Below are 113,721 nucleotides of genomic sequence, written 5' to 3' on the forward strand. Positions count from 1 at the left end.
CAGACTGAAACACAGAACGGTCCTGCCGGGTTTGTGAACACTGCTTTCCAGTACGACGACCAAAACTCCATCATCCTGGATCCCCGATCTCTGAACGGCCATGCCCATGGTAAGTGATAGTACATATATGGATATAGATGGAACCATCCATATTTCTGCAACGACGTATTCCTTGTTAGGGTCTGCTTAGTATAGTTTGGACATAAACAATACTTACACTGTTAATATTAACATTGATTCCGTTACTCTTTGATGAGCCATGTCATTTTAGTCAAAGTTGTCTCTCAATAAAATGAATTCACCCGACCAAAAAAAAAACAAAACAAAAACAAAAACCCATTAATTCAAGATTTAATGTTTAACTCAACTTAATTCATGCTTCATTCATTGTTACCATCATCCAGCCACAGACACAAATACGGGTAACACTGTAGTCAGTTAAAGACGTTCTTCACGTCTTATTCACATTTTCCAAGCATTCCTCTTAAAACAGTGCAGCCAGTCATCTGCGTAGATCCCTATTTTACGATCAGTTGTCTTTGGCACATAGTGCTGTATAGGTGAGTTGGCCATCAACCGAACTAGAAGTGTTATTTGCAAGCTGGCTAATACATTCGTTTTGAAAGAAGGTGTAGCGTTTGGTGATTTTATACAAAACGTGAATGTGTGCAAGGGATAACGTGACGCTTGTTTAGGTAATGGTTGGATTATGTAATCATAACGACTGGATGAGATTAAACATATGTATAAAATACTGCGTTTGTTACAACCATTACAAAAAATACGTTCCACGATACATAAAATAACACAATGCTTAAACTATTGAATACACTGCACGAACCTTATCAACCTGTAAAAGATAGCGTGTGCTAGATATGTGACACATAAATTATATGTCAATCTTCTTGTAACAAAGTGTTCAGGAAACATGTGAAACCTCATTAAACAAACGCACTGTACAAAAGTGTGCATCATACCTATTCGTGGGGTTACATACTGGCAACTGTCGCGTTCTCCATTACTATGCTATTATACATTCTAAACAAAATATAACTTATAACACTAAGGATATTTCGTGAAACTGCTAACATACAGGCCACGTATCTTACAAGACATAGCCTATGAGGACCATTTAACTTCCCATAAGCATATGAAAAGGTTAGAAATTTGCATCTGATATTTTTGCCTCTGATGGTAATTGTTACCTTTACCAACATTCGACAACAAAGAGATGATAAAACAATCCATGAATGCACACATAAAGGTTCAATTGTCTTTAGCTTTTATGTTGATAGAACGCTTGATGAAAACCCCAGAATAGCAGTTGAATCGCATTACTACGTACCCATCATGAGCTAGTCCAGACACTTCTTAATCGGGACACCTTTACTGTGAGTGAGTTTTACGAACTCCATACTTCCCAATAGACGATACTAGTCTCCTTACAACCATGACCAGATTTCAGATAGCTGTGTTTACAATGAACAACCTCACAATGCAGCCGAGCAGGTGATTGCGACCTCTTGTATAATAACCATCGCAGATTTCAAAATTAACAGCACTGACATGCATCAGATTCTAAGTTCAAACTACAGAACAGGAGACATCGAACATATTGACCTGGCGACAATGTCAAGATGGATTTTAAGTGTCATAAACACGTCATAATCGTGAACGGTATTTCATCGAGATTTCAATTTGATTTTTACAGTCATGTTCAAGACATATATATTACCTTTTGGTGGTTTTATGACTGGCCGTTGTTATCCGTAAACAATGTGTAATAAATGTTAGGATGATTAAATTACAAACAAGCATATCTACTACACGATAAGTAATAATTTTCAGATATTAAGATGAAGAATCCACGTTTTTATCTCTGAATATCGGAATGTCATTCACTTGAAGTTATATAAATACAGAACGAGAACTATCATTATAAACACATATAACTAGAACACAAGTTGTGATTCTAGGGTTGGTAAAAAACATCCCTGTTCGTCTTTAAACACATTAATTACAGCTAATCGGGGGCTTCATTCAACTGGATTTTATGGGCGGATCTAAAAAGGGAAGGTTGAGTGGGGAGCGAGGGCGTGGGCGTACCCAGGGTGGAGTTCAGGGTGTTTGCACCCCCTGAACCAACCACCCACACCCACCCCCTCAGTATTCCTGGATCCACACATGGAACTCCAGGTGAAAGAAAGTTTGTATAAGTATTTATTCAACAGTGTGTTGCTATACGTGTTTGCGATAATGATCCAAGACTACTGCAGACCTTATGGTGTAATAGAATCGCTTGCACGTGACATCTATGTTTACGTCACACAAACAAAAATATCGGCGAACCTTGAAATGACTTGCTTCGGAAAAGAAGGACATATGGTGATTTGTTTTGCAAAGATTGCGCTTTGGGTGTATTTTCTGTGTTTCATCATTTTGGACTATAAGCATTTACTCTAGCATCTGTTTCTGAAATTTTGGGTGGATAGGTTGGATGGTTGGTAGGTTAGTTGGCTGGTTGGTTTGGCTGCTAGAACGGTTGGTCGGTTTGACTGGTAATATTGTTGGGTGGTTTGACTGGTAGGATGGTTGGTTGATTTGGATGGTAGGATTGTTGGTTGGTTTGACTGGTTGGATGGTTAAATGGCTGGCTGGTTGGTAGGTTAGTATTTCGGTTGGTTTCCCTTGCTGATTGAGTGATTGGTTTGTTGGTTGATTGGTATATTTTACTTATACGTATAAATTGGACAGCCAAAAGTCATATTATTATTGATCTCACTTTATCACTCTATTTATTGTTTCTCAAGCACATCCTTTTCGACAAAGAAACAATAGTTTGAGAAAAATAAACAGTGATGCAAAGGGAACACTATATGGGGTTTTTTTTTTCGCTTCACCAGTACCAGTAAAACTAGACAAATGGTTCTGAAGGTTATGTTACTTTGCTATCCAGTAGAATATAATAAGTATGTTTGACGTATATACACATAAACACTGATCTTGGTTCCCTGAGTGTTGGTTCCAACTTCTATCAATCATTCTTGGTATCAATTGCCGAGATTACTGTCCTAGCTGTATATTCTGGAGTTTATATCCTCTTTCCCAGTCGACGTCCCTAGAATACAATATACCTTTTGCAGGTAATACGTTCCCATTAATCAGCGCAAGATATACAAATTCAAATCGGTTGCTGCTGCACTTTATTTATAACTAGTGCTTGATATTGCATTGTTTAAGCAGCATAAGCAGTTTAGGCAGTATAAATTGTGAATTTTTCAAGGTTACAATGGTACAATAAGTACAAATATTTAATGAAAAAATAAATGAACAGACGATGCAAAAATATTTTACTTACTTAAACAGTGGGACAATAAGAACGTTGGATACCCATCAGATGCCGTTTTTGAAAACATCCCCAGCAGTTCTTGTCAAATTGTAATATGGTATCCCAGTAGTGTAAGTTTATCCGGATGTATGATGCCTGACCCAATATGATCTTAAATTCTGTTTGTTGTACATAAAATGGTGAAATAGACTCTCCTTGACTAACCCCTGCATCTGCTTGATGATAGCGTATTATCCATATCCATCACGGAGAGGTGTATAATCTGGGATTAAACGATCGACATATTTGTCAAACCAACTAGACTATCAAATGTAGTTTGTGGTCATGTACAAGGGGCACGGGTCAGAGGTCACTGTGGTAGCATGTATCACGTGTAAGGAGGCTTACCTGTCTCAGTTGTCGTAGGTAAACTGCAGGTAGAATTTATACATTTACAACCTGATATTGGTGAAACTACTTTCATTGTATTCAGATGTTAACAAGGTCACAGAATCGCTACACGTCGTTTGTCTGCGTTTGAGCTGTGTCAGTGTTTTGTTTATTGCACAGTCAGCAATATTCCCGCTATCTCGCGCTGACCAGTAAAATTAGGAGTCAAGTCCAGAACCAGTGATTGATATAGAGAGCAAAGCGTCAAATTATTTTAGTAGGATGGACCACACTCTTAAAGTGGAACACAAGGGAAACCATTTTAATGTCAAAACAATTAAGAATCTCTTTTCCGTGTCAGCTGTCATTTAATATTTTGAAAAAAAAATTGAATTACTAGATACATTTTGAACACTGTTTTTCGTAAATAGATAAATGTTATTTTATTATAAATGTTAGCATAAGTTAGTTATGATTCTTAGTGGGTGTATCCTGAAAGGTGGGTAGAGTATTATTGTCCTCTTGAAAGGATACGTAAGTCCCCAAAATTTTAAAGTCAGTTTAATTCAACCATGCTCTTTCTGTGGTCAGAGAATGTGGCCAGAGGCTGAAGGGATGGAGTAAATCCAGATGGTGCAGGATCCATTCTAGTACGAAAAGTACTGTAGGTCTCTGGTATGGTCCTTGAATGATCTATATCCCGATGTTACATAGTGTTGTTTTCAAAAGAAACATTTTACACTGAACTCACACCAGTGTTAATCTAGTCGTCATACTGACCTTCGCTGATAAGTTTTCAAAAAGGATAAATATGTTTATTCTTAGTACAGGACCTTTTGCCTTCACGATATGGCCGAAATATCACCGACGTGACGTGAACTTCTAACTCACTCACTCACTCACTCCCATTAAGAGGGGTGAAGTTAGAAAATACAAATATTCAAAGAAACGTGATGGTGAAACGATTAAACAGAGTTGCTATGTTATATTTTTCGATCAGTGATAGCCTAGTGGTTAAAGCGTTCGCTCCTCACGACTAAGATCCATGTTCGATTCCCTACATGGGTACAATGTGTGAAGCATGTGCTTGGTGTCCCGCCTCTTGATATTGCTAGAGTGAGTAAGTTCAGTTTTACGCCGCACTCAGCAATGTTCCAACTATACGGCGGCGGTCTGAAAATAACAGAGACAACATCAAACAATCAAGTGGTCAACAGCATGATCATCGATCTACGCAGCTGGGATACGGTATGTGTCATCCAAGTCAGAGAACCTGTTCACTGATCTCGAATGAAATGTAATGCATATGTGAGCAAGAGCGTGTGGAATAATATATCTTATTCATCAAATAAGAATGTCCTCTGTATTTCACACAACAAACAGAGCCAGGATTGTCCTGTCGGACTCGTTTCTCCTCGGGGTTTTCGGATCGAGGTCCGTCTGTTAAAGTGAAAAGTTCGTTTGCCTTCAGTGACATTTAGTGACCACAGCTACAGATATCAGTTTAAATCTACAGTCACCCCTTGGGTATGTTCAACCTGATACTGGGGGCAGTATCAGGTTGATTTTACAAGGTCAGGACTTGTATTTTCTTTTTATATGCTCTCCAATCGCTCCGCAAAATATGAACTTCCTAAGAGATAATAACAGTGTTTGGCATCTTTGTTCATGATGTTTGATCACTGGATTGTCTGACAATAAACCAATAACAAAAAGTCCACAAGCATCAGGTTTACTTTTCAAAGAGGCATATAGTCTAATTAGCTAGCTCATTTTTATCAGAATAGATAATCCACGGAATTATACCTTTGTGTAATTGATAATATATACACCTCCCCTTAACCATGTACGGTAAGTGCCTAACACGGCGAACAATAGAACAATGGATTGGATTTGAGATCGATATATTATGGGTGAATGGAAATAAAGCATTTTGATTAAAAGTCCTTTGCATGAATTGCTTGTTTAAAAATATGAAAAGTGTTGCCCTGGAATGAATAAAGCCAGTTGCAAAAACAACCGATTTCGTAGAATCGCCCCCAAACACGTCCAATACGCACAAGACGTACTCAACACGTCCAATACACCCCGCATGGGCAATACGACCAACACGTACCCAACATGTCCAATACGCCTAATACGTGCCCAACGTGAATGATATGCCCAATACGTAACCAACATGTCCAATACGCCCAATCCGTATCCAAGATTACGATATGGCCAGTACGTACCCAAAATGTCCAATACTCCAATACGTACCATTCAACCTATAAGACAAATCAGTCCAATGTAAACTTGTACGATGTATTCCCAATACCAGCAATAAACCAACAGCTACTGATTTAACCAATAGTTTGTGGACTACAAAAAAGCTTCAAACGTTGTACCAAAGTGATGCAGCGTCTTTACATGAATTCTGTAGACAACGTCATCCTCCATGACGTGATTGAAACGCCGTATGGAAATAGACGTTCCTGTGTTGGATATAGCAACGTTGGCAATACCCCTCGTTGTCATGGTGATGGCATTCCTTAACATAGCGACATTCCAGTCATCCACGGACAATATTGACGATGTATGTCTCTCGTGCAAGAATACCGAGAACTTCATTCGACCCATTATGTCACAAAGCCTTGACGCCAGGTGACGCCATTGAACCTGAAGCGCAATGCTCCCCAAACCTGTCACTGCTTTCAAAAGAGGACGCTATTTGCTTAATCTGATGTCGGCTTTGTTAAAGTCTTTAATCTTTATTGCTGGCACGCATTCTCAGGGCTTTAGTTCCAGTCACTCTTACAATGGAGTCTGGTTTGCGAGCACGGTACCTATGCTATTATGGTTCAATAAGCGTCCGAGACCAATAGTCTTCACGTCCCACAGTCTTGATGTGTCACATGTTTCACACTAGTCAAAGGGTGTTAGACACAACGTACTCATCACCCACTAACTCCTTCAAACCGTTCAAATTAGGCATGCAAAACAATGGTTGATGGATTACGAACAATTCGCTTTTGACGCTACGGCTCGCCAATTTGACCTTCAACTTGGAGACGTTCGTCGAAGATACAGAAAGCCCTTTCCTCAGAGGCAACTGGGATTAATAGTTTATCGTTGTTAAAGGACGGAAGCAAAAACAAAGTAATGACCAAATGTCAACAAGCTTTTTTTATGTTTGATTCTGGAGCAGCGTCCGAAAGGCCCAGCGCCGGTTGTTATTGTATCAGGCCAGCAGCTTCAGCCCCTTACAGCCTTCAGTGAATTATCTGTCATTAGTTGTTGTTTTTTAACCAGAATCTTTCCCATATCTTTTTATCAAAGTTCGAGAACCATCCATGATTCATCAATGGCAACACCGGTTTTTAATATGATACAAATTTCTCTCTGCGCCATAGTGTTCTCTAACGGATTTTGTAGATACAGTATGAAACTGTGTACAGTGTAATTAATTTTGTTTTTCTTGGTTTGACTTTAACACAATGGGCCTGCAGATTTCATTCATGGCCTGTATAGTTTAAAGCTAGCAGACGGCAACAGGCTCTGATGGCCACCTGGCAAATTAAAGTACCGGAAACATTGTTCCGGTGTGATAAGGAGATTGTAAATTACGAATATCATTACACAGTTTTAAAGTTAATATACGAACAATAGTTTATGTCATCATTATAAGAAGACTATCTTGAGGATGTAATTTTCATTTGTAAACATTATCAATTTCTTAGAAACACACGCCTTCTTTTGACCTCAACTGTGTGCTATGAAAACCTTGCTAAACTCAAGAAATATCAAAATAACATTCAGTGTTTCAATATACCCAAAAATGATTTTTGAAACTTTACGTTAATATATACGCATGCATATATTGCCACGTTACTGTACAACGTAAAACAACCACAACTTTACAATGGGTAATATGGCCTGAAATATTGAATAAAACCTCTGTATGTCTGATAAGGAGACTGAATGAATATACTGTTCAATCTACAAATGACCTACGCTGTAAACTATCTATAACACTAGTTATAGTGTTGTCTAAAGACATGAGATAGTTATCAGTGAGTGTGACTTTTCTCACAAACCAAGGAAAGTTTTGACCAAATGATCAGATAACACAAGTTTTCCACGGGGTATAGCGTTATCTGATCAAGACGACCTTTCCATAGTCAATTGGTCAGCAGTTCCATCCAGAGGTCAAGGTGCAGTGTGAAGGTCTCCAAAGATAAGAAATAAATCACCACGAAAAGGACTGTTTTTCTATGTCACTGAAATTAAACATTAAAGCACTCGTGGAAATAGAAATATAATGCGATTTGGCGTTTATTGGTTTATTACTTCAGTAAAATTATTAACTAACGTCCCTATCAAGGCCTTTCAGTTTGGTCCTCAAACATCATCCAACATGCCCAAACCATTTTATATTTATTTCCGTGAGTACCTTGGTGCTCAGACAAAGTGCAAACATAATTTATCAAAATATGGAAATTTTTAACAAAATAATGTTTAAACAGATAAGGTCAAACATATGGGACAGAACACCTCTTAGCAATGTCAAATGAAGAACCAATAATTCACTTATTTTGCCGTACATTTGCTTGCAGTGATGTGACAGGTTAAAAACGGTCATCTGGAATGTCATTTGAACACCTACCCAAAACAAATTTTAATAAATGGGTAAGCCATATTAAACTTTCGATAAGACAACAAACATTTTGTTTGGCATTACTATCCCTCAGTAAAGTTCCAGATTGTTGCGCTTTAGAGTCAAGTCCGAGACTCGAACCCACACTTCAGCCAAGGCCTAGATTTTCAAAGATCTCTTAGCGCTAAGATTGTCGTAAGTTAATATAAAATTAATGTATGGCACTTACTACTAGCTTAGCGCTAAGAGAGTTTCGCCAGCATACCACAAAGCGATCGAACCCGCTCAGCCACCCCTCATACAAGTGTAATGATATTGTATTGTTAAATCCAATAACGTTCCGGACCAAGGATTGTCAATTTGTTGAGACACGGTGTACAGTTCGAATCCTCGTTCGCCCTGTGTTTCTATATTCAACAGCGCCATATCTCTGCGCATGGATTCCACCAAAACGGTTTTGTTTTATACGTACATTCACGTACCTCTCAAATCAAGCGACTCTTGAAGATCCAATTACAATTGGTCTTCAGTAACCAATGCTTGTCGTTATAAACGATGAAGCGACGCCAGAGAGGTCAGATTCGCTGACTTGGTTGACAAATCATATCATATCATGTCATCATACCCCAATTGCGAAGATCCATGAAGGTCCGGGGTAGAATAGGCCTTCAGCAACCCATGGTTGCCATAAAAGGTAACTATGCTTGTCGTAAAAGGCGACTAGCGGGTTCGGGTGGTCAGGCTCGCTGACTTGGTTGACACATGTCATCGGTTCCCATTTGCGCAGATCGATGTTCATGTTGTTGATCACTGGATTGTCTGGTCCAGACTCGATTATTTACAGACCACCGCCATTTAGCTGGAATATTGCTGAGTGTGGCGTAAAACTAAACTCACTCACTCATCTAATTGCGAAAATCGATGCACATAATGTTTGTATGATCCAGACACGATTGTTTACTGACCACTGTCATGTAGCTGGAATATTGCTGAATAAACATCTTATGTGAACGTATTCCAGTTTAGATTGATGCAAATTGTTGATCACTGGATTGTCTGGTCCACACTTGATTATTTACAAACTGCCGTCGCATAGCTGGAATATTGCTGAGTGTGGCGTTAAATGACAAAGGAAAACACAGGTCCAAATCAAGCTGTCACTTTTATATACATTTAAAATACTAGCGTTAAATCAGATTCACTCACTCACTCCAACACTGCCTAGAGAAAATTGCCTAAGGCTTACATTTACAGTTATGTTCTTCAGTGAACAAAGTACTTCTGGATGGAACAAACAAAGGCCCGATCATCATGACTCAACGTCTTCAGTACAGAACGTCATACCAACTTTTTTGACGTGATGATTCAGCGTTACGTTACTTCGCGTTTTGGTCACGTCTCCATCCTCATATACATATTCACACGTCAATTACCTCATGCATAATTACCAGGTGCTAGGTACATACACATTCAACTCTGGCAAAAAGAAAAGAGCACGTATAAGACCATGGACACTTTGTTCGGATGGAACCAAAATGCCTAAGTGCGTGCACACACGTACAAAACCACGGAACTCGGATACACCCACATTCCCAGACTCACAGGTAAATTAAAGGGCAACGTTTTCAGGGGAGAGAACTTAAGGCCATTCTTTATAGCGACCGACTCGTGGTAAAGAAGACCGCTTCGATCAATCATTTTCACATTTATGATTGTGTATCGGTATTCAAACCTTAGGTTCCAGATAATCCAGTGACCCACAGATGGATACTCAAATCTGGAAAACCTAAAGAGGCGCATTGCTGCAAACCTTTGTATCTCTGAAAGAAGAAAGCGTAAATAAATTGATAACCATATGACCTCTAACATGTTTGCGGTGAACAGTTGTGCTGAAAAAGCACAATCGTTGATTTTCAAAGACACACCGTATGTGTCTAAGATAGGTAGACGGCCATTTAGCCTAACTTTTTATTTTTCAGTATTTGATTTCACTAATGTTATATCTAAACAAACGTTTAGAAACTTCTTTGAGTGCTGACTAAATTACTATTATAGTTGGATATATTAACATAACCTATTTTCTACTGACAATCAAACATGACAACACAGTCGGTGGCATAGTTTATTTTGTTCCTCAGCATAGTTGAAAAGGTATGACGATTACAACCCATCACTGATATGCTTGAGTTAGCCAGATATCTGCACTGCTTAAACGGGGTGCGTAGAGGAAGTTTCCTCACTGGAACATAAATCCACGCATTGTCTCAAAGCGCTCTCAAAGCGCGATATATCCATTCCACTGATAAGGTAAATCATGAATCGCACATTTTCTCTCTACGTCAACCTTGGCCTCAACCATGGCACGAGAGGAGTGGGTCTTTGAGAACATTTTTTCCCCGGAGTGGCGAAAGCTAGCGGTAAAGCTGGACATATTTCGTTGCATACCCCTGGTGTCATCACTAGAATTTTCAAGACTCTTTTGCGAATTTCGTCTAATGGAATCTGTTAGACAGCTGATCCAGACGGCGTATTATGTGACGATCAGCGTAAATATTTCCACTGGCATACATTTCAGAAAATCCTACATTGATGTTATATGTTCACACAATACTTTGGACCATATAGTTGTCATATCCCTTCACTACTTTAAAGGCGGTGGGATAGCCTAGTGGTTTAAGCGTTCGCTCGCCATGTCATGTTCGAATCACCACACGGGTGCCATGAATTTTGTTTCTGGTGTGTCACGCCTTGATATTGCTGGGATATTGCTAAATACGGCGTAAACCTGAACTCACTCACTCACTCATGCTATTACCTTTCTCTAAACCGATGGGTAACAACGTCGCATGACGTCAGTGAATGTGTAATAACGGCACGGTGAAATCTCCTTCGTTTGGTATCAACAGCGATGCGTCCATGAAACAGAGTATTGTAGATTTGTAACCAGTCTAGGATTTTTCTACACGGAACACCATTAAAGAATAACAGACTAAATGACTGCCATTACAATACCGCCTAAACCATGGAAACGTAATATATTTTTACGTTACGTTACGTTACGTTACGTTACGTTACGTTACGTTACTGGAGTTTCAGCATATTAACGTCCGAAAGGTGGCACGTCGTAAGAGGCGACTAACGGGATCGGAAGGTCAGACTCACTGACCTGGATGGCACATGTCATTGTATCCCAACTGCGTAGATGTGTTATGCTGTTGATCACTGGATTGTCTGGTCCAGACCCGATTATTTCCAGACTGTCGCCATATAGCTATAATATTGCTTAGTGGAAGCAAAACAAGACTCCGTCACACTACGAAAGGTTGCCGTTAATAACCCTAACAAAACTCTTACCATATTAAAAGATATATCTACGTTGATCATACGATTCCGATCAAGTCTACTACCGCTATTACAAACTCGATGGGACAAAGTGTTTTAGTTCGATATAGCCGTAGTTCCATAGTTCCATATACCCATTCCGATTAAAACATACAAGTGGAAAAAGCAGTTCGTAACATCCGTAGTTCATGACAAGCCAATATAAGTGTATTTTAGTTTGTGTCATGAATATGTGTTCATGAATCACTATTAAACGTTAGTGACATCACTTGTTCGCCAAATGGTAAGCACCGTAAAAAAACACATCTGATACATGTGATCTCAACTCAAGCAAGTGAGTTTCTTCAAAACTGCCTCTGATCATCAAGCAAAAAATGGGTACCCGGTGCGATAAGTGATGTGACTGTAACCTCCAGGCAGCTTGGGTTATCCGGGCTAATAATAGGCTTGCTTTGAATATGCGTATTCACCTTGTGAATGGAGTTTGGTCCAATATAAATGCACATACATGTATTATTATTACATACACTGGCACGGAATTGCCCACTTGCAAACGCAAGGCACATGTAAATATGGAATTGCAATGGATATCATTTGTGTCACTAATGCTTCAGCTTCCTGATGCTTCAAATATTTTGTCGTTGCTTGAAGTTTGAAGTAACAAGAATTTTTTAGAAGAGGCGAGAAAGTAATCGAAGCAAATTATTAGATAATGCTAAAATGACGGGAAAAAAGACTCGAAGCAACCAGAAAATTATCGAAGTAACGAAACAACGAGAAAATATTCCAAAGTACAAAGAGAAACTTTATGACACAGAAGTGGCAGTGTTAGGCATTCGTACCTGAAGAATTAAACGTATTCAGAAACACGTAATTGTCCATCACGGCACTATTTCACTTATACGTCGACAGTAAAGTTATGTTGTTGGTATTATTCACGCAGACCAGAAACTCGGTCATTTTGAGATGTTTGACCCGAGTTATCGACACAAACATGTTTCTATTTTGATTATCAATCGCAATGGAATCTTATGGACAAAAATAGAAATGCATGACCATATATTTTATAAGCCTCAGTGTACTGTCACAAAGAGACTACCTCAATGTGGCCTCACAATGAGCTGTGATATTAATAGTAATATGGACTCCCAAGGATGGACTATCATTATATCTATGTGGCGTAACATCATTAGATGTACTTTCGGATATTAGATGTACATTGTGTCATTGTGTGCTAACAGATGTAGATTGATCAACGCCTGTGGGGTATCGATTTTTGTCCAGCTATCCACCTGTTTGTTGTTTACACTTTCCTATAAGAGTATAAAATAAATACATTATTTTACATGGCATTTTTGAAACTGCAACAAAGAAGTCAGTGAGTATGGTGTTCAGCCGATTTTAGCAATATCACGGGGTATTGAGCGGGGAACTCCAGACACTGGCTTCAGACATTGTATCGATGTGAGGAATCGAACCCGGGTCTTTGGAGTAACCAGCGATCGCATAAGGGTCACATAAAGGTTTTTTTGTTTCTTATCATTTTTTTTTAATATGGATCGAACGCGCGGATTTTAATTTTACATTTTAGTTTATTTAACGTTCCACACCACTTGATATCTGTGGAAAATTCGACCTTATCTCCGATAGAAAATCAGAACTTAAAAGTGTGAAGATTTCTTGCACATTTGGAGGATCAAAGATGCATTTGCTATAATGTAATAAAATTTTGGGTTCGGGTCGATTTTTTGAGTCGGAAGGTAACGAGAAACAAGAGTATCTTTATCTATGGCTTAAACACAAGATTACCAAACCGCCCTTGTAATACAGACATCTGACGAATCGGTTTTAACATATTTTAGTCTTTCAGTGCATCATTTTAGTGCAAAGACTGCTGTCTAAATCGCCTGATAATCACGCAGTCAATCAATACCTTCGTCAACTAAACACCAAAACGAAATGAAGACACCCGAAGCGTCTTCGATGCTGTAGAAGCAATAAAGTGGTCAAGTCACTGGTGATGCCGTAACACAAATGGGACAATGTTCGAAGCAAGTTTCTGGCTTCCCAGACATGTTACTGGAATATTGCATAAACCATACTCACCGAGAATGTGTCCCCGTCCGCAGCTTACCCCTCAAAACACAGGTGGGCTGAGATAATCACGTGGATATTTGACCTTGACATTCGGTCACTTTGCCTCATTGCACGCCATAATTACCATTACGTGGGTTAGCAAATAGGGTAGCCTCTGGCGGTTCGGGGAGCGCCATCAATGGCATAACCCTTTCAGATCTTTCCTTTTGTTGAAAGAAGGTCTACTTCTGATTAAGCTTTGCTCTTGCCTAAGTAGGGCGGATGGAGAGTCTGCTTTTTGTTCATGTAAGACCGAAATTGCTTTGCTGTGGTAATCCGTTAAGGGTTATCGAGAAAGATTGCGATCAAGTGAAGATGTAACTATTCCACGCTTTTGATAATACGTTTGTCCAAGCTAGAACCTTGTTAGTGCTCATTGATGGCTTCACCTAAGCGTGTCATGGTCGAGTGACGAGCATAGAAGACCGGTTAGAATATATAACGTTCTGTAAGGGTCAAAGTGTCTTGTATTCGGTGCGGAGATTCTTTGAACGCTGACTGAACCGTGGGAGACTAACGCCTAGTTCCTGGATACATATAATTTTAAAAGCAACAATAAGCATATTTAAATTGAAAGGAAGGCCAAGTGAGTTGGAAGAGTCTGGGGATCTGGACTTGCTTCATGTAGGGCTTTGGCGTTGCAGGAAGGGCTTGGCAGTTGGGAAAATAATGGGGTTCAGGAACTGTGGGACGGACTCATGCCGTGGTTTAGACCTGTTGTAACGGTCTTGTTGCTAAGAGAACCTAATGGAAGTGGACCCAGGTGTTTAAACATGGAGATCTTTGAAGTAACAAAGTGGACTTTGCCATATTGTTTTGAAAAGTATTTTACTAATATTATGGTGTGATTGTTTGATTTGGAATGAGGCTTGGTTGAGACCTCTTATACGCCCATGCCACGCTAGAGCTAAAAGATCGTAAGTTAATGTTGGGGTATTGGGGCTAGATTTTCGAGGCTCTTAATTAATTAAGTCATTGCTAATGTATGACTCTTACGACTATCTTAGTGCTAAGAGAGCTTCGGAAATCTGGACCTAGGATTCTTAGCGATGTTCTGTGCATCAGTGATATTATTCACATTCTGACGTTCATTCTGATTAGTTGGAGAGACAATTACTTGCTAACTCCCATTCACAGTTACAGTCGCAGTCACCATCTGTTGCTTACTCCCATGTACATTCACACTAGCATTCACAATCCGTTGAATGATCCCATTCACAGTTACAATCTCATTCACAATCAACTGGAAACAGTCAATCGCATCCAATACCCTATTCACAATGGCCCTCCGCCACTCGCTCATTCTCTTTCAGTAGCATTGACAATCACTTTTACACACTCATCTGCATTTACTATTGCATTAACAATCACTTTTACACACTCATCAGCATTTACTATTGCATTAACAATCACTTTTACACACTCATCAGCATTTACTATTGCATTAACAATCACTTTTACACACTCATCAGCATTTACTATTGCATTAACAATCACTTTTACACACTCATCTGCATTTACTATCGCATTAACAATCACTTTTACACACTCATCAGCATTTACTATTGCATTAACAATCACTTTTACACATTCATTAGCATTTACTATCGCATTAACAATCACTTTTACACACTCATCTGCATTTACTATTGCATTAACAATCACTTTTACACACTCATCTGCATTTACTATTGCATTAACAATCACTTTTACACACTCATCTGCATTTACCATTGCATTAACAATCACTTTTACACATTCATCAGCATTTACTATTGCACTAACAATCACTTTTACACACTCCATTATCAATGGAGGTCCTTGGTAGACTTTCGCTTGTTACGTCGAAGACTCGAGTTCGATTACACACATGCCGGTTTCTGGCGTCCCACAGCAATGACATTGCTGGAATATTGCTAAAAGCAGCGTAAAATCCACTCACTCACTCAGTCACTCGGTAGAAGTACGAGTTGTTATTCATTTGGCAAGATGGCGTGGGAGTAACCAACCAAACTCCCGCTGTTGGATATTCTTGAAACGTGTTTTACAATCCTTACATTTCGCTTAGTCATTCGCTTTTATTGCGATCATTCATCCCAATAAACATCTTGAGGAGGAAACAAAGGCTCGTCAAGTTCTCAGATACTATTGACTATATATAGATCCAAGCATTGTTTTGAGTCAATATGCCATTCGCAATAATCTAGGTCATAATAAGTAGCAGATTCTGGAAATGAAGGAGTTCTCACGTGTGATTAGACCGTCTCTTATACTATATTAGAGGGCTAGTGGATAAAGCGTTTGCATGGAGTCCAGGAGGTCCGTGGTTTGATCCTCGACAGAGTCGTATCAAAAGATTTTAAAAAATAATTAATTTAAAATCCTTAACAGATTACATCTGTTGCCCTGCATTGCGCTTGTCATAATGCTATGAAATGAAAACCTGTCGGCACAGAGTCAATATTTTGTATCTGAGCAGGGTGTCCTTTTTGTAATGGCACAGAGTCAATATTTTGTATCTGAGCAGGGTGTCCTTTTTGTATTGTACCATGCTGTCAAAAAGGACTAGCACTATAAAACCGGTATTAGTGCGGAATAGTATAATCGCCAGAAAGCACGCACACACACGCACACACACGTACACACAAACACATGCAATGCACGTTGTCCTGTAGCGCAATAGCCTTGAAGGCTATGTTTAACTCTATTTGGCTTTCCACTGTGGGCTTCCTATACCACATCAGGCATCATGGCTACCTTTCAGGTACTCGAAAAGCTCTGCAAATCTGAAATTCATGAAAGTCTTCTGTCAGTCACGGAAAACATTGTAAATATTGTATGTAAATATACATGTTCTGTTTATGAAGACGTAAGACTGTTCATGAGAGAAAATCAAATGAACTTTCGAACGTTTATCTCTAATTACTTAGACTGTCCTTTCCAGGGTCCTGGGCCCCGTTTCACAACATTATCGCAGTGTTACGATCTGTCGTAAGTCTATGTTACAGTACAGAGGTTACGGCAAATGTGGCGCTACTACAGCTTTGTGTTACGATCTGTCGTAGGTCTATGTTACAGTACAGAGGTTACGGCAAATGTAGCGCTGCTACAGCTTTGTGTTACGATCTGTCGTAAGTCTATGTTACAGAACAGAGGTTACGGCAAATGTGGCGCTACTACAGCTTTGTGTTACGATCTGTCGTAAGTCTATGTTACAGAACAGAGGTTACGGCAAATGTAGCGCTGCTACAGCTTTGTGTTACGATCTGTCGTAACTGTGTAGTTTGTCGTAGGCTTACGAATGTCGTATCGCTACGAACGTTTTGTGGATCGGGACAAAGATTTAGAGTAATTAATAAATTAGCCTACTGTAAAATGCATTGTCCACACAGGACAGTTCTCCACGCAGTAACGTTTTTCTATGGTGCGTTGGAAGGTTTTTTCTTGTAGCAGACGGTCACAATACATGTTACTAAACTTGGACGATCCGAGATACGGGTGCAAATTACGTTAAAAAGATTTATTTTCACCCCCTGATGCCAGCAACATTCTTCATTGTTTGCTGTGTGACTATATTGATTTCACTGAGAGTTCGAGGATTTCAGTAGTTTTGACTCTAACATCAATCTGATTTAAATCTGTGGTTACATGTTTTGGCAGCCAGTATGTATTCTTTTATTCCTGTATTTATCGATAAAGTGAGATTAAAATGAAAACGATTATCATGACAAACTACAAACAGCTCACCTTTTATTCATATTATTTGTTTCATGCTCATGAAAATGTAGAGTGTTTATGACATCGTCATTGAAATATGGACGCTATCGTTGATTGACACCCGATTATAGGTGACGTGTCTGTGAAGTTAGTATTATGTACAAGGAGAGACGGTCGTATAAATATGAGTTGCGAACAAGACCCAATTATATTACTGCCGCTTCTGTTAATATATCAAAAGCGTACGTATCGGCAACTGAAAGGGCCGTAAAATACCTTGCATAAATTTAGTGCAACAGATGAAAACTGAAAGTGGCATGGCCGCTTATACCCTCATTTGTCCAGGCATTTATACCCTCATTTATCCAGTGTATTGTGTCTGCACTATATCATACGCAGAATCTGTATAGTAGAGAATGAATTAGGATTAGCGTTGTTGGATGACTATTAAATAGAAAACACTGTTAGATGTCACCGTTTTATTTTTTCAGCTAAATGTAAAATGAGACGATCGAAGGGATCAAAGAACACTGACAGGGATCTCTGATTAACAAACCTTGAGAAAATGTACAGTGTGATCAGATATGTTATTTCCACTATTACCTAAGGTAGCTGTTAATCACTGGATTGTCTGGCCCAAACTCGATTATGCACAGACCAACGCCATATAGCGGGAATATTGCCGTGTAATACTAAACTCACTCACTCAGTAAGATAGCTAAATATCACATTTTAAATGGACAATTTCTAACATCAATCGGTGGACACTGAGGTCAGCCCGTGACCAAATATCACCATTCCGTTTATTCACTCACTTAACAACGTTTCGTGTCAGTTCGAATTGATATAAGTGGTCACCGTTCATCAATCATGACTGTAAATTGTTTATTGTAAAGATCCCTTTGTGAAAATGGCCTTATGTTCAGTCAGGCAAAGATTACTAAAATAGGGCGATGCTGATGATGTTGATCACTGGATTGTCTGGTCCCGACACGATTCTTTACAGACCACCGTCACATACCTGGAATATTGCTGTTAGCGGCGTAAAACAACCAAACCAAACCAAACAATTTTGGAAAGACTTCCGCCTGTATAAACCAAATCATGTCACCTGAATATATATTCCTCATCTGATAAGAATAAGTTTTAACATGTTTCTTTAATTGTACCTGAACATACTTAAACGTAAACACGCACGCACGCACGCACGCACGCACGCACGCACGCACGCACGCACGCACGCACGCACGCACACCACACCACACCACACCACCCCCAAACCGCACCATCTTGATCCCTCAACTAACAAATGAGCTGAGCGTGCATTCTATTGCTGTGTGACGTCACACCAAGATGACGTATAAATCAGGTTACGTCATCTCTGCCACAGATAGGTGCCATGTTCAACGTTTACAATGGTTCAACAGACATGCCAGATTGCCACCGGGTCATCGTCAGTAACGAATTACTCTTCACGTTGCACATCTTTTCGAGATCCACTGTGAGAAATCAGTTTTATGGTTTGCGGAACATTTTGTGCCAATGGTTGATCTCAGTTGGTTATCGAACAGGTTCGATTTTATGGCCATACAGTATCGAGACCAGGTTTTGTCTCCAACCCCTCTGCTCTGACATAACAACGTTACGGCCCACTGCAGTTCATTCGTAACTACTCGTCTCTTTCCGTGACCTACAAGAAGACTTGTATCCCTCTTGTACGCCATTATTGCCAAGAATCGTGGCAAACCAATCAAATCGCGCGTAGTAAAACGCATTTCAAAACATGAAAATGGCGGGACCGTTAAACTTTGAAACTTCGCTACACTATACAAAGCACAGTTTAAACATAAACTTTGAGCTAAAACGAATGCCTATTTTGGTGTTGATGTCATGGTCGTTCCTCAGAATTGAAGTCAATGAAACACAATGAAACACGACCGCGACAGCAGGTGAACCCCACCCTTTGCCAGAGCTTGGACAGGTAGTGCTTGAACACTGGTGACCACTTAACTTTAGAGTACTCCGTCAGTTTCTCCTGTCATCTTGTATCAGAGTGAAGTTCGCGTTACGGGTTGAGGACTCGGGTGGAGAGATCAAGGAGCGTCATGCATAATCTTGCCCACAATTTTGCTGCAACCCTCTTTTCATCGTACTATATATTTTTACCCGTGTAGTACCCGTATGAAGCATATCTATTTTACTAATAGTGCACAAACTACTTCAACTGTAAAATTCAGTTCAAAGTGTCAAGGTTATAATGTTAATCCATTAGGCCAGATTGATAAATGTGACGAGGTCACCAAGCGAGAGTCACGTGTTATATTTCGGATTAGGCTTTCATAGAAAAGGAATTTTTCTAGTCCTCCGGGAATCGAAACAATGCTCCACCCCGAATCGAGTTCTTCCTCAGAATGAAAGTTCGGAGAGTTTATACCGCGTACTTTGTGAACTCTGTCAGGTGTTTATTGACAAGGCTCCCAGTGCTTCACGTCATCAATAAATAATGCCTTTGAGAATGTGGTCAAATGTACTATGTGTTACAGCTGGGATTACTCCGACACCGTTTATTCAATTATAAACTTCTCGTTAGCTCTAAACAAAGCGCAGACTAAAAGTTTAAAAATATCATTCGCTTACAAACAATCTTGTAAGTTACATTTTTCCCTTGAATTATGTTATTGAATATACAAAGAGAAACTCACCTAGTTTCTATGTTTATCATAAGCAATTTCACGGAAAGGACATAGACTTGGTAAACAGATAATCATTACTTTCCGTTGCTATTGGATACAGAGGTTAGTGTGTAAGTCACTTTGATATACAGTTGATTCAGGTGACAAGTGACTACATCTGACGTACGTATAACACACGATGACCTCGTGACAAATATGTAGGTCGCCACCTGACCTAGAAATGGTAAACATGATAAGTATGTATGTTACATACCGCAGTAGGTCTCATTTGGTGTCACTTCAGATTACTTTACTTACAATGGCGGTTTCTTGGCCTCGTGGGTAATCACTGGGTAAACTAATTTGCTTTCAAAACCGTAGGGGGTGGTCGGAATGGAAAGATTAGAATGTTTTTTGTTTGTGTTTTTGGAACGCAAATGTTACCAGTTATTTGACCTCCCGTACTGGCATACTCAATCATCATCATGGCCTCATTAAGCATATAGATAAGTAAAGTCAAATATTTTCTTGACGTAGTGATCTTTTCGAAAACATAATCATTTTCATATTTTTAAAGTTTTTTTGTACTCCGGAAGGAAATGTATAAGCCCAGTATTTATATTTCGTTTACTTGTATGTTTATGATTGCGAGCCCTCGTGTTTCAGAGAAGGTGCACTTTACATTGTAGCTGTCTGCGTGATGGGGTTGCTGAATACTGCCCTTAACAGTCGGTCGTCCTCGTTGATGGCGCTAAATGTTTTGACCAGAGACTTCTAACACTTAGGTGAAACCAGGAAGTACCTCCATGTCAAGTACCTTAATCGGGCGGATATGAGATTCGAACTACAATCATTATTATTATTCCTGGTTATTATATATGGTTCCTGAAAGCAAGGGACGAATGGCTATGCTTTACGCTGATTATCCACTATTGATGGTGGCTATTTTCGCGCTGAGATATATTCATAACATATCTTGATTTTTTAGGCTCGTGAGGATCCGGGTTACAGTGGTAAATCAGAATCGCTTCGAGCGTTCCTCCAAAATTTACCCTTGAATAGTCGGGTGAGAATTTGTATTCACCAACGCATGTCGAAAGAAGCGACTGACGGGATCGGGTTGTCAGGCAAGCAGACATCGTTCAAACATGTCATCGTTTCCCAATTGCGTAGATCGATACACATGGTGATGGTGACTGAATTGTCTGGTCCAGACTCGATTATATACAGGTCGCCACCAAACAGCTGAAATATTGCTGAGTATAGTGTAGACAGCATTCAAACTCGCATTTAGAGCTGAAAGTATTCCAAGGGCATGCTTCTGGACAAGAACTGGTTCCAAGAACTCAAGTCGATGAGCATCGAATTAATTTGATCAGGTCTCTGTTACGTGACAGATTCCGTTCATTGCACCCGTTATGTGACAATTCTCAAAGCGTTATCCATAGATTTTCTCTTATTTACATGTAATAGCGGCTGTGTCACTGTGATCTAACGAACACGTCTTCAGCACCGCATACCCAAATCAACAGGCGTTGCATTAGCTCTGGAGCTACCAAGAAATGGAATGCATTGCGCCTGTGATAGCCTGACCGGGTGCACGCGCTGAAATCAACGTTTTCATGCATTGCTTTATCTAACTGGTTCACTGTGTTAGTACGACCTGTGTCAGTATAAACTACCCAGTCAATTACCCAACACAGGCTGCATAATTCGTGATCCACCCGTGTTGTTCCGTGAGAAGCCTTGACAGGGAATGTCTGTTGGTGACAAGGCAATAGCCAATCACAGAGATGCTTATATGTTTTTGTCATGTCAGGTGTCAGTCTTTGCTAATGCGATAGGATTTGAAATCCCCTTGTGTAATCTTTAGGTATGCCATGTCCATGTGATAACTGTTACCGTAGACAATCTAATACCATATAGTATATCTACTAAAAGTGTTTAGTTAGAGTACAAGAAGATGTTCCTACATGGCATGTCGTATTCCTAGGGGCAGAAGTGATCGTTGACGTCTCCATGGCAACGAATTCCAGATTCACTGTTATTGTTTCTCGATTTATTAAGACTATGCCCATCCTCGTGGGCAAACAGATGTAACATGGAAGATCTGCTTTACAGTCTTTTTTCAGTTCTTCACGTGTTGACAGCGTTTAGATGCTCTTTTGCAGTAATAGCCAAGATTATACATTGTTCGGACGGTCCTTTACTGTAACAGACAGAAGTATGCTTTGTTCAGATGGCCGTCTTCAATAATAGACAGAACTATATGTTGTTCATATGATCCTTTACAATGAAAGACAGACCTATTCATATTTTAGATGATCATTCACAGTCAGCTATATTTTGACAAGAAGAGAGTGAGTTTAGTTTTACGCCGCACTCAGCAATATTCCAGCTATATGGCGACGGTCGGTAGATAATCGTGTATGGACCAGACAATCCAGTGACCAACAACGTGAGCATCGATCTGCGCAATTGGGAATCGATGACCTGTGTCAACCAAGTCAGTGAGCCTGACCACCCGATCCCGTTAGTCGCCTCTTTCGACTGAGTCGTCGAGATGATCCTTTGCAGCAATAAACAGAACAATAGACAGACAGACTAACAGATAAACAGATATATAGATCATCCTTTGCAGTAATAAAAATAAGTCTTTATTCTGGCAGTCATCCTCTTACAGTCATGAACATCTATATGTTGTTCAGATCAGCTTTGACAGTAATACAACTGTTCTGAAGAATCTGTTCAAACACTGCCATGCATTTACCCATTACTTTTCAAGTGCCATTCCGACATCACGTTTTATTCTTTGGTGACACATTTGATACCTGCTTTTCGAGCTCCCTTTTCTTGGTGCACACATAAATTTACTCGGCGGTATGCAGGATGCATCATTTAATAATCACTGCCAGAATTATCCAACCATTCCGAGCGTTGTCGAGCGTTCCTGATCCCGGAAGACATAAAGTTTGGACTTTTTATCTAAAAAATTCTTTCTATCAAGTCCAAAGAATAAAATCAAGTATTTTCCCAAGGTGCTTAAGTCACGTTGCAAATACGCATACATCCTTTGGCGCCGAAGATCTCATCTAAAACGCTGTCCCTTGAGATTAGTGAAGGATATGACAGTCTGACTCCGTAACTCGAGTGCTCAATATAAGCACTATTTGAGCAGAGTTTTACCATGTTGAAGGTCTGCGCTGAAAGAGCTCAGTGACATAATAGTGTCCTTATTTTGATGTGTTTGGTTTTTTTTATTGGTTTCCATTTCAATGTATACCTAGAAAAACACCCAAAGTCTTGATCACTTTGTAAAAACAAAATGATGATGATGATGATAGTGATGGTGATGATGATGATGATGATGATGATGATGATGATGATGATGAAATGAAATCACAGCTTCACACATTGTATTCAAGCTTGGAATCGACTCCGAGCCTTTGGAGTGACGATTGAACGCTTTAACCTCTAGGCTACCTCCCCAGCAGTTGATGTAGATGAAACAGTATTTCAATCTAGTCTTTGAGAGACATTTACAAGTTAGAGCAGTAGGGAAGGGTAGCAATATGTGGATCAACAGGTACTTGGTAACAGTGTTAGAACCGAAGCATCACTGAACTATAGAGTTTGTTCATCCATATATTGTTATCTGTTCCTAACAGCAGCATGTCATCACCAACATAGTGGTCGTTACTGTCATCAGCATCCTCGTCGTCATTAACATCATCAACGTCGTCGTCATCATTATCATCTTTACTAATTATATTAGAAAGATTTATTATACCGGGGAATGGCATGAGAAATTTAATTGAACTGGTTCATTACGTAGGGTTACTATAGAGCGCCACCATATTGTGGAAACCCCAAACAAAGATAGCTGTTTTGTTATTTCCTTCAGATCACACCAATACTCGCAGGACTCCTGTGTATACATATGGTGCCCAAATATGAATTTCGATATAACATACGGCGTATACGTATTTAGTGTGTGCGAGCGTGCATGCGTGTGTGTGTGCCCCGTGTTATAGAGAGACTCTCAAACATCCGGGCAAAAGAAAGTATCTACCTGAAAACTAGATTTAACCAAAAAATAACGAGTTTATTCAAATGCGTTACTAAGCTCATAAAAAAATCGATGAAGCAGTGCAGCCCAACGAACAGCCACGCTGCCCGTCGAATTAACATAGTTTTTGTTTCAGTTATAGCCACCGCGAAACATCGGGGTTGACTTCCTTTTGTCCGGTAGTGTATTTATTGGGCATCGTCGAAAGTTACGGACTACTTTCACATAAAAGTCTGCACACTTTTATAACTATAGTAACTGAAGGTTGGGACGATCGATGTGCAGGTCCGGGTTAGAATGGGCCATCAGTAACCCATGCTTGTCGTAAGTGTCGACCAACGGGACCGGGTGGTCAGGCTCGCTGACACGTCATTGTTTCCCGGTTAGATCTCATGCTGTTGATCACTGGATTGTCAGCTCCAGATTTTATTAGTTACAGACATAGAGCTGTATTATTACTGACTGAGGCGTTAAACTACAAACAAACAACCGTAGCGCTGAGATCGTTTTGTGTCTTCGTGAAGCCACAAGCCAGAAACGTTCCCCCACATCTCTGACGTCATGGCTCCTGGGGCAAAGCTATGCGTTCCGTGCATGTATTTTTAACCAAGTCTCTTCATTCACGATTCTCGAAGCGCCATCACCCTTTTATCTAATTACCATTTTACACATAGGAGCATCTCAGTTGAAGGTTGTCAACGCAGCGAGAACCTGCCCCTACCTCGGTCGTTGCACTTCATTCGAATGTGTAATTGAATCTAGCTCTGCGCTTTATCTTACTCTTGTGCAATTCAAGGCGGTATTCGTCACCAGTAACAGGTAATGTAATGTTTCTTGTTTGCCTGAGTAGATTCTGAACGTTGTCTTTTAATAATCCCTGGCAGCTCCTAAAATTTGCATCGTAAACTCACATTCATGTTTATTCACATGACACAAATATTCGTAAATGTCGGTTGCAAAATAAAGACGTCGAATACCTTCTCCGTCCAACTTAAACAGGGAGGCCCTAAGTTTTAGTAAAGTAATTGTTTCATAAGCAACATGCCGTATCCTTTTGCGAAGTTGTCTCCCATTGTCGTGCAAGGATCAGCTGCTTGTGGGTTCTGAAAAGAGAATAATCCCATAGAGGATACTTATCAGGTTTCATTAAACTGTACATCCAGTGGTAAAGATTACTCTCTAAAGCGCTGCAAATCACCGTGTAGTGTTCACGCCTCTTATACACACAGGATATCCTGAGGGTTCGAATCCCTGCTCTGTGTCAAGGACTGCCAGCACCATTCCCGTTCAGGTAATAACATGTGAGACCTGTATTACTTCGGGATTTTCTCTCACATTCGGCAGACCAGTCGCCAGGGGACGTTAAATCAAACTCACTCATTTATACATGGTAGAGCAAGTGTAGAGGTTCATCCTATTCATGTACATATATCTGATATTAATGCACTTTTACCATATACCTTAAAACTGAGGTGAAATTGGAAGCAAACCTCTTTTTCCCTAGAAACAACGGATATGTATGTGACATTTAGAACTTGCTATAATCGCATTAATAGGAAATGCCAAATCACTTAATAAAATATGCTGAAGAGCCAAAGAAGCCCAAATTTCGAAAAAATGAAATCTCATAAAAGTAAACGTTCATGTTTATATATTCTATCTGAAAACTTGACAAAACACAGTTGCCTTTCTTTTGCTGTTTAGTATAGTTAATTAGTGACATTATATTCCATTGAACCCGGTAAAAAACATCATAATATGAGATTCAGAGAAGATTGAGCCATCTCTTTATGTGAAAGTGTGTGACTTGTTATGTTTGTTTATCGTCGAGGTCAGCGATATTCTAGTTATATGGCCGCGATCTGCAAATATGCGAGGTTGGACCAGACAATCCGGTTATTGTCACCATGAGCATCGATCTACGCAGCTGGGATGCGATGACATGCATAATCCAAATCATTGAGTGTGACCACCGGACCCCGTTAGTCGCCTCTTAAGTCGCCTAAACACCAATCCTAATCCGGATCTTAAAGGGAGACTGTACATGGGAATCGTGAATGAATATCACGTGTCCTCCAAATTCATGACCATGCTTGCCATAAAAAGGCGACTGTGATTGTCGTAAGAGGCGACTAACGGGATCGGGAGGTCAGGCTCACTGACTTGGTTGACACAGGTCATCGGTGCGCAGAACGATGCTAACGTTGTTGGTCACTGGATTTTCTGGTCCAGACTCGATTATTTACAGACCACCGCAATATACCTGGAATATTGCTGAGTGCGGCGTAAAACTAAACTCACTCACTCGCTAGGACCTTTCATTCCTGTCGAGATCCAAGTCTGTAACAAATATTTTCGCATCTTAATTTATCACATTTTAACAAATGGCTTGTGTAACCATCCCTATTATTTTCTGAGATGAAGAAGGCATCAAACGCCGTCTTTGACGACCATATATGCTGTATTCTATATTACGGTCATGCAGCTAACAACATCGGCAACGGTATCGTCAACTATAGGCTCTGGTTAGTATCTGTTATTGCTGAAGCTGTCTTTAACGATCCGGTTATGAGCACATACATATTCATTACTCCACCACAATATTCTGTAATATCATAGAAGGAACCCATCTCGGCAGACAATGGCATCATTACTGGCTAACTACAGGATGGTAAGGCGCCATCAAAGAGATGCCGTGGCTGAGCAAGAAGAGACATTGGGTCACGTGGATACGTTGTGGCTAGCAGTATCTGGAGCAGGCCAAATGAATCTTTTGGCTTTTATCTTTATTCCTATCTTAAAAGCTTTTGTTTTTTAATGATACATCAAGTACATATACTGAACAGCAAAAGAAACGCAACTTCGTTTTGGTCAATTTTTTATATGGAGACATAAACATGAACGATTACTTTTATGATATTTCATTTGTTCGAAACTTCGCGTTGCTGTTCAGTATATGTTAGGGTGTTTGTTTCAAGTTACGAGTGAGTCAGTCACACACGACCGTGTGAGTGAAGTCATTTTAACACAGTTACCTACCTTTGAATATACATAACTTGTTTTTCTACGCTTGAGTTCCGGTTTGATTCCCTGTCTAAAAGCTGAGGGTGTGCAGATATGTACAGGTGTGCGTGAGCGCCATTCATTCAATTTCTCCCTCGTTTTGTCACTTATTCAAAGACGCAGCTACCATTACTCACGTCTAAGATTGCCCCATGGAATTATGTGAAAATCGTATTTTCCACAAATCAACAAATACGTTATGCATTGATGAAATTTACTTGTATCTGGCTTCCTTTTGAAGGTGGAGTAGCCTTATGTCTAAAGTGTTCGCATCGTTTCCACGCTAAAGGCCCGAGTTCGATTCCAAACATAGGTACCATGTGTGAAGGCCTTTTCTACCAGGTTGTCGCGAAACTTAGAACTCCGTCCATGAATAAAGGGGCTGTGGGATAGCCTAGTGGTTAAAGCGTTCGCTCGTCACGCAGAAGACACGGGTTCGATTCCCCACATGGGTACAATGTGTAATGGCAATTTCTGGTGTTGCTCGCCCGTGATATTGCTGGAATATTGCTAAAAAGGTAAACCCGTATCCAAATCCTTTTTGAAACCACATGCCATACGTCCATTGCACTTGTCCCTCAAGAACTGTTCAACAGTATGCAGTGCCACCCCTACATTTGGCAACAGATGTCCACTACAATAAAACACACATCGATAAACATTTGCCACAAGGCGTCCACAAATTCAGTCTCTTGATCACTTTAGCAAGCTTCTAAATATCAGATCTCCGCCCACTCGCTTGACGCATAAACTTTGGACTGTGCATAATTGCTAAGCTCGTTCACCGAAAGATCGGTGCACCAGCTTGTTGAGAGAAATATGGTATAGCTTACGGGAGGGAGCAGATGAGACGCGCGCTTCTGTGGACTCGCGCGGTTCCGGGGCTACGAAACTATGGCGCTTTTGGCCAGAGGGGCAGACGATAACACGAACACTATCTTGCTAAGGGCAGCGACTCATAGATGCAGCGCAATGTCGAGCAAAGCGGACGCTACCCCGTCAGACGTCAAGAGTACTGAATCTTCCGAAGGTAAATACGTGATGCTGTACTTATCGATGTATTATTTATTGATCTATTTGTTCTCGGTTTATCTGGCCACTGGTTCCTTTGACGGTGTTCGCTTTGCAAGATTGTCATTAGTCGCGAGGGAATTAGCACCGAAACATTTAATAGCGTGACATTTCAGGTGTATACGAACAAATATATCCTGTTTATGATAATTTGTGGAAACAAGTTAATTATTTGGCTCCTTTGGTATTTGTTTTTATTGTGTATAGTTACAAACTTTGATGATGACAGTGTTCGTTTTAAAAGATTGCCATTAGTCGCGAGGGAATTAGCGCCAAAACATTTAACAGTGTGACTCTATTTCAGGTTTATACAAACGCATATGTCTTGTTTAGCATGTTGTACTTTGTGGAAATAAGTTCATTATTTGGTTCCTTTCCTGTGTGATTGGTTTTTATACGATGTAGTTACGAAAGTTGATGTTGAATTCCTAAAGTCAATTTTCCGCTCTTTAATCGTCCTTTCCGTCTTGACTAGGTTGTCCGTCATTTTTTATTAATATGATGAAGAACATTCTTGATGACGTCATTACATGTATCATGATAATCTTTTGGTCTTTGATATACAACGCCTTTTCATTTGAATTGCGAAAAGAGCACATGAAGACATATAATCCATTATAGAAAGACTTTCTATCGATTTTGCCATCAAATATAAATTTGGCTTTTTCATCAAGTGCAACAATCTGCAACGATTTGGAAATCATTAGAATAACGATCAGATTAGATATCCAGTTGATTTATGTGTATGTAAAACATTGCACAATGAGCACTGTTTTGTTGAGTTAGATCATATTCCCTGGTATGAAAAATAGCTGACACATCAACGTGGACGATGATGCCGATTCATGACTTATGTGTCTTGGGTTACTTATGTCCACAGCCTCAGATTGTGATTCGCACTATCAAGACCGAATGTATTCACACAGCAAGGACTGGTATTTCCTTCGTTATTCAATGACAAACATGCATACCGTAATACTATAAACTGTATCAAAAGGAAAATAGTATCCATGACAGTGCAATCTAATTTTGAGATAGCTGTTGTCAGACCCATAAAGCTTATATTGTAGGGACTTACAATGTAGAACACAGGATTGACATGCACAATTACTGCCAAACACTGTCAAATACTTCAGGTGCCAGTATATCGCAAATATCACAATACGGGTACCTATATCGCAATATATTGCAATGCAGTTTTTATGCCAATACACAGCCCTGCACACAACCAGACGTTTGACGTTGTCTTTCAGTCTGTATAGATTTCAGGATTCCGTGGAACTGATGCTATTCTCGATCGGTTCATGACATGACGTCTCTACACCACTGAGGAATGTGTTGTCGTGCGCATGTCTATCATACACAGCTCTGATAATGGAATAAGGCAGCGGTTTCAGTTTTAGCTCTGTCAGATAAGATGCTCTGTAGTTTTTAAAGTCAGTCAAGTTCGACAGCGTCATCCGAGGATTGAAAATCGTTTTATTTTCTACTTCTTGATTTAAAAGAGTATATAACCAAAGTATACGGGATAGTTTCCATGGGAAACGATGCTCATACAATTCCGATTAGATAATCTTATGTGTTAAAAGTGATTTCTTTCAGTCGCTACAGCTTAATGCATCTGTATGTTGACGTCGTGGATGTTTATATCGTTACAGTCAGTTTTCAGCTGCGAGGGGGGTCGTAGGGTTCAGGTATAAACATATACAGCTTCGTTGCAAAAGAATGACAATCCCCTCAAAACATTTACAGCGGAAGCCCTCTAAACAGACAATCGTTGGAACGCTCCAAAATGCCGGTATTGAGGACGTGACGGTCTAGTGAACTTCTAGTTGCATATTTATAAGGCTGACCCACTGAAAATCAGTGGTGGCACAATGTGTTTTTGAAATTAAGAAATCCGTCGATGAGTAAAGTGGCCTAGTGGCTAAAGCGTTCTCCTAAGATCGGTGTTCGATTCCAAACAGGTGCCGTGTGTGACGTCATTTCTTTCTTTCTTTTCGAAACTAAGACATCTGTCCATGAGTAAAGGGGTGGTCGGGTAGCCTAGTGGTTAAACCGTCCGCTCGTCACGTCGAAGACCCGGGTTCGATCCCCCCACGGGTACAATATGTGAAGCCCATTTCTGGTGTCCACGTAGTGATATTTCTAGATTACTGCTAAAACGGCGTAAAACCCAACTCACTTACGCCGATTCCTTGCCCAAACACCCCCTACTGGTCTTCCTATTTGCTACCCGTGAAGGTCCCGGGGTAGAAAAGACTATGCTTGTCGTAAGAGGCGACTAACGGGATCGTGTGGTCAGGCTCGCTGACCTGGTTGACACATGTCATCGGTTCCCAATTGCACAGATCAATGTTCATGGTGTAGGTCACTGGATTGTCTGGTCCAGACTCGATTCTTTACAGACCGTCGCCATATAGCTGGGATATTGCTGAATGCGGCGTAAAACTAAACTCACTCAGCCACTCTTGCTATTTGCTTCCTATAATGTGATGGATTATACACGTAACTGTTAGGCACCTCAGAGACCACGTACCACACCATTTACCGTTTAACCATGTAAAACGTCTTAGTGAAGGAAGTCTAAATTTCCCCAGGTTCAGGAATCTCCGAGCTCAGTGGAGTTCCTTTTCGAATGAAATAGATTGGTATGGTTCCTTAAACCACCTGGGACGGTGCAAGGGGTAACCCAGTGGTTAAAGCGTCCGCTCGTCACGCCGAAGACCTGGGTTCAATTCCCCACATGGGTGTAATGTGTGAAGCCTATTTTCTGGTATCTTCCCGTCGTGATATGGCTGGAATATTGCTAAAAGCGGCGTAAAACTAGTCACTCACTCACTCACCTTAAACTTGCTGGAACAAAAGAATTATCGTTGAACACCAATTCTCACTCGGATTTCCACGGGTAAAGCATATAAATAAAAAATATGGACCTTAGAATTGTTACAACTATTTCCACTCCTGTCGAGGGTTACAGCATGATCTCACAAACACATTTCATTGTCCAAAGCGTATGTCGCCCCATAACAGAATGCGTCACTTGTGACATTAGAAGTATATTCCTAGCAGCAATAGAATCCGTTCTCGGATATGTTCAGGGGACTATCAGGGATTTGATCTTAAAGATACATACAGCCCAGTTCAACAGGAATGATTGCTGGTTTTAGTTCTGTCGTATCTCTAGTGTCACCTGTACTTTCGAGGGACCCCCACGGCTAAATGACACTGGTTATCAAAATTATGTCGAATCCAAGTGCTGAAAGTCACGTGGGTCACCATGCTCTGATTATTTTTTTTAATTCAAAACCATTCGTTACTACTCGTGTCATTCCGTCAAGCCGGGTGTTGCAGGTCATAGAAGGAAAGTAGTTACTCGTACGATTGATTCAAAACCAGCAAATCCTTTAAACTATAAGGGACACAACTCGCTGCTGGGGTTGGGGTGGCTTGGGGGTTGGGGTTTATAATTTCAGTTTCAATGGCCATTTAACAAAATTTCAAATTAGTGAAATGGAGGACCCAGAACGTCCCTTCACTCTGCCAAGCTCCCAAATATAATATAACCTATATAGATTTACATGGGTGATGTCATTTCCTGACTTCCTGGTAATAAACGTTACTTTCTGACACAATAAGCGATGAATGTGTGTGTGTCAGTGGATAGCAGTTTGTAATTAATCAGTATCACGGCAGTGACGCCCGAAATTGACTTCACTCATTGTACCCTCGTGAAGAATCGAACGCAGATCTTCGGCGTGACCGGCAAACGCTTTAACCACTAGACTACCAAATAGCCACGAGTCAGAATCAGACAGATCTGTGGTTGATAAAATGGTGAAGAACACACAGCGTCTGTCCATCAATGAACAGTGGGTAATCGGGCAGACCTGTGGTTGATAACATGGTCAAGGACACAAAGCACCTGTCCATCCAATCAACAGTGAGTAATCGGCCTGTAAACAGCGAATAAGCCAATGAGTTACGTCACAATGCTTAAGTCATATCGAGACCGTTTGCAACAGAGATTACGGTAATCAGTTCAGGAAACTCACTACGCTAAGTGTTTAATGTTCTCTAAATTACCGGTCTACGAGATAGGCGACCCAATAATTATTTCAACTACACAATTTCACCGAAAAATCAGATTGTTCACTCGGAGTGGATACTTCCGTGGGTGGCGATCCGACGTCATTCGTCATTAAAGGCTGCACCTTTTGAACCCTGAGCGACCTTTGCCCGTCCAATCAGAAAGAAGGATGTTTGTCCTTCAGCCAGTCAACAGTCGGCTTCATTTGGTTACCGCCTCGATACATATTGTTCGATTTGTACAAATCCTCAGAGAACACAAAATTCCATAGCTGATGGACCTTTGCAATGTAGATGCCGCGTCGCTCAAAAACGAAAGAGGGTATATGGAACATCCAGAGCAATATTCCGATCTACTTTCGGAATTTGTCGTTATCGTTCGAGATAGAAGCATCGAAAAGGCTTGTTTGAATGACTGGCTCACCTACAGAACTCAGAACTAAACGTTGTTACGGAGAGATAACATGTTTATTAATTAAAAGTTTACTCAATAATTTGTTTCCAGCTATATGGTGGCGGTCTGAAAATAATCATGTCTTAAGCAGACAATCCAGTGGTCAACTGCATGAAGATCAATTTACTAAATGGGGATACTATGACATGTGTCAACTAATCTCGTTAGTCGCCTCTTCCGACAAACTGATGACCAGTTCTAGCCCAGATCTTCCCAGGTTTACATGCTGTGTTTGGAATGTGATTGAACTGAGATTGTTCAACCGAAAACCATTACACAATTTTCCGGTTAAGTGAATTACGGTAATAATAAACACTGCAGACTGTTTGATAGTGTACGAAACGCTGGGAGACAAGATTAGGAACATTTCTGAAATTGCAGAAAGTATTTGTATTGAAAGTTTCACGTGTTCGCTGAACTATTTCGTTGATAGAAAGATTGATTAGAACAGTTCTGGGCGTTTAATGCTTTAGGAACTTACGGGGTGCTGAATGCTGAGCTCATAAAAATCTATCACTGTTACCATTTTGGGTGATAGGCTTTAGTGGGCGTTAACCAGCATATGGTATCTTCGTCTTAAGCTTACTTGTAACACTTTTATTCTGTTATCAGCTGGCGTTGAAATTTGACTTTGAAGAAAACGGAAATAGATTCAAGGTCAAATTCAATTACATGTGGTTTCGGGGAGGTGTACGCCGTGCTGTTGGAATGTATTTTGTGCTTATTTTCTTCGGTAGTTCTTTTATAAGGAGGGGGGGGGGGGGGGGGGGGGGGGTAGCGTAGTTGTGTGTTCGCTCGTCAAGCCGAAGACCCGGGTTCGATTCCCCACATGAGTACAATGTGTGAAGCCCATTCCTTCGTGCAATTGCTGCTTTATACTGTCAGATGCTAGATATGAAATATACAGATCCACTCGAGTATTTATCTTTATGTCATGCACACACACACACCAGTGTCAAACCACCACTCACATCATACCACGTGAAACCCTACACACCACACCAAACACACATACACACACACAACTCACACACAAAACGCGCGCGCGCACACACACACACACACACGTAAAACACACACACGACGTCATCGCCCAGCTCTGCTCACCACCTCGCCTGAACTCGCACTTCCCCAGATCACCTTGGACAATAAATTATATACTCTGTTAACAGTTAACAGTTTAACGTTTGTCACGATATCTGAAACAGATAAATACGACGTCATTCATATCAGATCTTTTTGCTCAAAGACAAAGATTTAGCGAGAGCGAGAATTAAGATCCGGTTAAATCAGATTTGGCCAGACTGGACTGATAAAAATAATATGATGCCTTATGTTAGTTTCATTATTTGAACCGTCAGTACATATATATCAGGTGGACATGGAGTAGCCTGGTACTTAAAGTGTCCGCTCGTCATGCTGATGACCCGGGTTCGATTCCCCTCATGGGTACAATGTGTGAAGCCCATTTCTGGTGTCCCCACAATGTCGTTCCTGGAATATTGCTAGAACCATACTCTCTCACTCACTCACTCACTCACTCACTCGCATAAGCTATCAATCTGAGTACACCCAGCACCATGCCACAACTTGCGTGAACTGTATACCACTTGGGACCTTTAACAGACATAGACAAAAACAATGAAAGGTTGTTCTAGCCCTTGGGACAGATTTGACCGAACTATGATATTTGGAAGAAAACAAGTGTCTGAAAATTCAAGATAAATCATGTTAGAAAAATTATAGTCACCAGGAAAAATAAGGTCAAAAGAAACATATAGCCTCCGAAGCAAGAATTCTGTGAAAGAAGCACTTAACATCAACTTTCCTATCCCCACCGAAACAATATGTGAAATCGTATCCCCATTTAACAATCGTATTGGCAATTGGCCTACATTTATATTTATCAATATTCTTCCTGTGTAGCGGTACAATATAAGATGAGCGGTATGGGTGTAGGCTCAATAATCAAACTCGAGAAGGCTGACGATTATCTGTCGTAAATGTGAAGCAACGGGGTCTCTTAACGACCACAACATCGTGTGGACAAGGAGGAATGGTCAAATGTCCGATTGGTCATTGTCCCGATGGACGGTAATGTCCGCCGTGGAGCTGTGGATGCGCTGAAGAATTCGACTGGGGGATAATCATGGCGGTGGGTCATTTGTCAGGGTTGCTGGTTTCATTTAATCAAAGGACAGAGCTACACTGACCTTATGATGGAAGCAATACGACTACAATGTCCGTATGCTCGACTGTATTGTGACACCTTTAATCAAGATTCACGAGCTGGCTTTGGGGATTTATTACATCGTTCTAGCGTTAACGGTGAAACCGAAATAGATGACCTCTGCGTGTACGTTTAAGTTTTGGATGGCTGGTTGGTTGGTGTTAAACGCCCCACTCAGCACTATATTCCAGTTATCCAGCAGTCTGTAAACAATCGAGTCTGGACCAGACAATCAAGTGACCAACAACATGAGCATCAATCTAAGCAACAGGGAACCGATGACATGTCAACCAAGTCAGCAAACCTGACCACCCGATCCTGTTAGTCACCTCTTACGACAGAGATCTACTCCGGATCTCATGGTTCCTTTAAAGTTTGGATGTGAAGTGACTATTTAGGTTTGATGTGAAGTGACTATTTAAGTATATTGGATTTACTTTATGTTTATTAAAATTGGGGATACATATGAATGATTATTTTATTTTTTTTAATGTGAGTTCAGCATTATTCATCCACATTTACTTGGAAAAAATTAGTTTGTATTGATGTATGCTGAAGAGCAATAGAAACGCAAGTTTCGCAAAAATGAAGTCTCATTAAAAGTAAGCGTTCATGTTTATGTCTTGTTTAAATAAGAAACTGACGAAAAAGCAAGAGTGGGATGGGGGTGTGTGCGTGGGGGGTGGGTGTGTTGTTTTGGGGGGGGGGTTACTGTGGGTTTTTTTCACTGGTCAGTATGTGTAATCTTGTGGACGCGTTTGAGATTAGGTGAGGTGAGGTGAGGTTTTAAGCATGGTTTAACCATACCTGTTTTAGTGTGCTAAGTATGATTTTGTGAACAAGTAGGTCATCTGATAAGGGTTGGAAGCGGCTTTCCTGAAAGGTCTTTATCAGTGACCTCCCTGTGATGGAAGGGTGTAGTGTCTTCCATGATGCGGGTGGGACACTGACCTTTATGAGACTGGTAAAATGTTTTCCTTCAGGATGAGGTGGTTTGGTGACCTTCGTGATCGGACGGCACGGTGCATACCTTCATGATATGGACAGAACTTTGACCTTCTTGATAATGGTTAAATGTTTACCTACGGAATGAGGGTGGATTGGTGGCCCTCGTTTTACAGGTGGCATGGCGATATTAGTGAATATATTTCTCTCTACCTTTATTATCAAAGAAATAAAAGACCACGACGGGTATATATGAACCTGCATATGCTACGTTGTCAAGGCACCACGGTCGTAATTAATAGATAAATAGATAGACTAAGATAAAGTCAAAAGTTGATGTCATTATTATTTTGCATTTATAGGAACTACGGTTTATTACTTGTCTGTTTGATAAATTCCCTTCGAAAAGGGAATGTGTACAAGTTAACACGTTAACCGAAAGGGATGACTGGACAATAAACATGTAATGATTATCAGTATCAATTAAGTTACACACATCACACTTAGTAACATTCTTTAAGCTGAATTTATGTTAGTAAGAATGGAACAATAGAGCGTATAATTTTACAATGGAGGTGTTTAATTTTATTTCCTAGAGGTAAACCCACAACGAGTTTCATTTGTCTTTCGCAACTCCCGGTGATGTCTTAACTAATCTCCGTTGCAATGAATAATATCAAAATTTGGATTTCATATGCGTCTTATTAAAGAGAATGCTGTCAATTACAGGGGAAGGGGTCATTCTTGTTGGAATTATTTTGTTTCAGAATCGCTTTTGGAAGTCAAAATGTTAACCTTGAGGCTTAAGTTAGATTGAGAACCTATAAAGGATTGTCGAGTTGAGTTTATTGATAATTGCGATATGATGGAATGAAATAATTAATTTCATTAAATATAGATTAACCTGCGCATTGTGGGTGATATTGTCATTTTCGTGCTATAGGTAAAATGGTAACCTTCCAGATACGGGGTGTTATGGCGATGTTCGTATGACGGGTGGTACACTGATTGTCGTGATACGGATGACGGGAAGTACACTGATTTTCATGATACGGGTGAATACGGGTGAAAGTAGTGACTTTTATGACAGAGTGTAGAACAGTGATTTTCATGATACGGGTAAAACAGTTACCTTTGAGGTACGAACAGATGGTCTGGATGTTATAGTGTAAGGGTAAAACAGTGACAAATGTGGAATGGTGACTCCCTGGTACGGATAGAATGGTGGTCTTCGTTATGCGAGTGGAAATGGCGGCGTTGACACATCTCAGTTCGAGAATATTTGTAAACTGGTCTTTTTAATTCGGTGTGGGTAACGAACAGCATGTGAAATAGTGTGAAACGTCTGGAATAGTGTATAGATAGTGGAATAGTGTATAGATAGTGGAATAGTGTATAGATAGTGGAATAGTGTATAGATAGTGGAATAGTGTATAGATAGTGGCATGGTCGTAATGAAAACTACCATAATTAACACTGCATTAATGGTGAAATGGTTACCGACTTTATGCAAATACCTTTACCGTCATCATGCATTCAGTTTAGACCGTAAGGGCACTTCCTCAATAGCGAGACATTGACACATCTGTAATAGTGATCGTCATGACAACCTTCAGTGGTGATTGTCATGACAACCTTCAGTAATGATCGTGATGACAACCTACAACAGTGGTCGTCATGACAACCTTCAACAGTGATCGTCATGACAACCTTCAATAGTGATCCTTCAATAGTGATCGTCATGACAACCCTCAGTAGTGATTGTAGTACTTATTTTACTGAAGAAACTGTCTGTCTGTCTGATTGTCATGACGACCTTCAGTAGTGATCATCATGACAACCTCCAAAGGCAATCCTGATGACAACCTCCAATAGTGACGACAATCTTCAGTAGTAATCGTCATGACAACCTTAAATAGTGATCGTCGTTACACACCTTCAGTAGTTATCCCAGCATCATTTCAACAGTGACCGTGGCAACACACCTGCAATTGGGACCGTCAGGACAAAATGTCAATAGTGGCAATCAATAGTGGATCAGTAGGATGATAGCACAATGCCCTCCTAGCTCTCACCAATTGCCAGAATTCCCCAGTAATCAAAGCAAATCTCGAAACACTTCGAAAATACGTACGGCATTAGATTATTATACAGTAAATTCCCCCATGCTCTTGCTTGCTTTCAGACCTAATTACACAATACGGAAATAGACAGCTGTGTTCTGAAACATCATACTAAGTACGTTTCTTTTCCGACGTTAATAAATAGTACCACACAAATCTAAACCACACTTAAATCTTATTTGAATATCAGCTTACATGTAAGACTGTTTAAAAAGTACCAGAGCATATATTCCAGTGTTTGTATTCAACCGAACCTGCAAACATGTAACTCATTGTAGCTGCTCGTAAATATTTTGGTGCGTATGTCAATTGCAATATACCACTTTGACAGATGTCTGTCAAACGCGTCGAATGCACGTGCCGTGTACAATAACATCGTAGCTCGGGATCACAAACGAACGGTAATTACTCGGCTGAGTATCCCGAAGCTTCTTACCGTAAGTCAATTAGGATAAGGAAGGAGGGACGTAACAAGATCCATACCCCCGGAGGCCACTGACGGAGCCTGGTGCCAGTGGCAGGGAGGATTGAAGCCGGTGCCAAGGAGGTGTGGGTATGTCGCACGAGTTCATATACAAGAGTGTTATCTGCTTGCAACTTTGGATGGATTATTTCGGTAACGAGATAGGATTTCCTTGTAGGTAATGACCAGGCTTTAATTGGATTACTTAATATGTGTGTTAATGTGAAAATAGTTTTATTTACTGTTCGTGTAGAAGGTGAGGTGGTGCTCCTTTGAACTTTGGTAAAAAGCAGTTAGATTTTACGTATTGGCGGGTTGAACACAGTATTTGAACACAGAGCCAGTGTTTACTGTCGTTGGGGGTCAGGACAGTGACCCAAAAGAGCACGGCCACCATAGATGTCTGAACGATATCAACTTGCCCATGACACCGTTTTTTTCCAAACGAGATTCTAGTACAGGCGTATAATCCAATATGTATTCAGAGTATTTAAACATAGAAGTATTTTCTGATAAATGATACTATAATCATAGAAAGTTGCATAGTTGTAATTCTTAGCTGAGCCAGGATCTGCTGCGATTCCAAGCTTTGGTGCAAGAAGCTATTAATTTCTGATGTCTTCGACATAATTCTGCTGGAATATTGATGAAAGCAATGCCAGAGAGTAATCTGATAAAACATATTCTTCTGTGGTGAAATCGCAAATTAGTGGTGAAAATATATGAATAGATCACTGAAAATAACTCCTTCAGATAAACAATTAAGAATTTTGGAGAGTCTTAAAACGGAAACGCAATTTTGAACTCTCTGCTGATATATAGTACTTTTAAAGCATTTATTTACTGCTTGTGAGTGAGATGTTGTGCTGTTTTGAACTTACGTTTTACGTTTTGTGGAGTAATTTGCTTTTTATCTCTTAAACATCGATGGTGAATCGGGAAATGATTTCATGCCATGAACTCTTTGATTCAATTATTTAACAGAGCCATTGCTGATCATCGCCAGGGGCCAATACAGTGACCTATAAAAGCACGGTGCCTGTCCGTGTATCTGGACAGTGTCTAGCCCTTGACCCCTTTCCTTCTCGCCTAGCCCCTGGTATGGGCTAATAATCCAATACGTATTCAGAAAAATTAAACACAGAAGGTTATTAAATCAATGAGAATATGATCATAGCAGATGGCAAGATTGCAGTCCCTAGTTGTACCAGGATCTGCTGTGATTTCTCGCTTTAATGGAAAACGCAAAGGCAATTTCTGATGTCTATTGACATGATGTCGACGAAATATTGCCGAAAGAAACGTCACAGATATTTCTGTTTTTGGTGGTCTACTGAAACAGGTTCGTCTTTGCATAGCAGACAAGGTAGTGGTGGACATTTATATATGAATGGGTGTCTGAAAATCAGCGATAACTCCCGGTGGCCCACAAAAATATTAGCATGTCTGCCATGGTCGGTCACTCTCTCGTTCCTTGTTTCACTGGTACTGGGTGTCGCGAAAGGTACGAGCATGTTATGTATGCATGGTCGCTCATTCTTTGTTTAACAGTTCATGTTTATAACGCTTAGCATCAACCTTCAACTATGTCAGGTATGGATTATGAAAACAGTTTTAAGAGTCTTAATAAACAAAAACACAACTGTAATAATTTAAAAATATCCTCTGAAGTACATAAAGTTGGAAGCAGTTTTGCTTTCCAGAATCATCAGTTCCTTAAATCTCTTAAACGTGATAATAATAGATCTTTATATTGATACATAGCTTCTCAAAAGGTCAGCCATGGATCAAAAGAAGAATAACGTTTAAACGTCGTTTTTGTCTGTAACCTTTAGTCGTCAACGCGAGTTGTATTTTGAAGAGATGACGTTTATTGAATTTGTTCGCATTTCCACTAAATTAAACCAGTTCCCAATCAATGAGTTTCAAATGCAATTAGTAGTGTGGATGTGAATTAAGCGTCAAGGACAAGCACGAATCTTCATTTGCGCTTCTTTTCACTAATTGGCTAAATTGTGAGCGCACTGACAGCTCCTATCGGTACGATCTATCAGTCCACTTTCTTTCCTTGTCTTTCGTGCTTCCGTTTCGTGCTGTTGTTTGCTGTAACATCTTTACACTTTATCTTTGGGTGTTGAGATCATTTCTTTATCTTTTCAGCTTTTACACATGTATTATCACAACTGGTTTGTCTCGTTAGTTATCTCAATGAAGGATGGCGTACCAGTTCCTTGTAATTGTCTGTAGCTGTCACTATTCTGCAGTACTCCTGACTAGTTTCTGAACCAGCTCTTACTAGCCATGTATCTTCTAGTGTAGGGTAGCCTCGTGGTTAAAGCATTAGCTCATCACGCCGAAGACCCGGGTTCGATCCACCACATGGACACAATGTGTGAAGCCCATTTCTGGTGTGCCCCACCGGGATATTGCCGTTGGGATATTCCTAAAAGCAGCGTAAAGCAAACCCATTCACCCAGCTGGTGGGACTTTGCAGGATTAGCCCTGACTTGTCTTTCTGTATCAGTGTAAATATAATAGATTAATTGTTCTACTTTTTCAAGATCAGTCAATCAGTCTTTGTTCAGTACATACAAGGACCACAGGCTTGTGGACAGAAGTCATAGCGAAAAACTCAATACGGAATACTTATACATTACCAGATTCTGTAGTAATAACAATGTGGTAGTATCTGTTAACAGTGAAACTAATTTTCTTACACTTGGATGCTTAAATAGTATGGCTCTAGGTATTTTGCTCATGGATATAGGTAAGTGAGTGAGTGAGGAAGTGAGTTGAGTTTCACGCCGCACTCAGCAATATTCCAGCTATATGGCGATGGTCTGTAAATAATCTAGACTAGAGTCTAGACAATCCCGACAATCCTGTGATCAACAGCACGAGCATCGATCTGCGCAATTTGGAACGGATGTTATGTGTCGACCAAGTCAGTGAACCTGACCACCCGATCCCGTTGGTCGCCTCTTACGACAAGCATAGTCGCCTTTTATGGCAAGCATGGGTTGCTGATGGCCTCTACCACCTTTATATAGTCTGTATATATAGGACAGATTAGAATATCTGATCAGGATATATTGTTCAGTAGTTTCAAGGTCGAAGCTAGTAGTTTGTCTCTAAAAACGTAGTCTCGCTCTCTAAATTAATCAAACGGCAGATCCTAAACATGAGCAATGACCACTTGGCGACCGCCCTCTCTACATTGATGTACCGACGTCTTAAGCATGTATGTAGATTAATTCGTTAGTGGGACAGGTTGAGTTAGTGGGATTGACCAGCCAGTATTGCCAGTGTTGATGTCATAATCTCACCTGTATACACCATCCACCAAGTCTTTCCCCCATCACCGACCCACCACCCCCATGTCCATCTGTTAAAAGCAGGCGTCGTCATCGTCATCATCATCATCATCAGCAGCAGCAGCAGAGCAGGAGGACACCACCCTCGTTTATTCCTCTGGCGATATATACAGGAAAAAGTAAATTACGCCTCGAATTGCTGCTGTTTACAAACAGTGTGTATTATTTCTCCCTGCAAACACCAAAAAATGTCTGCCCAGCTACCAATAAAGAAACAAGAAAGTGACGGCTCTTCCAAACGAATTTCTGTGTAGCCAATGTGTCCAAGGCGTTTATCATTAACACAATAAAGGGTCATGGCCATAGATCTAAGATTTGTCAACAGTCCCGATGGGAATCGCCGAACGGACGAATTAGGACCTTCTCATCCATAGTGATTAGTGACAGAGATAGTACTTTTCCCACCGATACTCACATGGGACACGCCACATCAGTATTAGAGGACATCACGGACGTACAAGTATGTAATCTATTTAGCACAATATGTTCGCCTTCGTTTCTCTGAACCGGAGTTCTCCGGTTTGTGTCATTCGGCTCACCTTTATGCAGCAGGTCATCTCGGAAGTCAATGGTCAAGATCCATATTGGTTTCTTTCATATTACACTAGTTAATCTGTTGATACTTTTGTTTAAAACTTGCTCCTTAACTTGTGTTTATCCTTTTTCTAATTACCGCACACGAGAGGAAATTGGAATCTACCATATATTTGTCATATAGATGTGAGGCTGTGCGGTTTATGACATCAGTCAGTATCACATTTCATCATACCCGATGTTTTATGAGAGTGACGAAAGAAACCGAGTAGATCCGAATGCATTTTGTATGCGTTCGTAGGTTATGTTAAAACTGTGTTGGGAAAAATGGATGCAACTGAAGATTGGTGTTATGGGTTTTGGATTAAAATGTTTTCCGTTGGGTACAGGGGGCACTTAATTAGTAGGTCTCTGATCGTTAATTTCTTGTTGGTAGTCTACATAAACGTAGAGCAGTACAAAACAGTATCGTGTACGGATTTTCATTCAGCATTTGTTGTTACTTTGGGAAAATCTTCGCTGTTTCCATATAAACATAGCGTGATCTCAGCTCTATGACGGCATTCATTATACACTGTACCAACTGACCGGAAAACCCAAACTGTGGGCCCACCAACACAAATCGATCTCAGCACTAACACCATGCAGATGCAGTCCGTCCATTCTGCTACTTGACCAGATTACCAAAACTCAGTGACCACCAACAGAAAGTGAGCTTGGCATTAAGAAGATGTAACCCCTTTACCTGACCAGCACTGTTCGGGGTCGGTTTTGTAAGATTGCGTGCAGAAATAAAATTATAGATATGTAGTGAAATTTTCGTTGCAGTCCTGAATCATTTCAAACTTTGATTGTTTAAGTGTTGCTGTTTTAAGGTGCTTTTAAATTCAAGTATGCCATACTCTGTGCGTCCAAAACACTCACGCAAAGTATTTATATTTTTTGCGTGTGTTTATTAATGATTTTGCGTAAAAAAACGCAGATTTCTGCCTTACCGCGAACACCGATCAGATTACCAAAACGATTGGTCCATTTGCACAAAGCAGCTCAGCACAAAGACCGCATAAATCCTTTACTCTACCACTTGACTAGAACCAAAACTCTGGGCCCGTCAGCACAAAGCGATCTCAGCACTGAGACCACATACCCTACCACTTGACAGATTACCATAACGTTGGGTCCATGTGCACAAAGCGACATCAGCACTAATGCCATCCGACACTTTAACTAGTTCATCGATCAAGGGGCGGTGGGGGTAGCCTAGTGGTTAAAGCGTTCGCTCGTCACGCCGAAGACCCGGGTTCGATTCCCCACATGGGTACAATGTGTGAGACCCATTTTCCGGGGTTCCCCGCCGTGATATTGCTGGAATATTGCTAAAAATGGCGTAAAACCAAACTCACTCGCTCACTCATCGATCAATACTATCATTACATAAAGGTATATTTGGTGTTTTCGGAGTGGACACTTTTAGATTCACCAATGAAACTGACGTATTAAACACGAACAGCATGTCAATAGTCTACGAAACAGATGGAGCATAGTGGTTAGAGCGTTCGCTCGTCACGCCGAAGTCACAGGTTCGATTCCCCGCACAGGGACAATGTGTGAAGCCCATATCAGGTGTCCCCCGTCGTGACATTGCTGGAATATTACTAAAAGCGGCATAAAACTAGCCTCACTCACTTACTCTTAGATAGAGGCTCGCTAAAATCAAGTAAAATAAACACACCTTTAATACCCATGTTATAGATAATTTGTAAACTAAACTCAGTTTCTCAATATGTTTTTATCCAAGACTACTGTTCACATGGGCTTTTCAAGAGTTGTAACTCCATTAGGTTGAGATGGGTAAAATGATGAGATTTCACCAGTAAAATGATATTTAAAGAACAATTTCCCATATGAATATACCTAACGGTACATATTCAACGAAAAAACGGTAAGAATATCCCTGGAACAATAGCATTTGCAGAATAGCGTACTACTTTTTGCATCATGCTAAAAACCCTTTCATCAGAAACCATGCAGTGCATGACGTAGCCGTCAGTGGCCTAGCTAGAGCGTTTAAAACACGTAACACTTTAAAATCGTTATCATATTATATTTTTGATAAGCATATTTTAGTTGAGTACGTTCTTCTTTGAACCTTTGTCATATTTAGCTTACAGTCAACTTCAGTTACAACGAAGGCACAGCTAATGTCAGTTCGTAATGACCGCAGTTCGTCATAAACCGCAGTTCGTTTTACCAGATGTGGTAAATGTACGCATAACGACTAAAATATACAGCAAGTACATGCCCATCATCGTACTATACTGTATCAGGGTTTTTGGGGGGGTTGTGTGTGTGTGTGTGTGTGTGTGTGTGTGTGTGTGTGTGTGTGTGTGTGTGTGTGTGTGTGTGTGTGTGTGTGTGTGTGTGTGTGTCTGTCTGTCTGTCTGTCTGTCTGTACGTCTGTCTGTACGTCTGTCTGTCTGCATAAACGAAAACTGATGCTTCATGTATTATGTATTTTCGTTGGCATTCTACTACAGTGACCCGCATATTTTCAATATGGCTATTACAAATACATTTACATTTATCCCAGTAATATAGTTATTTAGGATAAAGAATGATGACAATTTATATGAATATGCAGCTTGTATATTCTGCAAAGGCGACGTTTCCACATAGATTCTAATGCTGTTGTCAAGCATTCTGTATGTTGCTTCATAACAACGTTAGCACCTGCGTCCAAACGTCGCCTGTACAGGATTAAGAAGCTGAATGTCCTGAATGTAAAACTGTCCTCATCCTCCACCTCCTCCACCTCCTCCATCTCCTCCATCTCCTCCACTTCTACTATGCCAATCAAAGAAGATATTTAAAAAATAGTCGTAAAAACTATTTCTTCGATAAACAAATCCAAACTGAGTACAATAAATCCCAAATTTCTGGAGCTTTGGCGGGTTCATTCTAGCCTTGAGTAGGGCTCCTATTTAGTTTTCCTTTGGGATCTAACCGACAGAGTATATTACACATTTTATGTGTATAGGATTAAAATGCTCTGCATTGTTTGTATACAAATAATCATCCCGACTGGATGTCCAACTGATGCTGCTGTTAATCCGGATATAGGACAGTACAGGCCATCATGGGCGTACAGAAGCAGTCAGTCAGCTGCATAATGATAGCTGGCAAATCCCTTGCCTTGGGCGAGGCTTACTTTAAGTATATTATTGGGATACAGCATGTGGTATTACAAATCACTGACTTTTCACGAATGCAAAAGGACGGGATATATCATTAGTTATGCCCTTGTGTTTCTGAGCGTGTAGCACTGGTGGGGTACATGCCTCGGGCTGGAAGAGTGCTTAATGCAGTGTGCATCGCTATAATCCTTGCCTGGTGATCAGTAGCGTCGCTTTACCCAGATTTAACTTTTTATATATTGAACGACAAAATAAACGCATGCTTCAAATAAAAAAGAAGAAGAGAGAGACAGAGGAAATTTCATAGTAAGCGTTCGTGTTTATGTCTTCTATTTAAAACGTGACAGAAAGCCAGAGTTGCGTTTCTTTTGCTGTTTAGTATACCGTCATTTCATTACGTTTGCCTTTTTCTATTTTTATGTGATTTGAGCTTGTGGATGGATCCAGGGCTTTATAAATACTCAGTATTGTTATTATGAAGAGGAGATAATTTCACATGGATACTTCAAGTGTTGTCCTTGAGAATGTACTTGCACAACATTTATAAGTCACATGGAAAAGATCTGTATTTCATTTACTGGTAACAAATGATGAAATAAGACATACTTCTACATTAATTCTGTTGGTTCTGCTAGTTTTGCACTAACACTATGTCTACTGTGTCCACTGTTGCTGCTGTTGCTATTGCTGCTGCTAGTACTACTTTAAGAGCTACCAATATACCATATAAGTGACTGAGTGACTATATATTGTTATAAAGCCGCACGATGGTCTGCACTTTCCCTGCCATATTACAGCAAGCTGGGAGCTGGCTTGACCAAGTGGTAAGGAGATTAAGCAAATGCATACAGCTTTAGAGATCAATGGTCTCCAAAAAGCCAGGTCACAAGCTTGTGAAACCTCCTCTAGGAGGAAATAGAGGCCTGCAGTCTGTACACACAACTGAGATACAATGACAAGTCAACGGGCCTGACCACCCGATCCCGTTAGTGGGCTCTTACGACAAGCATGTGTTACTGAAGGCCAATTCTAACCTGGATCTCGAAGGGTCTTAAAACGAGCAATAATGGTGCATGAGACAATTATTGCATAATCATTTACGAATTATTGAAGTGTCCTGTTTCAAATTGTAAAATATAGACACAGAATTTCAGGTAACTATTTGAGGAGATGTACGGGACCTTCAAACAAGGGGTGCTACTCCATTTATTTGGTGCGTGGGGAGATATGATCAGTTCATGAAACGGTGACACGACTTAGTCCCTAATCCACCTGAGGTGACATAACAACAAGAAGGAGAATGCAATCCAAATGATGTAGTTGACGGCATCACAACGTGATTGGGCATGATGTACATGTTCGGTACCTGCTGCTTGATGAACTCAGCAGATCGACCTCATGCGCGACAGCTGTGTCCCTCTATAGAACGCAAGGATATACTGTTTAAGTAAATATGTAATTCCACAGATCTCAACGTAAAAGCCAATCCCGTCTCCTTATATGTCGCAAGTTCATTCAAACTCCTTTAGTACAGGTTGGTTGTTTTGGACAGAATCCGGTCCCAAAACGTGTAGGTAGATGATAGTTGGGAATAACTCATCTGCGTCACATTTTGGGTTCGAGATTTGTTTACAGTATCAGATACCATCACTATGCAACAAACAACCTATGTCTATCAACATGTTTGAAGAAATCTGATCTGAAGTTACTTAACACTTCACTAAATAATACAGAGAGAGCTATTGTTTTGCAATAATGAAAAGAATCCTGCCAAGGTAATTCATATCAAAGTTAGCATCACTTATGTCACCAGCCCGAACTCTGCATAATCGCACATAACCAAACAATGCCGTAAACACGAAAACACTCTGAAACACTGGAGCGTGTCGACCTCGAGCGATTTTACGACGCTTCCGAAAACCCGTGACCTCCAACAGTTGTCACGTGACCGGCATCCTTGAGCGTGCTGACATCCTTTCGGTTGTCATTGTTTTCCACAAGCGTCTCCTGTTGACCAGATTAATGCATTTACGTCACAGCGACATCCCGCTCCCTTAATAATCTGAGTTAGTAGACCAAACCCACCATTAGCAGGTGTATCGCTGCACAAGACACACTGACAATGGGTAAGCCTCTTTCTACGATCTACCCTCTTTTATATTTAATGTGCTATCCCTGAAAAACATTTAATCAAACTTGGATATTTTCATTCGAAACATAAGTTCGCTGCTTTTAGCATGGATCTTCAGTAGATTTCAACTTATTCATGAAAGTCGGAGTGACAATGCAGAAGTTTGTGGGTAACTGAGAATATTTACATTAATCGACAAAAGTTTTTTGTTTATAGTACTAAGAACGTTTCATTCAACATATTTATGTTTTCACGAATTTTCTCAACTGATCTTATTTGATCGTGATATTTTGAAAATTTAGGCTTCGAATGTTTTATTACTTCTTGCATTGGAAGTGTTTTAACATCTGCAATAAGGGTCTTTTAGTAGCTGAAGACCCAAACTAAACGCCACAGTCCTTCATTTAAACATTGCAGCTTACGTAGACAAATAAATTGACACCCACATTACTGCATGGGTATCCTTACAAATGTACATCTAGGGTCTCGACACGAAATCTACCTGACACGGGCCTTGCGGACAGGCGGTTATTTCCAACAATCTTGTCCTAATGCGACATTTTTTGAAAGTTTACATACAGATGTAAAACATAAATCTACTTTTTGTTTATTATCGTTTAAACATATCTAATTCTTGCTTAAGAATTCACGTTATTTGAATTTGTACACTTCTTTCTAAGGTTCGACATTTGTCTCTCAAAGACGTAGTCAGGGAAAAAAATAAGACCCCCCCTTTGTGGAGATATTGATATTGAAATCGCATGGGAGTTATAAACATCGCTTCACATTTTTGCCATGCCAGCGTTATTTCAGCTGGGAAAATATGCCCCGACGCATTTCAAGCTGATCAGTTGATGAATTCTGTTGGGCCTTTGTAATATCTTGATTCTGGATTGTAATTGGTTACTTTAAGAACTGCCTGTTTTCTTGGTTTGATTGTTTGCTTGTTTTTGGTCTTTTATATTTTTAAGGAGTTGAGGGGAGAGGGGGGGGGGGGATTGCTTTTTGTTTTCAGTGATCGGGGTAGGGTTTGCCGAAACGTATCATATTTCACATGAACAATTTGCAATCTCCTAAGTTCAGTTGGTTCGAGACTTTTTATCACCAGTATATTGCCTCCCTGATAGACGAAGCGAAGCACGTTCACCACAAAATATACTTTTTCATCAGATAATTCCTTACCATCAACTCTCCCGTTTCTTTCCTCATTCAATTTCACAGTTTGTACTTTTTCCTCTCTTTCCTCCGTCAAACGACAAACCATTGATCGTTTTTACAAGACTTATTTCCTAACAATTTTCCCAGAAGCAATGCGAAGGTTAGGGGATCGATACTGTCATACAGCTCCGGGTTGCTTTCCGATGCGTGTTCTCTCAAGTGTAATTTGATCCGACCCCCAGTGGATTTTGTTTGTAAAATGATTCTACCACAACCTAAAAAGTAGGCATAAAAATCTTCCAAGAGCTGAGGATATTATCACTGTCTCGTTGTCACTTTGTATGTGTGCATGTGTGTGTAAAAGGCATTTACAGGTAATAAATTGAAATATTAACTAGGGTCGCGGGTAGTGGTACGCTATTTAGATGCACTGTTCGTAAATTTTAATAAGGGTCATAAATGTCAATGTACAATGTTGAAAAATATATCTAATTATTTGTTTTCACAAATTGGTGAGGAGGTTGACTTCTCAATTATAAGATTATGAAATACATTTTTTCATAAATCTTAATTTTATTTCGACGGGAAAGTGCCATCGTATGTTATTTAACTATAAAATATATATGTGGGTCAATTTTGGTAAAATGCGTTTACTTACAAGTTTAATTATTATGTACAGAATGCGTCATCTAAAATTATCAACATACTTGTCTCTCTCCGTTATCTTACAACACCAAAACCACTGTTTGTTTGCAAGCACTCGATGTCCGAACTATATTTGAGACAATTTCACAGCGCATCGTTAGGAACCCACACATTAGTGTGAGGGATTCCCCCCATTGTCTCTTTTCTATAAATAGACTCGGGAAAGTTCGTAATGGAATTATTGATTGGTCCAAAGTACTGTCACATGACTTTCCGACATAGCATTAGAACGTGACCTGGCGACACGAACACATCACGACCATCACGTTCACAGCAAATGCCTTCGCTGTGATGTTTTCTCCCGAGGAAAATCGTTTATTTACAAGATACTACTCCCTGAGCAAGCATCTGATCGCAAAACAACGATAGAGCTTTCCCGCCCGAATAAATAACTAGGTCAAGCGATATCTCCGGACAAGCGAAGTGTCAGTTGAGACAAAATGTAGGATCGATGAACGGGGGAAGGCGAATAGGCAACAATCGTCGGTTAGTTTTTATTTTCCATCCGTAAAGATTTCATGTTTGGTAAACACTTCAGATATGACGTAAACCCTTTGAAATGCCCATTCATGACAAAATAGTGCTGGATTCGTTGAAACGTGATGTTAGCAAACAACCTTACACCCCTCGCTTCGTAATGGTAGAACCCTGGAGGATTTCCGTCTATATTCATAGCATTTCGCATCAGAAATCACCGTGTTGTCAAAGTCGTGAGGTAAGTGTCCGTATTGAACGAAACCTGTCTTTAACAAAACCTGTCTCGATACAGTTGAAATTAATCGCGTATTATGTGTAATTGCCGTAATGTGTCATATATATATGTCAATGTGTTTGGCAAACGGGGAGTTGACGCAGCTAGTATCGTTCAGACAGTGCTTGGCTGGAACTTTGACAAGTTGACAAGCCATAGACGTGTCATATTGTCGTAGAATAATGTACGTATTGAATCACGGCTGTAATTGTTTGAAACACTGTCGTAATAATGATTGTTGCATCAGAGTCGGTATTGTTTTCAATGTTCATTCATCCATACTCTTTCAGTACACATGTAATTATGACGTGCATTGTTGTGGGTTGTAATGAAGGCCTGTACATTTACTCGGTACTCGTATTATGTCCGGGATGAACTCTTGTTTTGATGTATTTGCCCTGACGTATTATGCCGCATGTGCCCTGACCTGTGAATTTAACGTGTGCCAGGAGATAGGAAGGTCGAGGTTCGATACCGGGTTGCGTCGTACCAAAATGTGACAAAATATAGACTAGCATGGAATCATTGTGCCTGAATGGGGTGTCCACAACTGCAGTGTCTCAGTTGGCTAGCACCGTCAAGCTGGTTTATTTCAGATTACCACAGTGGGTTCATAAGTACATGCATCTACAAGTTTGGGTATAGACTAGCTGTTAAAGCGTTCGCTCGTCACGCCGAAGTCCCCGGTCCCACATGGGTACAGTGTGTGAAGCCTATATCTGGTTCCCCCGGCCGTGATATTGCTGGTATATTTCTAAAAGCGGGTAAAATCAAACTCACTCATTCGTTTATATTGGTACAATCATTCATACAAGCGCCTTAACGTCAATATATTGCTGCAATAACCTCAAACACGACCCTAACCTCGCTTCACTGGACAACAATCAACAGAATATATTTTGAAAATATACAGTGTATTTTGTACATAATTATATATGTTGCTATTGCCTGTAAGCACATGCCTATTGTGGTACCGTTAGATACGAGTCTATAGTAATGGCGCAGGAGAATAATACATCTTTCTCATCATCATATGCATGTTTCAGTGATTGCTAAAAAGGCAAACAAACAAACAAGCAGAACAATGAATGTCCACCTGTGTACCTGGTAGCCGAGTGGTTAAAGCACCCAAGACTTGTTTTTATTATCCAAATGTTTTGTGTTAGTTCGATGTTTAACGCCGCAGTCAGCAATATTCCAACTATATGGTGGAGGTCTGTTAATAATCTAGTATTAAACAGGCTATCCAGTGATCAACAGCATGAGGACTGGTATACGCAATCGGGATGACAGGGTATATGAAGCTCAGCTTCTTATGTGCATTTCCATGAGTTTGCTAAACGCGACGTAGAACAAATCTCAAGTATTTTTATATTCCTACATTTGATTATAGTTCCAATTTTGTTCAAGGTATTCTTCAAGAAAGAAACGTCTAAAAGGACTTCTGCTTTGATATGTTTAGCATACTAAGTTAGAGCACAGGATTGTATAAAACGTTAACGAGGCGAGAGAGCTTTTTACCAGCAGATGGTAGAATCCAAGACATTCCTAAAAAAACTCATCATTGCCCTGAAAAGATCGAATCCAGTAACCGACATCAACATGCTTTTCATTTGGACCAGAATTCTTCTGTTGAAGCAGACCTGTTTCTTGATCGTTAATAACAACCAATAAATCATATCTCTACGAATTTCACGAGAAGACATCTTCAGGAACGTGGACATGCCTTGCGGCCGTCGCTTTAGTCTTCCCGGCACACGGTACATCAAATATTCATCCTGGAGACCACTTCCTTCTTCAATGCAGTGATGGCAGACGACACTTGTGTGTTTTTGTTTATCGAGAGGAATGATTAGTCCGTGTGCCTTTGGTCTCGTCTCAACGATCAATGACCGCTAGACAAAACGAGATCAGAAGACATTCAAGACAACGTGTACATGAAATATTGAAAAAAATTGTATTTTCTTGTCTCCCTTAAGTCGTTTTCGAAGCCGTTTGGCCGGAATTTGAAACGAAACAGCTCCCTAGAGTTATTAAATTAGTGTTCAAGTGCACCTCGTGTATCTCGAACAGTTGCGATGTATTTATTTTTGTCGTATGATGTCTTGAACGTGAAGGCTTCACGCGGAAATGTATGAGAACCACCCTTCACGCTTCTCTTATGGTTGGAATTTCATAGAGAACAAATAATAGTGAATATTGGGTTACCGTATAAACAAACACGTAATAGAAGCATCCACGGTGCGGAATGAAGTTGTAATGTTTTACAGTCTGCCGTATGTTCATTAAATTAATCTTCGTGTGAATCAAGTGGGGCTGTGGTATGACCATCCGCTACTCTCACCGACGACCGAGTTCTATTTCCCTCATTGACACAATGTGTGAAACCCATTTCTTGACCAGACAATCCAATGATCAACAGCATGGACATTAATCTCCCCCAAATGGGATACGACATGTCAACCAAGTCCGAGAACCTGAACACCCGACCCTGTTAGTCACCTCTTGCGACAAGCAAGGGCTGCTGGAGACCAATTCTAACCCGGATGTTTATGAGTTCAACCTTGGTAGGTCACGGTGACATTACATTATTCTGTTGTGCTGTAGAAATGGAATGTAAAGGTAAATGCAGTTTAACCACAAGGTCAGTCAGGGCGGTCCAATTCCATATCTCTTTGACGGCAAGCAGACTCTCAACGATTTCCAAAGCCAGCTTTATAGAGAATCACGAAGAAATATATTCAGCGAATTAGTGCCATTGAGGAAGCTTGTCTTCAAGGGCATTACTGCGTACGAGGGCAATTTGGGGTAGTTCCTCAATTCTGACATTTCTAACGAACATTTTACGTTGAAATATGGATTCGTCAATTCGATTCCACCAACTGTCGTTGACGTGTTAAGTGGGCTGAATTTGATGACTTGTAAGGGCTCGTAGTGTTGTAAGCATTGCCCCTAACGAGCCTACTTCACCAGTGTTCGAGCTTTCTATACCTTTGTTGATGTAGTAAAGATAACTATGCATGTTTGACTTTTCGGGACATTTTTAGGTCCGGGTAATTTTAGAAACCAGTTGTACGTACAGCATTGTAGCTTGAGTGCGTGATTTAATGTGATCTTGAGTTCGCGGGATCATATTGGACAGCGAGTTGGGTTTTACGTCGCTTTTAGCATTATTCCAGCAATACCAAGGCGAGGAAAGTCAGAAATGGGCTTCACACATTGTACCCACCTGGGGAATCGGTCCCGGGCCTTCGGCGTGACGGGCCGGCGCTTTGATCACTTAGCCACTCCACCGCCTCCTATATTGGACAGAATTGAGAAGAGTTCAATGTGGGATTAGCGATAGTTCACGCGACTACCACACTCTACGACACAGCAAGGCAGTCGTGAATTCCTTAAATATGTTGCCCGATATTGTATGAATATTTTTTTTCTATAGGTGCTTTCACCAAAATGGTAAACCTGCATTATTTCGTGATTTCTCTCCATAGACTACGTGCGCGACGTGATATATTTGGAATACCGTTCCAACTTGAACCAATCTCCATCGCTCTATTACAGGCTTTGTAGATAATAAAATGATTTTCGGAATATTCAACCGATACAGTGAAATCCTGGAAGATCGCCGTTTTTGACCATCGATTCTTCTTAGTGATATGGGAATAAATAGAGTGGATCCAAATGATGCAGTTCGCCGTCAATGATGTAGTATTGTTGCTGATAACACTTCGCATAAAGAGATACTCAAGATAAATTAGTGTCAGAAATAATGTGTGACACTTACGGATGCTATATTCCACATGACGTATAGTTGATTCGGCCATTTGACCTAGAGCCTGAAAGAATGTATGACACTTACGAGTGCTATATTCCCCAAGACTTATAGTTGGTTGACATGTACTGTATTCCCCAAGACTTATTTTTAGTTGAGTTGTCTGAAGTCTTGTGATGTTACTGTTTGCTCTTTAGGTATGGACCACTGCTGTTTCTGATGAAACGATTTGTGATGAGTTGTGAGTGAGTGAGTGTGGTTTTAAGTCCCTTTTAGCAATTTACCGGCAATACAACAGGGGGTCCCTCAGGTTTCAGACAGATTTCGCAGACACCTACTGTCATCACTGATTTTTCAGTGGGCCAGTCCTTTACGCAACACGAAAAACCTTTAGCCAGGTCATTCTTTTGAATTCAATGTTTGAATAACTGACAGTTACGTTTTAACATGAATCCTGCGTACAATATGGCCCTTTGTGATGAGGGCAGTGAAGTACCTTAGTATATGGAAGATAAAGACTCCGTGAGTACAAACCCTGGTGTCCCCCGCTGTGATAATGCTAGAGTATTGCTTACAGCGACCTAAAACCCTCACTCACTCTTTGTGACCATCAAACATCATGGCAAGTTCTTTAAGGTCGACTCGTCCCTTGACGATATTAATATCAGAACCTACGCGATGTTCCGAATTGATAGTTTCATCGCTTGTGATCTATTGCTGCTGTGGGAATTGTGTTTTTCATCTTTGTCAGCGACTATAAACAATTCATTGATTGATCGTGTCTTGGACACTTTTTCCTCTAGCATCTCATTGGCTAGAGACCGCGGGGCACAGTGCAACGCTCACAGTGACTGGCATGGGGTGCCACTCAACATATGGCGTTTCCTGGTGTTGCAACGCATTTCGTAAACTATTCATGACTTCTGTAATTACATGAATTATTAAGCATCAATTGAAAACATAATTCTTATTACTTCACGTTGACATGAAGAAGATAAAAAAATGTGAAAGTGTGTCGGGTGGAATGAACTAGTCTCGCGCTTATATTATCCACATTTCATCACAAGCGTTGCATAGCACTGTTGAAGGAAATCTGAAAATAAACAGAGGAACACTGTCATAAGGTGGTGTTCCCTTATTTGTTTCCCTCAGTATATACAACCTTCAAACACCCCTTTATCCAGACTTGCCTCAGCAAACGATATAATTACTACACATCCAGGACTTAGAATACTACCAGAGCCTTAGAGCAAGGCTAGATAAATGTAGGTTTGACGCGTGTTGTAAACACATGGCAGATGACGTGCATGAACAGTTTGATCAGCATAAAACCCGACACCACCCACCTATATTTAAACGGTATTTAATTCAGCAAAATGTTTATTCCGTTGATACTCATTAAAACCAGATCTACTCAAGTGCGTTGAGTTCAGACGACACATTAATACAATGTCGGATGCACCGGTTCACGAGCCAAACAAACTTCAGCTTACTAAAACGATTTGTCTTCATTCCCTTACCGCATCTTTGGATCTTGATTTAAAAAATGATAATAAAATATTTTAAAATTAGAAAATTCAATTAAGCAATTCAGGTTTTTCTTCATCTCAAGTCGGGCCATCTGGTAGTCTTATGGTTAAAGCGTTCGGTCGTCACGCCTTTGTCCCGGGTTCTACTCCCCACATGGATACTCTGTGTGAAGCCCATTTTTTATGCCCCCCTGTCGTGATATTGCTGGAATATAGCTAAAAGCGGCGTAAAATCATACTCACTCACTCTAACTGAAATGCTGATGAAAGGAGCATTACACCCGACTCAATCTGGACAATAAATGATCATGCCATGCCGCCATGTTGGTTTTGAAAATACATTACACATGTAACCAAGTTGGAAGTGCACGAGTGCAGTGCACTGGTGCAAAAAATTGTACGTTTCGCTTCACTTGTATGCAGATCAGTATGTTCCACGGTGTTGGTTATTGTGTACACATCAGATGGTCCTTAAATTGGTATCGATCGGTGTTTTGGTTCCACCATGTGACATATTATTCAATGTGGCCTTGCATCGTGTTAGATATTACTATTAATTTGAAATAGGTAATTAGTGCTTGTTCCTTTGTTAAATCTCAAAGCATTGTTACCTGGAATAATGAAATATAAGTACAATGTAGTTGCAGTCTCCATGCTGACGGTGGGGTAGCCTAGACGGGGCGTCCGCTAATCACGCTGAAGACCCGGGTTCGAGTCCTCACGTGGGTACAATGTGTGAAGCCCATTTCTGGTGTGCCCCGCCTTGATATTGCTGGAATATTGCTAAAAGCGGCGTAAAATCGTACTCACCCACTCACTGGTAGCTTACAAGTTCTATCTCACAGTCGCTTATCCACACCATTTTCTCTACTGCCAACCCAATTTTACAACGCAAAAACTCAACTGACGAAAGTGTAGACTTCCTCAGGTTCGGAATCCCTGTTCTCCCTGGGGCTCCTTTTCAGTTTATAGGGGTTTGTTTGAAAGTATCAAAATTATAATTATATATTCAGAGACTGAACAATAGTCCATATATAACCAGACAAGTGCACCGTGACTTCAGTTAGTTTCAATTACACTCTGAGCTTTTCTGCCTCAGATATTGTTTGACATGCTTTATAATTTTGCGCATCATAATCGTATTAATTGATGAAAAAATAGGTGTCGACAGCTTGATTAAGTCAAATGGGTATGAAATTAAAATGAAACAATGTCGGGGCAAAAACAAACTAGCAAATGTGTATTTACAACGTCCTCATGTCCAAAATGACAAATAAGCATATTAAAGTCATCAACCGATGAAAGATAGTAAATATGGATATTTTTCTTTAATCAACAAATTGCCCTATTTTTGTTTTGGGGGATGTTTTGGGGGATCTTTGTTAAAGTTATGTCTTCGTTTTCAATTGATTACAGGGTTTTCATGTTTATGATGTATATGGATCATATTTCAGGTTTAAGGTAGCCTAGTAGTTAAAGCGTCCGCTCATCACGCTGAAGTCCCGGGTTCGAGTCCCCACATGGGTACAGTGTGTGATGCCCATCTGTGATGTACCCCCCGCTTTGATATTGCCGGAATATTGCTAAAAGCGGCTTGAAGCTAAACTCACGTACTCACTGATTCTCGTCTCTTGGTGTTTCATTTTTCTAACAGACCCGTGAAGGTCCCGGGGTAGAATAGGCCTTCAGCAACCCATGCTTGCCATAAAAGGCGACAGTGCTTGTCGTAAGAGACGACTGACGGGATCGGGTGGTCAGGCTCACTGACTTGGTTGACACATGTCATCGGTTCCCAATTGCGCTGATCGACACTCATGCTGTTGATCACTGGATTGTCTGGTCCAGGGTCGATTATTTACACACTGCTTCCATATGGCTGGAATATTGCTGAGTGCGGCGTAAAACGTAACTCACTCACTCATTTTTCTAACAAATACCGGGATAAGGATTGTTATACAAAAGAACTTTCGCTAAAGCCGTGAAAGCCGTGATCGCAGCGTTGTGCAGCAGAGGTTATATACAGTGGAAGTTTATCACTTGGGCCATATGAGGCTATCAATGGTTGACAACGCACTAACTTCCAAGATAAAAGAGAGAAAGTGATATACCTTGAATCCAATGTAAAATACATATTAGGTAGGTAACATACCAAAGGTCTTTCAAGACCTTGAAGATATATTTCAATTTTATCGTCTTTGGGCCAAAAAACGTGACGATTGTACATGTTTTCACGATCGCAATGACGTCATATGATGCGTACTTTGGCATTGTTCCAAGTAAACCCGATAGTAGCTGGTAGGGGATAAAACAGAAATGGCAATACGATTTGGGTTTTTAAAAAAAAAGAATTATGTGATAAAACTATTACAGATGTTGGAAATAGCTTAGTGATTTGGGCGGCAAAAACGTCTTTAATCTAGTATGAAATCGTTTCAATGCCTATGAAATCTAAAGAATTTGATACAAAAATGAAGGTATCGCTATTTGCCGAACTGTTTGGCAGGCAGGATTAACTCATAAAGCAACAATATGCCAATTATATTGTCTTGTAAATCTGAACTATACGATTAAGGAGAAAATTAGTCTTTCAGCATTCGTTAAATTATTTTTACGTTCGCCCGGAGTCTGCGATCGAGTGATCTCATAAACAAACAGCTTGGATTGTTTTTGTCTATTTCAGTTTCTGGTCGAGCTCGTTCATGCAAATGCACGTGCGGCGTGGTATTTCTGAACGTGACAGGACATTTGTTAAGATTCCTTTCGTGCACTATCTGCTACGTGCAAGTAGTTAATAATCAGCCACTTGTTCTGATGTGGAGTTATCGATCATTCCTTAAAACTTCGTTTATCAAAGCAAGATTCGTTAAGCCAGTTTACTGTTAAAGCATTATCTGGCAGTCGACGTAGATAGGTCTACTGTTTCAATAGAACCGTTGTCCCTAAACGTCGCGAACACCTTTCTTGGACGAGCCGAGTTGGTCATAGACGGTAGATATTGACTTTCGACATATTGGGAAATTAAGCAATCAATCGCAATTCGTCCTCTGTGGCGAGCGTGTCTTATAGCCTATAGGATTTGATATAGGTTTGTCGTAATAGGCGACTAACGGGATCGGGTGGTCAAGCTTGGTAGACACATGTCTTGTGAAAAGAGACGTCTAACGGGCTCGGGTGGTCATGGATGGTGTGTGTAATCGTATTCCAGCTGTTTAGGTCAATACTCGTTATGGTAATCGGTGGATTATCTGGTCAAGACACGATTCTTACATATTTCCGCCATGTAGCTGGAATATGGCTGACTGCGACTTTCTTTCACAGTGCAGATGTGCATGCGTGCGATTAAGGACGATTTTAAAATTTTTAATGGTAATTGCATCTAAACGTGAGCTAGTCGCGTTTAAACCGATTTTAGCAATACATGTATTCCAGCAGTTGTTGGCTTCACACCTTGTAGTCATTTTGGGAATAGAACACTGCCTTCAGCGTGACGAGCGAACACTTTAACCACTCAGCTTCTCTGGTTTCCAAGAAATAGCCAGTATGCTTTGACGTGGAAACTGCCACATTTTCCAAGCCTTAACCCATAAAACATGCGTGACCTGTATTCTTGCTTTTCGATTGCGGTGCATTTGTAGTCAAAGTGTTTCACCACCAATCTGGGAACATTTGACAAGGCACATAAAACAGTTTACATAAAGTTTGTCGACTGATCCCTTTCCAAACTGTTATATTCCAGAGCATGGCTTACACGGAAACAAAACACTGGCGAGCAATTTAAAATTTTAGATACGTTTAGTAAGTAACTATATAAACACCGTACCCAGAGCGTCAATTCTGCACATCTTCGTTCTAATGGGCAACGGTAGTGCACCAGCTCAGTGCGCCAACAATCCATACAGACGAGGTCGTTGCTGCAAAACACGTTTTTTTATATGACCTCAATACGTCAACTACAACAGTAAGTATTTGTTTCAAGCCTGAACGCTGAAAGTCACAGAAGGACAATAAAGGGACTGATGAGACCACAAATGTCAATCTGCAAACTGGATAGCTCCGTCGCTACTTACTTGCGACTGAAGTTTCAACCCAAGGTATCAAGGAATTCCAAAGAGGCGGAATTGGAGAAATTTGCAAATGAATATTATTGCTGGATTTTCAGACCTTAAATCGGAATCATGCCAAGATTCAAGCCTTGTTATAAATACAACAGCATCCATTTCGTGCTTTGTCTAACGTTGTATCGTAATTGACATGTTTGTTAGAGAAAAATGGCCCGCTTGGACGTGCAAGTGATGATGCTGGCGAGGGTGACGAAAGAGGGTCGTATACTGCAGAAACGGGAGAAATTAGTTCGGTTCATGGAGAAATTTACTGACTTTCTTATTTGAGCCGGCGGGGAGGTTATTGGGGATTTAACGAGCTCGTAGACAACTAACGATTTCGGGAGATGCAACATCGCTGACGAGCTAAGCGACATTACGACATAGACTTTTTTTATAGATTGCATTGATTGCTTTGGGGGGAAAGCCTCAGCGTCTCTATATAGATGTCTTTGATGGTGTCATGGTGTTTGACTGTTGAAAATTTGACTGTCATCCATTTTAGAAAATGAAACGAATAAACGGATTGGTAGTAATTTTAGTACTAGTGCATTTCTTTTGTGTTTTTATGGCACTTGTCTTGTGTGTAAAATTTGGAATTCGTCTGTGGGAAATGTGAGGAAGCAAAATTGTGTAAGCGTTTGTTTTTCGAGGCGAATATCCGGGTCTTATTGTCACCGTACGTAAAATGCGAAATTGTGTCCTCCTGGGTGAGTGAGTGTTGGAGGTTTAACAATATTCAAGCAATATCTTGATGGACATTTTACCCATAAAATCAGTCGGAGCTGGCATTCGGCGTGGCGAGCGAACTTATTACACCCGGCTGCCCGACCGCCCAGTAGATGAAACGTTGTATATTTTGTTTATGCAAGAAACCTCACTCACTTGGAAATTTGAAACAATAATGCCACAACATTGCTCTAAACTGCTTGTTTGACATATTTTTTTTCTAGTTAACGTCTGAAAGAGTCCCAGTCTTGTAGTCTATATGAGAATTGGACGCTCAACAGCCTTGATAGCCTTTCTCCAAGCAAGGCTGTGCTGAATGCTGAACCCAAGGATGTTTAGTAATTCTGTACTTCGAAAAAGCGAGTCTAGATAAGCAGACGTTTTTGTTTAATGACCCCAATTTGTTTCTTATTATTTTTAGAAATTGTCATTTAAACTGTTAATATTTTACCATGGAGACTTAAGTGTGCAAATCTACAGTCTCGTGTCTGTACCTCCTTGCGCTCGACACTCCAGATATCTACACATTCAACAGCTGTATAAGGACCCAGACTGTTATTTATCATTTCCTCTTTTTAAAAATCATGATTTAAACTATTAACTTTTACCTTAGAGACTTATGCAACTCAACTGTCTCGCGTCTGTTACATCGTGAGCTCGACAGGAGCCAAGTACACATTCAACGGTTTTAGCTATCGTTTGTGTAAGTTGAAGGAACAGGTTAATTGTCGAGGCTACGGGTGTCGTGTGTCTATTGACTGGGTCACGACAGGAGACCTGCAGGTGTCAAGATCAGAACCTTTAGAGGTGAGGTGGAGTAGATTATAAGTGATGGATGAACGATTGGTGGAAGTGTTTCTTCTTCCAAGGAAATGTTTAACTTTGAGCATTTAAAATATTACTCTTACAACCCATACAATGGAGACGATACTTACTGTTCTCTTTTCAAAGGTAGTTATCGCAATTTCTAGCGGTTTTTAACAATTTGTTCCGTTATTTCCCTACTCAATGAAACAAAATTTATCTTGATGATAGCTATAGATTAGCTATTCCCCAACGTGTTTGGGTCTAGTCTTCCGAGGGGATTCATATTTGCAACGACCACAATGTAAAATACTTACAGTGATTTCAACTCTCCTAGCCTATGGCGTTTGTGATGTGTCAATGTGTGAAATACTACAGAAGTAAAAGTCAAGCAGTTTGTGCAAGCCCTACAGCCAGCATGTGTTGGGAATAACTGGTCCCTAGCCAGTAGTGTTTTAGCTGGTCACTCTCAGTTCCCAACATGGGTTCAACCTGTGAAGCCCATTTCTGGTGTCAGGGACATTGCTCACAAGTTGATGCCTAAACAGCCTTAACATAAACTCACTCTTTTCAAACACAACTGGTTTGACTCCATTAGACTGTCTCACAGCCCCTGAATTACATTATTTTCCGATTCATCCACCCCTTGTGCAATCCAAAAAGCTATACTTGAAGCAAGTCTAGATTTTCCTTACTGCAAAGAGCAGCCTAGAACCATACTCACTCATTCACTGTCATGTTACTGAAACACACTTCCATATTCATAAATTTCATAATCACATAAACTTTTTTTGCAGTGTAAGATAAATGGTTAAAGCAGATTGATTTATTCCCGAAGGACATTTTCTCTTGACCTGTGAGATATAACTTGGTGTCAGTCACTGTGCCATAGTCCTTGACTGACAGACTGTGAATAACACACACATGAAGTAGTCTTGTGCACATAAAGAGTGGCATTGAAGTAAGTGCACTTAAATACCAATATGCATGCAAGTCTATTCGTACAAGTCAGAAACAGACCAACAACAAAGTGTTCGTAGCTAAGAAGGTTTGTAGCTAGGAAGATGGCAGGCCTGTGTTGAACTATGGTAGTTACAATCAGCAGTGGCGCCACAAATTCTCTGTGGATCCTCCAGGAATATGTTTTATAGTCATAGTTTTTAGTCCATTGACAAACATGCTAGTGGACATAATACTCGATTCAGACATTATATATGTTGATTCTAGTCTTCTCTTATCAAGTTATATCCATTTATTATTCACTGCACCGCAGGGGACAAGTGGTGATTGAGTACAAATTTAATGCCATGTCATCAAAATTTCAGCCATACCCTGATCTGACAATATCATACAAAATTAACAAGTATGTACAGAATAAAACATGATCATCGAATGGAATAACTAGGGCATTATAAATATGGCTATTATCTAAACCTCAGTAAGAGCTTGACTAGGACAAGGATATTGATGTCGTTTTTAACAGCATTTATTCACACATATAAACTTCAAATATTTACATTTGTCTTGAGAAGAGACTAATGGGATCAGATGGTCAGGGCCTAGATTTTCGAAGCTCTCTTAGCGCTAAGATAGTCATAAGCTAATGTTAATCTATGAGACTTGTGAGTATCTTAGCACTAAGAGTGCTTCAAGAATCCAGGCCCAGGCTCATTGACTTTGTTCATACTTGTTTTCATGTACAAAGTGCTCATGATATCAATCACTGGATTTTCTGGTCAATTATTTGTTGACCATCTCTGTATAGCTGAAATAAACAAACTTGCACTCTATTAATGTCTAATTAATATACCACATACATAAACATGACCTCATTGCTATATAGCTGAAATATATTTTGAGTGCGATGACCAACAAACTTGCACTCTATTACTGTCTAATTAATATACCACATACGTAAACATGACCTCATTGCTATATAGCTGAAATATAGTTTGAGTGTGATGACCAACAAACTTGCACTCAATTACTGTCTAATATACCACATGTGTAAACATGGCCTTATTGTTATATAGCTGAAATAATTTTGATGTGTTAAAACTTAACTGACTCATTCATTCATGAAAATCTGATACTGACCTTTCAGCAACCCATGCCTGTTCTATAAGACAACTGAAGTGTCATGACATGATGAAGACATGTCATTGTGTCCCTGTTACATAGATCGATGCTCATGATGTCAATTACTGCAATTTCCTACTTATGTGAGATACGAAACTAACTGACCAACAAACATTTCTTAATCCACATTTATCCTGACTGAAGACACTACTGCAATTAAATCCCCTTAAATATCATAACTGGTTTACCGCCTTTTATGAACACTTAACCTTCATTCAGCATAAATTGCTTACATCAATTAAGACAAACAAATCATAAACACATGCATTTGTGACAATATAAAGCAAGGTTTGTCAATAAACATACATAATGCATATTAAAACCTGAAAATAAAACATTAGGTCATGTGTCACTGGATGTAAACACACACAAGTGCACTGATTAAATATTTGGCTCCGATATGTGATATCTTGATATCGGTGAATGTGGAGTAGCCTCACTGTAAGGGTGACTGGAGACGAGATTCTGTCCAGGTTCATGCAGATCGCTGGTAACGCAAGATCATCATGTTTAATTATAAAGGTAACATGTCATTATTGCATAGAATCCTTGGTATATGTTAGTGTTGTGTGATCCAAGCTGTTGTTTGTCTGTGACATACATGGCGTATATTCTGTAGATTGTGATGCTGGATATCACATGTTGTATACAGTGATGAGATAGGGACTGCTCAGTAAGTAGGTACATTGTAGTTGAAACTGGATAATGTGAAGGGTTCTTTTTTGAGGGTTTATAAGAAATGATTAGGTTTTATTCCCATAAATTTTAAATCATGAATATTCGTAATTTGGGTCAGCAAGTAGAGTTTGATATTTATCGGGTTACTTGGTATTTATAATGAGTTTGAGGGGTGATGTAGCCTAGTAGTTTGATTCACACATGGGTAAAATGTGTTAAGTTGTGGGAGTTTCAATAATGTTAACGTTAAGATCGCACTATACAACAGCAGATCAGCACAGTCTTTGTGGCTGTTGTTGGTGGCCTGGAGCGCCTACACTCCCCTACCTTCGTAAGGGTGGTTTAGACATGATTTTCATCTCTGATGAAAGATGATCTCACTGAGGTCAACTGAAAAGGATTAAGTAATAGATAAACAGAAGAGTAATTATAGAACAACATGGTTGCACAGCTTGTCAGGATGACTGACAGGGAATGTACAATATGGAAGGGATTAACAATGGGATCAGTGTCCCATAAGTAATAGCAGTTTAATGATGGAAACAGATCGGTCATGGCTACATGTAATTAAGGCATTGAATTAAATGTTCATGAGGAGGATAGTTATCTGGCAGCAGTTGTCATGACAGTGCGAAGACATGCAGTCAACAAACTCACCAAATCTGATCACCTAATCCATTTGGTGACCTCTTGTGATTTGTGTAGATTTTCGTGCCCCTCATTATAATGCATTCAGTATTCATTGTATTACCATGTAAATGATTACTGATTAACCAACAATAATGATAGTTATTGCTTTCCACAACTACAACGTGATGCTCATCATATTAGTCACCAGTTTGTTTTTCTTCAGACGCGATAAGCACCATGCAGAATAGAGCTATGTCGGAATAATAATTGACACATTCAGTTTTGTCACTGGTGGATGACATATGATTCTTCCACAGGAAAATAGGCATGATTTAAAGAGTCAGTTAAAATGGATGGGAATAGGGTAAAGTCTGATGGACTCTGCCATGTAAGGGTCAGCTTGACCTAATGGACAATTATGCTTCTCAGAGATCGCTGCAACCAGAAAATAAACACGTCTTGTGAATGTTATGAACTGATATTGTGTTATGAAATCTTTCACATTTGCTGCCCAGGAAGAAACAATCTGTTTGTATAAAACTGGTCTGCATCTTTTGAAAGGTTCAGATCTCAGCTTAAAACTTGTCTACTTTGCAATGTACATACATGCTGACTATAGCATTTTAGATGTGGACAACTTGAATGAAGGCTAGTGGATAGACATATTTGGTAGTATATCATCACCATCATATTCATCATTATTATATTCATCATAATCATCTGCGTCTGCATCATATTCATCATCTTCTTCATCATCATATTCATCATTATTATATTCATCACATTCATCATATTCATATTCATCATTATATTCATCATTATCATATTCATCATCATCACATATCTAATGAAGATCATATCATATTCATCATCATCATCATCATCATATTCATCATATTCATCATCGTATTCATCATCACATTTGTGATGAGGATCATATCATCATCATCATCGTATTCATCATCATCATCATCATTGCTGCAATCACATCATCATCATTGTTACAGTCACGTCATCATCTTCATCAGATTGTGTGTCATCTGGCCATACTTAATGCTCATGCTTTCAGTCACTGGTTTATGATGAAGCTGGACTGTGGCAGGCTGCAGCATGAAACAACACTCATCCTCTAACTTATTCCCTACTTGTTGGTTTCCCCGTTTTGAATAATACTGAATTGTGCCTCTGCTTTGAGTGAAGGCAGTTAACAACAGAGAGGGCATTGTTGGCAGTGTATATAGCACTTAATTGCATGTCAGTAACAGTGATATGTTTCTTGTGTTCATGTCAACCGTCCTTGGTGAAACATACACCTGTTTTGCCAGAGTCACCTTAACTGAATGTACCTCTAGGAAGGTCAATTATGCTGCACTGTTGTAATGGAACACAACTAACTGACAGTATTACTTTTTATAAAAATTTATTCAAACTAATTCATATTGTAAGGAAGAGATTCAAATTGAAAAAATAATACTGATTAAGAGTTTTTACAAATTTTTAATATTCTTGTCTCAAAATTCTGAATTACAATGTACTCTCTGCAGATGTTTTTCCTTCATGATAAGCTGAAAGAAGCTAACAAACTACAGATAGCAGAATAATCACACACAGTTTGGGGAAAATGAGATTAAGCAACCTTTATGCATAGAATTAGCTTCTATATAAATATTATATAATTAGAGCTACGATAAATAATTAGTTGTAAATATAGTAGCATTTGAGTAGCCATAAATGGCATGGCTTGCAACTATTGTTGACATATTGTATTCACTTGCGTCACCTTTCTGAAGTATTGATTACATTTGTATAAAGTGGACTGGTGACTGTTTTCATTTCAGTTTATGTAAGGCGATCCTCTGAAAAACATATCTGTATGTACAGCTTCTTTTCAGACCGAAGAATGTCAGTGGCTTGATGTTCCACAAAATAACATAACATATTTATGATGATACATGATGTTTCCCTGCATGTAGCTTTACATCAACAAACCAGGTGTCTTAGGGAGAGTAAATAATATTAACTAGTATCTTTAAGGAATTTTTTTTACAAACAAAACAGTTCATAATTAAAATAATATAGAATCATGAGCCCTGAGACTTTCTCCATTTCCCGAAACTGTGGAATTCTGGACTTGCCCCATATTCTAGACTTACCAATGTTCTAGAATTGGGTTTTCCTTGATATATTTGTTTCAGGATGTGTATGACAGAGTAGGGGAGTATCTTATTTGATTTCATAAGGGGGAATGAAGTTTTCAAAATACAGTTTGTTCAGAAATATTAACGAAATGAATAATTAATCCACAGTCTTGAAAAAGCATAATTGTGTGTTTGATGTGTTTTTTGTGTTGATAGTGGAAATTGTTGTTTGATGCAGCACAATTGTAAATTGTTTGATTGTTGTCAGAAAGAATTTCTACGCTCCTTCCCAAATCAAGTGGAAGGTCCTTTAAAATCTAGAATGTTATCTCAGTGGACTTAGCTCTTTAAACCAGCATTAGTCTGGACATGGAGACATGCACGCAAAACATTGTGAAATGGCATTTCCATGTGTCCTATCTCTGACAAAATTTCAGTGTTCTCTTGATCCTGAACTTGATTGTTAGTGTTATGCTAATTGTAGTACATTAATTATGGACACGACATTACTGCGCCATTTTATTGCTAGAATATTTTGAAAGTGATGTAAAACGCACTCACTCACTCACATTCAGCTTGAAATCATAATTGGAATGAATACTCTGATCATGCCTATATTAAACTATAATCAATCACTCTAATAAATATTTAAATGCCGATGAGATTCTGTGGTCATATTTTCCTTACCATATATCATTTAGCTTGTATTTTCTTAAAATGTCAGGAGTTCAGGAATAATTCTATTTCCAGTGTGATCAATTTCTTTATTCCATACAAATGAAATTTACTATGCCAAACGTTAACTTTCCCTGACCATTTCTGAACTTGTAATTTGATGTTTGATATTATCATCTTGATGTTGTCTTCGGCTGACGTTTTGCAGCCATGTGTATTGGCGTGTCAGTGAACAGTCCTATTTATGACACAGCTTATCAAAGTAGGCAATTGTCTCCAATGAGACTGATAGGTGTCGTTCATCCCCACTGATGTATTTGATGATTATCTGTTATCCACGTAGACTCCACAATCTGTAGTAGTTGTATGGATAGCATTATCTGTAGTGTCTAGTCGTCATATGCTTGTTCTGAGTGTTGTTCATGTTGATTTTAAGATGCTGCAAGATACGTAATGTATATTTTGTCACTGGCAAAATATGTGATGTACATTTAGATGACCACAAAATATGTGGTGTACATTTCAGGAACCACAATATTTTTGCTGTACATTTCCGCAATGACAAAATCTTTGAAATACATTAGCAACAACAAAATATGTATTGTAACCTTTCAGCAGGTAATAAATGATGTTTTTGATTAAATTTGAAAATGTGAAATGAATTTTTTTAAAAATATCATAAATATACTGTTGTATTACTATAAAGACCCGTGTTGTTGGAGACTGATCGATCATGATGACATCACTCGACTACAATGGCAGTGTCAGATAAATGGCAATGTGAACATTCCACAAATACCATCATGTAAATGTATTATCAAATTACTGAAGAGCCTATACGATACTAATGTTATTGAGTTTGTGTTAATTTGTGATTACTACCAGAACCTGATCTGTTACCTATTCATGAACAACAGATGTTGGCTGGTATGTATTTCATACTCCGCAAAGCTATCAGTAAGACTTTTATATTAGAAGATACCCAAATGTGAAGGTATTTATTGAAAGTTACCCAAATGTGTAGGTATTTATTAAAAGGTACCTAAATTTGTAGGTATTTATTAAAAGGTAGGTATATTATAAAGGTACCCCCTTATCAAAGGTGCCCGAATGTGTAGGTATTTATTAAGAGGTACCCAAATGTATAGGTATTACTTATAAAAGGTACCCAAATGTATAGGTATTACTTATAAAAGTTACCCACATGTGTAGGTATTACTTATAAAAGGTATGGCCCATTAAAATCATTGTGGTGTATAAAGTGAAGAAACCTGTACAACAGTAACAAGTGATTAGGAAAATAGCACACAGGCCACATGCAATAAATTGTGCTGAAAAAAATAATACTGATAATGGTGATTATGTATCTATGCAATGAGCAATGGACAATTGGCTATTTTGTACAACATAACCAGCACAGGTAATACTGTTTCATGACATTGTAACTGATACCTTGTTGCCGATCATGCTCTTGTTTCTAATTAGTTTCATTTCAGTTATCTGCTTAAGTCGATGTGGTACTGGTGTTTGGTAGACTGTGTGACACCAGGACTATCTCAGTGTTGTGTTTGGTCATTCAGAGATTCCATGCATCTTGTCAGGGTGTCAGTTTACTGATTAGTTGATTATAAAAATACCATGAATATATACCTGTTGTAGATACTGATGAATGAAATAGAAATGTGGGCTGAAGGTAAATTATATGAAAAAAAACAGAATATGAAATAACTGATTGTGTTTTTTTGTGAGTGAGTGATTAGGGAGCAGGGGCAAGTACAGCTCTTTGAGAAAAGGGGGTGGCACGCTATTGGGAAAAAGTGGGGTGGACACTTTACTTTCACCTGCATTTCAGTGGTCATTTAATAAACTTTCAGGACAAAAGGGTGGTGCGCACCACTTCATTGCCGCTCTGGATCCATATATGTGGAGATTGACAGATATGTGCTTCTCCTCATCGTCGCGTTGTCTGTGCTGATTCTTGAACTTGTCCTATACAGGAATGGTGTAGTGAAAGCACACTTAATCGGATGGTCAGGCTTATTGACTTGTTCCAAAATAATGTGGAATTTTGCTTAAAATATTGTTCACTGGATTGTCTGTTGTATACATTGGTTTAATGATCATTGTGATGTTAAACAACACAAGTACACCCTCACACTCACTGTGATGCACACAACAAACACCCCCCCCAAATACACACCCACACTTGTACACACACACACATGCGTGCACACACACAAGCATGCATTCACACACATGTACTCATGCACACTCTCTCTCTCTCTCTCTCTCTCTCTCTCTCTCTCTCACACACACACACAGACATGCATACAGAAGCACAACCCAAATGCTGCCACACACATACAAGACACAGACACATACAAGACATAAACACATATGCCAACACACACAAATATAAATAACACCTCAAATTACACCACACACACACACCACACCTGTACACACACACACCTCAAATGCTAACACATACACACATTTCACACCTCCCCTCTCTCTGTGTCTTTTTCTCTTTCTCTCACACACACACTACATCCCCCCACACACTTTAACACACACGCCTTACCATACACACAGACACTCACTTGATCATGCACCACATACACACATAGTGATAAATTTGGTGTGTATGCAAGAAGCTACTAAGCAAGTGGGCACAATGACTCCTTTTATTGAGAACTGGTCATATCTTCAGTTTGATCACAGCAGTCTGTATTTGAATGGATGAAGAATGTCTAACAATCAACTTGTGGTTTGATATCAGATTAACCAGACAAGATGCAAAGAAAACCAAAATAATCGAAGAAAGATCTCCAATCTATTCTGCAGCAAGGGCCAAATGGCTGACATTTGACTTTCTGCATCAGCAAATCTGCTGATTGGTATATCTAGGCTCTGCTACATGCAGCACGGATCTAAAGTGAATACAGAACATGCTCTGTTCTGCTCCTAGCACAGACACCGATCAGCAGTATTAGATCAGCTTTGCTCACAGGAGATACAAGAATGTAATCGTTATACACAAAAAAAGAACACTGTCACTTGTTATTATACTCAACAGAAGTAGAAGGTCCTCAAAATATTTCAAGACACTGAATTTAAATAGTAAATTTGAAATTTTTACATCTGGTCACAATTCAAACATCACTGCACAATCATAAACATGTTTAAATGTGCTATTTGGAATTAAAGTACACTGACTAGAATATGGACTTTGATCTTTACACAAACTCAGTGAAATGTATTTCATGAAGGCTAGATAATGTAATGGCCCCTAGCTTTTCAGAGAGATCTGCACTGCCTTTATTTATGTTTGACTACACAAACCTGCATTTTGACACTGTGCAGTATGTGTTAAATATTCATCAATTTCCTTGTTGATGTCAACGTTATTTGCAGTTGCATATAATTAATGTCACGAAGTATTGTTGGTGATAAACACTTTTTTAAGTGAGCACTTCCTGTGTGAGCTGGAAATTTATTTCACACACACACACAGTCAGTCTTTCAACACCACTGAAACACTGAAAAGTCCGGCAATCAGCTATCTTATACAAATTCTGTTTTGAATTCTGATTTCCGTACCAAAAGCTGCCAGATCTCCTATTTCTAATGTTTGGCTGTACTCTGATTCCTTCACGAAAAAGCTCTTGAAACATCACACACTCATACTATGAACTATGACATCTTCTCATTCAATGCATCAAGTCCAAATGCACAAGTAAGGCTTTGTATATATTTATGTTATTGTCATAAGGTATGGATGGATAATAAATAGTGCATTCTTCACAAGCGTTTTTCAGTCAGGGAAACATTACAAATATTGGTGAAAGTCTTTGAATGCAATTAGAAGTGACACACATGAATGCATTGTGTTTGCAGATGTCAACTTTTGTATATTTTCAAATTTCAGTTACTGGTTTTCTCCAAGCCGTTAAGAACTTAATTATTTTATGTCACAAGGCATTGGCTGATAATGAAAATGAAATGATAAAAATATCTAGTTAGGTAACTTATCTTCATGCCATTAAGGTCTTAGCTATTCCATCAGTGTTTAAAGTCTCGAATCCATGATGATCTGGGCTAGAATTGGTCTTCAGCAACCCATGTTTATCATAAGCAGCAGCTGACAAGCCTGACTGGGTGCTTACCCTCGCAGACCTGGTTGATAAATCATTGTATCCCAATTGAGTAGATGGATGCTCATGCTCTAGATCACTGGATTGTCTGGTCCAGACTTGATTATTTACAGACAGCTGCTATACATATGCAATATTACTGAGTGCACATTAAAAAACAACCAAACCAAAACAATTCTAGAATTTTTTAGCCCTTCTCCATGTTTCCTGACAGTTTGATCAATACAGACAAACCTCCCTGAACCAGAATCCAAGAAACCAGAACCGCTATTTGGTTTTACTCGTTTATTTCAGATACCTCCCCAGGGTGTAAATAGCTTCAAATTGCTGATTTAGATTGGAACAACACTCCCGCTCTTGTCCCTGAAGTTTTCAAAGGGCCATGTTACATGGAACTCGTGATGCTTGATCCCTGTATGGCTGATGTAGCTCATGAGTTTGTTCCCAAATATTCAGGCAGTGTAAAATAAAAACAAATGATCTTAGATTAAACTGGTGAGACAGTTGTGAGGAAAGCTAATCATATCAAGACTGGTTCTGCTGAAGAATTTCTTGTGACTGGTTCTGCTGAAGAGTTTCTTGTGACTGGTTTGACTCTTCCAAAAAAATTGTTCAAGGATTTTTTTTTTGTATTTGATAATCAATTTTAACATTGTTTATAGTGATAAGGAGAAGAGGTGGAATTTTGCCAAATTGATGTTCAGATCACTTTTTAGGAAAGTAGTCTTTTTCTTAATCTGAAAAATGTCAACAGTAACTTCATGGCCTGTAATTTCATACATTGTAAGAAATATTCTTTGATCGCAAGATGTTTTACGAATATAAAGATCACCAGACTTCAAAACATCAGCTTTTTGTCAATTCTTTTTGGAGATTTGTCATAAATTTACTTATGTAATTGTGAATAGTGAATATTTCAGTTGAAAAATATTGAAAATATTTGGAATTATTCCAAGTTTTTATTCAGGAATAAATGGCATCTGTATGTATTTGTCTGCACACAACAAATTATTAATATTTCATGTGCACAGAAAATCATGAGTTTTATCATATCGAATGATACATAATTACATATATTTATCATAATTTTATTGTTAAAGGCTACAGATTCATTCAGTTCATGAAAATACTTATTCATTAAAATAATCCAAGAGGGTTATATGGGTAAAAATGTGTTTCATTTTAAATTCACACATTTCACTATATATAAACCATAACCAACTCCTATTCTATGAGTCAGGGGGGAATGTGCCATATCATAGATTGATGCTGGTGGGGTCAGTCACTGGATTGTCTGGTCCAGACTCAATTATGGAGAGCTCATTATCCTATCAATGAAATATTGCTTAGTATATGTTAAACAAGAAACAAATTTCTTAAAATGACTTCAGTTTGTGACTTGCCATAATAGATTAGCTAAAGTGATATGAAAAATTAAGATGGTTTTAAATTCTTTTGAGTAGGATTGTAAACATCATGTGAAAAGCATTTCAAAACAGGATGACAGTGGCGGTCAATCACAATTATCCTTAATCTCCCTCCATCTTTCAAAATATACGTAATCACTTTCATCAATACCTTCTTCGCTACCATAGAGACAAGGAGATAGGAGGAGATGACACGAGGAGGTGTCCCACATTCTGACACTGTCAGGATACACTAAGACTGTGATAGTGTTGAAATGCATCGTCATGCAACATGTTTGCAGGCTGTTTTAGGACACAGATTTTGGCAAAGGGTCAAGAAAATTGAGGACTTGACCTTTATTGGGAAAAAGATGGGAATAGTGACTTCTGAACTACCAAACTACCCCTTACGAAGTAATAGTATAAAAAATCAGGCTTCTTTTAGCTGATTATGAGAAGTCTACGTCAATGTTTTGTCAACTCTGCATGTTGATGTTTAATATATATCTCTTTTTACATATCAGCTATGTCAATGTATAATGTGCAAATATTTATGTAAATTCGTAAAAATGATATAATGTTTGTAGGTGTGTAAATTTTCCATATTTGTCCTAAAACGTATCAGCTTTTAAGAGTTTAAGTAAACATAGCTGTAACCCATATTTTTCCAAGTCTGTGGGAACACAGGCAAGAATATAAGTTGTGATCAACCAGTATTAATGTCAGAGGTGACAAAATGGGTTGCTAGTAAGCACAATGACTTGTCAAATAGCTGAGTGTTGTGTTCAAAAATGATTAATCATTTTCACTCTAAAATTAAACAGCATCACTACAGTAGATAAAAACAAGAGCATATAGAAGAATGTTTAATGTTTGATGCCACATGTCAATTTTCCTTCTATATGACATGGTCTGTAAATAACCAGTGACTGACATAATGATCACCAATCTCATATTGGGATACAATGATATATCAACCAAGTAAGTGAGTCTGACCACTCAATCTGGATGCTTCTTATCACAAGATTTGATAACTGAAAAACTACACTGCCAGGGATCTTCACAGGGGAGACAAGCATGGATTGCTGAAGACCAATTACTTGTTTCTTGTTTATTGACACATGCAGCATTTGTTGTCATATATGGACTGTAGATAACTGAGTCTGGACTCAATCCAGTGATTGACATCATGATCTTCATGGGTACATAGAAAGAAATGACAGTATGATTTCGTTTCTATGATAACTATACAATTTAGCTACATTTCCATAGACTGTGTTCAATGCTAACAGACCAAGTGTGTGTTCTGTTACAAAAAGGATTTCCAAAAGCAAACTTTTGGACTGTTCCAGAATGACCTGGTGCCATTGTACATCGCCGTGAACCGATCACAATTGACATACCTTAAGACAGACTTAAAACCATCACCAATCTTACTGTTACAACTGTCATATTAGTACATTTCTATGTCCAGGTATGAGAGCTATGACTGACCAGTACAGACAATGGAAGTCACTTCATCAAAAATACCAGCCATTTTGTCCAACCAGTCTCCATCAACTCACATGTATATACATGTGAATTTAACTAACATTGCAACATACCCATCTATAATTTCCACTGGAAACTTTACAGTTTCAAGCTAAATTATGTTTTCATCCTCAAGGAGTAGAGTTGACTGGATGTTGTAATTTGTTTTAAAAAAGGAAAAAAGTCGAGTCACACTCATGGCTTAAGAAATTATGGTCCTCACAGCCTTAATTCAATTTTCATGCTTAGCACAAGTTTCTCAAAGGATCAATGGATATCAAGTGAAGAAATTAACGCCAGCATTTGTGTCCACAAAGCATTATCCAACTGATGTTGGCACTGTCAAGGCCTATGTTGGTTAACTTCGTTGTCATGGGCATACAGTTCTTGCTTCAGGTTTTTCTGAGTTTGATGACGGAATTAATTTCCCAAGTGGGCTTCAGTCAAAGACTAAGGTAAAAGATGGAACAATGCTGAAAATTACCTGCCTAACATCTGTCTGGAGTAGATGTGTGGAAAGCAGGACAGTTTAGCATACAGAAGCAACCAGGATGTAGACCTGCTAATGTTGTTGTTTGAAAGAGAAAAACATGCTTGAATGTATATCTTGGTTGCTTTATTTTGGATGTTTTTGCTTCAAGTTTGCATGTCATGCCTGTAGTTTACTCCACAGAATATTTTCTTCTAACCTGTTGAGTTTAGACTTGTACAAAGAAATGTTAACAATTAGGAAGTAAATCAGTAGATGTATGCTAGATAATATCTTACCTTCATGTGGAATAATTTAATTTTACTGGTCAATGAAAAATAAGTGCAGTAGTTGGAAATAAATGCACTTGCAATATGTGGTAAGTGTGGCCTTAGATCAACCATAATTGTTCTTGGTGTCTCATTTCATGTGCATACCCCCTTGTAACACAAACCAGTAATAGCCATTTGAAACGATGATCATTTGTTGAGCAACTTTCATCCTAAGTTGAATAAATTTCTGAGTTTTGTTATGTTCATTTGGCAAAGTGAAATTATGAAAATTTGCAATTTTAATTTATTTACATTTTTGGGTTAAAATGACATTCATTGGTACATTTTCACTGCAAAATGACTATAAGTTTCACACATTAATTTTTGGCTGTACCACGGCTATTTTTTAAGCTCTCCTAGTGCTACGATAATTGTAAGTGACGTACATTAACATTAACTTACGACTTTCTTAGTGTAAATAGGGGCGGTGGGGTAGCCTAGTGGTTAAAGCGTTCGCTCGTCACACCGAAGACCCGGGTTCGATTCCCCACATGGGTACAACGTGTGAGGCCCATTTTCTGGTGTCCCCCGCCGTGATATCGCTGGAATATTGCTAAAAGCGGCGTAAAACCAAACTCACTCACTCACTCACTCACTTAGTGTAAATAGAGTTTTGAAAATCTAAGCCCAGGGCCCCATTGCACAAAGCGATCTTAATCTGTACAACTGTTACCATAATGATCATCTAAGCACCAAGATCACTTTGTGCATGTGGACCCTGGGCCCTTATTCTCAAAATGTTTGTAGCCCTATGAATCCTCAACTTTGATCGTAGCCAGTTCCTTGACAATGGGCTTAAGAAGTTTGTAGCCTAGTGATGTAAATCTTCATAAAACTGAATCTAAAAATGTAAACTGCCATGTGTTTCAGATATTATAAGATTTATTTCATAATTTGGTAGTTATTTGCTAAAATTTAAATTTGAGCTCAGTGATTAAAAAACTCTGATAACAGGAGACCATCTCAGGAATTTAGAAGTAACTATCAGGAAAGACATATTCTGAATTCTTGGCTGAAGGACTGGTCATTTATTACCTAGGTGAGTGAAACTGTGAGATTAAGTGAGACATGAAGAAATGCCTCTATTTTTTTCACATATAAAAAAGTTATAAATTTGACCGTTATTTATGTACTAATAATTTTTTATAGGGGTCATGAAAACAGGCTAAATAAAAAGGTGGGGTATGATTGTGACTGATACTACCATTAAACCAATCACACCCATAACATATGATAAACCCCTTATGTGTATTTTAATTCTTTCACTCACTGAAATCAATGTCATCAAATCTTCAGATTCTCATTCAATTTACTGGCTGCATCACTTTGATAGGAACCACAATTCCATTCGTTTATCAGCGTTCCGTACAAAATACAAAATCCGTCAAGCTGCAAGATTAGCCCGTCATAAAACTAAGTTGTGCAATCAAAAAATGTTCTATGACAGTCCTGGATGTAAATAAAAATCAACCCAACTCATAAAACACCAGAACTCAATTACTTTTTTATGAAACAATAGCTTATGGATGATGAGAATTCAAAAAAAGATCTTCCGCTGTTGGACTTACGAAGGAAGAGGAAAAGGGGAGAGGACATTTGACCTAAATAGTTGCCACAAACATGTCAGAATTTAACCCCCACACTATAAGACTTATTAGCAGGACTAAAGGCTGTTTATCTTTGCTATAACATGTGTGTTTATGAGTTAACCCCATGATCTCCTTGACACTTACGTCAGCTGTAATGAATACCATTGTTAGTTTAAGAGTGCTTCACGGATTTGCATTTGCAGAAAATAAGCAAAATAGATCCAATAAGACAATCAATTTTGATTTGGTGGAGTAGATAAATACCAAAAGTGTACAAACTCTGTGTATTATTGCGAACTTTCCAAACAGTCTAAGTGTATTTCTTATTGATGTTTGTAGGCTGATTGAAGCAGGCAACAGACATTCATGAACTCTTCTGTAAATAATACTTGAGAAACTTCTCCACCTTGATTAAGTTATGCATGTACATCTCTGTTGTCAGTTTATGGGATTTGGTTTAATGCTGCTCTCAGCAGAAATCCAGCTGTATGGCAGCGGTCTGTAAATAAACTCAGACCTGACAGTCCAGCGGTCATTATCATGAGCACAGATCTACACAATTGGGATACGATGACATGTGATAACAGAGTCAGCTCTCATGACCCTCCAATCCTGTTTGTTACTTATTACGCTAAACATGGGTTGTTAGAAGAGCATTCTAACCATGATTTTCATGAGTTCTGTCCATAATAGCCAGTCATACAGACCCTGAACCAAATATATCAAAGAGAGCCAATGCAAGTGTAGAATCTGTAGCAAGTATGGGTTACTACAGTTTCTGAAAAGGAAGAAAGTCTCTGGGCTCCTTTTCACTGTGTGTTAAGAATACATTTCAGAAAACTTTCTTTCTGTAAAATGCCTTCATTTCGAAGACTAGATATTAGACTGTCTGCATCACCCTGATATGTCAAGAATCCCAAATGCACGACTAAAGAAATAGTTTACAAATTTCCTTTTTTTCAAAATTCTTTCAGTTCCATCAATATCTGCACAAACCTGTTTACAACTGCTTTGTTTATGAATCCTTGCATGTTTCTCTATACATTCCTCCTTGTTGAAGTTTTATGTGCCAAGCATTCTTAATATGGTGACTATGGTATTTCTCATATTGCTGTATCATGAAATGGTGAGGATTAACTGATCTACGTGTGTGTCATTAATAAGCAAACGATTAATTTGATATTTGATACTGCCTATTCTGATCATATTACTCTCTTACTGTATATCAGTTTATTTGTTATTGGTCTTAATCATTTTCTTTTATGTGGTCAGCTGGAGAAATATCTCATAAATTTTATCGGAGGATCGCAGGTTGAAGTTCAGATAATAAAATATAAATTCATTTACTTCAGGTGATACTTTTTATTTTTCCTTTATGTCTTTAATCATCAAACACCATGAGAAATTAAGAACAAAATAGTTCAAGGTTATTTTTATTTTTCCTTTATGTCTTTAATCATCAAACACCATGAGAAATTAAGAACAAAATAGTTCAAGGTTGTTTTTATTTTTCCTTTATGTCTTTAATCATCAAACACCATGAGAAATTAAGAACAAAATAGTTCAAGGTTATTTTTATTTTTCCTTTATGTCTTTAATCATCAAACACCATGAGAAATTAAGAACAAAATAGTTCAAGGTTATTTTTATTTTTCCTTTATGTCTTTAATCATCAAACACCATGAGAAATTAAGAACAAAATAGTTCAAGGTTATTTTTATTTTTCCTTTATGTCTTTAATCATCAAACACCATGAGAAATTAAGAACAAAATAGTTCAAGGTTGTTTTTATTTTTCCTTTATGTCTTTAATCATCAAACACCATGAGAAATTAAGAACAAAATAGTTCAAGGTTATTTTTATTTTTCCTTTATGTCTTTAATCATCAAACACCATGAGAAATTAAGAACAAAATAGTTCAAGGTTATTTTTATTTTTCCTTTATGTCTTTAATCATCAAACACCATGAGAAATTAAGAACAAAATAGTTCAAGGTTATTTTTATTTTTCCTTTATGTCTTTAATCATCAAACACCATGAGAAATTAAGAACAAAATAGTTCAAGGTTATTTTTATTTTTCCTTTATGTCTTTAATCATCAAACACCATGAGAAATTAAGAACAAAATAGTTCAAGGTTATTTTTATTTTTCCTTTATGTCTTTAATCATCAAACACCATGAGAAATTAAGAACAAAATAGTTCAAGGTTATTTTTATTTTTCCTTTATGTCTTTAATCATCAAACACCATGAGAAATTAAGAACAAAATAGTTCAAGGTTATTTTTATTTTTCCTTTATGTCTTTAATCATCAAACACCATGAGAAATTAAGAACAAAATAGTTCAAGGTTATTTTTATTTTTCCTTTATGTCTTTAATCATCAAACACCATGAGAAATTAAGAACAAAATAGTTCAAGGTTATTTTTATTTTTCTGTTTACTTCAATCCTAGATGCGTAAGATAGAGCTGCTGAACTACAAATAACACTGTATTATTTGAAGTTAACCTTTCAAATGATAATTGATCTAATGCATGCTATAAAATCTGTAATCATATGTAATTTCATTTCTTTGAGGTATTGTACTGTATGTTCACTTTATGGCCTTAATGTACCAAACACCATGAATGAGAAATTAAAACGCAAAATAGTTCAAGGTTATTTTCATTTATATGTTTGCTTCACCTTTCAGAGGTTAGCCATATATACTGCCACGAAATAAAAACAGTATAAATTCAATTTAACTGATGAAACACATTGTATATAAAATCTGCAGTCACATTATGAGGAAATGTATTGTCAAGGGAACTAAATACATCTATACATTATCACACTTTAAACAGAATTAACAACTTTTCCTCAACATAAACAACATTATGCAAAATGACACAACAAATCATTGACATATGCAAACAAACTGAAAAAACAGTACCTACTAAAATGCAAAATATATTTACTGTTAAATATTAATTATTGAATTGCAAGATATATGTACCATAAAACATAACCTACTGAATTGCAAGAAATGTACTATAAAATATGTGGTAATAATTGCAAAGAGACATTAACTTGCACAGATATAATTAATAACAACACACAGTGTGTAGTCATTATAATACCATATTGTAGGATAGTTTAGAGGTTATGTGTGAAGACACAAGGAATTGAAATTTTTGTCTTGCGAAAAACTATTGATCTGCTGCCTATATTCAGTTCAGGGAGGCATGACTAGAATTGACAAGAATGATTGGGTCCCAGTGTTTCTGGTTTTGAGCTTGTCAAGACATTTTAGAGTGAAAACTATGGACAATGGGCATGAGGACTGTAAATGTCCTAGATCTCAGAATTTTATTTTTCTTATGCTGTAAAATATTTTTGTTACAATCAACCATTGTGGGACTTGTCTGACCTATGCTCAACCTCTAGCTAAGCTGGTGTGCATTTACATCATTCCACGAAGTATTTCCGTTGGGGGTGTTTGAAAACATACTGGTAATGTCACCACTTCTCTCGCTTTCAAAGCAGTCTGCTGGTGACAAGGACCTCAGCTGATGCTCCTGTGCTGGGAGAGTTGATCAGTTTCTCTGGAAATAATTAGGCTATACTGAGGAGGCAGTGTACCTGACGTGAAGATGGTGTTCACATTGGCTGGTACTGACATTGTTGACATTGACAGCCAAGTTGACATGATGTTGGCACAAAGATGTACATTTTAAGGCTTTCGGGTTGACATGTTCGTGAACATCTGGAATTAAAGGTGTAGTCACTGTACATGAAGATTTGTGAAAAATGTTTTTCAGCAACTGAAGCTTGTTGTGGTTATGGGCAGGCTCAGTTGACATTTGTCATCTTATCACATCCTCTCAACATCGGTCAGCTCGTGAAGATTAGGGTTAGAATTGATCTTCAATTACCTTATGTCTTGCTTGTAACATGAGAGGCGACTAAAGACCTGTCTGACTTGCTGGCTTGGTTGACACATGTCATCGTATCCCAGTTACAAGGATCAATGCTCTTGCTGTTGATCAGTGGATTGTCTGGTCCAGTCTCAGTTATTTGCAGATTGTGCCATATAATTGGAATATTGCTAAGTGAAGCATTAAACTCCAAATGACAACTCGGAACTGTGTTTGTTACAACTTGTCATGCTGGTGTTAATATGTCACAGATCTGTTGTTATCATATCCCATTTGTGTAGATCGATGCTTATATCATTCACCAGATTGTCTGGTCCAGACTTGAATATTTATGGATCGCTGCTATGTAGCTACAATATTACTGAGTGCGACATTAAACAACAAACAAATATAAAACGTCTTTGGTATATTTTGCACCAACGTCAGTAAACAATCCCTGATCAGCTTCTAGATCAGTTTGCATGTAATCTTTATAAGCTTGCCCTTTATGAGTTTTCTAATTGCTAGGTACTGCTTCGTACTTCAGCCCAACGCTCACAGTTGTTCTACACTTTTAAGGTGAGGAAATGACGATCACTATGGCCTTAAGACCACTTAAATAAGTTCTTTTATTTCCATCAATAATGTTTTACACCAGCTGTTGATCTGGGACATGATTTTACTTAAAAGTGCCCAAATCTCAATCAGTCATTTATACTTTCACATTTATTCCAAAACCTTTTAAGAATGATGGATAAATTTATCGTTTTATTTTGGGAATTTCCTCCCTGTAGACTTTCTGCTACCTCAGTGAAAGGATAACAAAATAAATATTCTAAAATCAATATTTACAGTCCTAGAAAGTTGATTTTTAAATTGTCATCATCACACTTTGCTTTAATTCATTATTCCAAAGGTCTTACAGAGGAAGCACATGATTGCGTGTATCACCGTCGTTCCCCACTTGATGAATCACATCAAAACTACAGATAAGCATGTGTTTTTGTAAAATATGAGAAACTAAATCACACATTCAAGTTTGAGATCCTAGCATACATTTAATCATGGAGTAATTTTATAATCTAACCGTAAAACATCACTGTGTAGTGACACAATGTTGCCTTATTAGGCCAGTGCAATTGTATTTCTTGTTTTCCAGATTTTTGTCCTCAGGAAACCTAAAATCAGGACGGAAAAAGAAACAAAAATTCACAAAAGCAAAATGCCACATGAGTGTTCCATGTTGATTCTTTTGGTTTATTTATATCAACTAAAAATAAGTTGTGTGAGTTTAGGTTTCACACTAATTTCAAGAGTGTATCACCTATACCACATTAACATTAGGATTTTATATTTTGAAAAGGGATAAGTAATTTCTTTTTCCTTTTCATATTAAAAAAATACGACCACAGATCCATAAAACAAGAAATATAATTAATCTGGCCATAGCTTACATCTCTAATATCTTCACAGATTTTGTCCTTCCTGACAGAATGCAAGTGTTACATATTCATGAACTCCACTGCAGTGAATAATGCACTGAGGAGCAAGGTCTTTTATTTTAACTAAGACATTTATCACTGTAAAGAGTTTATACCACACGAGACTCACAGTGATTTAGTTAGACGTGAACTGAAACAACCAAGAAGTGAAACTATTTCAAGCAATAATTTTTCATCAGTCAACAAAACTCGTCAGTCTGACCCACGAGAATGAATGAATGAATGAATGAATGAATGAATGAATGAATGAATGAATGAATGGAGATTTAAATCTCTTTTAGCAATATCACAGCGAGGGCACCAGAAATGGGCTTGAAACATTACACCTATGTGGCGAATTGAACTTGTGACTTTGGCCTGATGAGTGAACACTTAAACCACTAAGCCACCATACTGCCCATGACTAATTGTAACTCTGTGTAGTCCAATATTCACGTTTCACCAGAATTTTGTGGAAGGGCAGTGATGAGCACAGATGGCATAATCATTATATTAATTTAAAATATATGAAAAATAAAGTGCCTAAAATTTTCAAAACAATCATCAAAACTGAAAAACATTTTTATTTAGTTCTTATACCTGACTTTCATAGAATTTAATCTCACTTCTGGGTAGATACCTGCACAAAATATTCTTATCTAAACATTTTGAATTCTTTAATATGAAGTGTGTAATGTAAACAGATTGGTTTATTTTCGATAAACTTGATTAAATATTTCTTATTTTTTGTTATTTTGTTCCTTTGCAATTAACACCAATGATTTGTTTGCTAGTAGTGATAAATGTTTTCACAGCTCAGGTAACTTTCCTGACATGTCGATTGCAGCTGTTGTATATTTCGCTCGCGTCAATGTCAGGGGTGTTATTTCCAGATATCTACCGGTAGCTATTTCAGGGTTGATAAATAACCTCTCATATCTGTTTGTGATGCAATCAGGTTATTTTGAACCCCAACATTGCTGGCAGAACAATCTTTATTCATAGAACATACTAAACCTGTCCATTTTCTTGATCATTCGATGCTAGGGTTTCTTAAAGCCCCATTTCAGTGATATATTTCCTAATCTCAGATTTCAGTTGCTGTAGAAAATAGTTTTTCCAATGATATATGTTGTCTGCCATTTACTACACTGGCAAAACTAAGATAAAATGTCTGGACAAATAACTACAGTTAAATGTTAATATATTTTGTTATGAGTACCATTTGCTGTCTCCTTCCAAATCTGTTTCATGTCAAATAACAAAAATAACACAATTATGAAACACTATTCAAAGGGCAAATAATTTATTTCAATTATTCATTCTTACTTCACTTTGGCATATATCTTGTTATATGTTTCTGTACAATTGTAATCAAAGCAACAACTGCAAAACATGTTTATTTCAATAGCTCTTTGTGACAATAACAAGTCAAAATCCTTTTCAGTATCAATGTTAGAATTTTCCAAATGTCATCACTGAGCACTGAGGTTATTTAAATTTGATAATAATGTATTCTAAATGTGAGAGATATCGAAATTATACAAGGATACAAATATTAAATTTCATGCCTAGTATCAACCATAGAACCTGAAAATGGTTATTAGAGTTTCCACCAAGCCTGAATCAAGAATTGTTCAGATATCAGAGGCAAGCCAGCAATTGCGCAAATGAATTACGATCTCCTCTCAATCTGTAGATGCAATACATTAGTGGTTAATTAGGAAATATGTACAGGTTCACTTCCTCTAATAGCTTTCCTCTTCTTCCACTTCCTCCCAAGTTTCCTGCATTATCTCCACATGACGAGCGATAAGCAGAGGTTGGAACCGGGAAGATTAGCTGAAATAAACTTTACCATGTGTACAGCTTACATTGTTTGTCGAAGGTGACGGGAAATTTGTCAATTAGAAGGTTTATTTTCAGGCTGTGTGCTATTCCTGTGTATAAGGAGGGGCAGGTTAGACCCCATGCTCCTGTGATTAGGAGCGGATGCCTGCAGATAAATAGAGATTTAGATTTGATTTCTGAATATTTACTGCAGAGGTGCAAGACATTTGGAGAAAAACTTGGAATGTTTTTGTGAGTGTGTGTGTTACAAAGAGAGTATTTCTATGCCATGATTGTGATCATATTTAGATCATTGCATGTTTTTTTTTGTAAATAACAGTTTCCTTTGAGGTTCTGTTTGCAGGCTATTTTTTAATATTGGAATGAAAGGGTTTTACATAACTGGGTTTTTTTTCTATTTGAGAAAATCATAGACACATGAAAGCAGATTCAAAGTTCAGTTCCAAAACTGTTTTTGAAACATTTTTTAAATGCTGATGATACAAGAAATATGAGCAGATTTATGTGCGTTGTTTATTGTAAACAGTGTCAGTGTTTCACCTTTACAAAAAGGACACCTTAAGAAACGTATGATCAATAATGCTGATAGTTTCCCAGCTGTTGTAAATAGCTGTATTGTTACAGCTGAGAGCACATTCTCAATAGTTGAAGCCTGATAGTACAAACATTGAAAATAATTGCTATTTGGGATTTTGTCGACCATGGTTTTTCTAGTTCAACCTGCCCATTTGCATGTTTTATGGTATGTTTTCATGGTGTTTGTGTTTGTTACTAGAGAACATGTATCAATGGACTGCCCAGGAATTCAAATTTAATGTGATGACATGTAGCTTTATTTCTATTCTTTTCTTCAACCCAGTTTGATGTGGGATGGTAGGGTAGCCTAACAGTTGAAAAGTTCATTCGTTATACTGAAGACACAGGTTCGATTCCCCACATGGGTAAAATGTGATGCCCATTTTCGGTGTCACCTGTTGTGATATTGCTGAAAGCAACATAAAACCATACACACTCACTCACCCTGTTTGGAGTACCAGGGACCAGTGAAAGATGGTGCAGTATACAATGATTGTAGGTTCAAATCCTTGTTTCCATGGTTGTGTTTCTAGGTTTGTTTGCACCAACCCTATGCTCAAGCATTTCACGAAAGTTATAAATGTCAGAGATGACTTGTATCCCTTTGACCTTTCTTCCTATATAGAGCTAATATTTCATGATCTCGCAGGAACAAGTAGCATTAAATTGAAACCACTCACTCATTCATTCACACAACTGATTCATTTGTCCACTTACTCTCCAATTCACCTCACTCTCTCACCCACCCATCCAACCATTCACTCACTTACTCACTCACTCACTCCACCCATCCAGTCATTCACTCAGTCATTTACCAACTCACCCACCCATCCACTCACTCACTCACTCACTCACTCACTCACTCACTCACTCACACCACCCATCCAGCCATTCACTCAGTCACTCACCAACAGTCACTCTCCAACTCACTCAACTCTCTTGACACCATTTTCTGTACATTCATAGATACAATTCTATCTTCCAGGTGGCAAGAAAAAGATGATAGGCCAGGAAGATGAACTCAGGAACTCCTTGATTGGCGAAGAGCGGATGGTTGTGGAGAGGCCCATCTACAACCAAGTGGAATTCGACAAGGGATTCGAGAGCGGGAAACGGCCAGTGACATTACCTCACACATGGGCCAAGAAGAAAGTGAACAAGTTCTCATGCTCAGGGAAATGTGTAGGAAAATTCATCACCTCCTTGTTCCCCTTCTTGAGCATCTTGAGGGGCTACAGTATACGCCATGACCTCGTGGCCGACATCATCGCTGGACTCACTGTAGGCATTATGCACATACCCCAAGGTCAGTATTCCACGACTAACAGTCTGTGAAGATCCAGGTTAGAACTGGTTTTTAGTCACCCATGCTTGTCATATGAGGTGGCTAACAGAATCGGGTGGTCAGGTTTTCTGACTTGGTTGACAAATATCATTTTCTAGGCTCATGTAAGAATGTCAAGTTTTGATTGGTCCACGTGACTCTGATAAAATACCATGTACATTCATCACGATCCGCCAGCGGGAGTATAAAAGTTGTGTACTCCCGCTACGAAAGTCATATCACCCCGCTACATCTTGGTGACGATGCGAAGTGAGAAAAAGCATCAACAACCCTTTAGTAACGTGCGGTGCATTGAGGTAAAACGATCAGCTGGTGTCAACATGGCAGCAAGTCGATTCGATGCGTGTTGTTTTGTTTTGATTTAGTGAAAACATTCAGCTAGATAAATGCGTTATCACATCGTGTCAAGGGAAATATGGGGTTTTATCAGTCAGGAGTAAGGTTGTAAGGCTCGGGGAATACAACCTTACTCGGGACTGATAAAACCCTGTATTTCCCTCGACACGATGTGATAACTTATATAGTATCCCATTTGTGTAGATCAATGCACATGTTGTTGATCATGGGACTATCTGGTCCAGAGAGGCTGTCGTCATATACAGTCAAACCATGTTTACTCGCACCCCACATAACCAGAAACCTTTATGTGAAACAAAACTTACATTCAGTAATTGTACTCACGTAACTGGACCCTGCACTTCCAGACCTGCATGGCAAATTTTCAAACCATTTCCATAGATTTCCATTGAAAAATGATCCAGTTATCCGGACACAAAAATCAACTTGTGACCTGCCCTCCATGTATTATTGGTACACTTATATGGTATGATGATTCACTGTTATTACTGTTGACTGTTGATTTATTGATATATGTACACTTTTTGCTTTTACTTTATTTTCATTAATTTTCACTTTTTCTTGTTTCATCCAGTTAACTGGATGTCTCACTATCCAGATGATTTTCAAGTGAAGCCAAAACCAATCCCACACTTACATCTCTGATCATATCTTACGGTACACACTGCACATTTGTGTGTTACATAAAATTCTGTATTACAAACACATTTTAGGCATCAGTAAATTGATTTATTGATTCAAGTACAATGAATTTATGATAAGAAATTCTCCTTTCTTTGAACAAGGTGAGGTGATGTGGGAGAAATGGAGATTAACTTCCTACTTACGAATATTTCGCTCACATGAGAACGTACATGCATGTGTGTAAGTGAGTAGCTGCTTATACTAGCCCAGATTTCACATGGTTTAGTCGTGCAAGCTCAATGAAATACCATGCTGCAGTTAAACATGTACACTTCACTTAGATATATTATACTGAGTGCCAGGCAGGACCAACAAGTACCATATTCTATTACCTTTTAGTATGACACAGACAAGGATTGAACCCTCAACCTTCCACTCTCTGGTTGGACTGTCTAACCGCTACACAAAGAAGGCATTTTTTTTAACAAGGTTTTCAAGGCATCTGTATTAACAAATTTGAGCAAACATAATTTGACATGAAGTTCTTGGTGGTGTGGATGGAAGCTGAATAATTAATGTATTACAACCTTAAAAATTCTTTCATGCTCTTCAAAGACTTGTCAGAATTCGGTTCCATGTCAGCTTTGTTCATTAAGGCATTAAGGTGGTGTTTCAGTTTCTCCACAAACCAATTACATCCTAATATCGTGCGTAATTTCATGGAAAGTGTAAGGATCCTTCATTGAAAACAAAAGCAAGAAGCATTTTTAAAGGGCAGCCATCTTGTCTTAAAAAAAGTTGTCCAGCACATAGAATCTACTTTCTTTGAAACTTAGATGGAAAGAATCTGAAAAGAAAATGAAAAATTGTCTGCAGTTTGGTAATGTTATCTTTTCTTCTGAATCGAAATTGAAAATGCATATTTTTCTGTCCTTGTTAAAAAAACCCATCTGTGATGTGTCTACACAAGAAAAATAACTGAAAAGAAAATATTGATTTGATAATAAGTTTTGATAATAATATTTTATCCTGTTTTTATTAAAACAATGTTTTCTTAAAAAAAGGTTTGTCTGATTTTTAGAAAAAAATTCTCTTTTGATGAAAGTAAGTTTTGCTTTTGAAGAAAATGGCAGCATTGTTTCACAATATAGCGATTTTGCAAGGAAAATGTCACTCCGTTACGTTACTAACATTAGTTAACCTGGAAGACGAGCGATATGGAAGCTTGGCAGTGATGGAAGCCGGATATGATAGCCGTTAGAAGACTCAGGTGCTGTTACCTGTCACAGGTGTTCGTAGCAATTTACCTGAGTACACATCAGTCGACATGCCATCAGCCATACATGTAATGTTGTTAGGTGGTTGGACAGGAATTGTCAGAAGAAAAAGTCTGAACGGAATATGAGCATCTGTCATTAATAAATTAATGCATCTATATTTGGAATATATAAAACTGTCATATTCTTGAACGAATCAGACAGTCACAAGCGATTGCTGTCTGTACATATTCCATATATGTTTTTCCCTTGAATGAACTTTACATATGGTACTGTTTTGGTTTATATATATTTCTTCCCTCCCCACTGAAGACAATTAGATTTATGTTTCATTAAAATTTTTCATTATATAGTAAGTCCCTGCTACAATATGAGACGTACATCAAGGGGAATGTATGTCCATTGTAATTGGAACAGATAAACACATGTATTGATATTGATTCGATTGTAATACCGGTACAAGAACATACAAGGTTCTCCATTATAAATGAACTACAGTGCAACCTGTCTAAACCAGCACCCCATGGGACCGAAATAAAATGACAAGGTGCCAGATTAGACAGTGATGATCATTTTTCAACATGGCTGCCAATTACACTCTTCAACAAATTAAGGCAATGTTGATGACAGATAGTTATTCTGCACTCATTGTAAAATTGCAGGAGCAAAATTTTACGTCAATTTTTACAGTGTGCCAGATTAGACAGGTGCCAGTGTTGGCAGGTTTCGCTTTATATCCAAGATTGACAAACCAAGGTTTCAAACTCTGAGTTATGCACCATCTGATGTTATATGATTTATATTTTTTGCGAAACAATATTGAACAACCTTTGATGGAGAAAGTTTCTATTCATAAAGTTTGTTCAATAGTGTGCTTCCCAACTTGTAAAGTGCCACTCAAAGAAGATACCTATCTCTTTAAAACAAATTGCAGAGTGTATCTGTTCACTGTTTAGCAATATTCCAGCTATATAGTAGCGATCAGTTAATGATCAAATCTGGACCAAATGATCCAGTGATCAATGGCATCAGTATCTGTCCATGACATGTTGACCAAGTCAGCCCATCTGACCATCCGATTCTGTTAGTTGCCTCTTACAACCACGATGCATTGTGGAAGATCAGTTCAAACCAGGATCTTCATGAGTTGAAGAGTGTACTTTTATGCATTATTACGTGATGTGATGCTCGCTTACTGTATGAACAGTTAACAGTGAAAATGTCACTGGTGCAAAGCTATTATGTAGTGTCACATATGTTCCTAGTTACACGGCAGTGGATGGATGAAAATAACTGAAAAAGCAGGTGGAATTTCTTTTTATGCTATCTGTTCAAAAGGATGCAAGTCATTATAATTTCAATATTAAGTGACTCAAAAGGCTGTGCAGTGTATAGTTCTGAAATTTGACAAGATGAACTGAGAAAATGTCAAACAAGTTATAGCATGTGTAAAACAAATTACAGACAGTAAGGGGTAGTAGAAATTTCAATAGCCCAAGGCAATTTCTTGTATCTTAGGGTTGGCAGACAAGTGCTATTGTATAATCCTGCAAATTCCTGCTATTGCTCAACTGATGTCCTGATACTGCTATACTACAGTCATTGATGTTAAAGACCCCCACAGCTCTACTTCTGCTTTATTAATATCCTACTAATACGCAGCTCCTGATCTACTAGTGTCCTGCAATTTCTCAGTTATTGTTCTATTACTCTATCACTGTCCCACTATTGCTGCATTTACTATTTTAATGTCCTTTTCTCAACTTTTTACCTATTATTGACCTTCACATGTTCAACTGTGTTCCTACTATTGTCCAACTATTGCCCTACTATTTCCCTACTATTATTCTACTATTGTCCAACTATTTCACTACTATTGTTCTACTATTTCCCTACTATTGCCCTACTATTTCCCTATGATTGTCTGACTGTTGATCTTTTATTGTCCTACTATTGCTCCTCTATTGTCCAACTATTATCCTTCTATCAAATGTCAGTCAACAATCTGCTTTCTGTACAAGAGTGTCGCCACAAGATGACGTAGGAATTCCACAATTCAATACCAGGAGGAACCTGCATCTCATCATCGACCGAATGTGACAGTGTTAGGTTACATAAATAACATTATTAGCTGTATTTGAATCATTCCTGTATTCATTAACTTAAACGTTAACATACTTAATGAAATCCGCATTTCAAACTCTAACTGACATTTACAACGGTTCATTTGACGCCATCGTTCTTAGTAAAATCGTGTAGGATTAAGCTAGAAATACAAAAACAATGATGAGGTACCATATCAATTAGATGTGTAGTTCAAACAGGCTTATGTCTGGCATTTCAGAGTCTCTTTGAGGTCATAACATATTAACATCACGAGTCCTAAAGTGGGCAAGATGTGAGGTATTTGTGACGTGTGGGCTCTGCTATGACTAGTTAGTGTGTAGCACAATAGACTGTCTCTGTAGTTAGCTATAAACCTTTGAAACAATTTATAACATCAGCTCAGAAACATAAATGTCAGTTGCCTGGAATGATTGTAAATGTCAACAACATCTGTGTTTGTTTATCAAATATTTCATGGTTCCAAATGTTATTGAGTCAGATGTTTCATTGTGAAGAAAAAATATAGATAAAGATATTTCAGGCTTAAAGTCATATATTTTATGGCTCAAAATCAGATATTTCAGTTTTCAGGACCATGTAACTCATGGCCCCAAATAAGATATTTTCATGAAGAATGGGGATATACAACTTCTTTATTCTGTATAGACGATGTTTCAATATAGATTCTAAGGTCATTGTCAAGCAACTTGCTAACAAATATTCCTAATTTTTCATTTACCCAACCTCTATAAGGCCAATCAAAGAAGATATTTCATGACTCAAAATTACTTTGGAGAATTTATAAATGAACATGATATCTTGATGAAAAGAAAGGAGGTAACTGTCAAGATTGTATCTTCTTGTTATATTAAACCTTTCTTAAATGACATTCACAATGTTTGATGGTGGATTAGAACTGTTTTTATATTGGCACACTTTAATATCAAAAGGCATGTTTGACATCTTTATGAATGTGCAGAGACACAATGGAAAAAATCTGTTTCTGCATATAAACTTCTAAAACAAGTGCTGAATTTGGTCATCTCCTCTGTAGAAGTGGTTCTAGACAAGTCTGCACTACAAAAGTTTTGGGTCTGAAAATGAAGAAAGTCTTTAGAATTTTATTGTGTTTTATGGAGATAATTTAGGAAGTGTTTTTCTGTATTTTGGAGTAGTAGGGTAGCTTAATGGTTAAAGTATTCAGTGATCCTGGCAAAGACCTGGGTTCAGTTCACTCTCTTTAAAAATGATCGTATGTCATGTACAGGTAGTGGCAGATTTGGTACAACACAGAGCTACAACTTAACCTCACGGTGGATGCAGGCTCCTACATAGAGTTATGTCCCATAGCTATGTCAGTATCTACTGTTGACTGGGCTCCGGTCTACTTAAACTAGCACTATGTGATTGGATAACACTAACCACTGCTCTCTCATTGGTCCTTGGCATCAAATGACAATAAATTGGGAATATGGGAATTTTGTGGATTCAGAATGTTCTTAACAATGTTAGAAGTAGCATTGCAATTTGTTATGATCATTTGAGAAGAATGCATATCTCCATGTTTATTTGCTTTTGGCCGTAAAAACCCTCTGGATGTTATGCTGCATGACTATTACTGGATGTTGTACAGGATTGTACCTCTTTTTTTGGACTGCCTATAGGCTAATAGCGCAAACCTTACTTCACATACCGTTAGTGGAACCAGTTTACATCTGCTGCATTGAATCATATTTATGTTTTTTATCCTTGGTTTGATATCAACCTGTGGATACATGAAACCATGCAGAAATTATTTTGTTGTAAATATGAAGCCTGTGTTAATAAAAGAAATGTAGAAATATTTCTTAATAAATTAAATTAAATTTTTGCTACTTGCTTCCCTTTTGGAACAGGGACAACATGACCAGGGATGTTTGTATTTTGTATTCTCAAACAAACAAAATGTCTACAATGTTTATGAGTCCTTAATGCTCAGGTGTAGTAGAGTTATGGCAAAAGTGTCTGTTTACCATAATGAAGATCTCTGTTTGATGCCCTACATAGGAATATTGTGTGAAGATCATTTCTGGTTTCACTGGCTGTGATATCCTTAGATTATTGCTAAAAGGGGTGTAAAACCTCACTCATCCACTCTTTCAACTACCCACCCACCCAACCATTCAACCAACCAACCATGTGTACCCCCAACTCGATATTGTGTATGTAAGTATTGGTTTGTATACCTGTGATGATAATGACTCGATTGTTCTTCCAGGCATGGCATACGGCCAACTGTCAACATTGCCGCCAGTCTTTGGTCTATACGTCTCATTCTTCCCAGTGTTCATCTACTTCTTTTTCGGTACATCGAAACATATATCAATAGGTAAGTCTTGTCATGTTGTGGATTGGCATCCAATCCAGAAATTATTTTTTAAAATATACATCAGTACAAAAAAATATATAAAACAACAAGATTTCTAATTTCTGAGAACTGAGGTGGTCTTGACTTGCCCAGTCATTTTGACTTCCATTTATGTGAAAGCCTTAATGCCTGAATGGGTTAGGTCGCTGACCCTCTGTGCTGCGATTCACCAGAAGGTTGCTGTGAAAGCAGAATCAAAATTTGATGAAATTTTTTACTAAAAATCCCTGACCTCCTTTTCTTCCAGGAACCTTTGCTGTAGTGAGTTTAATGGTAGGGTCTGTTGTGGACAAGGCCATGACGTCTAAAGGCTTCACCAGTGATCAGTTAGAAGCAGCAAGTAAAACAGAAGCCACAACTTTAGCACCGATGCTGTTTAACATGTCCAGTGGCAATGTGACCTTCGGCAATGGCACCAATGGCACCAACACTGGTGGAGATACTGAAATGGATGCTCTTATTCTCAGCACCAAACTCAAAATTGCCATGGCAGTGACATTTGGCATCGGATGCATTCAGGTGAGTAAAAGATGGGTTGCATGAAACTTTACTAACTTTGATGTTCTATATAATTTGCCTCTTGGGATTTTTCAAAAGTTATATATCTAAAATGTCAAACTCACTAGTTCAGTTATCTTCTGTGTGGTCAAATATAGATTCATATTCTTTTTAAGATACCTATTAAAATATTAACTAAATAAAATTGATATGGTAATCCATTGCTTGAGCTCCTGAATGAGTACGTTTAGGTTTACACCACACCCAGCAATATTCCATCTGTATTGTGCCAGTCTTTCGAGACCAGACAGTCAAGCATGGGTTGCTGAAGATCTATTCTAACCAACGTCTTCATTGCATTCATAGGATAATCCAGTTATTCTTTCTTCTCATGTCCAATCTGTCTCACAGTCCCATGACCACATTATTTTTCTTAATTCCTACATCCATAAGTTGTTTCAAAGGCATTTACACAAGTATTCGACACAAACCTGCACACCAATCAGTTGAAGCCTGTACATAAGTTGAAACCTGTACATCAATCAATCGAAGCCTGTACATCAATTAATAGAAACCTGTATATCCTGTTAACCATTGTTATTGGTCTGCTGTTAAGGGTATATATACTACAACCCTTTAGTTTTACCCTCACTTCACCTGAGGAAGAGACTAGGATCTGTCTCAAAACGTTGTGACCTTGTATAATAAAGAAGTTGAACCATAAAGCATTTTTAGTTTGATTCCTACATTCATGTTGAAGCATTTGTGCCCTGATTAACTTTCATGGTAAAGCTCTTTGTTTACACTTACACCCCATTTTATTTTTTTACAATTTTTATGTTTTTCAGCTCCTGATGGGTCTCTGTCGGCTGGGTTTTGTGACAGTGTACTTGTCCGATCCCCTTGTTAGCGGTTTCACAACAGGTGCAGCATGCCATGTATTCACAAGTCAGATCAAACATATATTTGGAGTTCAGATGGGCAGATATTATGGTCCTCTCAAACTGGTTTGGGTAAGTTAACTGCCTTTCACAAATGTCATGACATTCCTCAGTGAAGTTTCTCCTAGGGCAGATCAAAGATATATTTTGAGTTCAGACTGGCAGATGTTATGTCAGCTGGTTTGAGAAATTTACCTCACTTATGATCATAAATATGTTGAAATTTTGTTCCCATATCAAAGTTTTTATTTATGAAACATGATAGTTTCCTGCAACTGGTTAACAGTTAGTATAGTCAAAAGTAAATATTGTAATGAATTTCTATTGTATGTATAAGTGTGGTAAATAAAATGAATGTAGGAAAGTGTTCCTTTGAATGAGTGAATGAGTATGGCATTAGCAATATTCCAGCAATATCACAGAAGTGTGTTTCACATATTGTACCTACTGCTCCTTTCAGTGAATGAATGAATGAAGGAAGGAAGTGTTTTATTTCATGTAAACTGAAACAAACTCTTCTATCAAAAAATTCATCATAGTTTGTCATCAGAACATTCTTGTTGTAAATTATTTTCAAATAATATAAAAATTGCGCATTGTTTATGCTCATTTCTCTGCACAACTAGTGTTGTTGTCAAACCTAAATTAATTCATTAATATTATTTAAGAGATACATGAAATATTTCCTGTGGCATTTATCCATTTCATTATGTTTTCAGAGAAAGACACCATAAGTTAAATCTAAATGAAATTTACTAAACCTCAGTTTAAAGGGAGAATTTTTTTTTTTTTCTGGATTTCCACTAGTCATTGGATTAAATAACTAATGGCCAAGTAACCCTAATTTTTATCATGTAAAATGGCAAGGCAGATTAAAGTCAGAATGCTGCCTGTCAGACAGACTTAAATTTGAAACATTTATAATATTGTTAAATTATCAGGTTTGTACATACTCATGTGAAACAGACTGTTCAATTCACCAAATGCGTCTTTGGGATTTATGGCAACTTTAGAGGTTCCCGTGTGTGAAAAGGATGATTTTAGAGATTATAGAAAGCATTTTTTCAAATTCGAACATGGGGAAAGTCTTTGACCAGAGATGATTATCATAGGAGGTGTACATATATGGTCATGAAGTCATCTTGGATGACAAACTTGCTTGAAGATAGATTTTTTAAATGAAATTATCGTCTTTTATTTCAACTGTGAGTAATTGAACATGACAGATATATGATAAATATATGAAAGAAAGGGGAATTATTTGGCATTTGATCATGTCTAATTTGATTTTCATACCATTATTTCTTACTTTTTAATGAATACAACTTTCCAATAAGCCAACAGGCAGCATCTTTCATCAACGCCAGTGAGCCTTTCATCATCCATGCTTTGATCTTTAGATACACGTTGTGATGTAGCCTCACAGTGAAAGTGTTTGCTCATCATGCCAAAAATCCTGGTTTGATTCTCACATGTGTACAATATGTAGAGCCAATTTCTCTAGATGTGCTGATGTATTGTGAAAAAGACAAAAAATCAATCTCTTTCATATGCACTTTGGTGAATGAGTGAGTGAGTGAGTGAGTGAGTTTTACACTACTTTTAGCAATATTCGAGCATGATGACCCGTGAAGGTCCGGGGTAGAATAGGCCTTTAGCAACCCATGCTTGCCATAAAAGGCAACTGTGCTTGTCATAAGAGGCGACAAACGGAATCGGGTGGTCAGACTCACTGACTTGGCAGACACATGTCATCGACTCACAATTGTGCAGATCGATGCTCATGCTGTTGATCATTGGATTGTATGGTCCAGACTCAATTATTTACAGACCGCCGCCATATAACTGGAATATTGCTGAGTGCGGCGTAAAACTACACTCACTCACTCACTCATTCCACCAAGATCACAACGGGGCACAACAGATATGGATGTAACACCTATACTCATTTGGGAAATCAAACCTGAATCTTCAGCTTGATGAGCAAACACTTTAACGACTAGACTACTCCCACTCTTTAAATAGACAAGATCTTTAATGGATACTAATCAGTGATATCCTCACAACAAAGTCAGTCCTCTAATCTTTCTACTTTTCAAGTAAAGGCAGTAGTAGGGTAACTTATAATTAGAGGTTCTTAGTGGTTCTTTCATCACACTGAAGACCCAGGTTCAATTCCCCACATGGGTACAATGTGTGAAGCCCATTTCTGGTATCCAATGTTATGATATTGCTGTAATATTGTTAAAAGAGAGTCAAACCATACTGTCCCACTCCCATCTAGTTTCATGTATCTATAACAACTCAGCGCACAAACTCATGTTTCCATAGCCTTTGTAAAAGAAAATGGCCATGAATGGACAGTAAGGATTTATTGCCTGTTCTGTACCAAGACACTGCTTGGTGTCATTCTATTATACATGAGATGTATTTCCTGATGTGTTTATACTCTCACTGGAAACAGGAGGTGTGTATTTTACCATCCAATGAACTTTAAGTGCTTTGTCAAGGCTATTGTTGTCTGTGCAATAAGAACACATTTCATGTTTCCCTTGAGGGCATACAAGAAATTACACCCCAAGTACAGTGAAACAAAGGCTTATTTAAGACTTTGGGTGTGTGGAAATGCTTTCTGTATGTTTCATTTGTAGAAGCTTTGCTTTTTGAGAAAATAGATCATTGTTTTTTCTGTTTTATGTTTCTGTTTTCTATTAATTAATTCATAAATATTATGAGGTAGAAGTGTTACTGTTAGTGCATGGTTTGTGTTATTCAAGAAATATGAAGGTATTATTATAATAATTATTCATGTGATAATTTTCACATTCTGAAATAAGTGATTGTAATATTTATATATTTCATTAAAAATTTAAAAAGTTTATGTTATTTGGAGCAATGAGAACTTCATAGTATTATGACTATTAAGAGGTCATAATATTTGTTTTTCTTGGTATATGAAATATGTTTATTACACAATAACTTGTTTCGAGGCAACTAAAATAGTCGGTGGTCAGGTTTACTGACTTGGTTGACCATGTCTCTGTACCCTAGTGGCTGATGCTGCTCATGATATCAATCACTGGATTGCCTGGTCCTAACTAAATTGTTATCAGACTGTGGAAATTGGCTGGGTGGTGCTTTACACAACAAAGAAACAAATCTTTCAAAACAAATTAAAAAGCTTCCTTAATACGAAGGCAGTGTATTGCAATACCCATTAGTCATATGAGATTAACTAAACACAGCATACAAAAATCTCAGGCATTCGTTTTAGTACCACACATAATTGCCACACTATGATATTTTTAATAGGAGGTGATTATGTAGAATATCACTATATCTTTCATGTGTTGTTTTTATGTTGACGTAAAAGTACCACATAAGTAAGAATGTCAAGACGTATATACAATTCACGCTTGACATGGTGAAATCATGTAGCTTCAGCGTAAACACTGCTTGTACCCCTACTGCTTGACAGTATTAGATGAGCCATGACCTGACAAATGACCTCAATTTGCATATATGGGAACGCCCTCCAGAACATTCCATTTGAAACAAGAGGGAAACAGGTTGTCGTCTAAATATTGAACAGTTCCATTTCCTCATGCAAATCATGTCGTGATGGTCTTGCAGAACTAAATCGCTCTACGAGATATGTGTTAAACAGTAGCAGTATTTATTTCACACCACAGTCAGCATGTATTGCACATGTGAAATCGCCAATTTACCTGTAGCAACCAAGTGTAATCGTCCAGATTACTTTCCCTGCCACCTTGTCACTGCATTTACTGCACTGGCTCATCTAATACTTGTCAATTTACACAGCAGTGTGTTTCCTTGTGTTTCCTTGCAGTAGCTTTCTAATCAATATTGTCTCTGTATGGCTGTAGAAAATGTAACTAAAGTTTTAGCTGCACCAGTGAGAGGTATAATAAGTTATCAGGAAATCCCTCTAAGCACTTGCTTGTCTAATTTTTAAATTTTACAAATCATTACCGGGTAATAAAATGAAGCAGATTAAGGCATTTCTGATATCAGCATTCCTGATTTTTTATATTTCTTTCAAAAAAGACTTTCTAATTATATTTTGGTTGGTTTTTGAGTCCTCAGGATAGTGTGGTTTCGTGTTAAAATCAGAAAATCTGTTTATGGTGCCAGTAAAATCAGTGAACCCACAAGGGATAAGTTGATTCTATTTCCGGAATCAACAGATCTGAGTGATTTTATTCAACTTAAACTGTTTTATGCATATTTTCTCTTTGATCTTGTATCGTTTCCTATGGCGCATAATTTTACTTGCCTAAAATGCTTGTACCAAAAGGTCATTGAATTCTTCGCTCAGAATGAGCCGTAACAACAAGAGCATGGCATTATCATAATGGCTTCAACAACATTTATCTTGGTTTCTGGTTAAAGATGATGAATGCCAAATTTAGGGATGATTTTCTAAATGGAAACCAAATGTGAAGACCACTCTTGATTTCCCACTGTTATATGGCAAAAATATATCACTCTATCTTTGAGGTTCTTAACAGGCATTTGGAAGTCGGTATTCTAATATGCGACAAAATGTTATGGATGTCAACTTCTTCTTTATTGTTTTCACGACGTTTCCACCTGACGAAAGGTGAATGAATAGCCCAGAAACATCGTGAAAACAATAAAGAAGAAGTTGACATCCATAACATTTTGTCGTACACTGTATCTTTGCTCTCATTCACTCTCTTACTTCTTCTGTCTCTCAATCACTTTTCTCACTCTGTTTTTCATCTTCTCTTACTTTCTCTAACTCTGGTGTGGTACTGGGTAGCCTAGTGGATAAAGCGTTTGCTCATCACCCCGTAGACCAAGTTTGAGTCCCCACATGGGTACAATGTGTGAAGCCATTGTGATACTGCTGGAATATTGATAAAAGTGCCATACAACCAAACTCACTCACTCACTCACTCACTCACTCACTCACTCACTCACTCACTCACTCACTCACTCACTCACTCGCCATGTTGATGTCTGTGTCAACCAGTGACAATTGTCTTGTATATTTCAGTCGTACCGAGACTTCTTCATGAACATCCCCCAGACTAACGCTGTGACTCTCATTGCTTCCATCATCTGCATCTTGATGCTGGCGGTGGTCAAGGAGTGTATCAACAACAACCCGAAAGTGAAGCCCAAGCTCAAGATGCCCGTGCCTATAGAACTCATTGTGGTTTGTAACGTTTCTGTCTTTACACTTGACGCTTAATATTTGTTGATTTGGAGCCATAATTGTGCATCACTGCAAATTATTTACTAAGCATTGGTTTGGCATCAAATGGTGCATTACAATCAACACTGTAACATTTCATTCTTTGACTCTTTACATCATTCATTCTTTCATCCTTCCTTCCATGACCAGACCCATGAAAATCTGTGTCAGAAATGGTCTTCAGCAACCCATGCTTGTCGTAAGATGTGGCTGATGGGATGGGTGGTCAGGCTCACTGACCTAACTGACACATGTCATCATGTCCCACTTGTGTAGTTGGATGCTCCTAATGCTGAACACTGGATTGTCTGGTCCAAACTCATTTTTTTGCAGACTGTCACCATATACTGGAGTATTGGTATATGGACGTGACAGTCCTGCATTAATTGTTCTTTATTTAAATAAGACAATTTTTTTCATCCTTCATTTCTTCCTTGACCATCCTTCATTCTGTCGTAAATCCTTTGCTTTTCATCTCTCCTGTCTTCCATAATAGCACTTATAAATTCAAATTTCATTAATCATGAAATGTTATCTTGTAGGTCGTGCTCGGTACTGTTATATCCCAGTTTGCCTACCTGAATACAAACTTTGGTGTGCAGATCGTTGGTGATATCCCAGTTGGGTGAGTTATGGACCTTCCCTATTTCTACATATCCATGAAGATCTGTAAAGTTATAAATGGTTAGTAACCCATGCTTGTCCGATGAATCAACCAATGGGATTGTGTGGTCAGACTCTTGTCATCATATCCTAATTACGTAAATTAGTACTCATGCTGTTGATCACTGAATTGTCTGATCCAGAATAAATTGTTTACAAACTACCGCATATAGCTAGAATATTGATGAGTGTGTCATTTAACAAGAAAACAAGCAACAAATATTATTGCATTTTGTCTCACCTTCTGTGATATCAAAAGGTAACTGGTATGTGACAAACTGTGGATCCAGAATAACTGCGAAAATAGGAATCTAAGGAATCTGCAAAAATATTGTTTTACTTCAAAAAATGTCTAAGTTTGAGAGATCAAACAGAATATTATTGACAGTTTTTGCATTATACTTTTATAACTTGAATTTTATGACTTTCAGCATCCCTCCTCCAAAGGCACAACAGTTTGAGTTCCTCCCCGATGTTGTCAGTGATGCTGTCGCTGTTGGAATTGTTGCGTTTGCCATTTCAGTGTCAATGGCAAAAATTCTGGCCAAGAAACATGACTATGAGGTTGATTCTAACCAGGTACAGAGGCGTATGTAAATAAGTGGTATTAAACATGTAAGACTGAATTATAGCTCTGTGATTGGCTACTCCATGGTGATGACCTAGTTAGGGTCAGAATATGTCCGACTATTTTCCTGATGGTAAATCATACATGTTTGTCATGCATCAGTCGAACTCGCTCATATCTGGGAAAGTTTGGTGTGTATCGTTGAGAAGTATTCTTGGGTCATATATTTGCAGTCAAATATTATGACAGAAATATTTGTGTGGAGTGTCACACTTGGTGTGAGTAGCTGTAGGTAGGATACCATCACAAATGGCAGTGATGTTTTATGTTATTGCACCAAGATCATGAAACTAGACAAGATATGTTTTTATAAAGCAGTTCACTGTCAAACACACAGTACTGTCCCATTATTTATCTTATCTAATTTTTTCAAAATGGAGCTAGTCTGGAATCGCTCTTTCATTTTGAAAGAACTTATTTTGAGATGACAGTATCTGACAGACATTATGTCATTTTCTCTGGATAGTCCTGATCGATAATGTATTTCTGCTTCAGGAGCTGCTGGCATACGGCATCGTCAACATCTTCAGTTCCTTCTTCTCCTCATTCTGTGCATCAGCCTCACTGTCACGTAGCTTGGTGCAGGAGGGGGTCGGAGGTCGCACTCAGGTAAGAGCACAGATAACTCCCTTGGTTAGTATTTGGAGAAAATTGAGATTGACAGATTTGTGATATCCTTGTCTCACTGACTGTCAGACATTGGACCAAAGTCTTCACACATTAGTGATGTCACAATAGGATGAACAGCATTTTCAGTTGCATCGGTATGATGTAAACAAATGTGTTCAGTTGAGGAAGTGAAAATATTGGTAGCTAGGAAACTAACTCTGACCTGGAATCATTATGGGTAGACAACCAAGGCCATTGGGAACCTTCTTCAACCAGGCCTGACTTAATATGAGAGGACTATCCTTGGCTGCTAGGAATCATTCCTTGAGTGGAACCCTTTGGGTGGAACAGCCTACATCAGACCTGGACCCCGCAGGGTACTCGATCTGGCCCAGATGTAACCAATATGTTGTGTTTCAGGTTGCTGGGCTGTTCTCTAGTGCTCTCCTTCTCATAGTGCTGCTGCTAGTAGGGCCATACTTTGCCTCCCTTCCCAACGTAAGTAATATGAGTGAGTGAGTAAAATGTGACTTTAAGTTCAATAGTATTACAGCTATTCATGACTAGAAAATCACATATTTCCCCTGGATGCTTATTCCATTACCATTATAGTGGTACTGTTACCTCTGAAATTAACAAATATATGTGTATGAAAATATGTAATATTAAATGTTCATGTTCAGGAAAATATTATCAAAATGAAAATGCTGCATCCCTTGTTAAGATCTAATCAAAGCAAATTTGAGAGAATTTGAAACTACCATTTTGATAAATTATGATGATGTTACATTAGTAAGCGTAATTGTTATAGGTAAGGGAGCAAAAATTGCTGAAAGTTTAATTCTAACCTCTGTATTTCAGTGTGTGCTTGCTGCCATCATCATCGTTGCTCTGAAGGGAATGTTTAAGCAGTTCCTTGAGTTGAAACGATTATGGAAAATATCAGTGGTAGATTTTGTAAGTATATTTCGTGCAACATTCATCGAAATAACTGATGAAAATCAGGGTTAAAATTAGTCTTCAGCAACCCATGCTTGTCGTAAGAGGCAACTAACAGGATTAGGAGGTCAGACTTGCTGACTTGCATGACACATGTCATCGTATTCCATTTGCATAGATCAATGCTCATCACTGGATTGTCTGGTCTGGTCTGGCTCAGTTATTTACAGACAACTGCCATATAGGTGGAATATTGCTGAGTGTGACTTTGAACAACAAAGAAAGACAGAAGTGGAATAAGTCAAATTTCATGAATCATTTTCCAGTTGTTTCAGCACTTCTGGAATAAGTGATGCTAACCTAAGTCCTTTATTTCTGATTCTGTGTTCTCAATGTCCTGCAGATGGTGTGGTTAGTAACATGGTTTGCCACTGTCCTCCTGGACGTTGATCTCGGTCTTGGCGTCGGCGTGGGATTTGCCCTCCTCACTGTTATAGTCCGGTCTCAGAGGTCAGTAGGAGCTTCAGATGAGTTGAACTAACACTAGGTTATATTGCTTACTTATTTTATGTTGAAACAAGAAAATTATTTTCAGAGCTGTGTTCCTTAAACAGGTCAGAAACATTACCTGGCAGTACAAATCCTGGTGTGCGCTTTTAAATCCTGGTTTGCGCTGACCATATTTCTACATTTATCACCGAACCTATGCCTCATACTTTAACCAGTGTGGTTCTTAGAGAATTCTTAGAGAATTTGCACAAGTTTCGCTTTCCTACCACATGAGGAATGATATCCTTGTAGAGAGTGATATCCTTGTCCATGTCCACATGATCCTCTCATTCACTCATTACTTCTCCTTTGAAATATTTTGAAAAAATGGAACCCCCTTGTCAGTATTACTCATAGTTCAGGTCATTCATTCATCAAGGGGGTAGATGGTACCGTAGATGTGTGTGAATCTGTGCACCAAAACCTGGTTATGCATCTTGTTTGTTGATGTATCAGCGTTGATTCAGCGTAATCAGTAAATCTCCACTACCACAATTGGGTTTAAGAACCTGTCTGGAAGAAGGACCATGAGCAATTGGTGTGACATGGCAAGAGTAGAGACCTTGGGCAGGTGTTTGTAGCATGCTTCTGTTCACACAACTGCAAACAGGTACTTGGGAGGGAAAGGATGTAATATAATGCGGCATGGTCTCAGTGCGCTACGAGGACGAAATGATGACCATATAAGCAGACACACACATGCTCTATAACAGCAGACGTCTTGCATGCAGCATTTGACACCATTCCACATCACCATGTTAGCTTGAACTCATGTTGCCATTTGTATTGTTGTAGTGTTGTAGCTGTGTCTCTGATTGTTTGCAGGCCATATGCATGTTTGATGGGGCATGTCCCAGGCACAGATCTGTACAGGGACATCAAGGCTTACAAAGCTGTAAGTGCACACTTGTTGGATGATTGCGAGTTAAGTCCCTTGAAACATGTATTGTTCTTCAGCAAAAAACCTACTTGAAACTTATGAAATATTATCAAACAGTTTCTGGATGCAATTATTCCTCCATGGTTATTCCATGCCAAAGATCAGGTGGACATAATCTGTGACTTGGTCATCAACTACCCTGGACATGTTCATGATCTCAATCCATGGATTGTCTGGCCCAGAATTTTTTATTCACAGGCAAAAGTAAAAAAGCTTCAAATATTGCAGCATTTAACACCAAGCACATATGCATTGGGTGCATTTTCCCACAGAAACAACACATCTCCAAGAATACTGTTGTTCTCTAAATATAGATGTCTCAATTCACTCAACCATATTCTTGTTCTTCCACTAGCCCTTTGCATATGTCATCACTATATGGCTAAAATAATGCCAGTGTGATGTAAAGCCCAACTCAACTCAACTTATGTAATGCAAAAGACCTAAAAGAAACATGTTTCATTGGTCTTGAATCTCCCTGCAACTTCTTTTAAATTTAAATAGAATTATAAATGTCCACCAAAATTACATACTTCTCAGAATTAAGAGGTAGTCCTAAATTACATACACAGGGTTGGTGCAGGATAAGAACCTGTTGACAAAGATAAGTTATGGATAAATCTTCTTTTAATTCTTTGAATGATCCATAGATTATAAGATTTATCCATAAGAGATCTTGGTCATATGTAACAACTTCCAAATGGCGCTAAAAAACATCCTAAGAACCTGTTGACCAAAATTTATTGCACAAAGTCATTGTATGATGTTCTTTGTAGCTTCATCTGGTTAAATGTCCTAGTGGACCAAAAGTGAGTGATCTAACCCTCTTGTGAGCAACGTCTTGGTTATGTTTCTTGTAGTACATGTCATATTAACTGTCTAGATTTCCAATGCACTTAAGTCACCAGTACGTCTCATACAGATACTTGTATGTTCAAACAGACATACAATAAGGCATGTTGTCATGTGAGACGTAAGATATATGACTACAATGTTTGAATTGGTTTGTGTTGACGTGTTAGTGGTGTGTGTTCAAAATTATTAATCAGCAGACTGTATGACAATGATCAGGGTTTCATGTGCGTCACAGGTATGAATCTTTTGAATGCAATCAGCATGTGTTTAGTTGTAAAAGTGCTTCATTTCAAAGAGTGAAAATTCATCAATACTTTAATATTTCTTCCTTTGTCCTCACAAATAATGTTGGTGTCATTGCTGAGCGTGGGATATGACTTACCTGAAAAACAAATCCACAAACAGTTTGAAAAGTAACGGTTTAATGTTTGTAATACGATCTGTATATGTATACAGTCTTTTCAGTTATGCTTTAAATGGCCAGTCACATATCAACCACCCCAAAGTTTTTTGTAAGTGTGTAATCAACCAGCAGTAAGAATGCACTTTGAAATATTTCAACACTGAGAGTGTACAGAGAGGCAGGTGTATTGACATTTGAATTGTCTGAAAAAATCTTACTGGATAACTGCCAGTTTGAGTGTACATTTTTATATTGAGTGAGTGAGGTGCAGATGGTTTTGTGTCACTTTAAGCAGTATCTGAGCATTATGACAGTGAGGAGTACCAGAAGATGGCTTTACACGTGGTACCCATGTGGGGTATTTGAACCCGGGTCTTCGTAATGAAGCTATGACAACAGCTCTCTTTAACAAATAGACCACTCCACAGCCCCTGTATATATGGATACTGTAATGTTAAAAAATCAAAATCAAACATGATGTATTATAACTGTAATTACATATCTATTTCGGGAAACAACGAATTATTTCCTCATAACTGTGGCAATGCCATATACAACCCAAGTCTAGATGTTCAGGAGTTCCAGACTCATATATCTAGGGATCTTTTTCAATTTAAATAGAGTTACTTGTTTTTATCAAATTATGTGTTTTCATACACTAAACATAAGTCTGCCAATTAGTTATGGAAAGAGACTCATAATCTCCCCAAAGATTTGTTCTGGAGACAGAGAATATTGAAGTGAAATCATTGTTCAGAAATGCAAGTATTTTCAAAGGGAGATAACTCTTCTTCTAAAACAGTTGTTATGAGTGGTATAACACAGAACTTTCCCTCCAGGCTACTGAAATCTCAGGAATCAAGATCTACAGGTTTGACTCTGCACTGTTCTTTGCCAACACGGAACATTTCAAACAGACTGTCTACAAGCTTGCAGCTGATCCCAAAGTTCTGAAGAAGAACATCAAGAAAGCCAAGAAGCTCCAGAGGAAGCAGGCTGATTCAGAAACCCAGATTGTAAAGGTAAGTCGGCCAATGGCATCAGTGGGGGAAAGTATGTTCATCACGCTGCTTGTAGCAGTATTCCAGGAATATCACGTGGGAAACGGGCTTGACAAATTGTACGAATGTGGGAGTCGAATTCAGAGTTTTGGTGTGACAAGTAAATGCTTTAGCCATGAGGCTAAACACACCACCCCCAACCCTTAATGGTATTAGGGACAGTGTTGTTTAATGTATACATTCAAGTCCTTGAAAGAACTATATGTACCTATTTTCTTAATTAGGTTTTGCACATTATTTTTCTATCCTTATCGTATAATCTTCTTTATAGTGAGGTGACTATGCTTGTTGTAAGAGGCGACTAACAAGATCGAGTGGTCAGGCTCTGTGCCAGGACAGTGTGTCTCTGTGGGGTATTCATGCTTAACTGTGGGATGGTATCTCAATGAGCTAAACACTAAACCCCACTTCCTCACCTCACGTATTCTGGCAGTGACTGTTTTGATATTTTCTTAACATTAATACTTTGATCTCAGCTTTAGGAGTAAATAACTTCAGTTAAAACAACCAACACTGCGATTTTCAATTGATTTTACACCTAAATGTACATATAACTCTGTCTATTGTGAATTCCTCTAGGCCTTCATGAAAAAGACAATGGGGGACTGTATTTGAGTGTGTGACAGACAAACATGCTATTCAGAGTTGTGTCCCTTGGCATTCATGTCGCCTGAGATGTTTATGGTTAATGAATGGGATTATATATTTGCAGGAGACAACAAACAATTCTACAGATGTTCATTTGCGGATATCATCAGAAAACGTCAGTGAAAGTCCAATGCGAGGTTCTGAAGTCCATACAGTGATCATTGACTGTTCCACAATGAGCTACGTCGACTCTGTTGGTGTGAAGGTTATGGGTCAGGTATGTAGTTCTGCAGTGACAGGAAAATAGCATCTGTATAAATATGATGCATTTACTTAAACTGTATCTAGATGTTGAATTGTGCCAAATAATTTGCAGACACATATTTTTCAAACTGCATAGATCGACGGTCGAGACTTCATTCTTTACAGACTGCTGACAGTCATATCGATGGAATATTGCAGACAACAATATACATCAAAAGTAAAAGTACAGAGCTTGTACTGTTTTGTTACAAGTCACTCATGTTTGAGTTTGTAACAAATATTTGTTGTTCCTTTCTGCTCTGTTTTCAGGTAAGATCAGATGAGAAAGAATGTAGTTAAAAGTTATATAACCATTGGGCAAATTTTGTCTTGTATTCTCAAGTGCTGAGCTGTAATTTTTCAGGTGATTAACGAGCTGAAGGATGTCAATGTATCAGTACTGTTGGCACATTGTAAAGGTGAGCACTCATCAGGTTCAAAGATAATTTCGGAGCCATTGAGTGTATTGTCACAAGTTTTCATTTTGCATAAATTGTTTTACTTCCTTGGTATTTTCACACACATGAATTTTATTTAAGATGATTTTAATTAAATTGCTGTTTTAGCTTACCTCTAATGTGCTTGTATCTTAGCTGAATAAAGTGGTTTTATAAAAAATGAATGTTTTAAAAGAAATTTCAAATTTATATTCTGGCATTCTAAGTTGTTTTTAGTGTGAAGATTTATTTTTGCTTATTTTATCTAAATACTGATCCCTGCTTGTTCGTCAGAGTTTGCAACAGTTCTTTCTGTAAACTTGTATCACTTTCAAGCCACTGTCTGGTAGGTTAAGAAGTTGGAAATAGAAATTTGTAGTGTTTTTGTCTCTTGCTACCCTATTGACCATGCCAGTGTGTTATAGTGGACGTGCGTGAGATGTTTGAGAAGACAGGCTTCTTCAAGACCAACGACAAAGAACAGGTGTTTGTCACTGTCCACGACGCTGTCCTTAGTGCACAGAGGAAGGCACTTCCATCTAATGGGGTAAGGCTATAAACACTGAAATGAAACATCTCTATTCCCGTCTAAATCACCGAATCACACCCCACCTGTCTTATCTAACCTTATCCCCTCTCCACCTCAACCTCACCTGACCTCATCCTCCTCGTCTGACTCTCCATCTCACTACGACCTCATCTGACGTCATCCATCTCATTTGACTCTCCGTCTCTGTGCAACCTCACCTGATGTCATCCTTCTCATTTGACTCTCCATCTCGCTACCTCACCCTTCTAATTAGACTCTCCATCTCGCTACCTCACCTGACCTCATCCTTCTTATTTGACTCTCCATCTCACAACCATCTCACCTGGCCTCATCCTTCTCATTTGACTCTCCATCTTGCTACCTCACCCTTCTAATTAGACTCTTCATCTCACTACCTCACCTGACCTCATCCTTCTCACTTGATTCTCCATCTCACAACCATCTCACCGACCTCACCATTACCCAGACTTCTATCTGCCCATCGTTCTGAACTGCTTTAATCAGCAAGATGAATTCACCTTATCCTCAACCATTCCAGAATATAAAGAATGGCCGTGCCAGTACCACAACGAAGGCAGTAGAAGAAATAGCAGACTATGATAATGGCAATTCTGCCGACGCTGAGAACTTCCAGCTGGACTCAATGGTAAGGTTAGTCTGTATAGCATCAATATCTGCATGATTCAACTTTCACTCACCACATTTTGTTAAACACACCTTACTCACAAAGCCCTGAACAAGGACAGTATTTGGCATCTAAGGTGGAAGATTTCTCAAAGAATTATCTAATGATAATGACTACCAAATGCATTGACGTAAGCATATTATTCATTGTGTAGACACCATCAGAAATGTTCATGAATGAGGGCTCTGTTCCACAATATCATCCTAGAACCAAGGTAATTGTAAGTCCCTTACTGTACTTAAAAAGGGGTCCTGAACAACAAAGCAATTCTGTAACATTATGACCTGTCGTAACTCTATAGTTCATCTTAGGCTTACGATTGCCTTAGCATTCAGTGTTCCGATCCTTAAACTGTTCGTGATATTATGACGTGTTGTAACTTTGTAGTTTATCTTAGACTGACAAATGTTGTTCCATGAACGCTTTGTGAACGCTTTCAGGACACCAATCACTTTGTGGAAAGGAGCCAAGCAATCTAGTAACTGATGCTTGTCATAAGACGCTGCTAAATGGATCATCAAGATCTATGTTGCTTGTTCAGGGCTTAAACAAATTTTTTTATATGTTGAAAGCATTTTTGGTTTTGATGCTTTTTGTGACCTTTACCCTCTGTGACCATTGCACTAAAAAGTGGTACATGTTTACCTCTTGGGATATTGGTAGTTTGTGTTTAAGGTTGCCTACTGGTCTGAACAAAACATGATTATCCTAGACAGATAGTTTTAGTGTCTGATAGCAGCATGTTACAGCACATAGTGACCCCTGACCCATTGAACACCTATTGACCATTTGAAATACATCTTGTTTATCCTGTGTATTGATTATGGATGCTGTTGACTGATAAATGCTATCGAAGTATGGCATGACATTTTGATGTTGAAGTATGACTTCATGTTTAAGGACATGCTGCTTTTATTCATTTTGTCATTAGCAATATCAAATTTATGAATAAAATTGCTTAAAATTACAATCGGTCTGTTGTGTGATTGAATGTAGCTGATGGCATTTTTCACAACTATTCCCAAAACTTGCTGAACAAGCATAAAGGACCATTAATAATTTTGGCTAGGGGGTGCTGATGATTGTCATTTACATTGTACATGCCTCTCCACAAAAAGTCATCAGCCCCCTAGCCATAAATTATGAACAGTCCCTTAAGATAGCCTGTCGTTTTATGATTTGGAACAGAAGATAATAGCAGTATGATGACTTTATGCACAAACAGGTCAGTTAAGCACTCTTGACGACAGAAAAAAAACCCAGCTGGCATCCTTAAAATATAGTTTAGATATGTGGTTTGACTGTAAAATTAATCTTGTTTAATCCTTGAGTATCTGTGTATTGTGTTTGAAAATTTTATTTGCAAGCCATGATATTAGCTTAAGCATTGCTCTTGTATTGGGGCACGGGGTTTTGTTTTCACAAAATATAATTTAATGTTGCTACCAAATCTGGTAACAAATTTCAGTATTGAGAGATCAGATTTGACAGACATGGGAAGGGAGATAACTCTAGCAAGCCCTATAAATATAGCAGACACTGCTTTTGCAATGTTCTGTTATTACACAACTTCAGTCATACGTTTAGCAGATAAAACGATTTTAAAATTAAACTTGGGAAAAATATTTTTTAAATTACAGTTTTAAAAAGAGAAAAACTGCAAGTGAAACCAAGTACCCAGAAGGGGCAATAGTATTCAAGTGTACCAATTACTGAATAATTTGGTGACTTGCCAATAGTAAATTATGCTGAAAAAGATCTCAGCATGGAATCCTAAGTTAACTCATATTATGTTTTTCAGAGAGCGCCTTTAGCAGATGCAACAAGGCTGTGATAATCATGATCATCAATGTTTCTTCAAATGGTGTGTTTATATTTTGGTTATCTTACCTTTGAGGAGGCAACTGGTGTTTTGATACCATACATTATAAGTTTGATGGTTCATTCCAGTTTGTAAAACTTACCTGTCTGAATACATTACAAAAATTTGCCAAATCATTTTAGTATTATTCTAGAATCATTTAAATAAATGGCTGTAGAATAAAACGTATATATTTTTGAGAAATGACAGAAATTCAAGAGTCTTTACCTTTACCTATGTATTACATCATGCAATATAAGTCTTCATTTTCTTCTCGGGAAAAAAAGATTTGGTTTGTCTGTGTTTATATTTCTGTCTCCACTAACTGTTTTTATGGATTCCTATTGAGTGTACAGCCTGTTCCCCCTGGGTTCATTCGTCACATGCATGATTGTTGTATCTACCTTCAGTATTCAGGGATACCGTCACTCTTTCATGAACACCTGGTGTTGTCAATGATTTACAATGATCCATTCATAGAATTCTTACTACTGTTTTCTTTGATGCATCTACTGAATCTGTTTTTCCTCAATCAAGAATTAGTATTTTGGCTTTGAATTTTCATTTTGTGCTGAGTTAAAATTTGACACAATATTATTATGCGACAATATTTATATCATGAATAAGTAATAAAAACTGATGAGTTTAAAGGAGATCTATCTGGATATGAGAAAATTTCGGCCAATGTTCTGCAATGTGAAGTGAGTTTCATCCCCAAACATGTTGTGTTATAGAATTCATATTTTGGTAGCTTTGTTGTTTGTTGGAAGTGGTCTCTACATAACAAAGTCTGGACTAGTCAGTCCAGGGATCAACAGCATGAGCATTGATCTACACATGAAATGGGTACAAGGAAATGTGTCAACTAAGTCAGCAAGCCAGACCACCCAATCCCATTTGTTGCCTCTTATGACATGGGTTACTAATGGCCAATTCTTCAAAACCTGATCTTATCGGGTGAATAGAATTTAGATCTTGTGATTCTTGAATGAGTATCATGCCTTTCCTATTAGGAACACTGCTGACTTCAATTTTGTTTTGTCTTTTCAGCAGTAGTTAACTTGTTCCTGTGTCCATTGGGATGGCTGTCAAAAATGGAAGTGTTGATTATGACCGGGATGTTTCAAGCCAGTTGATATCAAACTCATCTCATCAACACCATCAAACATGGCAAGAGTTATGTCTGATCTCATCTGCTGATTGGCTGAACAAGATTCAAGCATATTTGCATATTAAAAATGAATATTCATGAAGCTTCATTACATACTTGTATATAAACAATGTCTGAATATTCATCAGTCACTGTGATGTCATAGTCAGTCTTTTGCCAATGAATGTATAGATATATATGTATAAAACAAAAAGGCTGTGTGGAATTATGAATATTCATATTGTTGTTTGAACTATAATGTTCATAACATCCAAGCCAAAGAGATCATAATTCCAATGAACGAAGTTGGTCACATACAGAATTAGTCATATGTAGATACTTGCATATTATCCAAACATCAAGAAAAGGGTATGTTATAAAGGCGTTATACTCGTATACTCATTGAATTGACGGAAAGAATATTCAAAGACAATCTGTGTGTATGGCATTTTTTATTCAATTTCATATACACATAGCCATAGATTTTTTTTATTAGCTTATGTATATTAGCTTTGTAACTATTTTCTTGTCATTTATGGCTGAGGTTTTTATGTGATAGTATGTAGAACTTAGTTCAGTATGCACAAGTATTTTTAATCAGGGTCATGAACATGCAGTCTTTAATGTCTTTAAATTTCAAATAATTGTTGATAGACATTAGAATTGTTATCAGGTTAGATGAGTTAATGAGTGACAATAAACAAATAAACATCACCTATTTTAATATAAATATAGTCAGTAACTAAAGTATATATATATGTAACTATATTTAGTTGGGTATATTGCACATTCTTCTTTTCAGATCAAATAAAATGTAAATATATTAAAATGATACCCTTTCCTAGATGAGAACAAAACTGAAGTCAAAGTGTCATGTTGCTGTCAATCTAAATATGAATGTTTGCTAAATTTTTATTATATGCAAGGATGTGTTTATACTATCTGCTAAAAAGGGATAAAACAGGGGGCTAGAAAGAGAGAGATATATGTATTAAACAGATATATGTCTTTGTCTTGTGTGGTCTGAGCTAAGATGGCAATGAGGGACCCCAAGTTCTCTGTAAACACGAATACTTATATCAAGATTGGGTTGGTTCTTTTTTCTTTTTGTGTTTTTAAATTAAAAATCAGCATATTAAATAAAAAAAATCAAACTTTGTGCTCAGAATAGGTTTTTGACCTTTTTTCAACCAAAATGTGTGGATTTTAAAAAAGAAAACAAAAAAACTAGCTCTAATTAAATAGACAGAGATGATGTCACTTATTATTGAAGGTAAGTGGTGATGGAGCAGAAAAAAACCCAAAACATATGGGTTGGGAGGTTGGGGGTTGGGGTTGCCTGGTGCAAGGAAAGGGATGCTAGGGTGTAGATTGTTAGCAGGGATACCGAAAAAATGACTATGGGGTAAGAGGGATAGGGGTTGGGTTGGGTTCAGGTTATGTGACTGCACCAAATCAGGGCAAATAATAAAAAAATATATTTAGGCTTGTGTCATTATTTTATACATATTATAATTCGGTGGATTTGGGGGGTTAGAGGTGGTAACAAAATATTTTGGCAGTTTTCACGTTAATAGGGTGTCTCATGATATTAATACCCGTCCTGGGAGGTTTCCCCGCAAATATCATTTTTTCTGTGT

The 113,721-nt window shown here is 38.4% G+C and overlaps 1 protein-coding gene across 7 annotated transcripts; it reads left to right on the forward strand.

The window, feature by feature from the left end:
* Nucleotides 1-28,117: 28,117 nt before the first annotated feature.
* On the forward strand, nucleotides 28,118-113,230 carry LOC137296123 (prestin-like). 7 transcript variants are annotated; one of them, XM_067827814.1, is made up of 20 exons: nucleotides 28,118-28,383; nucleotides 86,043-86,363; nucleotides 93,024-93,134; nucleotides 93,421-93,692; nucleotides 94,520-94,684; nucleotides 99,660-99,821; nucleotides 100,403-100,485; nucleotides 100,955-101,102; nucleotides 101,647-101,760; nucleotides 102,181-102,258; nucleotides 102,622-102,717; nucleotides 103,103-103,209; nucleotides 104,074-104,143; nucleotides 106,286-106,468; nucleotides 107,220-107,372; nucleotides 107,763-107,817; nucleotides 108,261-108,382; nucleotides 108,924-109,031; nucleotides 110,872-110,934; nucleotides 111,982-113,230. In XM_067827814.1, exons 1-19 carry the CDS (start codon nucleotides 28,248-28,250, stop codon nucleotides 110,902-110,904), a joined length of 2,517 nt encoding a protein of 838 aa, XP_067683915.1. In that variant the 5' UTR covers nucleotides 28,118-28,247; the 3' UTR covers nucleotides 110,905-110,934; nucleotides 111,982-113,230. The 7 variants fall into 7 exon arrangements, 5 of the variants coding, with proteins under 5 accessions (XP_067683915.1, XP_067683916.1, XP_067683918.1 ...); XR_010957622.1 differs by lacking the exon at nucleotides 28,118-28,383 and adding an exon at nucleotides 47,869-47,956 and having other exon boundaries at nucleotides 108,924-109,036; XR_010957623.1 differs by lacking the exon at nucleotides 28,118-28,383 and adding an exon at nucleotides 47,869-47,956 and having other exon boundaries at nucleotides 108,924-109,036; nucleotides 111,985-112,008.
* The last annotated feature ends 491 nt before the right edge of the window (nucleotides 113,231-113,721 follow it).

This window comes from Haliotis asinina, chromosome 9, assembly GCF_037392515.1.
Source record: "Haliotis asinina isolate JCU_RB_2024 chromosome 9, JCU_Hal_asi_v2, whole genome shotgun sequence".
NCBI classification, from domain to species: domain Eukaryota; kingdom Metazoa; phylum Mollusca; class Gastropoda; order Lepetellida; family Haliotidae; genus Haliotis; species Haliotis asinina.

Coding starts and splice junctions, on each gene's coding strand:
- LOC137296123 (XM_067827814.1), top strand. CDS start 28,248: ATGGCGCTTTTGGCCAGAGGGGCAGACGATAACACGAACACTATCTTG. Junction 28,384..86,042: donor GAGTACTGAATCTTCCGAAG/GTAAATACGTGA, acceptor TCTATCTTCCAG/GTGGCAAGAAAAAGATGATA. Junction 86,364..93,023: donor CATTATGCACATACCCCAAG/GTCAGTATTCCA, acceptor TTGTTCTTCCAG/GCATGGCATACGGCCAACTG.